Source organism: Rousettus aegyptiacus, unplaced genomic scaffold (genome assembly GCF_014176215.1).
Source record: "Rousettus aegyptiacus isolate mRouAeg1 unplaced genomic scaffold, mRouAeg1.p scaffold_m13_p_12, whole genome shotgun sequence".
NCBI lineage: Eukaryota > Metazoa > Chordata > Mammalia > Chiroptera > Pteropodidae > Rousettus > Rousettus aegyptiacus.
Window position 1 is genome coordinate 37259508 of NW_023416287.1, and position 142806 is coordinate 37402313.

The 142806-nt window shown below is 37.5% G+C and overlaps 1 protein-coding gene and 1 pseudogene across 6 annotated transcripts; both read left to right on the forward strand.

The window, feature by feature from the left end:
- Window positions 1–7732: 7732 nt before the first annotated feature.
- On the forward strand, window positions 7733–112797 carry KIZ (kizuna centrosomal protein). Of its 6 annotated transcripts, XM_036229727.1 has the most exons (16): window positions 7836–7922; window positions 9037–9158; window positions 13604–13666; window positions 14764–15002; window positions 16822–16984; window positions 21720–21812; window positions 35832–36477; window positions 36860–37175; window positions 61976–62089; window positions 68676–68823; window positions 78093–78258; window positions 79087–79152; window positions 97141–97245; window positions 99923–100019; window positions 110733–110773; window positions 112648–112797. In XM_036229727.1, the coding sequence occupies exons 6-16, from the start codon at window positions 21738–21740 to the stop codon at window positions 112749–112751; spliced, it is 1878 nt and encodes a 625-aa protein (XP_036085620.1). In that variant the 5' UTR covers window positions 7836–7922; window positions 9037–9158; window positions 13604–13666; window positions 14764–15002; window positions 16822–16984; window positions 21720–21737; the 3' UTR covers window positions 112752–112797. The 6 variants fall into 6 exon arrangements, with proteins under 6 accessions (XP_015981848.2, XP_015981851.2, XP_015981850.2 ...); XM_016126362.2 differs by lacking the exons at window positions 9037–9158; window positions 14764–15002 and having other exon boundaries at window positions 7733–7922; XM_036229726.1 differs by lacking the exons at window positions 14764–15002; window positions 16822–16984 and having other exon boundaries at window positions 7835–7922.
- Window positions 110411–110535, forward strand: LOC118610426 (annotated as a pseudogene).
- Window positions 112798–142806: the final 30009 nt, after the last annotated feature.

Sequence of the window (142806 nt, forward strand, 5' to 3'; positions counted from 1 at the left end):
TCAGTGGGTAAGTCCAAGTACTGGCCCTTTAAGAGAAACACATGGGACTACCACAGCTCTCCTTCTATCTCAGTCACAATCTGCTAATTTTCACATCCAGATTTTGTGGGGCTTTTTGTTCCCAGCACTGGAACGCTGGGTTGGGGAGTCTGGCATGGGGGTTGAGACCCCTCGCTCCTTTGGGGAAACCTCTTCTGCAAGCAAGATATCCCTTCCAACTTTTAACTGCTACACACAGGTGTGGGATCAGCCCTTTCATGTCTCTGCCACTCCTACCAGTTTTGAGGTAGCTTCTATTTAGCTAGACTTCAGGTGATTTATCAATGTGGTTGTTCTGAAGTTTAGTTGTAATGTTGATCTGGTCGTGAGAGCAGGCAAGCACAGTGTTTATCTACTCCATTATCTTGACCAGACCCTATCATTTATGTTTTTAATGATATTACACACACACACACACACACACACACACGTGCTCAAAATAACTCAGGAAGGATAAGTTAAAAAATGGCAGCTGATTGCCTCTGAGAAAAGAAACAAGAAGGCAGGAATATTTTCACTGAATATCTTTTCAATTGAATTTTGCATAATGTATTACTTTAAATATAAATAATGAAATTTGTGAGAGGTGTCTTAGAAGCCAGCCACTGTAGAAAGAAGCCAAACCATTGAATGATGCAGGACCATGTGAAGAGAAAGGTCCAACCAATTGCTATACCAACACCCAGATATGAGAGTGAAACCACTGCGGACATTCTAGCCTCAACTGAGTTACTGGTTGAAGCATAAGATGTATACCAGGTCATCCAGCTGAGCACAGCCAGCCAACTCACAGATTCATGAGGAATAATAAATCATTTTTGTTTGAAAACACTAAAACATACACACACAGGCACACACAGACACACACAATGAAAAAAGAAAAATATATGAGAGTAAAAAATAAAAGAGAGAAGAAAATGTTGGATGCACAACGATGACTTTTCCAAAGTAGAATTCTAAGGTAAATGTGAGATGTTTTGGGGTCATTTTTATTGCTGCTAAGAGATAGCAGCAATAAAACTTAGTTAACTGTATACACAATAACAGTCCTGGATGAGGACATCTCACAGTAGGGATTTAGCGATACAGTAGAAAGCACGTGGATTTAAATTCTTAGCAAGTTTCTTACCCCCCCCCCCGCCCCACAAACTGCAATTAAACAGTGGTAATAACACACATCTTACAGAGTTCTTGTGAGGCTTGGAGATTATTCCCATAAATGATTCTATGGCTAAAAGATAGTGGGCATAATAGTGGGTGTAATAATCACTGATTTCTGATTTCAACCACTAACCCTCTGCCTCAGCTGTATCAGTTACCTAATGCTCTGTAACAAAATATACTAAAACTTAATGGCTTAAAATAACAAGAATTATTTATTATCTCATGGGTTTCTGTTGATAAGAATTTTAGAGCAGTTCATCTGGCCAGTTCTGTCTTCAGGCCTCTCATTAGGTCGCAGTCATCAGGAGGTTGGATAGGGCTGGAGGACCCACTCCCACTCACTCATGTGGCTATTAGCAGGAAGCTTAAGTTACTCTCTAAATGACTCTTTCCTCAGGACTGCTCAAGTTTCCTCACAATGTGGTGGCCAGTTTACCCCAAGGTGAGACATTTTTGGATGTCACATGCAGTCATACAAGTTAGACCTGATTCAATGTCAGAGGAAACTTCACAAGGGCATAAATTCCTAATGGAAAGGAATATTGGGGGGCTATTATGAGCTTAGTTGTGTCCCTCCATATTCATACATTGAATTCTAAGCCACTGTACTTCAGAATGTGACTATATTTTGAGACAGGCTCTTTTAAGAGGTAATCGAGCTATGCTTCAGGAGTGATGGGCTGGGATCCTTCCAATTGCCAGGATTGACACAAAAGGAGTGAAACTGAATCTTGGATTGAGGTTCTCAACTGAATGTCACCTACCAAGTCATCATTGATGAGTTCAGGTGACCTGACTCCTCCGAGTGAGCATGTGAGTTTAGGGCCAACAGCGTTGATAAAGGGGGATAGAGAGGAAGCATAAAAAAAAATATCTTTGAGAGATAGAAATAAATAGTAAGCAGAACATGGGCCCTTACCTCTGACAACTCTCTCCATCTTCCAAAGGGAAATTTTTCTTGCCTTCTGAGGAAGTGATGCCAGCTTATCTTTATTGAGGGCTAACTCTACTAGGCATGAGTCTAAGTGCATCACAGACTACCACATTTAATCTTCTCAACAAGCCTTAGAAGAAGGCAATTACTATCACTACTATACAGGTGGGGAATTCGAGGCATTGCAAGGTTAAATAATTTGTCCAAGGTCACACAATTTGTAAGAAGATGTGATAGTATATACCATGCAGAGGGGGACCCGCCTAAGCCAAAATTTGCAACTTCTGTGTTCTACACTTTTCTAGGACACAATAGCAAGTGTTTGATGGAGCAGAGAGGGTGTTCTGTGTGGTGGTCACCATCCAGGTACCCCAGGAATGACTGAAGCCAACATTTCTACAAAGACACAAGCCGTGGATAATTGCAGACGATAAGAAGTGGAATGTTCAATACCCAGGGACCTGTCACCTTGTAAACATAAACACATAGCTGTCAAATTAAACGGTATTTATTATGCAAAACCCTTTGGTTTTAACCTGCCTGTGAGTTGTAAGAGCAGGCCTAGAGCATCCCTTTGTTTCCAATCCTTGTTGTTAGGAGTACTTGTTGAACCCTGATAAGTGCATCCAAGTGGCAAACAATTATGAAATCCACCAAATGATTTTTGAGGAGAATCTCAGCATTCAAAGATTGTTCATACATGGTATCAGCACTGCAGGAATGCAGGGCTGCTGCTCATGTGCCCAGGGATACAGGGCTGCAGTGCAGTCCCTCATAGGCAGAACCAAGCTGCCAGCCAGTCCTGCAGGGAGAAAAGAGTACAAGGATTTAGCACAACACATCTATTGCCTCTGAGGTTTCCTCTTTGTCAACAAAGAGATAATCCTGGAGACCTCTTGAAGGCACAAATTAAAGGACTTCAGTGGAAATAATAGGCACATAAGAGCTGTGAGACAGTGACCTAATCTCATATAAGAAGTGAGTCTCTACCTAAAGCCATTCAACTACTCTGTTGTTCTATTTTTTTGGCTGTTATTTAGCTTTCATATAATTTGTGTAATTTATAGACTTACACATTAGTGGTTGGTCTACATGATATAAAATCAGATGAGGGAATTTATGTTTTCATTGTATTTATTGGAATTTTCACCCAATTCTTATTGTTTTAAATTAGCTATTACAAATGCCTTTGAACAAAAGGCTCTTGGTAACTTTATGCGCTCCTGTATTAGTCAAGGTTCTCCAGAGAAACAGAACCAGTTAAAATAGATATAGATATCTATATCTATAGCTGTATCTATCTATATTTATCTATCTGGAGAGAGAAAGAGAGAGAGATTTTAAGAAAGTGGCTTATGCAACTGTCAGGGCTTGGAAGTCCAAAGTCCATAGGGAAGGACTGGACATTTTCACAGGAGTTGATATTGCAGTCTTAAGTCTGAAGGCAGTCTGGAGGCAAAATTCCTTCTTCTTCTGGGGATCTCAGTCTTTTTTCCTAAGGCCTTCAACTGATTTTATGAGCCCTATCTACATTATGAAGCGCAATCTGTTTCATTCAAAGTCTACTGATTTAAAAGTTAATCATATCTAAAAAAAAAAAACTTTACAACAACATCTAGACTGATGTTTGATCAAACAACTGGGCACCATAGTCTAGCCAAGTTGACACATAAAATTAATTGACACATTTCTCCTCTTGACCACCATCACTTCCCACCAAGAATGGCATCTTACCTTCTAGTTCCTACCTTTCCACTTCCTGGTGACTTATGACCTCCCCTGCACCAACCATGCTTATCCATCTTTGTCTCTATTTTTATCTCTAGATCTTCACTAACACTGGAGCCACTAGATACATATGTCCTCTAAAATTTAAACTTTCATTAATTAAAATTAAATAAAATTAAAAATTCAGTTCCTCAGTTTCATAAGCCACATTCAATTGCTCAATAGACACATGTGGCTAGTGGCCACCATATTGGATAGCACAGAATGGAACATTTCCATTATTTCCCGTTAGACAGAGTTGGTCTAGATAGTTCTTTGCTTGGCTTTGCCTTTATTACCTAGGCATCTTTCCTCAGATACTGACTCTTAATGTCAGAGTTCTAGGTTTGCAGTCTATTTGACCATCTGGATAGTCACATAAATCCTCAATGAGAATGTCATAGAAAGATATTTTGATGCATCTATGTAATTGTTGCATGGAATGCTTGCGTATTAGTCAAGATTAGTAATACCAGCTGTTAAAACAAACAACCACAAAACATCAGTGACTCAACATAATGAAGTTTTATATCTTGCCCAAGAACAGCCCTGTGCCCTTCTAGTTATCCAGTCTTCTTCCAGAGCTTTCCATTGGATCCTTTGCGTCTAGCTAACCAACTAATGAAAAATGGAGATGATGCACAGTGTTTAGAGGCCAGGCCTGGAAGTGGCCGTATCACTTCTGCTCATATTTCATTGGTTAGACTAAGTAATATAGACCCATCTAACTGTGAGAACAAAATGAGAAATGTAGTCTTTCTGAGTGCCAAGGAAGAAAATTATATGGTATATATTTTACACATTACATACGATAAAAACAAAAAATATCAGTAGTTGTCAAATGATGAGTTTTAAGGTGATATAGAATGGAGGATAAGAAAGGATTAACTTTGGAAGTGGAACAGGTCTGTTTGCAAATTTAGCACTATCCCTGGCAGCGTGATTATAGGCCAGTTACTTAGACTTATGCGCCCTCAAAAGACTGTCATGGTGTTTAAATGAGGTAATAAATGCTTACACCAGTGTGAATGTTCAAGGGGTTATATACATACAAACATTTGACATCTTAGCCTTTACCCCTACCTTGAATTTTTGAGGCATCACTACTAACGAATCAAATTTTCTAATATCATTGGATGCAATGTTTAACCTTTCTTCATAATAATTGAAAAATGAAATACTTTCCCATACTCATGTCTATTTTGGGTTGAATCATATCCCCAATTTGTACATGGAAGTCCCAGCTCCCAATACCTCAGAATGTGACCTTATTTGGAAATAAGATCATTGCAGATGTAATTAGTTGAGAAGAGGCCATACTAGAAGAAGGTGGATCCCTAATTGAATATGGCTGGTAAACCTCCAGAAAGTAAGAAAGGGGCATGGAACAGATTTTCCCTTACAGCCTTCAGAAAGAACCAACCCTGCCAACACCTTGTTCTCAAGACTTATAGCCCCCAGAATTATGACACTATAAATTTCTGTTGTTTAAGCACCCAGTTTGTGTGTTACAAAAAACAGCAGTTTCTTGTGGTTCGCTCTAAAGCTCCCTTTGACTATTGGGCTTTCCTTGCTGTTTGCTTAATGGGGCTATTAGGGGCCCATTTTTTGAACTAGACTCATTAATATTACATAGATTACTAGCTGTGTGACCTAGGCCCTTACCTGCCCTGAACTTTATTCTTCCTCTAGAAAATAAGAATGTGAGGCTAGATTCTTTCTAACTTCCACCTAAGACATTTTGTGGCTTATAGAAAGCTTCACCAATCTAGGCAGACTTGTTGGACTGTGGTTCAGATAAGTCAAAAACAGAGCTGCTTATAGAAGTTAGCTCTGCTAATATAAAGGTCTTTAATGTGCTCTCGCTTGCGCTCTCTCTCTCTCTCTCTCTCTCTCTCTCTCAACACACACACCCCTTCTAGAACACATTCCAGGTACCTAACACTCTGATATTTCCTGCTCAAAGGGGCCTAAGCTTCTTTCCAAGGCCTTTAAAGACCTCTATCCTGGGTTCCTTATCACTAGTGTGCACACTCTCAGGCCTGAAGAGTGGCCAAGAGGAGGTTGAGGTGGGATTAAGGCTAGAGCTGAAAACTTGTGGACTGGGATGTCGGTCAAGGCGTGGGGTGGGTGGAAAGACACACACATCCCTGCCTGTGTGTGAAGACCCTCACAGTACAGGACTGAGCCTGAGGTGAGAAATAGGGGGTGGGCTGGGGAAGGAGTCAGAGAACTAAATTCTTCTGTTGCCTTCTGGATTCTAATGAAGGCACATTGATCAAGGAGAAAAGACATCTAAAATTACTCATCTTGATTTATAATTTTTTAATATTTCAACGGATTGTATGAGGACCATGTGTACTCTTGCTCTCATTCCTACTCCATTTATACTCTTGCTCTGGACCTGGCAAATGCGAAGGCAAGGCTGAATAACATCATAATTTTATTTTATTTATTTTTATTATTTATTATTATTTATGCCTACAGCACCTGGTCTTCCTAGTTGGTCTCTAAGTACTCACCAGGTTCGGCCCTGCTTAGCTTCCAGGATCAGACATCAGGCTTGTTCAGGATGGTATGGCCATAGACCATGGACCGTGGATTCACTGGGGCAGGAACCCAGGACCTTCTGTGTGTAAAGCAGAGATACTAACTGCTACTCTATGGAACCACACCCAATGTCAAAGTTTTATATTGTCAATCTATGAGTGGTCCATCTCTCTTGCTAATGACTGATTTACTAGTTTAAGTCATACCTTACACATAAATAAATGAAATTAATGACAGAGAAGAAACCAAAAGAAATGAAGAATAACAGACTAAAGAAACTTTATAGTTTATTTTGTTCTGCCCTGTGGGTTCTGGAATATGGTTGTCTTTCTTTGTGAAGCTTTTTCCCCAAATCGATGATGATGATGATGATGATAATGATAAAAACTGATGATTCTATGTGCTGGGCCCTGTTCTAAACACATACATTACTGGATCTAATCATTTTAACAGCTGCATAGGTGGGTCTTGAAATAAAATCCTTTCGTTTTACATATGAAGAGCCCTAGGCTTCAACAGGGTGACTTGCACATGGCTGGTCACACAGCTGGGCAGCAGAAGAGGGGATTTGAGCTTAGGCGGCCTGATTTAAGAATCCCTGCTGAAGGATTCTACAGGTATTTGTCCACGAGGTTGTCTGCACAAACAAACGTGTGCTTTGCAAACAACTTGTTGGGGACTTTCCGTTCCACCAATCTGTAATGTGACCTACAGCACTAACCATATCTTTACGGTCACCACGGAATCTTAACGGGTTGTTCTGTCAGGGCTGAGCACAGTTACTTAGTATTTAAGGTTTTGTCTTTTTTGTGGTGCTGGAGGAAAGAAAAGCTTAGCACAGTGCCTGGCACTCCGCAAATCCTGGGAAGAAGGAAAAGAGAGGTGGCGGTAGAGAAAGGGAGAATTCGTTTTGTAAAATTAATGCAGTTTACCAAATACGAAAAAAAAAAAAAAATGATCACGCAAATTGCTACTGCCTAGCCCCAATACTCTGGGGGGCAGGACTTCTGACTTGGCCCTCAGAGAAGGGCCCTGGAGGGGGCTCAGGGTCTCTCCGTGGAGAATTGGGAGGAGTTAGGAGTAAGCAAGACGCCTTTCTCCGGGCAGAAGCCGCCCGCCTCTCCACCCGCACGCAGCGTCTGCCCACTTGCTCCCAGGCATCCGGCTCCAGCTTCCACAACGCCCCGCCTCCTCACTGGCCCTCCACGGCGCCCCACCTCCGTTCCGCCCCTGAAGGTCTCTGCCCCGCCCCCTGCGTGGCGCCGGGGCGCCGTGGTTACCCGCGGTGCATGGTGGGGCCGTCGCCTCGGACAACCTGGCCTCACGGCCGCCGCGAAGTGGTCCTGATCCAGCGTGGTGGCGGCGGCGGCTGCGGCGGCATGCGCCAAGCCTCCGCACTGTCCGCGCCCCTGGCGAGCCCTGACTACTACGAGAGGCTGGGCCGCCTCCAGCATGGGCTGCGGGACAGGTACGGCCTATCCGAGCGGGGTCGGGAAATAGGCCTTCGCCGAAGGTCAGCTGGTGCCCTACTCCCTATTCCTTCCCACCTCCCCGCCCGTGGTTCCGCTGGGCTTAGGTCTGTCCACGACGCCCCCCGACCCCCAAAGCTCCCAGTGGGGCCTGAAGGACACAAAGTTTACCGACTGTATTGGAGATCTCCAGCTGGAAGATACGGCCGCGTCACCGAATTTGCCCGGAAGCGAGTTCTCCTGCTTGTCATTCTCAGTCAAGTCCTGTGAATTTCTCTAGTCCCCATCTACACGTCTCCTCCCCAGTTTTTCTTCAAATTGTCATCCCACCCAGATAGCTGCACTGCAGTAGTGATGAAAGGTCTAAGAACGCGCGCCCTGTGTGTGCGTGCGCGCGCGTATGTAGCATATATCCTATTTACATACAAGAGTATTTAGGGCCAGATTACTAGCGAAAGAATGAATTTCCGGCGAGAGAAGTTCAGCTTCCGCGAGGTTCCTAATACCTTGATTAATAACTTGATTAAGCCATGAAAGATGAGAAGCACTGAAAACAGCTAGATCTAAGAGTATGTAAAAAGAAAAATTTAAAGTAATCTACTATACATAACCACATAAAAGATAAGTTGTTGGAACTATTATTTAGTTGCTAAATTAATTGAAATTAGATATTAATTGACAAGAAAGGAAATAGACTTTTGAAATTCTTGATAAAACATTTAATGAGTCTTAAAAGCTACAAAATCAGTGAAGAGAGCTGTGTGTGTGACAATTTTAAAATGACAATTATATGTAAGGTAAAGGCAGAAATAAGTGGGTTTGAAAGGAATTATAGTCATGCTAGCTTTAATTTTTGTCATGTATCCATAGAACATCCATAATAGGCCTTTGTTCTAACCATATTTCACCTCTTAATCTTTTCTACATCCTATTTTCTTTCTGACATATTTTCTTCATCCATCCCAGTGAACTCCTCACCCCCAACTTTTAAAAAATTGCTTCCTGCAGTTCACTCTCTGCACCCAGTATTGAGCAACCCCATTCCCTAACATGTGACCTCCATGTTCTTAAAGCCGGCTAGATAATGGCCTAAGTGACTCATTTTTTGCCTAGACTGAGAATTCCAGGAGGAGTGGAACCACATCTAGCTGGATCTTTTGCCAGAGTACTTGACATGGAGAAGGGGCTTGATAAATGTTTGTCGAGTGAATAGAAGAAATCTCAAAGTCAACCAGGTAGTGTCCAAGAGTTATGAATGTCTTGTATAGAACCCAGTAGCCACACATTGCCACTAAATAATGACCATTTTCTAGTCAACCAGGGAAAGTGGATGGTATGATATTTCAAAGATGGTATTAAGTATTTGTACATACCTGATAAAGAGACAAGACATTGCTCTGTACATCAGTACACTTAAAGTGCTTTTTGACTCTGTTTTGTTAGAAGAGTAGCTTAGTTACTCCCTGGCCTTAGTTGTTTTTATCTATTAGCCCAAGTTCTAATTTCAAAATGTTATTGCTTCAAATGGCATTCTTTTTGAACTAAGTTGTGAGCTATCATTTTTGCTTCCTGTGTTAGAACACCTGGCAGTTTATAGTCCTTATGGAATAATTGTGTATCATTGCTCACTTTATATTTAACACTTAATGCTTTAACTATTAAGCAAGGTAAGGCTGTTGAAATTATATAAGGAGTTTGAGTCAAATTCTATAGCCTATTCATGGTTCTGCATTTGGAGGTTTGTTTTATTTTGAAGTCAGTAAAAATATGTTGCTGCATATATTCATTATTCAGTTTAAGATTCTATAACTAATGCATAATTAGTAAGTACAGAGGCAAATAACTTTGGGTACAAAAAAACTAAGTAGAAATGTGGAAACTTGGGTTCTAGTCCATGAACAGTTATGTGACCTCGAGCGGGTCATTCAGCTTCTTTGAACCTTGATTCTTCATCAGAAATGAGGGCCTTGACCGACACGTAAAGTAAGGCCACAGATTTTTTTTTTCCTTCTCCTAGAGTAATGAGCCTCAGAGTTGAAAGATGTAGTTTTGCAGAGCAAAATATATATCATTGTTTCTTATTTGAGTGTTTGGATGCCCCCCCCCCTTCTTTTTAACCAATCCTAGTGACGACAAGGACCATTGTCTTCTAAAACTCAAGAGTAATTTCAAAGGCTGGAACCTTCAATAGTCACAGCTGTTTTATCAATCCAGAAATTTCCTGGAAGTGAGAGGAAAAAAAACTTGCCCTTTCTTGGCCCTCTTCGAGGTGGATCGTTGCAGTGTTAGCTGGTGTAATAACTGGGCCTTTCGATTGTAACTGGTCTATTTCTAGCCCAAATTGTCTCAGATGTAATTTTATATCCTGAATTTTCTCCTTTTTGTATATAATATTTTCCGTGCATTGTGGTAAAAGTCAGTCATTGAATATGAAAGAGCCTGGCGAAGTGACTTACTACAGTGTGTTTAGTGCTGCAAGCATGGTGGAACATATAAGTGGAATTGATTCTTACAATTATATAAAAACATTCCTTTAAAAGGCCCATTAGCCAGACCGTTTTTTTCAATGCTAGTATTGATTCAGGGTGAGATATAATAGTTCAAAAATTGACACTGAGATATTAGTTGAGTAAAGCTAAAGATGGTATTGAGACAAAAACATAATAACAAGTGACTTAAAAGGAGAAGAATAAACCATATGGCTTTGCTTTAAGGACTGCCTAGCTGTGTGAAACTTAAAAGGTTTGGAGGTGGGGATGCAAGTGACCGAAATCATGGACTATGGGTATATATCCCAAGACTGGGTGTTTCAAAGATTCTGAAACAGAGATTTAATAAGTAAGAATTGCAAGAGGATCCTCCTAATAAGCTTTTCTCTGGCTTTTTATTGGGATAAACATATTGTTTTAAATCTTAAATTTAAAATATATATGAAAGCTACCATTTAGAGATACTGAAGCATGGATGAGGAAGTTAGGAAATGGGCCTAGGGTGAAGAGTTAATGAGATTAGAATCATTTTGCCCGGAATAAAAGGTCAAGAGGCACATGATTGTGATTTTTCAGTGCATTTGGAGGTTTGTGTTATTTTGAAGTCAGTAAAAATATGAAGTATGACCAGCAGATGTCTATCTACTGAAGATAGAATAGGAACAAGGAAGTTTAACATTCATTATTAAAAAGAACTTGCTGCTTGGGAGCTGATGGATTCCCAGACTGTAGTCCCTTTTTTTTTTTTTTTTTACTGGAAGTTGTAGGTGAATTTTTAAAATTATTTTGAAATAAGTTCAAGTTTACAGAAAACTTCCAAGTATAGGACACCTCTAATATTCTCTTCATTGTGTTTTCTGAACCATTTGAGAACTGCAGCTATAATTCCCCATCATTTCTAAAAACTTTAATGTGTATTTTCAAAAAACAAGGATGCTCTCTTACATTAGGGATCCCCAATCCCTGGGCCACAGACCAGTATAGTCTGTGGACTGTTAGGAACTGAGCTGGCTGCACAGCAGTAGGTGAGCAGCAGGACGAGAGCAAGGCTTCATCTGTATTTGCATCCACTCCCCAGTGCTAGTCACCATCTCAGGTCCACCTCAGATCATTAGGCATTAGATTTTCATAGGAGGACAGGTCCCTGGTGCCCAAAAGATTGGGGACCTCTGTCATATATGATCACCATATAATCCTCCAGACTGGGAATCAACATTGACACACAGACCCTGATCAAATTTCACCAACTGTCTTTTTCTTTTTCTGGTCCAAGATTCCATGTGTGAACCCATGTTGCATGTGGTCGCCATGTCTCTGCAGTCTCTCCCAGTCTGGAGCCCTTCTTCAGTCTTTCCCTATCTTTCATGTTCCTGGCAGTTTTACAAAGTACAACTTTCATTCCAGAGAGTGATCCTCAAATTGGATCCATCTGATGTTTCCTTATGACCAGACTCTGGTCATACTTTCTTAGCAGAAATACCACAGAAATGTGAAGCATGACATCAGGGGCACAGGATCATGGATGCATTTAAGGGTCTTTTTGTCCTCGTAATTTAATGACAAATTGCTCACACTGTTCAGTCATTCATTTTTCATGAACTAAATATCCTATTGATCACTGAACCTTAAGAAGGGGAAAAAGTGACTAATAAAATTTTCCAGCATAGAAGCAATTATATCATATTTCCTTCTCTTCTAAATTCAATCTTATTAATGAGAGAGTAATGATCTGTGAGAAGCTATTAACTTTAAAAATTGTGTTTCTATAATTTTTCCCTTTAATTTTTTCCCCTTCCTTAACATAGTCATATCCCAACAAAGGAATAGATCGTATTCCCAAAGTAAAGATTTGGTGTTTGGATTTTGTACCCCATTTTCCCATTAAAAGAATTTTGGTTAAATAGTGGGTTTCCATTCCAGATTATGGTAGACTGAGAAATTTACTTAACCTATTTGTAGCTAACAGAGTAACATTGGGGCTTTTTTTTTTTTAAAGGAAAAAATATCTGAAGGAAAACTAATAATTAAGAACGCACAAATGGAATGTGGGCTTAGCCCCTTTCCCTCGGGACACTAACCTGAGCTCACCTGTTGGAATCCTTGTCTTTGATTTACAGTAATTTTTTTTTTAAGCATTTTGCTCTCAGACATATGATTTCTTTGGCCTTTAGTTATTTTTAACTTAGGCTAGCAATGTGACTAAAGTTGGATATGATTAAAGCTGGTATTTTGATGGTGGTCAAGCAGAGCCCTCTGTGGTTAAACCTCCCAAGGGCTCTTTTGAGGACTGGGATGGCTTTCCATTCAGCAGTTTTATCCCTCAAACCCTTGAATTGGCTACTGCTGCCTCCTCAACGACCCAGTTTCCCCCATCTCTTCTCCAGGCTGTGTGTGCAGGGTAATCTATCTCCTAGCTTACTTCCGGCACTCACCTAAACATCATAGACTCTTTACTGGTAGTAGCCCCAGGGAATAGCAATGACAAATAGTGATAAATCATGGCAATGTTACAAAGTTATAAAAGAAATTCCCCCAAATTTGAAGTGATAGTATTAGGGGAACTTGTCTTCATTAAATATGAACGAGGCCAGGTCTACTTTTCAGAGACCTCTTCCTAACTCAGCCATTTGGCTCTGCCCAGGCTCGTTTTGTTGGGAGCTGAGCACGCCACCAGTCTTCAGTCCAAAGTGGATTTGTAGAAGCATCATGTCCAGTCCTGGTAGAGCCCCCACTGCTCAAGTGTCACCATTTTTGGCCATGTTATATTTTACATATTTATGTTATTTATTGTCAGTTTTCCTGGTAGAAAGTGAGATACTTGAGGACAGGAGGTCCTGGTTGCCTTGTTCCATGTTAGTCTCCAGGCCTAGAACAGTGTCTAACTCATCATGGTACTCAAGAAGTACTTGCTGAATGAATGAACAGGTTTGCAGCCTTTTCTTACTGCTTATTTATTTATTTTGAGAATCTTGTTCTTTTTCCTTCATATTGGTATCCTCTTTGCTTTTAGACAGCTCTAGTGACTGCCAAGTGTCTTAAGTTTCAAGCGCAGCTGACATTTTCTGCTTCTTTGGGAGACCAGAGAAGCATTTTCACAAAGCTGTGATTTCAAAGGAGATCGTATTCTAAATCCAACTGCTCATTACTTTCTAATGTAATTATTCATAAAATATTTTCTTTCTGTACTACAGTGAAAAGAAGAGATTGGACCTGGAAAAGAAACTTTATGAATATAATCAGTCTGATATATGCAGGTAAGATATGACAGTGGTAACAGTTTTAAAAACAATTTGCATATGTAAATCTGTAAAAATTTAACCCAAATACATATTGTAAATACCAAAAGTTGCATTCTCTTATTTCTAATGTGTAATGTGTAATAGTTTCAAGCAAACATTTCAATTTAATATAACTATCAAATATAAGAATAAATTTGGTTAAAATTAGCATAAGATAAAAATTAATTATTTGGTATTGGTTATTTCAGGAATCTATTTTGCTTAAATATCTTAAGAATAAGATACATTATAGACTTTGTTATCTTTAGGTCATAATTTCAACACATAAGCCTGTGTAGTGATTAAGGCATAAATACTATAGTTGACCTTTCAACAAACTGTTATAGGCAGGGTTATATGGTATCTCATTTGTTTAGGGATATATGACTATGTTAAAATTATGAACAGTAGATAATATACATGTTATCCTTTTTAGGTTACTTACTGTAACATTAAAAGCAAAATTCTAATGTTTTTAGTTCTATTTTATGGAAACTGAGCTTGATCCTTAAGCCAAATGTATTGTGTTAGTGTTGTTATTATTTATATGAAAAATTTCTGACTACGATAGTACTAAGTTTGTGATTTACCCATGAGTGAAAAATGAAAACACCTTATTCAGAAGCCAAGAGTACTTTAAAACCAAATTACTCATCAGGTCCATTTATTTACTTATCTTCAAAGTTATTTTTTGGGTTTAAGATTTAGTGTACTTCCAAAGGTACCAGTCAGGGAGGAAAGCCATATATCTCTAGTAGCTCTAGAAGAGACAAGCAGAGACAGTGAGGTGATGGAAGAATTGCAGTGTTATGGATCCTATGGCTTCAGAAGTGGACCCAAGTCTTTGAGGATTCATGGCAGTTGCCATTTTTCTAACACACAGCTAACAGGGCAGAAGACAGAACATGGACTTTTCCTTCAACCTAGTCTTGGACAACTTTCTGGCATAATGGTGGTGAGAGAGGAATGAGAACAGTTTTCTAAGTTCGTTCTCCTCTTTCAGCCTCTTATTGTTTCCTGTTAGGTAGAGGGTATGATTTGCTAAAACATATGCTTTCTTTGACTGCCTGTAGGATAAAATCCAAACTGGCTAACATGGCTGCCTCTAGGTTGCTGCTGCTATGGCTGGCAGAAGAAAAACTGGGCCAGGAGATTGTGAGGAAAGCATGAAAAGTATCCAGACATGCTTTTATCTGTTTCTGTTTAATTTTCATCATTACCATATTTTGCCAGCCTCCCCCTAAAATTTTACTTGGACTGAAACTTCAGTTCCTGAAGCATGACAAGATCTTTTGTAGCATAGTGTAAGCAGGTAGGTTATGTTGCCAAGTGTCTCAATTCAATCCAAGCCCCATCAGCTCTTAGCCATGTGACCTTGGGACAATCACTTCAGCGTTCTGTATCTCCATTTCTTCACCTGTAAAATGGACACAATGATAATTATGAGAATTTAATAGAGTCTTAAAGCAGTGTCTGACTCAGTAAGAGTCAATAATTTATTATTTTTGTCAATACCACTGTTATTCTTATCACCTTTCAGTTTTCCAACATGCTACTTCCTCTGCCTGAATGTTTTCCCCTTAACTTTCACTCTTGCTTTTCCCAGTTCAGGATTAATTCTTACCAAACCTTCATGTCTCAGCTGAAAAATAATTTCTGCTGGGAAGTGTTGCTTGTCCTCTTCAGCTAGGTCAGGTTGCCCAGTCTGTCAGAGTCCCTCGCAGTTTCCCTTATAACATTCATCACACTGTATTGTACTTATCTCATTTTTTTGTTTTCTCTGTTGACTCTAGCTAAATGATTTCTTACTTGGAACATTGAATATTTGAATGATTGCATGGATGAGTGGATGACTTACTTATGTGGTCAGCTTTGAAAGTTAATGTAGGGGCAGGAATGAAACTAGACTTTGGATGGAGAGGCCATGGTTACTATTGTATGCACTCCACATGGACACTGGCTGCCACCAGCAGCTTCACCAAGTACCTGCATGCGAAAGACAGTACGTTAGGTTCCACCTCATTGCTGTTGCTTATGTTGAAATTGGCAGATATGGGCAGCCATAAAACCAGTCTTAAGTTTTTTGTTCATAAGTAAAAATTGATACTCTTGAATTATACACATGAAACTTACTGGATTTCATTAACCAAAGCCTCCATAATAATAATAATAATAATAATAATAATAATAATAATAATAATAAAATGGGACAGCCAACTAAGATCCAAGCACAGAATTATTAGTATGATAAAGAAATTTTTGAAAATTATTGGCTTAGGAATAGAGGTTTAAGGTCTGTTGGAGATTAATTTTTAACAGCTCCAGCATCTTTGCAAATCTGTTTTTAAGGGTGGACATTTTTGTGGTTTTCAACTTATTTTTGCTCGATAAAAGACCATTGAATATGTTATTGAACAACAATGGAAATGCTACATACCAGGTACTGTTTTATAACTTATATACTTGTGAAGAAGAAAGAGCTAGAATTAACAGTGTTGATTCTGTAAGGAGAGTAGGATGCATGCGCATCTTGAGCCACCCAGTGTATCTTTTGAAATTATACTCTGGGTGGGTCTTTAAAGGTTCTTCCATAATTTGAATAGAGTTAGAATCTATACATTATTATAAAATATTTTAATAATATAGTGTTGCAATTTCTAACAAAATTTTTAAATTATATATAAATTAGAGCTTTTTTATTTTAAATTTCAAATTTTCTTAATGTTTATGGATTTGGGGTTTATAGTTTGATTTTGTTTCTGTAAGAGCAGGTTACTGCTCATTTAAAAGAATGCTAATGGCTATTTATCTGAACATGGCCACATAGACACTGCTCTTGGAATCACATTTAATTTTGAGAAAGAAATCCATATAAATCTTTACTGTGTGATTGTTATAATGTGGTCTTGTATACATTTCTCAGGAGAGTTATGCCTAGCTGTGATACCTCAGTGATGTTGCATTAATTTCTTCTCTCTAAAAATGCATATGGATTCTATTCTTTAGATTTCAGTGTTTGGGTAAAATATCTTAGTATACATTGTCTTACTAATAATTTTGTTAAAGAAAATTCTCCTTAGATTGTTAAAGTTGCAACTCCATTGTTTAAAAATCTGCTTTTATTTTTCTAGAGTTAAGCTGAAGTATGTAAAACTAAAGAAATACCTAAAGGAAATATGTGAATCAGAAAAGAAGGCTCATGCTCGAAATCAAGAATATTTAAAGCAGTTTGAGCATGTCCAAGCTCATGTTGGACACTTTACCACAAATGCAGAGAAGCTTAAAGAACGGAAGGTGACATCTCATTTTTCACTATGGGTTTTTTTTTGGGTCTATTTTTGCTTAAATTAGAAATAATGAACAGTATGTTTCAGATCAGTGGAGTCACATGTTCAGTTGTTCATCTATGAGATTGTCAGTTTTCTTTATGAATTACCACGTGGCCAAATTTTGGTCAGAGAACTTGAAATTGCCTTTTCTCAGATTCTTACTTTAGTTGAGGAATTAATAAAATATTTATACTTTATTATGCTACATTAATTGTTAACTTAAAATGGGCATGTCACTAGCCACTGCCTGGCACATGGTAGTTTTTGGCCTCATGGATGAATTTGAACAGCATTAGAGTTCCCTCTAGAGACTGCTTCCTTTCATTGGTTCTTTTTCTGTGATCTGGAGTCCTCTGTTCTGATCAGGCAGCATGTTGAGGGAAGACTGAGGTCGATAGAACTGGCCCCGAGGAGTTCACCTTTATGCTCCTCATCCATGTGCCTCAGAGCAACTGCTCTTAGCAACCCTCTCTGATTTTGGCACCCCATTCCTTAAGGTGTTTGGCAACCTTCTGCTCTACAAATTATTCCAAGCATAGAGGGCTAGGCCTTTTTTCTTACCATTTGTGCTAGTCAGGGTTTATTGCTCAAATTAAACCAACTGAATACTGGTTCCAGGAGAAGTGGCTTTAGTACTTTTCTTTATTTTTCCTCTAACAGTTTTCTCCTCATGCTTTTATTGTAAATATTTTAAGTACACAGAAAAATTAAAAGGATTATTCTAACAAACATTCATGCTATGTTCTGAATGTTTATATTCCTCTCCCCATCCCCCCCCCCCCGCCCCAAATTCATCTTTTGAAATCCTAACACCCCAAAATAATGATATTAGTAGGTAGGGCCTTTGAGAGGTACTTGAGTCATGAGGGTGGAACTCATGAGTGGGATTAGTGCCTTATAAAAGAGGCTCCCCAGAGCCCCTTAGCCCCTTCCAATATATGAGGACACAGTGAGAAGCCCATAGCTCTGAACCAGAAAGAGGGCCCTCACCAGAAGGCGACCGTGCTGGTACCTTGATCTTGGACTTCCCAGCTTCCAGAACTGTGGGCAATACTTTTCTGTTTGCAAGTCACCAGTCAGGGGTATTCTGTTATAGTAGTCCACATGGACTATGACAGCTCACATACTCTTTACCTAGATACAGTAGTTGTAAATATTTTGCCATATTTACTTCACTCATGTGTGTGTGTGTGTGTGTGTGTGTGTGTGTGTGTGTATTTTTGAAGTATGCTGCAGATACCATGGCACTTCTCCCCTAAATACTCGGGTGTGGATATCTTAAGAACAAGGACAGTTTCCTACATAATCATAATACCATTATCACATCTAAGAAAATTAATAATGATTCTATAATATCACTTAATATCCAGCTGATAATTAAATGTTCCCAGTTACCCACAAAAATCTCTTTAATTTTTCAGACTAGGAGCCAACAATACATTTGGTTAGTGTGTCTTTTTTGGTCTCTTAATTTAGTCTCCCATCACTTGTGTGTGTGTGTGTGTGTGTGTGTGTGTGACACTGGCTTTTTGAAGAAGGCAGACTTGTAGAATGACTCACATACTGAATTTAACGGGTTATTTCTTTGAGGTATCTTTTAACTTGTACATGTTGTTGAGTTGGCTCCAACTCCTGTTGAGTCATATCTACAGTGTCCTGTCCTCAGCTGCTACGCTCAGCTACTGTAGATTCAATCCATCTCATATTTGCTGTTCTTCTTTTCTGCTGTCTTCTGTTTTTCCCAGCATTATTGTCTTTACAAAAGAATCATAGCTTCTCATGATGTAACTTAATTTGTATAGCATCCCCTATATTTTCTGGAAACTGGAAATTTAGTCTAGACCAGCACTGTACAATAGAACTCTATAGTCACGGAAATGTTCTCTGTCTATACTGATACTGTTCAATACAGTAGCCGCTAGCCATACATGACTATTGAGTACTTAAAATGTGACACTTAGGCTGAACTGTTTATTCAGCCTCTTTATCCACATGACAAGTGGCAATGCAGTCACAACACTTTATTTTCAAAACTATATGACAGATCGATATCCTTAAAAAGGCCCTGAAAATTATTATAGGCCCTTAAATAAAGTAGTATAATTCATAAAATCAGTTGAAAGGCTTTTTTAAAATAGCTTTTAATACATTAAAATATAAAAAGGTGGCCCAGTCTTACAAAGAAGGAGAAATTCATTTTCTGGAATCTTACTGATTAGAAGTTCATTTACATTAACTATATACTATTCAACAGGAAATACCCCTGGCATGTTGGGGTGTGTGGGTGATACACTATGAACATGCTCAATCATGGGAAGAGAAGATGAAGGTTGTGGCACATCTTTCATCATTAAATTTCATTAATTGAACAGATGTAAATTGTTTTTTTGTAGAGTAAGGAAGTGAATAGAAAGGTCCTCCTTAGTTTAGTTGGGCAGCATCAAGGCCAGTACTGTGAAGCAAAGTAGTAACAGAGGAAGTTACCTGATGGGTTAATTCAATACTCTTGAGTTTATTAAAACAGATTTACCCTAGGGGAGTTGAGGGATGCTGGAATTATCCTTAGAGAGGCCCTGGACCAGCATGCTACTGAGGCATGGGTAGTTTGACCCCTGAAGCAGCAAATCTGACTGTAAGGAATCTAGACCACAGGGCAAGAAAAGAACAGGGACCTGAGTCTGCACCAGAGATAAAGAATGTAGTGCAAGCCCTGATGTATGGTGGAAACAGGAGAAACACATGTTTGGAGAAATAGATGCAAATGGGGAAACGTACTCTGTTGTTTCATCAGACATTTTTAGCTGGGAAAATCTTGAGAAGATTCATCTATACAGTGTTTTCCAAATTTAAACTTTTAAACATAGTAGAACCCTTTTTTTAAGTACAGATAAAAGAGGAAGTGGAACTAGTGGCCTTATGGCCCCTGCAGAGCATGATTGAAAACCTCTGCTTTCCAGCATTCAGGGGATAGACTTGATGGATAACAACCAAGTATTATATGTGTAAATAAAAGGCAAAGAAAGAGAGCAGAGTAGTTTTTGGTGTAAATCTGTGGTCATAGGTAAAGCAGAGTTATATTTTATATCAATTATGAATTTACCGTAACTTTTTAAATTTTGAATACATTGTATAATTTTTACTTGAATAATTCATATAGAACAGTACCTATAGTTTAGTTAATTTTTCAGATGCATTGAGGACAATCTAAATTGGACTCTTAAAGATACTTTCCTTAATGTTCTTTATGAAGCCCTAATGCAAACAGCACTTTCGCCTCAGCAAAATGAATTGAATACTTTCATGTTTTCATGAGAAACTACTCTGTCTTTGAAGGCATGGCTCTAAAATGATCCCATGATGAGGAAATCGGGTGCAATGTCTGTAGCATTCTAACTGATCTCAAAGAGCAGAAAAAAACATTTGTAGCCACAAGAACAAAGAATTTTTGCTTAACTTCTAATTACTTAATAAACCTCTGTTTATTTTATAATCCACCCCATCTATCCTTTTTAAAAGATACTTTCCCTTGGAATCTGGAAAGTATGCCTGTTGAAAGTTCTTCAGGTTAAGAATTAAATATCTTCGAGTTCAAAGGGGTAGATATAGAACAGAGAGATGTAAATTGAAATTTTTTAATTTCCCATTTCTTTATCTTTTTTTGGTTTATTTTATTGTTTGTTCTGGTCTTATAAAACTTTAATTAGGTATCTATTTAGATCATTACTGCCATCTATCATGTTAATAACATTCTGATACAGAAAACAAAAATCCCTGCTTAACTGTTATTTAAAAAGGGTAACATATAATACCTTTAAAGATATTTTGAGGGAAACAAATCAATTTTGGTTATTATTATCTGTTCATTTTTTTTGTGTGTGTCAAAACAAAGCCCATGTCTTTTGTATGTTCAGACAGAGAATTAAGGAAGAAGTTTTTGATTTGATTATCTCATAGGTATGTTTCTAATTGTAGAGCATCACTGCCTAATTTAGAAAATATTCTGATACTTATCTGTAATGGACCACATTCAGTGACATTTTTAGACATTAATTACTAACATACTGAATCAAAGTGCTTTTCATGCCTTGCTTTTAAGAAAAAGTCATTTTGTGATGGAATCACTTTAATCAATTATAGTGTGATAATGATGCAGGCATCTTTATGTAGTCATTAGTGCCAGAGCAAACTTGATTCCTATGGTGCTGATCATTAATGTATACAGTATATATCTATTCATAGAAAATGAAATTCATTTTAAGTTGATGATCTAGAAAATGATTAACTCTATTGCCATTACTAGCAGGACCCTGATATTATATAGATAAGTAAATCAATTGATTTATTTTTCTTTGTTTAGGACAAAACTTTTCAGAGAAAACACTGTCTACTGTGTAACTTTCATAATAAAGTAACTAGGGTTTCATGACAGCTTAGTATATCAAGGTTTTATGCTTTAAATTGATGAAAGACTACGTAAAAATCCATCAAATCTTATTTTGTTTACAAATATATAACACTTTATAGAATTCATGTTTTCATATGTGCTGTTTGTGAAATTGTCTAAGATAAGTTGAATTTCTCAGCAATATCAGTTTTACTTTCTATTTCACTGTTTCTTTTATGCTGCAAAGACCGAAAAATATAGAGAAGTGCTAGTTGTAATAATGTCCACCACAAAATCAAACTTTGTTTATATTTAGATTGAATATGAGACACAAATGAAGAAGATGCAGCTATGCTCAAAAGATAGCCTGGGAGTAGAAGGTAAACTGAAAGATGAAGACAGAAGAAAGGTAATAAATTAAAATTATAAACTTCTCATTAACAGGATTTCTGGAGTGTTCATCTTTTTAAGATATTGTTTTTTTAATCTTACTACATGATATTTTTTATTAAACCTGTGATTATTTAAAGGCTTTTACTTATTGAGTATTGCTTTAATGTCTAATTCAATTAAATTTGCTGCAAGGCAGTTACTGTGGGTGTAAAAGAGACAGATTCCAAAGAAAACCTCAGGGTTGTTTGTAGGTGAAATTGTTTTTCTAAATAATGCTTTGTTGCTGCCTTTTCTTTGTTCCAGAAATATTTTTAATGAAAAGTAAACAAAATGTGTTATCTTGCTTCTTTCTATATATAATTTTGTACATTTTAACCTTTTCACTTTCTATTTTCAGATAAAGTAGAAAGAAAGGATTGCATATCTAAGCAACAGACAAAAAGACTGGCAAGGAATACTTAAGTAAATTCTTCTATGTATCTGCCATAATGCAGGCTTCTAATCCTCCCACCTATCTCCATATAAATGATTCTGTTCAAGACCATAGATGTTTTCTTCACTAAAAGCAGTAAAGCTCTTTTAGATGAAATGTCTAAAAACATCTTGTAATAACTTGGAGCATGCTGGCAAGAGTAGTCACTTGTGACTATGTGTGAAACCCCCTCAGCCAGTCGATATTGTAATAAGCAAAAATGGTAGCATCACTCCATTATTCAGAAAAGCCAACAGCGTGCTTGTTCCTTAGGCTGCAGCATTCATTAAGAAAAGCTTACTGGGCTGAAAGCTGGAAACAGATGATAACGGGATATGATTTTCATATTTAATGCTTTCCTTGGAAGAGTATGTGTGCTACAGATTGATAGAAGAATCAACTGCTACTTTACTAAAAGACTTTCAGGTTTGCCCTATAGCTACCGATGGAATCATTCAGCCAAGAAATTAACTTTTTCTCCTTTTACCTGCTTTATATATCTGCTAAGCAGGCTGCCTGGCTGCCAGCAAATGTTATTATTCAGTTAACTGTTTGGTATTTAAGACTCTTATCAGAAAAGAAACAGAGGCCACACTATTTTGTTTTTATAGTAGGAGGAAGGTTTGGTTTTTCTTTTTTTCGTGCATTAGCAGGCATTAATCTGAGTTTATAGGAAGTTTTAGTTTTCCTTCCAAAAGGTTAAAAAGTTAAAACATCTAGAGTTCAGAGCATTCTTTAAACTGTAAGATTCAAAACATCAAACCCCAGCAAACTTGACCTATATAAAAATACTTTTCATGATAAATTATTTCTGTGCCATCACATGTATGCCAAATATAGTGTGATGTGTTTGACATTTGGTCATGAAATAATTGATATGTTTTTAATCTGTAAATTGGTTTGTTCTTTCTCTGCTGTTCCTGTTAGACACATTCTTAGTACAGCAGTGTCAGTGGTACTTAAGTACAATGGGAAACTTTTTTTTTCTATTTGCACTATTGATTCCTTACCTTACATATAATTATGTAGTTTCCTTTTACGTCATAAATAAAATTAGGGCAAGAGACATACCACTGATAGTTTCTTAAAATGTTATATACAATAATTAGAAGTTTCCCCTTTATACTGAAAAGTGTCATCTCCTTAAAAGCTTTGAGTGTTGCCTATATATAAGAATCAATTAGGTAACATTTTGAGAAATTCACATCTTGCCTTTTTCAATTTCCCATTGATGTTCTGTCAGTTAAAATGTAAATACATTTTAGCAAAATCATAAATTAGTTAATTCATATTAACTAATACTAAGTCTAGAAAAATTTCTTGTCATGTGAGTTATGTTTTACTTTTAGTGGAAATCTATGCTCCTCTTCTTTAGGAGTGGTATGAATTAGTCTCTGTGCCCAAAGTCATTTGTCTCCAGGCACTGGCCTGAAGCACAGTACAGTCTCACTGGTTGAAGTCAATAAATAGTTGTTGAGCAGCTGTTCTGTTTAAGAAGCCACAGTAGGCGCCTACTATGAATGCCACCATGCTTGCCCTTGAGGTGCTTCTCACAAAATGCTGTTCATTCTAAGGCATGGGGTAGTATATGACATGTGCCAGTTACAAGGGGCAGGGATGAGCTACATGGAGAAGAAGGTGTGCCTCCTTTGAAATGAGTAATCCACGGCTTGTTGGAGGAGGTGGCATTTGCGCTGGCATGAAGGATGGATACGATGTCAATCAGTGGCGATGTAGATATTCCAGGGATAGGAGATGTTGTGAGTAAAGTAGAAGTAAAAAGCCCGGTGGATAGTTGTCCAGTCTGGCTAAAGTCTAATGTTCTTGTAGGGAAGTGGTAGATAACGAGCTGGGAAAGATAGATCATGGAATCATATGAATGTGTGGGATGCAAGGGGAAATGAAGGCTTGTAAACTGAGCAGCTACATTGCAGGTGTGCAGCTATAGGAAGATGAGGCTGGCAGTGCTGCACAGGATGAGCTGGAGGAACTCATAGAGCTGAGGAAACCAGGGTCAGTTCAGACAGGAGGAATTTACCAAGGGCCTGAATTGGGGGTGGCCATTGGAGTGGAAAACACTAACGAAGGGGAGAAAACCTATCAAATTAATGATAACTTGGAATTATAAAAAGATATCTTAAACCAGTGGTTGTGCAACTTTCAACCATAAGCAGTAATTTGGATGCTCTATTAAGAAAAATCATGAAGTAGGAATTGTCTAGTTTTTTAATGTAAAACTCTAGCTCAATTTTGTAACAACACATCCCGTGTTTTCATGCATCCAGTGGCTGCTCTTCAGAGTCATGTGTTCTCTTAAAAGAATTAATAATTAGTCTGTTTATCCACTAAGCTTATTTCCAGTATTAGTTTACTTAGTAAATTTTTTTTTGTTTGTTAATAGATAGCAAAAAGACAATGTTCAGGCCCCCATTTGACTCCTCACAAATTTTACTATAATTTAATAATCTTTCCCCTTTATAATACATTGTCATTTTTTAAAATTCTCAGGTAGTCTAATTCTGTTGGTATCTAGACATGTTCTTCTAGTTGCTCAGTTTTTTTGTATCAGCAGCAGCTACATCAAAACATGTATGCAACAGAGATGGAAATGGTATTTATTCATGAGAGTATAAATTTTGGAGTGAGGGCTGTGAAATTTCTTTCAATTATTATACTGTGAAATGTATTCTACTAAAAGCAGAAGTGAACTGATACTTCACAGGAAAATTATAGTCTACCAAGGTTGGAGAATGTGGAGGACTAGGGAATTTCATCACAGGGCTAAATGCTGGTTGGGGAGTCCCACTTCCACTGTTGTAAACCTTTCTGTGAGGGTGATATGGAGAATGGTCGTGCAGGTTGTTACTTCCATTTCTAATAATAATAGTAACAATGGGTAATGATCATTGCACACTTGTTCTGTGTCAGGTGTTGCATTAATCTCTTTATATGCATTAATACATTTAATACTCTCATCAATCCTGAAAGTAGAACTATTGTTATCATTTTATAGAAGTCTCAGAGAGGTTGGTTAATTTGCCCAAGACTACACAGCTAGGCAGAGCCAAAATTTAAACCCAGACCATGTGGCTTTAGCATCCATGTTATTAGCCATCTTGCTACATTGACTTCCAAAGTCATGTGGGTGAAATGCTCTTCAAAAGTTTGGAGAAATTCTGGTCAAATAAAAACAGTCTAGCCACACCATGTGAAATATTTCAGTTATTCACTTAGATGCTGCATTTTTACCTAAACTTGGGAGAGAATGAAATGGTCTCCCTTGATGCTAAAATATTCCAGCTGAATCAGGTGAGCCTTGGAAAGCAGAGAATCTGTCTCTAAACTGTACATGTTTTCAATAAAAGGATCTTCTGTTTGAGTTGGCTGTGTTGGACATAAAAGCTCAACTGAAAAGAACTTCAAAGAAGATAAATGTGCACCTAGTGTGCAGTGGCTTCAGCTATAGGTTTGAGCTGTGTTAGAAAAAGGTGGTGGAGCTCTGACTCAGAGCAACTCACTGTAGGAGAGGCACTAGACAAAAAAGAAAGCACCCAAGTGTTACATGGTGGGAAGGATTCCATTCCTAAGAGGATGAACTGTGGCTCCCAGGAGCTGAGCAGTAGTCATAAGACAGGTTCATGTCCAAGAGGTGAAGCAAACAATGGTGTTGAAGGGACATGTGATTAAAATAAACATCTCAATAAGGGGAAATAAGTCAAAAGACTATCCTAAACTGCCCATATTTAAAGAGAAAATGACTTAGGTTGGAATCCCCCAGAAGTAAATCCTGAGACAATGATTTGAATGTAACTAGTTTATTTGGGAAGTGGTTCCAGGAAGCCAGATAGAGGAGAAAGGGAAGTGACATAGCCATTAAAGAGTATGACTAAGTTGCCACTGTGAGCAGCCAGAGTTCAGTCTAGTTGGTGAACCTCAGAAGACTATGTAGAACATGCCTCAGAGTTATCACACCTAGGGGTAGGGAAAGGAGGCGTTTATCCTTTACCTCCCATCTGCCACTGACTGAGTGTTGCACCTGGCTCCACTTTTGGATGCTGTACTGAGGTAAAGAGGCACAGGTGGTTGCAAGAAGACATTGTAGGCATAGGCTGAGATGGTGAGGGCCCCAGGGATTTCAGCCTGGCCCTGTCACACCTGCTACAAGAAAGAACAGTAGGGGAGGGGAGAAGGGGTTAGGTTATTACTTAAAGTTATCTATATAAGCCCCAATTTCTCATCCTTACTGGCCCACAGTGCTTCCTTTATCAACAATCTCCTTTAATCAATTATAAACAGTGAAAGAATCTCCTCAAATTGGAGCTCTGAGCAGTTGCCTAAGTTTCTAATACTGAGCTTTCTGTACCTTCATGGGATTGGTGACCACTCAGCTCTGCCATCCTCAAAGTTGTGATTTCATTTGACCTAGAATGATGACAAGTCAAAAGGTAGCCTCTTTGAGCTCACCTGGACCTTTTTGTATCTTAATAGCCTTTTTATTTGTATGTGTTTCTGTTTAGAAAACAATGAAACATTAAACTGAATCACACAAATAGTTTTTCAGGTCCTGGCCCTAAAACTAGATCTGTAGACCTTTTTTTCAGAAGAGGGTAGAAAATGCTCTTTTTTTCCGGGCTCACTGGACTATGAGCTTCCACAGGACAAGGTCTAGGCTCCTTTCCCTACTCTACCTGATAAGTGATAGTAGCCTGCCTACCTGCAAAGAGAAAGAGGAGTGAGCTGTTCTTTGAGTCTGGTGTGCATCCCATCCACCCCGTACTTCCTTTTAGGGGTGCCTTCCAAGTGGGTAGTGGGGAATGTGGCTCAGATTTACAGCTAATAACTTGCATTGATCTTACTGTGTTTTGTGTTCTATTGTAAGGGCTTTGTATATGTGCATATATAAATATACACATAAGCACACACACATGCTCATTGGAACAACCTTACAAAGTAAAGACTTTTTTCTACTCATGTTACATATTAGGAAATGGAGGTCCAAAGAAGTAAAGTAATTTGTCCCCAAGGCATACAATTGGTTAGCAGCAGAGCTAGTACTCAGATCCCAGTAGACTGGTCCAGTGCCTTTATTAAAAAATATATCAGCTCACTTCTCAGCTATTGGAAGAAAGGTTTCACTTAGGGAAATGGTGGGATGATGTCTTTCTTTAAGGGATTTAGCCTCTCATAATCAAGAATGAAAATAACAATATTTTTAAAACAACTATTTATGGAGACATTTGACTACACAACTATCATTCCTTTGCTCTCCTCTGTGGTAGAATTATGGAACAAATGTGTTATGTGCCAAAAGCTCTTACAAGTGAGGGAATTGCATTCATATATATATAGGTGCACATTGCATAGTATAGTTATAAGGAAGAGAAAGTGAACAGAAAGGAGAAAAGGAAAAATAAGTTGGTTTAGCAATAGGAAGATAAATTTTGTGGGGAATGCTGTTTTATTTTTTTTTCATCTTTTAATAGTACAAGGGATTACAGAAGGCTCCACAGGAGAGTAAATATTGATTTCTTGTTCTTCAGATTTTCTAAACTTTGTATACTTATATTCTATGAAATACTGTATTATTAGAAAAAGACAGCCTTTTTCATGCAGTCTGAAAAAAATGTGTGCCTAGAACTTTTTTGGAAAGGGATCTGTCAACAACTATCACAGTTAAATATACATATATGTTGGTCTCCGCAATCCCACTTTTGGTAATTTGTCTTCTAGAAATAGCTCTAGTTACTTTAATAATGTTAACGCAGTAAAAAACAATTAAATGTGTGAGGAAGGAATGGGCAGGTGGTTTATGCATTTTAAGAAAGAACCTGCCTATAAATGAGCTTGCTCCTTTAATTCTGGCAGAGTGAGTATGAGGTGTTTCTGTCAATACGAAAACCTCTCAGAATTAGAAAATGGAGTTGGTGTTCTGTCTCTCTGATGTAGTTATACAAATTTCTTTTGTGAACAGAGTACTCTAATAAGAGATACAGTTAATCCCGAGTCACCCCATATGGGGATTACGAAGCATATAGAGGGCATATTAAGTTGTATTATGAAAGAAAGGGCTCTTGTCTTGATACTCTGTGACACCTGGCAAGCTTCTGATCTTTTTTTGAAAACCATGACTTAACTTTATATTGTTTTGATCAAGGCAGTGGCTTAGGCCTACGGGTGTTGGGGAAAAGGTTGGTGCTGGGTTACGTGTGTTTATTTTTTGAAAATCACCTACTATACATTAGGAATGCTGAATTTCTTTTGAAGCTTCCATCTGCTTTTCTCCTACTCTTTCATTTACGCTACATGGACTTAATTTTATTTATCAGTCACAAGTTCCGTTTAGATTCTATTTTGGTACGTCTGAGTTTATACTGGTTGAATTTAGTAGAAATTAGACATAGACTTCAGATTTATTATTAGAGATTTTTATGTTTGTTTTTCCCAAAAAGATGTGGTTCAATAAACAATCTGAATTTAACTCATTCAGTTTTGAGTATTGTAGCATAAGGGAGTGGGGCACTGGAACCCTCATATCTGATTTTGAATACCGTGACTAGAAGCACATTATTCAGCCTTGCTAAATCTTGTAAGGTTGAGGGTAATAATAATGGTTGTTTTGAAGATTAAAGAACTTAATGAATATAAATCTGCTTGACACTCAGTAATTGCTTGACACCTGTTCACTGATCATGTTGCTACTCTCACCACCATCACTGTCATCACTATCTTTGTTCTCCACTAGGGTAACTATAGTTTGGTACTGGTGGCCTTTAACCACCTTTCTAGGATAGTCAAGAGGCCTGCTTTGAATATAGAGAGGCTACCTATGAGTTAAATTGGAGATAAAGCCACTTGGTGGTAACAACTCGTAATAGATTGACTTTATAGTGATATACCCTTCAAAATAACTTATAGAGCATAACCTTTGAAGCTTGAATTTAACAGATCCATTTAAAAATTTAGATAGTTTTATCAACTATTGGATTTAATGGCCGGAAGCATCTCTTTGTGGCCTCAATTGTGAAAATGTGGTTACATCTATAATCTCTCACAGTGGCAAAATGAAAGAAGAGTTAAAAATCATACTGACATGTTGTCTTAGAAAACTTGGGCTGCCATAACAAAATACCACAGACTGGGTGGCTTAACAGAAATTTATTTTTTCACAGTTCAGGAGGCTAGACAGTCCAAGATTAGGATTGGTTTCTGATGAGACCTCTCCCCTTGGGTTGCAGTTGGCCACCCTCCCTCTAAGTCCTCATGTGACCTCTTCTCTGTGCATGGAGGGAAGTGGATTGCTGATGTCTCTTTCTTTCCTAAGGACACCAGTATTATTGGATTGAGACTCTACCATTATCACCTCATTTAACCTTAATTACCTACTTAAGGGCCCAGTCTCAGGATACAATAACTTTGGGGGTTAAGGCTTCAACATAAGAATTGAGTGGGGAGGCACAATTCAGTTTATAACACATGATAAAGTAAAATAATTTCTTCAGGATTGTTGTCTATAAATTTTTATTAAGGGATTTTTTGAAATCTCAGTGTGACTTAAGGACTTGCGTACATATAAACTAATAGCAATAATTGTACTGTGTGAAAAGATAGAAATTTGATCTGACAGCTCCATTTCCATTTGTATTCACCTTGATACTTCTCAATTTCCTTGTCTGTGAATAAAAAATAATATATTAAGAAAAAATAAAGATTTCCTCAGTATTTTACAAAACATGAGGTATAACCTAAACATATTTTTCCAAAGTACAATAAAGGTCAAGATCCACCTGCTTTATAAACTGTAGTTAGTAATTATTAACTAAGACATCGTTACATTAATTCTAAAAATCTGTTCACTAATAAGTGTTTTCAGTGATATTCATTTGCTTTGCTGTCACTTTCCCCAACTCCTATTTTTTTCGATTTCTTTAGGGAAAAAAAAAGGTTACCAGTATCTCCTATCCCCTACCCCTCACCTTTGGCAACCTCGAATCTATTCTTTGTATCTATGACTTTGGGTTTTTATTTTTGTTTTTGTTTTGTAGATTCCACATATAAGAGAGATCATATGGTGTTTGTCTTTCTGTGTTTGACTTATTTAGCATAATGCCTTCCAGGTTTGTCCATGTCCCAAATGGCAAGAGTTCTAATATGGAGGAAGGGAAATAATCAATTCTAGCCCCTTCTAGCCTTCTCCAAAAATAATGTTTTCAAAAAGTCAGATGTCTTTTCTGAACTCTCGGTTTTATTCCATTGATCTATCTGTCTAGCCTTATGCCAGTATAATCTAGAGTTACTCTAATTTTGTAGTAAGTTTTGAAATTGGAAAATGTGAGTCCTCTAGCTTTGCTCTTCTTTTGGGATATTGTTTTGGCTATTCTTGGTTCCTTGTGTTTCCATAAGAATTTTAGTATCAGCTTGCCAATTTCTACAAAAATGAGAGCTGAGATTTTGATAGAGATTGCATTAAATATATAGATCGATTTAGGAGTATCGTCATCTTAATATGAAGTTTTATGTTCTTTGAACACAGAACATCTTTCTATTTTCTTAGGTCTTTAATTTCTTTTATCAATATTTTGTAGTTTTCAGTGTACAAGTGTTACACTTCTTTGTTAATTTATTCTTGTATATTTTACTCTTATAAACAGAATTGTTATTCTAATTTCACTTTCAGATTGTTATTGCTAATGTATAGAAATACATTATTTGTATTTGTATACTGATCTTACATTTTACAACCTTGCTGAACTTGTTTATTAGTTCTAATTGTCTCTTGTGGAATCCTTAGGTTTTTCTTTATACAAAGTCATGTCATCTGCAAATGGAAAGTTTTACTTCTTCCTTTACAATCTAGATACCTTTTGTTTCTTTTTCTTGCCTTACGGTCTTAGCTAGAATCTGCAGTACAGTGTTAAATACAAGTAGTAAGAGTAGGAATTCTTGTGTTAATTTTGATCTTAGGGAGAAAGCTTTCAATCTTTATTGTCGACTGTGATGTTAGCTTTGGGTTTTTCATAGATGCACTTTATCAGGTTGAGGGAGTTCCCTTCCATTTCTAGATTGTTGAGGTTTTGTTTTTTTTAAATTATGAATTCTTTGGGTTTTGTCTAATACTTTTTCTGTGTCTATGGAAATAATCATTTGGGGATCTTTATGACATATTACATTACTTGATTTTTCATATCTTAAACCAACTTTACATTGCTGGCATAAATTCTACTTGGTCCTGGTGTATAATCTCTTTTCTATGTTGCTGAATTTGTTTTGCTAGTATTTTGTTTAGAATTTTTACACTGATTTGCGCTCATGCGAGAATACAAAAAAAATTTTTTTACATCTATATTCATAAATAATATTCTTTAGTTCTCTTTTCTTGTGATATCTTTGTCTAATTTTGGAGTCAGAAACTGGCCTTACAGAATGAGATGAGAAATATTTCTTCCTCACCTATTTTTGGAAGAGTTTCTGAAGGATTGGTGTTAATTGTTTAAATATCTAGTAGAATTCACCATTGAAGCCTTCTAGTCTTGGACTTTTCTTTGTGGGAAGCTATTTTTTAATTATTAATTCAATTATTAACATGTCATAGATCTAGTCTTATTTTCTGTTTCTTCTTGAGTCATTTTTGGTAGTGTGTGTTTGTGTAAGAGTTTGTCCAATTTACATAGGTTATCTAATTTGTTGGTATACAATTATTCAGAGTATTCCTTTATAATCTTTTTATCTATATAAGATTGGTAACAAAGTACCACTTTCACTTCTAATTTTAGTAATTTAATGTCTTTTCTCTTTTTTTATTGGTCAGTCTAGCTAAAGATATGTCAATTTGTTGATCTTTTCAAAGAACCAACTTTTGGTTTTGTTGATTGTGTTGCTTTTCTGTTATCTTATTCATTTATTTCTGCTCTAATCTTTATATTATAGTAAGCCTTTTATCCATAGGTTTCACATCCAAGGATTCAACTAACTGTGGATTGAAAACAGTATTTTCAGTTCACGGTTGGGAGTCTGCAGATGTGAGGGGCCAACTGTATGTATTGTTCTACACCACCAAGCATATGCAGATTTTAGTTTCATCAGTGGGTCCTGGAACCAATCCCCAGGATTGTACCAACTTCCTTCTGCATGCTATGAATTTAATTTCCTCTTCTTTTTCAAATTTCTTAGCATGGAAGGTTAGGTTATTGATTTGAGTTCTTTGTTTTTTTAATATGGGCTTTTATAGCTATGACATTCCCTCTAAATGCTCCTACTCATAGGTTTTAGTGTGTTGTATTTTCCTTTTCATTTACCTCAAACTATTTTTTTAAATTTCTCCTGTGATTTCTTTTTTGACCCCTTAGTTATTTAGGAGTTTGTTGTTTAATTTTCATATATGTGTGAATTTGCCATATTTCCTTCTGTTATTGATTTCTAGTTTCATTCCATTGTCATCGGAGAACATAACTTTCAATCTCTTTTAATCTATTGAGACTTGATTTATGGCCTACCATTTTGGTTTATCATGCAAAGTGTTCTTTGTACACTTGAGAAGTATATGTAGTCTATTCTGGTATTGGTGGGTAGAGTCTTCTGTATGTCTCTTAGGTCTAGTTGGTTTATAATTGCTCAAGTCCTCTGTTTCCTGTCTAGTTGGTTTATCTGTTATTGGATGTGGAATATTGAAGTCTCAAACTTTTATTGCTGAATTGTCTGTTTCTCCTTTAAATTCTTTTAGCTTTTGCTTCATTATTTTAGGACTTTGTTGTTAGATATGCATATATATTTCTGATTGTTATACATTTTTCACACATTGACCCTTTTATAATTATAATATGTCCTGTGTCCCTAGTAACAATTTTGTGTCTTAAAGTCTATTTGTCTGGTATTAGCATAGTTATTCCAGCTTTCTTTTGTTAACTGTTTGCATAGTATATATTTTTTTCCATAAGAATCTGTTCCTATGTCTTTTCCCTTCCCTGTGCTTTCAGCATATTTATGTCTTTGAATCTAAAAGTCTTGTTAGACAGCATATAGTTAGGTCAAATTTTTGAATCCATTCTGCCAGTCTGACTTAAACTATAGTATTTAATCCACTTAATGTAATTACATCAAAGGTAGTATTTACATCTGCCATTTTGCTCTTTGTTTTCTATATATTATGTCTTTTGTTTATTTAATCCTCCATGCTGCCTTCTTTTACATTAAATATATATTTTCTATTGTACAGTTTTAATTTTAATTTCCTTTACTGTAGGTGCCCCTGTGTTATAATTAACGTTTTAGTTTATAATAATCTAGTTTGTGTTAATACTAATTTAATTTCAATAGCATGCAAAAACTTTGCTCTCATAGAGGCTTCATTCCTTTCATGTTTCTTTGGGCATTATTGTAATACAAACTATGTTGTTATATTTTATGTGCTTATATTAACATAGATTTATAATTGTTGCTCAATGCAATTGTCTTGTTAAAAAGTTTTAAACAAAAATGTATTTATACTGTCTTTTATATTTACCAATATAGTTACCCTTACTAGTGCTATTTATTTCTTAATATGGACTTGAGCTACTGTGTAGTGTCCTCACATTTCAGCCTTAAGGAATTCCTATAGTATTTCTTGTAGGACAGGTTTGATAATGACAAATTCTCTGCTTTTGCTTTATGAAGAATGCCTTAATTTCTCCTTTATTTTTGATGGAAAGTTTTGGTGGATGTAGAATTCTTGATTGACAGTCTTTTTTTTTTTTTCAGCACTTTCATGTTATCTGACTATCTACTGGCTTCCATGGTTTCTAATGAGAAATCTGTTAATCTTTTTGAGGATACTTTGCATGCAAGGAGTAACTTCTCTATTTTTGCTTTAAGATTCTCTTTTTTTTGGCTTTCAGGAGTTTGACTATGATGTGTGTCTAGGTGAAAGTCTCTTTGAGTCTATTATACTTGGACTTTATTGAGCTTCTTGGATGTGTATAGTAATGCTTTGTTGTTAAATTTGAAAAGTTTTCACCATTGCTTCTTCAAAATCCTTTCTGATTATATTTTCAATAAATGCCCTCAAGGGAAAAAGCAGTTGTGGTGTGTCAGCTGCAAATCAGGTCAAACGAATACAATCTGGTGAGTGCTTTATTCCAGGGAAACACCGGGCATTCAGATAATGACAGTTCTCTGGGAATGGGTCTTTGAAGGAGTTCTATCCCTTCTCCTTTTAGTGTCTGTTAGGCTGCTGTTTTACAAGCCGATTATAAGCTATTAGTTTTCAAGGTTACTATAGACTTGAAGATAGAGAATGGGAATAAGGCAAGTTAAAACACCATAAAGTACACCGTTCTTATCAAGATTCAGGGTTTTTTTTTTTTTTTGAATAAATGTTCCCCAGATAGCTGTAAGCTTTTGGTTAATTTCCAGATTCTGAAAAGTTATTCTAAAGATGTTTTCTTGTGTCATTTCTTGTACAGAGCAGAGACTTTTGAAAGGTCCTTATTCCGCCATTTCTCTGACATATCCTTGTTCATTTGCTTTTAACTTCAAGGTTATGTCTTTTGTTGGGGGAATAGAAGAAGCAGTGTATTTGAAGAGAAGCAAGACCAGGATTTTGTTTCAACTATGTATATGACATTTTCTCTCTTAAAATTGGGGCCTTGGTTTTTACATTTGCAGAAGAGGGGTACAAATATATTTCCTCATCAACTCTGTAGGGGACTGTGAACTAAATGCTATTATGTATATGGAGATGCTTTGGTCCCTTTGGAAGAAAAGCACTTAACTTCTTCAGTGCTTCATGATTGGTACTTTCAGTTCTGCTTCTCACTGTGTGTTCCTGATCAAGCTGCTGAACCAATTGCTTCTTTCTCGCCCTTCTCCCCTCTGCTACTTCCTCTCTCTCCTTTTAACGAAGAGATAATGCTATTGTCCCCGTAGACATGCCAGTACATTTAAATCGTTTTAAATATCTTTAAAACTATTTGAAGATGTTCAGGAAAAACATTGTTGTTATTTGCAGTTTGACTGGAAATTATTATTTTACACATATGCAGTATATTTTAATGCAATCCCGAATATGATTAATTGGAAGTTTTCTTATATTATACATAATACTAGAAAATGAGTTTTGAAACCTTCAGTAGTCCTTTATATACCCTCACTGTACCTGTTCCATCAAATCTGAGCTTCTCATGAACTCATGGCTTTTTAAAAAATGTATATGGTTTATATGGTTAAATATATTAACATAAAATTTACCATTTTAACTATGATTAAGTGTACAATTCAGTGACATTAAGTACATTCATGTTTTTATGCAATGTATGCATCTCTCTCTTTTTGCATCTCTTTTTGAAAAATATAGATTCCATAGTTCCTGACAATATTTGCTTTGTGAACAAATATTGTTATTAAAATTAAGTAGTGTGGACTATACTGATTTTTGTTCATTCATTTTGTAGGAAGCTATGAGATTTATAAAACGTGCTAGTTGTTGATTTCATTGGTCTTCTTTTACCTCATTTCATTTCTGAAAGCAACTTGAACAACTTAATTGTTCATATGCAATATGTTTAACTCACATCTCTTTTGATGCTGCAGGTTGCAGTGCAGGCAGGAATTAACTCAGGGACAACCGTGTCAAGAGGGGTGTATCAACCAGCAACAATCTTTATGGGCTGCCAAATGCCATCTTTCTCAAGCATTGGAGATTTCAGTACGGAGCAGAAATCTTCCCAACCCACAAAGAACTTTTCAATTCCTGACCCATGTGCACACCAACAGACAGCCCAAAGCAGTAATGTGACAGACAGCTATGTAGTACAAACTAGTAGTGACACGCAGTGCTTAAATAAGTCTGACAAAATAGATGGAAAGACATCTCTTCTGACTGGCGAGAAAACGCCAGTCACAGCTGGCACATTGTCTGAGGAGAAACAAACTCATTGCTTGGAGATAGGAAGCAACAGACATCATGGCAAGAGTAATTTATCTGAAGGCAAAAAGTCTCCTGAACTCCATTCCCTGTTACGAGAAAGATTAAGTCCAAAGAACAGAACCACTGATTTAAAGTGTGACAGTTCCAGCAGATCAGGGGGATCAGAGGGAGAAATACTGACACAGGAACATATTGAAGTCAAGGAAGAAAGAGCCAGACTGCCCGTCTCTCCGATATCAGTCTCAGAATACTGTGCATCTGAAAATAAGTGTTCTCAAGAGAAGCATTCTGCTTGGGAAGGTTTCTCAGGTGGGGCGAGAGGCTGAGAATGTTTGCTGGGTTTTTTTTTTTTTTTTTTTTTGGTACTTAGTAGTCTTATGTGAGAACAAAATATACTCTCTAATTTTCGTATCTCTGCCAAAAAACAATATAGTGTCTTTGCCAACAAATTCCATTCTAATGTATTCTTAAATATGTACATGAAAATATTTTTGCAAGTGAATTCTCTGATTTTTAAACCCAAGGTGATATTTTAAAAATACTTATAATGAGTTTTTAAATACTATAATGAGTTGTACATTGTTACTACATGTTTTTAACTGATGAGTAATTCCCTCTGTGAGGTGTAACATCTTATCTTGCTTCTCTCTGAAGTTAGGGATCACTAATCTATTCATACCCCCTCTTACAGGTCATCTTTCTCATGGGGACTCAAAGTCACAGAAGCCCTTCAGAAAAATGCAGAAAGAGCAGGAGGAGGAAAGTTTGAGCAGCAGCAGTGACCTTACAGTTTCTGTAAGTGAAGATGATCTGATCTTAAAGAGTCCAGTACCAGAGCCAAATCTGGGTGACAAGATGGAGGAAGAAGATGGAATAGAGGCCTTAAAATTAATCCACTCTGAGCAAGAAGGAGATGCCTCATCCACTGAAAAACATAATTGTATTTTGCAAACCTTACGCTCTCCTGATTCAAAAAAGGAATCCTCCAATAACTCACCAACAAGAGTGTAAGCCATTCAATTTTTTTTTTTTTTTACTGTTCTGTGTTTAATTATAGACATTTTTAGAGATGATTCTACTGGGAATATGTTGTTGAACACTCAGTCATGAATGTGTAAGTTCCTTAAGTCTCATTGTCTTTCTTTTTTTATGAAATAGCTTAAAAATATGAATATCATTAAAATCATATCGATTGGCAGTTTACAATTATATTCAAACAATTCCTGGTTAATTCATAAGTTATGTGCCCCTACCCCCTACCCTTTATCCTTTTAGAAAATAAATCATTTTGAAGTTCTGGTAAAACAGAAGGTGACAAACAGTTAGATTTACTAGGAATTCAGCTTTAGAGACTAAGGACTTTGTATCTCATTAATTTGCTTAATCCTTATATTCCTTGCCATAGTGTCATTTTTGTCTTACAATTAAATATGAGTTGTAAGTTATTCTATGAGTATACCCAAGCCAGGTTTCCTTTTTGACTGTAAGTATTAGGACATTGGAATATTTAATGTTAAATAGGAATAATCTGTGTTACATATTTTGAGCACTTATAATATTCAACTCATAAAAACTCAAATATGATTTTTTACTATTGATTAGGGATACTGGATAAAATTGTATAGAAAACATAGAAACTATTGAAAACCAATTCTACAATAAAAAATAGCACTTACTGGTATCAAATCTCTTTTAGAAGTAGAAGGAACCTAAGTAAACAACCTAAGATAGATCTTACCTTTTAAATATGAGGAAATTAAGGCCAGGAGCAAAGTGACACATTAGGGCAGACTTCTCACATAGCCTCCCTGATCCCCACACCACCCCAAGATACCGTGATACTGTCGCTCTTTCTTTCCAGCAGTCCCAGCAACAGCGAAAAACCAAGTGGGCATTCTTGTATATGAGGGTATATGTTCTCTTTTAAAGCACCATTGTACCTTTTTATATTTTGCTTCATACCATTCATTATCTCCTTTTGGTGAAAAGTTTAAGTCATAGTCTGATTGACTACAAACTGATGTTTAAGAAATATTTATTAAGAGTACATCCAAGTATAAAGTACTTGTGCCATAGATGGAGGAACCAACATGGTTCCTGTTCTTGGGAAATTTGGTTTATTGCAGAGACAAGTCAAGTGGATTTTTCTAGTAATAATACCTATTTGTCATCAAGAAGGTATAGATATTACATATTATATCATCAAGTAGAATATATCTATTTTGGGTTTTGTATTTGCAGGATTTTTAAAATACCAATTCATTGGATGTTAGTATTTTGGTAGGCTAACTAGGGAACTAGTGTGCTTACCCAGGACTCAGTCTTTTTCCGAGATGAAAAATTTGAGTATGTGTGTGAAATTAAGAATGTTCTATCTTCTACTCTCCTATGTGAATGACCTTTTCCTATGACCTTAAAGCCAAATTCCTTAGAATTTGGGGATATAGTTTTACTAAATATGGGCATTTGGGGGAATTTTTAAATATTTTTCTTAATAGAATGCTCCCAGAGTGAAAAGTCAGTTAGCAATGGTTGTTTTCTGTGTATGTGGTATCAGATTCAAGCCTATTGATTTTCTGAGGTAAAAGTACTCCACAAGAATATCTTGAAGGTAGTTTTAAATGCTGCTGGTTAATCTGCTGACCTCATTGCTGCTTTTGAAATGTCCTTTTATTTCCTCTTTAGCATGAGCTCCTCTACTTGGCTCTGAGGGTTATTTATTAGTCTAAGGCTATAGGGTCATATTTACAGAATAACACTGTGACCTCAAAGGTCCATTTTATCAGTTTACTTTGGGGTTTGTTGGGGCCCAGAAAAAGTTAGTTGAATGAATTCTGGTTAACAAAGATGAAGAGGTGAGACAAAGGAATATACAGAGAAGGATATAAACAGGAAATTGGAACCTCTGATTTGATGAGAATGATGATAACTATTTTGTTTTAGCACATCTGTGTGCTATCTGAGTTGCTGTGCTTGATCATAAAACTTAAGTTTTCTAGCAATGAAGGTGAGAAGTACAATAGGCTGGATAGTTTCTACCCGATGAGAAAAGTTAAGCCAAGGGTTATTTTTGCTTTGTTTGTTTTGTTTATTGTGTGTTTTATTTTTTAAGAAACTTAACAGCTTTATTGAGATGTAATTGTGGTACCATACAATCTACCCATTTAAAGTGTACAATTCAACGGATTTTGGTATATTACATTATTAATTTTTAAAAATTATTTAAAATTTATATAACAGAATTTGCCATGTTTTAGTGTACAGTTTAGTGACATTAATTACATTCACAGTGTTGTACAATCTTCTCCACTATTTCTAAAAGTCTTTATCACCCCAAATATAAACTCCACAGCCATTAAGCAATAACCTTCTACTCTGCCCTCCCTTCAGTCCCTGGTAACCTCTAACCTTTCTGTCTCTATGAATTTGTCTATTCTAGTGGCAGTTATACAATTGATGTCCTTTTGTGTCTGGCTTATTTCAGTTAGCATAATGTTTTTGAGGTTCATCCATGTTGTAGCATGAATATCAGAATTTCATTCCTTTTGATCACATTCTAGTGTGTGGCTTTACCACATTTTGTTTATCCATTCATCTGTCAATGGATGCTAGGTTGCTTCCACCTTTAAAAGCCAAGCATTTTTGAAAAGCTTCATGACCCATTCCTACATGTACTTCCAGATACTGAAAACCAGGCTGTGAGTCATGCACATGAGCTAATCCTTCATCGCAAGTTATAATTAACTCCTCACAAGAAACCATACTAGAATGAGCTGAGTTAAAAAAAAAATGTCTAAAAGGAGGACCTTGAATCTTTAAAGCCCCATGATTTAAAACACTAGCCATTTATTATTTTTCATGTGACAGGTGGTTGGCCCAATGTCAGGTGGGACCACAGGTATAACTTGACCATTTGTCCCTCATCATTTGGGAAAGTAGTCCAGGCTTGGTCACATGGTAATTGTAGCATTGGATTCCCAAGACCACAAGAGGGCAAGCTCCAGTGCATAGATACTTTTTAGGTGTCTGCTTGCACCATGTTTACTAATGTACCATTGGCTAAAAAAAGTCACAGGGCCCAGCCTAGAGTCAAGAGATGGTGAAATACAGCTTCTCATGACGAGATGAGTTGCAAAGTCTCATTGCAAAAGGATATGCACACAGGGATGAGGAATTTATGGTCATATTTATAATTTGCCACAGTACTTTAGGACAAATTTAAATAAAAATAAGCTCCAAGTGAGACCGAAGGGTCAGGAAAGGTTTTGTACAGGTGTGGATGCAGCATCTTGAGGGCTATACAGGCTTTAAATAAAAAGGAGAAAAAAGAGCAAATTTGGTCTAGAGGAAGAGTGCAAGAAGAAATGCAAATAGAGAGAACATGAAGGTCATAGGAAGACAGCAAAGAATGTGACTGAGGGCTAGTGGAAGACTAGTTGGAGTAAGGGTTTAAAAATGTTGCTTGGAAAAGGTTGAGAAAGGCCTTGAATGTCCAGTGGATGAATTTAGAGTTTATTCTCTATGTTTTGCAGCATTGTTGAAGGTTATTTTAAGAGGATAATATGGCGAGTAACCTGATTTAAGATAATTAATCTGATATCATTAATTTCATCAGGATTAATTGTCCAGGTAGTAGGCAGAATTCCGAGGTGGCCCCTGAGATTCCTGTCCCCTGGGGTACATCGGTGTAATCCTCTCACCTTGAGTGTCGGTAGGACTGTGAGTTTGATGAGTTTCTCTCCCATAATTAGGGTATGATATGACAGAGGCTGTGATATGACCAAGATGAAGGATTTTGCAGATATTATGAAAGTCCCAAATCAATTGACTTTGAGCTAATCAAAAAGGAATTATCTGGAGTGGGCCTGACCTAAACAGATCAGCCTTTGAAAGGGACTGGGCCCTTACTGGTAGCAGAGAGATTCAAAGTAGCTGAGATACTCTTATTCACCTAGAAGAGGCAAACTGCCATTTTGTGGAGAAGGCCACATACCATGAAATGGTGTGCAGCCCCTAGGAGCTGAGGACCTCAGTCCATAGCCACAGGAATTAAATTCTGCCAATACACAGTGAATTTGGAAGAGGACCCTGAGCCTTAGAGGAGATTGCAGTCCCAGTCTATACATTGATTTCAGCCTAGTGACACTCTGAGCAAAGGACCCCATTAACCCAGACCCAGACCCCTGACCCTTGGAAACTGTGAGATAAATTTGTGTTAAGTGCTAAATTTATGTTAAGTGCTAAATTGGTAATTTGTTCTGCAGTGATAGAAATTGGAACTGAGGATTGTATCTTTGCAAGGATTACATGGGTAGAAGCCACTCCCCATAGTAACCCAAAGTAGGCTGAATCGGATGGGTTCAAGGTCCACTGGGGGAACATTTGTTGACAGGGTGGCAGAATAGCCTAGAAGCCAAGGTAACCTGTGCTTTTCTTGCCCTATACCCTCATCATTTGATCAGGTATGTCTTCACACATGGCCACATGCATGGTAAGCAAAGATGGTAGACTGGCATGGACCTAGAAAAATGGATATGCGCATCCGCATTAACCAATAAGAAGTTTCTTATGCAAACATTATTTCTATGGTGAATGAAGCAGTGTATTGTGAGGTTTAGTTTGTTTGTTTTGCTTTATTTGTTTACAAATGAATAATGTCACATATCTGCCTTTGTAACATCACACAGAATAGTTTCTCTGCCTAAAAATCCCCTGTGCTGCATCTACTCATCTCTTTTCTCTCCTAACCTTAACCTGAGATAACCACTGATTTTTGTTGTTGTTGTTGTTTATATAGTTTTAGCTTTTTCAGAACGTCATATTCTTGGAACCATGTAGTATGTGGCCTTTTTAGGTTGGCTTCTTTCACTAAGCAATATGCATTTTAGATTCCTTCCTGTCTTTTCATGGCTTGATAGCTCATTTCTTTTTAGTGCCGAAGAGTATTCCATTGTCTGGATGTACCACAGTTTATCCATTCACCTACCAAAAGACATCTTTGTGGCTTCCATGTTTGGCAATTATGAATAAAGCTTCTATAGACATCCATGTGCAGGTTTTTGTGTGGACATAATTTTTCAGCTCATTGGTGTAAATACCAAGGATTGCAATTGCTGTCATATGGTAAGACAAAATTTAGTTTTGTATGAAGCTGCAAAACTGTCTTCCATAGTGGCTATACTATTTTTGATTCCCATGGGAGTTCTTATTACTGCACATCCTTGTCAGCATTTGGTATTGTCAGTTTTTTTTTCTATTTTAGCCATTCTAATAGCTATATAATGATATCTCATTGTTTTAGTTTGCAATTCTTTAATGACATATGATGTTCAGCATCTTTTCATGTATTCATTTACCGTTTGTAAATATTCTTTGGTGAGGTGTCCGTTTAAATCTCTTGCCTATGTTTTAATCAGGTTGTTCATTTTCTTATTGAGTTTTAAGAGCTCTTTTTATACTCTGGATACAAGTCTTTTATAGAGAATAATGTGTTTTGCAAATATTTTCTCCAGTTCTCTTGCTTGTCTTTCTATTCTATTTACAGTGTCTTTTGCAGAGCAGAAGGTTTTATTTTTGTTTTTGTTTTGTTTTGTTTTTTAGCCACTCTTGGGGTGACTAGTCCTAGCAGTGAATGCCATCCTACCACTGTTGCCAGGCGAGCCACTCAGTGTATTGCCACCATCTTAAGGGCCCCAGAAGTTTTTTATTTTAATAAAATCAAAATTATCATTTTTTTCTTTCATCGTGCTTTTGGTATTATATCTACAAACATATCACCAAATCCAAAGTCACCTAGACCTTTGTTATCTTCCTGAAATGTTATAGTTTGGCATATTATATTTAGATCTATGATCCATTTTGGGTTAATTTTTGTGAAAGGCATCAATGGTCAGTGTCTACATTAATTTTTTTTATATGGATGTCTATTTTTTTCCAGTACCATATATTGAAAAAACTGTCCTCTTTCTATTGAACTGTCTTTGCTCCTTCATAAAAGAAGAGTTGACTATATTTGTGTGAGTCTATTTCTGGGCTCTCTATTCTTTTCCATTTATTTATTTATCTGTTTCTTCATCAATATCGCACTGTCTTGATCACAGTAGCTTTATAGTAAACCTAAAAATCACACAGTATCCATCCTCTGACTTTGTTCTTCTTTAGCATTTTGTTTCTTCCTCTGGGTCTTTTGCCTTTTTATATAAACTTTAGAATCAGTTTGTCAATATCCAAAAAAAAAAAAAAAAAACTTGCTGGGACTGTGATTGAAATTGTATTGAATCCATAGATAAATTGGGAAGAACTAACATCTTAACAATGTGGAATCTTCTTATGCATGAGCATGGAATATCTCTCCATTTATTTAGATGTCTTTAATTTCTTTCATCAGTTTTGTAATTTTCTTCATGTAGTTCTTGTACATATATTGTTAGACTTATTTTTAAGTACTTTGTGGGGTTTTTTGGTGTTAATATAGATGATGTTGTGCTTTTTAATTCAAATTCCAGTTGTTTATCACTGCTATATAGGAAAGTGGTTGACTTTTACATATTAACCTTTTGTCTTGCAACATTGCTATAATCACTTACTAGCTTCAGGAGTTTTTTGTTGATTCTTTGGGATTTTCAGCATAGACAAGCATGTCATCTGCTAATAAAGACAGTTTTCTTTCTTTCTTCTCAGTCTGTATGCCTTTACTTTTCTTGTCGCATTCTCTTCTAGTACATTGTTGAAAAGGAATGGTGAAAGCAGATATCCTTGCCTTGTTCCTGATCTTATGGAGGAAGCATTTAGTCCTTCCCCATTAAATATAATGCTAGCTGTCTTTTTTTTCTAGTTGTTCTTTATCAAGTTGAGGAAGTTTCACTCTGTACCTGGTTCACGGAGAGTATTTATCATGAATGAGTGTTAACTTTTGTCATATGCTTTTTCTGCACCTAATAACATAACCATCTGATTTTTCTTCTTTATCTTGTAGATATGATGAATTGTATTTGTTGTTTTCAAATGTCGAATCAGTCTTCTATACCTGGGATAAAATTTACTTGGTGTGGTATATAATATTTTTATACACAGTTGGATTCAGTTTGCTAGTATTTTGTTAAGGATTTTACATCTATGTTCATGAGAGATACTGATCTGTACTTTTCCTTTCTTATAGTGGCTTTATCTGGTTTGGGTATAAAGGTAATGCTAGCCTTATAGAATGAGTTAGGAAGTATTTCCTTTGCTTCTATCCTCTGAAGAGATTGTATAGAATAGGTATAATTTCTTCTTTAAATGTTTGGTATAATTCACTAGTAAACCTATCTGGGCCTGGTGCTTTCTGTTTTTGAAGATTATTAATTAATGATTTAGTTTCTTTAACATATATGGTTCTATTCATATTATCTATTTCTCTTTGTGTGAGATTTGATAGATCGTGTTCTTTAAGAAATTGGTTCATTTCATCTAACAAATTTGTGAGCATAGAGTTGATTATACTATTCCTTTATTATCCTTTTAATGTCCATAGGATCAATACTGGTAGTGTCTCATTCATTTCTGTTATTTGGATCTTCTCTCTTTTTTTTTTTCTTGGTTAGTCTGGTGTTATGGACTGAAAGTTCGTGTTCCCCAAATTTCATGTGAAAGCACCAGCACCAAATGTGATTATAGATAGGGCTTGTGAGGAGGGGATACAGGTTAAAAAGGGTCATAAAGATAAGGCCCTAATTCTGTAGGGCTGGTGCTCTCATAAGAAGAGGAAGAGATACCAAAGCTCTAGTTCTTTGCTGTGCAGGAATACAGTGAGAAGATCTCACCAAGAATCAAATCAGCCACCATTTTGATCTTGGACTTCCCTGCCTCCAGAATTGTGAAAAATAAATTTCTGTTTTTTAAGTCATCCAGTTTCTGATACTTTGTCATGGCAGCTTGAGCAGACTAATACACCTGGTTAGGGGATTATCCTTCACCCCAGCCCCTAAAAAACTAGCTTTTTGTTTACTTGATTTTCTCTCTTGTTTTTCTGTTTTCAGTTTCATTGATTTCTGCTCTAAATTTTATTATTTTTTTCTTCTGCTTCCTTTGGATTTAATTTGGCCCATTTTTCATTTTTAAAATTGATAATTTTCTTATTGTTGAATTTTAAGAGCTCTTTGAATATTTTGGATAACAGTCCTTTATCAGATGTGTCCTTTGAAATTTTTTTCTCCCAGTCTGTAGCTTGTCTTCTCATTCTCTTGACTCTATCTTTAGCAGAGTATAAATATTTAATTTTAATGAAGTCCAGCTTATCAGTTATTTCTTTTCATTGATCAATTCTTTGTTGTTTTATCTGAAAAGTCATTGCCATACCCAAGGTCATCTAGGTTTTCTCCTATGTTATCTTCTAAGAGTTTTATAGTTTTGTATTTTACAGTTTAGGTCTGTGATCCATTCTGAGTGATTTTTTTGTGAAGGGTATAAGGTCTGTGGTTAGATTTACTTATTTGCATGTGGATGTCCAGTTGCTTCATTATGTGGATAAATAGTTAACATTTTTTTTGGTTGGTTATTTTTTTATTAGAAAGAATTTTTTATTAAGATATAATTAACACATAATCTTATATTAGTTTCAGGTGTACAACATAATAATTAGATATTTGTATATACTGTGAAATGATTACCGCAGTAAGGCTAGTTAACATTCCATCACCACACATAGGTACAAATTTTTTTTCTTATGATGAGAATTTTAAAGATCTCTCTTGGCGACTTTTAAATATACAATACAGTATTATTAGCTATAGTCACCATGCTCTACATTATATCCCCGGGACTTATTTATTTTGTAAGTGCAAGTTTGTACCTTTTGACTGCCTTCACCCCACCTCTGGCAACCACCAGTCTGTTCTTGGGATTTATTAATTGAGTTTTGTTTAGATTCCATATATAAGTGAGATTATATGGTATTCGGCTTTCTCTGTCTGACTTATTTAACTTAGCATAATACCCTTAAAGTTTATCTACGTCAAAAATGGCAGGATTCTCTTCTTATGGCTGAATAATATTTCGTTATACACACACACACGACAACTTCTTCATTCATCCATCATTGGACACTTACGCTGCTTCCATGTCTTGGCTTTTGCAAAGAATGCTGCAGTGAACATGGGGATGTACATATCTTTTCAAGTTAGCATTTTCTTTTCTTTCAGATAAATATCCAGAAGTGGAATTGCTGGAACATATGGTAGTTCTATTTTTAATTTTTTGAGGAAACTTCATACTGTTTTTCATAATGGCCGCACCAATTTACGTTCCTGCCAATTTACGTTCTTGTCTTTATTACAATTTACATTCTTGTCTTTATTATAATAGCATTTCTAACAGGTGAGAGATGATACCTCACTGTGGTTTTGATTTGCATTTCCCTGATGATTCATGATTTTGAGCACCTTTTCATGTACTTGTTGGCCATCTGTAAAAAAAAAAAAAAGTCTATTCAAATCCTCTGCACATTTTTTAATTTTTTTTTTTTTTTTTTTTGCTATTGAGTTGTATGAGTTCTATATATATTTTTGGTATTAGTTTATTATCAGATATATGATTTGAAAACATTTTCTCCCATTCCTTAGGTTGTCTTGTAATTTGTTAATGGTTTCTTTTGCTGTGTAGCCGTTTTTTAGTTTGATGTAGTTTCACTTGTCTATTTTTGTTTTTGTGGCCTGTGCTTTTAGTGTCATATCTAAGAAATTGTTGCTAAGACCAATGTCAGGCAGCTTTTCTCTGATGTTTTCTTCTAAGAGTTTTACAATTTCATGTCTTACAATTAAGTCACTAACCAATTTTAATTGGTTTTTATGTATGGTGTAGGATAAAGGTCCAATTTCATTCCTTTTTATGTGGCTACCCGGTTTTCTAACACCATTTGTCGAAGAGACTATCTTTTTTCCCATTGTATATTATTGACACTCTTGTTGAAGATCATTGACTGTATATGCATAGATTTATTCTGTTGTGTGTGTGTGTGTGTGTGTGTGTGTGTGTGTTGATGCCAGGATCATACTGTTTTGATTACTGCAGTTTTATAATATGTTTTGACACTAGGAAGTGTGAGTCCTCTAGCTTTTTTCTTTTTCTTTTTTTTTTCTCAATATTATTTTGGCTATTCAGAGTGATTCCATACAAATTTAGGGTTGTTTTTTCTGTTTCTGTAAAAAATGGCACTGGGATTTTGATAGGGATTGACTGAATCTGTAGATCACTTTGGGTAGTGTGGACATGTTAACAATATTAAGTCTTCCAGTCCTGGGATACAAGATGTCTTTCCATTTATTTGTGTCTTTAATTTCTTTCAACAGTGTTTTGTAGTTTGCAGTATACAAGTCTTTTGCCTCCTTGGTTGTTTGTTTCTAAGTATTTTATTTTTTTGATGCTATTGTAAATGGAATTGTTTTGTTAATTTCCTTTTTGGATTGTTTGTTGTATAGAAATGCAACTAATTTTTGTATGTTGATTTTGTATCCTGTAACTTTACTGAATCATAAGTGCATCTTAAAGTTATGGCCCCTGAGAAGAACATTAGGGAGTGAGCATAAATAGGAAAGCAGCCCAAGGCCTGTCTCCACTTTCAAGGTCAGAAAGATCAGAAGGAGCCAGAAAAGGAGTCTGAGAAGAGGCCGCAGTGAAGAATGAGGAGAACCGAGAAGTTATGCTGTAGATGCCCAGTGGATTATTTCAAGAGGGGTTTAGAAAGATTAAATAACCTTTCCAGGTCACAAAGCTGGCTTGGAGTTACAGCTAGCATCTAAAGTGATTGTCAGATACCAGAATTTATGCTCTTAATTTCTGTGCTCTACCAGATAAATCACAATCATAATGGTGATGTACCCTTTAATAGTACCAACTTCAGGTCAGATACTGTTGTGAGACCTTTATTTATAATAACCCATTTATTCCTATTATCATCACCATTTTATAGAGGAAGAAACTCAGACACAGAGATTATGTTCAGTAACCAAGTTGCTTAGTGTATTTTGAACTAGGTGATCTGAGTCCAGAGTCTGCATTCTTAATTGGTACCCTGGGCTCTGTCCCTATGACTTTCTACTGCCTAAATAACTAGAGTATCATCAAGGATATTTCATAAGGTTGAGTAAGGAAACTCAAGGAGCAAATTAGATTTATTAATTAGAAAAGGAAAAGAAAACCAAGCACTGGCAATTTGACCTTTCGCTCAGTCCATATTGATTTTTGTGCCTTCCAGCCTCAAATAAGCAAGCTTATGAAGTGCTATGTGCCTTTCTTCAAGCTTGAACAAAGTACTTGCAAAGTTACTTTGTTCTTTCTCCCCCTGGAGTATGACTGAAAGCAAAATGTAGTGCTGCCTTTTAACGTATGTCAAATGAAAGCCTTGGTTTATCAAGGTCATAAAAATCTGATCAAATAAATTGAATCTCCTCCAATGGTTTTAATTTAGTCCTTCTTCAGAGTTAAATATAGGAAGGAAGCTCTTGCATCTTAGAAAGATTTGCTGCTGAAAATCATATTGCCTAAATAATAGATTACAACTGTATACTTTTATAATTTACCCTAAATTCACTTTAAGACAAGCAACATGCATATTTATAAATTCATTATTCCTTCAGATGTGATGATGCCTTCAAATGTCTTCTCAGTTGCTTTTTTTCTTCACCACTGCCACTTGTTTTTCCTAGGCATGACCTCTGCCCCTCAACAAGTAGCCCCTTGAATCTTTTGTTACCACTCCACAGATTCTGGCTTTTGTTCCTAAAGAAAGGCCGTATATTAAGCTTTTGGAAAAACAACTCCATGCCAGCAGGTGGGGCCATCCAAGTATTCCCTCAATGTTTTACCTAGCATTTCATTCCCCATTCTTCCCTGTGCCTCTATTAGTTTATCTATTTTGATCTGAAAAAAATTTAAGATTTTTCCTCATCTTTACCTCATTTTGGTTTAAATTTTCAAAAGTCCAGAACCAGGCTTCCAAGAGGACATTGGTCTTGAGAACTGATCATCAGCAAAGTAGGCAGTAATTACAGTATTTGCCACTCAGTGTCTGTACAGGAGATGTTAAAAGACCTTAAAAGATGTCTCCATTGACCAACTGGAACCTGATTTCCAGCCTTTGCCAATCATAAGCCACTGGCCTTGATCAGAGGAAGTAGATGACTGGGAACAAAAGGGGATACTGAGAAGTACTTGCAGAGGTTACAACGTGGAGAATTTCTTTTAACATTTCCTGCGAGACAGATCTACTAATGAAAATTCTCTCAATTTTTGTTTGATTACGTAGTCCTTAAATGTGTATATGTATATTCAGGTTTTCATTCATCTTGAGTCAATTTTGAAAATATATATAGTGTACTAGAAAGAGATCCATTTTCTAAGTTTTCATGTTTATAGACATATTTTGTATTTTAGAATTTCACTCTGTCAATAATTATATTCCCTTTTTTATCCACAATTTTATATCCGCTGTTTTATCACTCCTGCATGAGATTTTTCTATTAATTTCTTCAAATAATCAAATTTGATCTCATTTATTGCTTTTAAAAAATCTCATTTGTTTCTGTTATTATCTTTATTATGACCTTTTTACTTTTCTTGATTTTACCATGTGGTTCTTTTTCCAACTTGATTGAATGTCTAATTTTCAGTTTTTCTCATTTTCGACCACATGATTTAAGACTAGGTTTCCTTCTAAGTAATGCTTGACTTGCACCCCACTGGTTTTGACAAGTGATGTTATCACTGTCATTCAGTTTTAAATAATTTAATTATACAAATGTTTATAATTATACTCATTCCTTTGACAAACATTATTTAGAATTTTTTTTCAACTTTCCAAACATTGGGGTAAAGAAACACTAGCTATTCATTATGGATTTCTGATTTTATCACATTTTTGACAGAGAATGTGCTCTGAGCAACTTCTGTTCTTCGGTCTTTGTTGATTATCCATGGTAATGGCCAATTTATATAAATGCCCATGTATGTTTGAAAGAAATGTATTATTTACTCTTTGTTGTGTGCAGGGTTCTATATGTTTCCATTAGCTTGACTTTTCAAATCTATTGTTAATTAGTATTTTTACATTCTTTCTGAATAATATAAGTACCTTAGATACTGTGTCTCCATCTATTCTCTGTGGGTCTGTTTCTGTTTTCTTTTGTTTATCTTCATTTTCAATTATTCTGCCTTGTTTTTCTTAAATCTCTGGTAATTTCTGAATGTATATTGTATAAGAGCATTTTTAGAATGATTTGAGGCCTACGAAGTTCTCTTTCTCAAAAAAGGATTTACATTTGCTTCTGGCAGGTGTCTAGGGACAGAAGCAATCCTGGATCACTTTCATCCAGGCCCCAAGACTGACATGGTTTGAAGCCAGGCTTTGGTCTCTTTGAGGGCCTGACTCTTTCCGTTTCACCCTTATCTATAGGAAGTAGCCCTTTGAGTTTCCAGTTCAATGTATGGATGATTAATTAGAGCTTTCTTTCTTTGGTGGACATGGACTTCAATTTTTATTACCCAGCTCTGTGAGATTGTCAAAAGCTTCACTCAGTTTCTCAGACTCTTAACTGCCCTTTCTGGAATTAGCACATGCCCTTCAAAGAAAAGTTGCCCCAAATGTTAGGCTTGTCTCTCAGAATTTCATTTTTCTAGATTTGAATCCTGTAGTTCTTCACTACCTTATCTCTCTAGGCTATAAAAGAGATAGTTTTTATGTATACATATTTTTTTGTTTTGGGTGCAAAGATTGGCATGCATTACCTAAGATCCCATTATGAGAAGCCGAAGTCCTTATAGTACTTTTAAAAATAATTTCATTATTGGAATATAGCATACATACAGAAAAGTGAACAAACTTTGGGTATATTACTTAAGTAGCACAGAGTTAACACAGTCAGTAACCCCTACCCAGTCAAGAAATATCAGCATCCTGAAGCGTGCCCAGCATCTCTTCCTCCTTTCTTCCTCATAATCACTTTCACCTGGCTGCCTCTTACTTTCTGAAGACCTAGGAAACCGGATATTTGGCCCCTCTCAGTTTAATTATGAAATGCATAGCTTTGGCCAAATTATTTCTGATTTCATTTGCTTTTTACTTTTTAAATCTATTACCAGGATACTTTTCTCCCCTTCCATTTCATCTTTCTTCCCTTGTGATGAGCCCTCTCAAGTCTCTTAACAACTTGTCTCTTTAGATTGTACACAGTACTTTTTTATTTTCCTATGTGCGGTTTTTAGAAACCCTTTCAAATTCATGACCATCTGCCGACATGAAGAATATGCTGTTTCCAAATGTTGTTTTATACACGTTTATGAGAAAATTACCCTTACTTTTATTTCTCATGTCAGGCTAGCCCTATCACTAATTTCCTTTCTTTAACTACAGATGATAATAAGAAACAAATCAGGAACTTACTTGTTTGGTTTGGAATGTTCTCTTCCTCTCTCCTTGCTGTAGACATACTGTGAAATCACAGGAAGAATAGCAGAGCCATTCATTACCTTTTGCAAGTATGATCTTGAATCTCCCTTTGACCAGTGTCACAATTAACTAATTGAACTTCTAAGTTCTCAGTTACCACTTTCGTCAGATTAATTTTGCCAGCTTAAGCACTTGATACACTTTCTGGTGTCTGTTGACATTTGATAATTAATTACTTAATGGTAATCTGATAATGGTAGTTCTGGAAGTCAAGAATCAGGGACATATATGAGGTGAAAAAGGAATGGCCAATCATTTTCTTTCTTTTTAAGTTAGAAATGAACCGGGCTTCTATCTCTCCTACTTCTGACTCTTGGAAATTTGGTAAATTTAATCTCTAGCATCAAAGAATCAGAATCATGGTAAAATGGGCATTTCATTTTACTTAGCCCTTTTCATTGAGAAGTGTTGGATATTATGTACTATAAGCATAGCTTGTACTTAGCATCAGTATATGAGGTCACCAGTGAGACCCTAGAACTCTGAGAATTAACCAGCTGCAGGTGTATGTCTGAAGCAAGGATTTGTGAACATCTGGAACAGTGTAGCACAGGAAAGGGAAAGCTAGAAGTAGAATTGGGTAATTATATATCAAGTACTGTTCTAGGGAGAAAGCACTAAGTTTGGGGGATATGTCCTCTGGAATGAGACAAAAGTGTTTTACCACACTTCACCTTGTCCTGTCCGAAATTTTTAATATTTTGTTAGAGTTAGGCTTAAGGTTGTTATATAAAGTTGATAATGTTTATAATAATGGTAATAATTTCTATCATCTTTGAGTACTTACTATGTATCAGAAGCTGTTCCAGCTGCTTTATATACATTATCTCATTATTATAGCAACCTTATGCAACAGAGGTGTTATTACCTGTGTTTTACAGTTAAGGGGACCTAAAATCTTTTCTGGGACTGTGTTCCAATAAGATGAGTTCTTCTCCGCTCAGGAAGAGCAGGTGGGCCAGGCTGGCTATCCTAGTTTTATGGCTCCAGGGCTCCCTCTACTGTTGCTCTCCCAGAATGTTTATAAGTATGGTCTCTTTCTTAGATCTCTTGGCTCTTGTCCCCTCCTCCACTTTAAGTGGAAAAATTTTTTCTTCTGCCTTTATTGTGTCTTACTTCAGCTCAATTTAAGTTCACTCTCATTAGTTTATCCTCACTGCAGAACTCTCTGCTGAAAGGGCACTTTGATTGGTAAGGTTCCATAGTTATAGGGCCCAGATTACTCCTGTACCCTACTGCAGTACCTCTGTTCTCACCATTGAAGTGGACCTGCAGACCCCCTTCCAGATGGGCTGCTGCTACTCCCTCAATGATGTGGAGGTCCTTGCCGTCTCAGGAACATTGTATGTTCTTTTGCTGTCTCTCCACATCCTTCCGCACAATTGAGCAGTTATAATGGGGGTTCAGTTGCTATCAGTAGTTTGTTCCTCTCTTATTTTGTCACCTAATTTTGTAATAAATATTAAAAATGAGTTTTTGGTTTGCTTTTCTAGTTCTCGTTCTTTCTCTCTCTTTTAGTAAGGAAATTTGAGAGATTTAAAAAAGAAAATGAAAGACAATACTGTCACTGATTTCCTAGAATTTTTTAAAATTTTGATTACAAGATTTTGGGGGAGATCTCCCAGTGGGGTATTAAGGTGCCCTACCCCAGCACTCTGGTTGCCAAAGAACAGATGTAGGGGGAGGCAAGGGAGGAGGAGGGGAGAGAGAAGAGGGGGAAGGGGATGGGGAAGTAAAGATTAGGGAGGTTAGTGAAAGAATGCAGCAGACCTACACCTCTACCCAGAGGGAACCAGCAGTCAGGCCAAATCCTAGGGGTGTGGCAAAACTAGACCTCTTTCGCTACAAAAATGAAATTGAAAAGTAGTTTACTCTTCAGTGAAACAAGTTTACCGTTGGTTTCATAGATCGGAGAGAAGACTGGGAGTCAGGCCCTGGTTGTTTAAGACCAAAATATGATAGGAAAGACTGGAACATGGCCAGATTTCCAAGAAAATAAGGCTAATCGGAAACTGGCCTCAGAAAGAGGCCACGTGTTGGTGTTACAGTCAGTAGGCCCAGCTGAGCTGGAAATCATCCCAGCCCAGGCCTTTGTGAGATGCCAGTGTAGAAGCCTTCAAACAATTTCAGTCCCCACCTTCCAGATCACCCCTAGATGTTCCAGCTGAGGTACAGACATCGTGGAGCAGAGACAAATCACCTGCATTGTGCTCTGTCCATATTCCTGCCCACAGAAGCCAAGAGCTTAACAAAAAGTTGTTGGTTGTTGTTTTACACCACTAAATTTGGGTTAGCTTGTTACACAGCAATAGATAAATCAGAGTAGCCATGATGATTGGTTGAAGGAGATTAGCCATTCCAGATTGCAGTGTAAGCAAAGGCCTTGAAAACAAGCCATCACTGCTCGTGTCTAGCAAACTAGTGGTTACTCCAACCAAAAGAGTGGCTCATGTGGCAGAGTATAGCACCCCTGCAGGCCAAGGGGACACATCCAGGGATTGCAAGCTATTTTCTTCATCTCTTCATCCTAGCACATGAGCAGCTAGCTACCTGGTCCTGCTTCAGTAAAAGTGTGCTCACCCAGAATTATCTCACATCCCCTGAACTCTGATGCTAACAAGAGAAGCCTTTTCACCTGGTTCCCAGGGCCCACCCAAGAGGGCCAGTTAGTGTTTTATTATTTTCTTGTTTGCATCCTGCCTGCCTTTCCGCTATATTTAATCCATTTATTTATTCACAGTGATTTGCTATCATTAACTTTCTTGTTTCTTTTTGTCTTTGGCATCCTTTCTGCAGCTTCTTGGTGAATGAGCATTTGAATAATAAATTGTTTCAGCTTCTTCATTTTAATACAGTACTGACCCTCTGAAGGGCCCAGTTCCATCTTTTCAGCAGTCCTACAGTATTTGATATCCCCCATACTCATACAGCAGGAGGCAAACATTAATAGCCAAGTGTTCAGTTCCTTTCTTACAGGTGCCCTCCCTAGGTGCTGCTGCTCTCATTTCATTGTTATCATGGAGGTGGACCCCGAACACTGAGTCAGAATGCAGGGAGGCATCTGCCTTACTTGCCTGAGCTCCCCTTCAGTGACAGTTGACTGCACTGGACCCCATTTTCATTCATAAGAGTTAATCGGCCTCTAAAGAGACTCACTTATCCCAGAGAAGTGACATACTAACTTATTTCAGGGCCTGAACATTGCCTGAGCCCTAATAAGCCCATCTTATTATACCCTCTGGTTTCTTCTGTATCTGGATTCCCTCACATAGTGTAACTCTTACCAGCGCAGTTTGAACCTCCTTGTCTCTTCTCTTACAGACACACATATACATACATGTGGAGACAGACAGACAGACATGTAACAGCACAACAAAAGTCTAATGTTTTGTTTTATGGTCTTCCGTCTGTCAGCAAGGATCATTCTATCTTGACAATGTCAAATGCCCAAAAGTACCATCTTACAGTTTAATTATAGAACTGATTATTATAACTTTTCCAAAATGCAGGGCCTGATTGTATTACATTTTTGAAAGGTATAAAGTTGTATGATAGGACATTTACCCTCCACGTTCTTTTTTGCAACAGATATTTAAAGCCAGGTCATTTTAGGTGGCTGGCCTCTCAGATTAGAGAGAACAGCCTGTAGATAACACCCCTCTGGTGGCATGTAAGTTCTGACTTAAAAGAAATCCAAGGAGCAGGAGTAAGTCTTTCCAGTCTTCACCTTCCCAGCCAGGAGGATTTTTATCAATCCAGTTGTTAAGTTTGGGATCCATAGAACTATCAAAGAGAAAACATTGAGAGCACTTACCCATTTCATAAAGCATGTCTACAGCTATCACTAATGGTTCTTGGCTACTAAAACTCATTATGGGTTCAGACTGGTTATCTCTATGTAGGGGTGGAGGGAAATACCTATTATAAATTCTCTCAAGCCTTCCAGCACCTCATTAAGGGGTGTGGGTGGTGCTATAGGAGATGGAGCAGTTCTGAGAATTAAAATGGAACAGAATGATGAGGTCTGTTTTGAGGCCAAAGGAGGGGGAAAAGAGTTTTGCTCGTGTAGCCTCTGCTACAATAAAGAGGACCTTAACACAGATGGACGGTACCCTACAAAATGTAGCTAATAATTCAAGCTGTCAGCTTAATCACACTGTTTCCTGGGTAAAGAGAAGGAGAGTTGTTTGCTGACCCCTGGTCCGCTGCCTGCTGCAGACCGCCCTGCTCTGTTGGCCTTTGTGTCGTGGTCCCCTCCTTCCCTCCTTTTTGGGATTGTGCTTCCTTCAAGTGGCCCCCCTGGAAGAGACCACCCACGGGGCTGTACAATGGGACTGAGGTAGCCACCAAAACATAGGTTTTTGTAAGACAGCCCATTAAAAGAAAAATACTATTTAACTATGTATGTGTTTGTCCTTTCTACAACTGTTTTGTGTGGCAAACAAAACCCATATACAAACTTCACTGTGGCCACACATACAGCTGTTCCAGCCATCGGGTGTCAGGCTTGAGATAGTCGTTTCCAGTTTATTTTCCCGGGGCACTAATTCTTGATGCAGTTTATATTTACATGTTTGGATTTATGGTCAGGAAATTTGATATCAAAGCAAAATATATTGCATTGGCTTTTTGAAACTATTATATCAGTTATCCTCAAACTTGTTGGCCTGGCATTGCTCTTGGGTGACATTTGTCTGTAAGCTCTTTAACAAAAGTTAGCAGCCTGGAATTCAGTTCTCAATAGCTGTTTACACCTCTGTAAAAGGATTAGCTCCAGACAATTGTTACACTGTTTAAATCTTAATTTGCATCTTTATGGAGGTGGAGCTTCTACAGACCTCTCTGTTTCTCAGTTGTATTTGTATACCTGTGGGTGGGAGGTCACTGGAGTTTTCTCATGGTGAAAGTGCTAAATTGCTTTAGGATGACCAGTAAACTACACAAATTGAATTAACTTCTTAGTTTTGACTGACAACAGCCCCCCCTGGTTCCCTAATTATATTTTGTAGCAGTTGTGGTCTTTTTGAGTATTTGGTACATAATTGCATTCTGTTACTTCTGCTTAAACTTAAGAAACTTCATGGGTCTTAAGAGATTTTAAATGTTATTAATTGTAATCAACAAAGTTTCTTGGGAATTAAATGTAAAAAAACAGAACTAGAATTTGATAAAGTGGTAGTTTTAAAAGTAATATTGCTTATCTACACCATTTGTTCTTGGTTTAAAGAGCAAAGCCTTCTTGTATTTCGGAAGGCAGGTAGGGTCATACCCTGGAGGGGGGAAGAAGAGGAGTTTTAGGGCCAGTGTTTTCTGCAGGCACTGGAATTGGAAACAAAGGTGGGTTTGCTTTGCCCCTTTCCTACCTCTCGCTGTATGGGTTCTTCCTAAATAACACGCTCATCACTTATGGACAACCTATACAAATGATGCCTCTTTTTTTTGCTCATTCTGAAATACAATTTCTTCCATTGAACTTTGTTGTGGATGTGACCAACTATAGCACTTTGATTCTTCAATCTCATTAAAAATACAGTAAATGTATCTTATAAAACATTTTAAAAGTAACATTAAATTATGTAAATTATGTAAGCAAACATATTAATATTTATTGTCAGTGATTACACCATTTTGGGACTGTTGTCCCCTAGAGCAGCGGTCCCCAATCTTTTTGGCACCAGGGATTGGTGCTTCTTTGAGAATCTAATACGTGATGATCTGAGGTGGAGCTGAGGTGGTGATGCTAGTGCTGGGGAGTGGCTGCAAGTACAAATGAAGTTTTACTCTCCAACCACTCACCTCCTGCTGTGTAGCCCAGTTCCTAACAGGCCACAGACTGTACCTGGTCTGCAGCCCCAGAATTGGGGACTCCTGTCCTAGAGATAATAAAACCTGAAAGTCCAATCTATATATAGTACTACAGCTGAAACACATAAATTCTAAGTCCCCCAAAAGATAACATGCACAGGAATTTGTGAAAGTTATCTGGTAGAGTTAAGGAAAAGTTTATTTTCTGTAGCCCTTATACAGGATTATTTTTGCCAAGAAATAATTGTTTGTAATATTGAAAGAAAAAGCATAGCAACTTTTCTAACTCATTAAAAACAAAAAAACAAAAAACAAACAAAAAAAGCCATTAGCCTGGAGTGGAGTTGTTTTTTTTTAAAATTATCTTCTAAATTCTTTGTGACTGAAAGATGAAAATGAAGCTAGAAAGCAATTACTTTAAAATTTAGCACCCCCCATGTATTTATTGTATGCTTTAACTGTTATTGGGTAAAATAAAATATTTGTCTTTAAAGTGTCATTTGTGTTTCTAGCGATTATTTGTCATCCAGCAGGTTTATCCTCTTGTTGGACTTTACAGAGAACAAACTGATGGTAGGGCCCAGCGTGTTGGTGCCAGGCCAGTCCTTACACTCCCAGGAAAGACTGGGCCTGGGCTTGGCAGACTAATGTCCCCCAGCTGGAATTATTTTGGTAGTAATGCAAATAGAAGCCATGAAAGAAATTGAGGTTTTGAATTCTAAAATAGTGTTTCTATAACAAATAGTCTAATTTTTAGCTCTATACAGCGTGTGAATTATTTAATGAAGTTATTTTCAGCAAAGGATTGATGGATATTTTGCAAAGTAATGTCTAGTATCATGTAGGGGGATAACTGTTAGAAATCCTTAGCACAAACCAGCTCATCTTTTTGTTGCTGGAAAGATTCTTGTCTTGTTCCACATGAAAGAATTCAAGGGTAAGATGAACAGCTGGAGAGCGTGGGGGTCCAGTGACCAGATTCTTGTCCTGTTCTGCAAGAAAGAATCCCAGGTCAAGGCAAACAGCAAGCAGGAAAGCTTAAGGTTTATTAAAGCAAAAGTACATACTCAATGGGGTGCGGGCTTACTCAAGAGAAAGAGAGAGCACAAGATGGCTGGGTTTTGAACTTTTTTGTTTTCCCTGGAGGCAGAGCCTGGGAAAACCTGGTGCTGAGGTAGCCTTGGTGTCGCCTCCCAATAGGCGGGGAGCTTAGGTTCCTGCTTTTCTTCTACATATGGTGTTTCCAGAATTGTCATGGTGGTGTCAGGGACATGATGGGAGCTGTGGTATTCGCAATGTGGCTGAGATTATAATGATACAATTAGCCAAGGTCATGCCTTAGCCAAAGATGGCGTCCAGGCTGGAAAGGACCAATTTGGGCTTATCCTTGCCCTGCGGACCTCCCCTCCCCACTGCCTGGTCTAAAACAGGGAGAAATCTGAAGAAGAAAAATTTTGCAGAGCCTATCCTGGAGAGGGAGGGCTTATCCTTGCACTCCCTCTCTTGTCTCATTTTCACCAGACAAGATTCTGACTTAATCTAGAGTAGACCATAAGATTTGTGCAGACGATGCTTGTGGCCACCTTGTTGGTCACTCGTTGCCACCACTGGAAGCCCTGGACTGGAATAATACCCACGTACAAAAACAGACTATAAAAATAGGTATGTCATGACTTTTTCTAATCTAGGTTTAAATCTTGGCCTGTCGTTCAACATGTAGTATTGTTAAGTGTATCTTCAGCATTGTGCTGAATACTATATGGAATTTAAAGTAAAAATTCAGAAGTCCGATTGCTGTTCTAAACAAGCTTTTGGTCATGTTGAGAAGACTAGGCAGACATAACTAGAACAGTACAGATAGGATGTTGTCTATATTGTGCTAAAAGATTTCAGGGATAGGAAAAATCCTGTGAATGAGGTAGTCAGAGGTAGCTCCTAGACAAAGTGTAAGATGAGCTAGTCTAACTAAGCCTTACGTTTGGATTGATCAAATTGGGAAAGAACAAAGGTTATCTGGCATTTGTCCTGCCTGGACCATCAGGTATTACTGAGCACTGGCATGCCCCTGATAATTTGGGGGGGAGGGGCGTTTAAGGGAGATGTAGATGTAGGCAACAAGGGGTGCATTGTCTATAAACAATAATAAAATACTAAAACTCAGTCTGCTTTCTCTTACCATCATTCCTAAGAATAGCAGAGATAAGCTACTCGTCCCTGGAGGGAGGCCGATCTCGCTACAACACACTACCCTACCTCGCCTTGGTACACCAGCATTAGCAAGTGTCTACTCAGTTCCACTGTTGTACTAGTGTTTTAGAGGAGGTACAAAAACACCAAGCCATGGCCTTGTTTGGATATATATATACTACCAGGTCAGGATATAAGACTAAAGGCCGTCTAAGCTGGAGACCTAAGCCAGCAGATGGACATTGTTTGTCAAGCATGGTATTTAACCTTCTTTTGAATTAGTTGTCACATTTTTAAATTTGGAAGATATATAAAAATAAAATTGTCATTGTGAATTTCCGGCTTCTCTTAAAAGCTGGGAAGATCTAGTCTCCACAGTGGGAGGCTAGGGTTACTGGCCATTTGAGGGAGGCACATGCCCCAGCTTTCTGCAACCCCACCCCACCAGCCATAGGCTACTGCACCTGGCATGACTGTTTCTCCTCTGCCACCCCACCACTGTTCTCATACTTACACATTCTTCTTCTTTCATATAGAGCACCACCAGGTCAGTCTCCTGGCTGGTCTTAGCATCTCTTGGTCTCTTTCCTCACCAATTCCATCCACGCACAGCTACTAGGCCAGCCCTCTCAAAAACACCTTTCAGGGCACCAGCATGGCTCAGAAATCTACAAGGTGTATCGCTGTTTTCTCACTAGAGCTCCATATCAATTTTATTTCCCATTCCTATCTTACAACCACTAACAGAATCCCTCACCTGGCCAGACTTAGCTCCTTGCTAGTCCCCACTTCCCTCTTCCTCTGGTATTTCCTGTCACTTTTGCCTGTGCTGCTCCTTAGCTCGAAATATCTCCCCCTCTGTCTAAATCCTTTCTGACCAAATTCCTCCTCCTTAGTCAAGCCCCTGGCACCACAGAGCTCTCAGTTGCTCTACCATTTCGTAACTCCTGATTGTCTTCCTATTGCTTATGAGTTCTCCTTTACTCCTCTGAAATTGGCTCACCTCAGGTGGGCTTATCTTTCTCTCCTTAAGGACAGGCTATTATTCTGTGAATTGAGTGGTAACAAGATAAAGCCTTCCAAAAAGAATTAGGACCCAGATTTTGCTGAGAAAAGAGGTATTCACAGGTACTGTAAGTCACAGAGGCCAGGAGTCTGGAAGGTTCAGGGCAGTAGAGCTCAGGAGTAAAGGAAGGACCCAACACAAGATCTAGACCAGAGACTAAGAACCCAGGCTTAGAGTTTAAGCAAGAGTGTAGGATTTAGCAAGGAGCTAGAGCACTGACAGGGTGACCCAGAGTCCAAGACAGGGCTTGAACTATATTTCCTGCCCGGGGTAAAAGCCTGCTTCAGAGTAGGAGGTGGCCTGAGCCTGCACTTGTCACTCACCCTCCAATAGATGGACAGAGCGTGTCTATTTCGTCCTTGTGATATGAGGCACATGGCCATTAAATAGATCCAGTAACAGCCAACCGTAGTACAAACTAGTAATATTTTGCTAGTTAATATATTGCTTTATAAGTTGTTTTATATATTTTCTTTTTATGTGTTGAATATTCCCAGCTTCATAGACAACCAGCTCCTTAAAAGATGTAATACTATTTTATCTTTGGTATCTTCTTCCATAGCTTTTAGAATCATTCTTTCCCCTAAATGGACATTTTTTTAAAGGAAGTTAGTAACCAAATTCTTTAGAGGCTACTGTGATACCATGTTAAACCTAACCTAAAACAGTGGCTAAATTATAAGATTTATAAGTCTCTCAATAGACTGAAAATAGATCACAAAAGCTAAATCCCTCTTTCCATACCTTCCTGTTCTTACTAAGAATAACAAAAGTGTTATTATAGTGGGATCTAAATGAAGAAATAAGTCATTTTTTCTACATTCAGAAATAGAATACGTAACCTGTATATACTTCAGCTAGCAGTTTTAAATTTCTTAGCAGTGACAATTTAAGTAAATTTTATATGAGTCATGGGGATCTAACTTTGTTATGATTGACAATATAAAATTAGCCTTTTCTGCTGTTAAGATTATCTAGCATTCCTATCACAATGTGGAATGAAATTGCACAGCTGTGGATTTGAACATCACTAAGTCTTCAAAGGGTTAAAAGTTACTTTCTCTGATGGTTTTAAAACTGCCACATACATACAAACAAGTTATCAAACTTCCCTGTTTTACATCTTTGTTGAGAAATAGTCTAGTTTCTGCATTTTTATGTCTAGATTGTATTACAGATATATTTCAATAAACCACGAAGAACCACCATAGATTCTAAAAGCTGGCCGTGCTTAAATAAACATCTAATGCAGCCCCTGTTTTATTTTATAGGCTCTATAATCACAGTGACATTCTGAAAGAAGACCTTGAAGACTGTGGAGCAGCTGTCCTTCACCAGCTTCCGAGACTCTCACCTGGGAGTGGCAGCAAAGAAAAACAAGTCAGGTATTACTGTGGTAAAACTGCCGCTGTGGTGAGGTGGCTGTTCTTGTTCCCAAATTCTTTCATGAAAAGGATTGCAGAGTTGCAAAACACTAGCCCACATGATCAGCACTGGGGTAGACACTCGTAGTCATTGGTTTAACATTTTTATGGACTTCACCATCTACTCTATTTGTTTCTAATTGTTAACTGGATATATCCAGTCAGCCCCTGCTTATAGCAAAGTTTTAAGGGCTTACTTGGCAGGAAGGAACACAGGAGGCCTTTGTCAGGTATATTATATTAGCATGCCATGGAGAACAACCAAGCATATAACCCAGTATAGCCACTACCTGGAAGGATGTTCTTGGCAGGTCCAAACCCCAGATGTATTCCTAAATTTCCAAGGTCATGCTAGTGATAACAGGCTCCCAATCTAGAAGATACAGATACCATTCTACAAGAATGGTACCTGCACCAGCAGCATCAGTAAGATCCAGGACCTTGCTAGAAACACGCCTTCTCAGGCCCTACCCAGGATCCACTGAATCAGGAATCTGGGATGTGGGGACCAGCCATCTGGCTTTTAATAAGCCCTTAAGGGAACTCTGCTCCCTCAAGTTTGAGAGCCACCACTCAGAGGATACGTCTTAAATGGCCATAAAGCTGCAACAAGAGAGAGATTTCTTTGCAGGATTGTTAGCATATGAACTATGATTGTTGTACATTCTTCCTAAGTCAATCAGAAATCTATTCCATATCCTCTACTCACCTTTTAGGCAATCTGAGTTTCTTCCCATGGCCTCAGAAGCTTTGTGGCATCTGAGCAACTACTGAGTTTATAGAATCATAAATGTGTAATATGTGTAATGGTCTGTTCAGTGCTGTCACCTGGTAGGTGCCTAATTCACATTGCAGGAATGTTACAGTGTCCTAACCCTGGTTTTTATTTTAGGGACTGACTATATTTCCTCTTATTAAAATAGACCCCTACCATTTACTAGGAGAGAACAAATTATTACTCTAGCCTTATCACTGGATGAGTATCTGTGAAAGCCCATCTGAAAGGACCCCTTTTGGGGCTTTTGGTCTAGTCATCTTACATTCAATGTCATTTTCTCTACCTTTAATGTGCCACGTAGTCTGTTACATGTTAATGATTTAAATAAAAAGGAAACATGATTTTCTCTAGAATTGAGTTCAGCTTAAGTCTAGTGGATGTTAGATCCCATCAAGGAATAAGGAGAAATCAGGATCATGGTCTCTACAATGACCTTGTCACAAGAAACTTGGCTAATCATATGGTTCCATTTCACAGACCACAAGATGAGGTTTGCAACTCATGAACATGTTTACAGTACCTTCTACATCTATACTAGCGATCTCCAAACTATGGAAACTGCTAGAAATGACCTTCCTGGTCATTAGCTTTTCAACTTAAAACAGTAAAGGGCAATGCAGGAAAATCTCGTTTTATGTTTTTTATCATGTGAAATAAAAATACTGTTTTACAAGGCGGTGGGAGAAGCTGGCTGGGAAGGAGTCTTTGTACTTTGTAAGGCATTTGGTAACTATGTGTTGTACAGCTCTTTACTCAGACTCCTGTTTCTTTCTTAGTGCCTTTTGTATCTGTTGATATACTATTTCACATAAACCACAGTTGTGGTATGTGGCCTAGAAAGCATATATGCATTTATAATTCTCAGCGAAAACTTGTTAGACTAAATGATTCATTGTGTGACTCTCTTAACCTGGGCTGCCAAACTCTAATTGTGGATAAGATATATCTACATCTACTAGACTAAAGTTTGTTATAGTTTCTCAACATGCATAATAAAGCATTGATTTCCATTATGAAAGCTTGCATTTTATATGACTATTGGTCTACAGTTATATATAAATCAGCCTTCCACAAGAAATGATCCTTGTTTATGACCAACACAAATTTTAAAATTAATATCTAGAGCCTTCAAGACTGTTTCTTTACCACAATCATTTTTTTTTAAAGCCAGATTAAGAAGTCAAGAATGGTTACTAAGGTCAATGTTTTGTTCTTTTACAATTAGAATTGCCCTATGTGTGACTGATTAATGCACAATGATTGTTGCTGGTTCGCTCTCTTGCCTTGGAAAAAGTACCAAGTGTTTATATGACCTTTGAGAGATGAGCCGTCAGGTTTTTAAATACAAATTCTTTCTAAAGGGTTTTAATCATGGCACCAGGCTGTCCTCTGTTCTTCTTGATCTAGGCACACCCTATGCCTCTCAACCCCCAGGAGTTATTGCTCTGCACTCACATAAATGAAATATTCCTGACTGTTTTTGCGGTCTCCCCTGGACCAAAGCAGTCCACTTGCCAATTTGATAAACCATTTCAGAAACACAGATTTGGAGAGAATGATCTACTTTTATACCTTAATTGTTAATGACCCTCATGTCAGAGAATTCTAAGCCAGGAAGAGTGGGAAGGCTTTAATAGGTTACGAACTCGTAAAAGCCTATTTAGAGCCATGTTTGATGTGGCAATGGCTCTGCTTGTGCCCCTGAGCAAACCATGGCAGTCAATATCTGTCTATTTAATCTCATCTGTAACATGGACATCAGTCCTGTAGCATGTACTAAAAGATATTGTAAAGACTTCTGAATTCCTGCTCAGAAAATGAAGCATCTTAGAAAAAAGAAAAGAAATTTCTGTCATCATTATTGATTTTTATTATATCAAGGATTAAGTGTTCAATGATCTTCATATGAAAGGTTTATTATTATTTGGAGGACTAAGTCATTTTAGATAATTATAAATTCTTAAAATATGATTCATATCATTTGGGTAATTGATTAAAAATTTGCCATCTTCTGGAAAATGTTTTAACATAAAAATGATTACTTAATAAGTAGTTTTATATGAAAACTCTAATGAAACAGCCCATTCTTTTATTTTTTTTTTTCCGGGTGTATCCAATTGTCTCTGTTAGTGGTTACTTTCAGATACAATTGCCCAGTTGTGCTCTCAAACTCAGGCTGAAAAATTGAGTCAGCTTTATATTGTTTGGAGTATAATATGTATTCTGCTTATGTTCAGGGTACTTATTACTTTGTATACATTTAAAACTTTGGTCAAATTACAAATATATTATAAAGCAGTTGTAGTTAGGAAATTCTGGTACATTTGTTTAAATTGCAGTTTTCTGATTAGAAGCCATTCCAAGTATATGAAATTAATTATCAACTAGTCTATTCTTTCATTATATATTTTTTAAATTTTATTTTTTCAATTAAAGTTGACATTCAATATTAGTTTCAGGTGTACAGCATAGTGGTTAGGCTTTTATATAATTTACAAAGTGATCCCTATTCTTTTATTATATTTTTAATTAGAGGAATATATAATTTAGCTGACATCAAACTTTGTTTTTTTTTTCTATGTGACATTAATAGTATAAATTTTCCAATGCAAAGTAGACAAAAGAGAAAAAAACTCCTTTAAGTCCTCTGTACTACTTTGCAAATTTTCTGATTTGGTGGGTTTATATAGAACCATGGGCAAGACTCCATGCAAAGACAGCCATGGCTCTTGGATTCCTTGCCCAATCTGTCCTGAAAAAAATCTGTAAGGAAACCTCGTTTTGTGTTTTAGGTATTGGCTTAGTTGTTCAGAAGTTGCAAGTTCTAGACATTATACCTTCTTTGATAGTTCATTTGCTGTTTGAACCCATTCAAGTCAATTAATGGGTTCTATCTTTTTTGTTAAGTATGTATAATAATTATAGAAAACCTTTACTAGTTCTTTCATGCCCAGACCCAAAGGACGGTTACAGTTGGAGGACATATTAGTAACCAGAGTCTTGCCTTGGCTTTGCCTCTGCAAAAATCATGTGCAGAGTCGCAAAAAAGGCTGGGCTCTGATCATTAATCCATCCCAACTAATTTAACTAATTCATCCCGATTCAACCTATTTTTAAGTTTAATTTCACCAAGCTAAGTGTGCTTTCTGGCTCATTATGAAAAATACACCAGCCGATAGACTAGAATATGCTGGTGGCCTGCGAGTACATTTTCCCAGTAGTGTAATCCATTGTGAAATAAAATACAGATGTGACTGACTATAAATTTATTTACATAGAATCAGAACAAAGGAATTGAATGGCATTATAACATCAGTGAGGTCTGGACAGAACCAAGAGAGGCAAGTTGCTGAAGCGGTTTGTACCAAACCAGTCTGAAACCTTAGAATCATTCTGGGAAATTTTTAGATAAGTTCAGGGATTCTAGTGATGTACTGCACTTCATTCAAGTATTGGGAAAAACTGGAGTTAATAGGTCAGACAAAGGTTATGACAATTAAGGTTTATTAAAGAAGGTTCTGAATTGTACCTAGACTTACTTTTTTTCTCCCTAAGAATGTATTATGAAAATTTTCAAGCAGACAGGAAAGTAAAAGGAACTTTATGTACAGCGAGCATCCATATCCGCCAACTAGATTCTCCCTTCGACATTGTTTTAGTCTATTTAGTCTCTCCATTCTTCCATCTATCACTCTCAATCTATTATATGCATTTCTAAGTAAATTGCAGACTTTAAATATACTTTTAAAAACTTTTTAATTTGAAATTTTTTAAATATTCACAAAAGCAGATATAACAGTATAATGAACTCCCATGTACCTTCACTCACACTTTTTTTCTTGAGTAGTTTAAAACAACATATTTCACTTACAAAGACTCACAAATACTTATATCTCTAACATGAAAGGATTTAATACATTACTGTTTAACTTTTCTTTATCTAAAACCTAGTCCTTGTCAGTTTCCCTTGATTATCTCGAAAAAGTCTTTTTATATTTGCTTTGTTTGAATCAGGATCCAAATGATACTATCTGTAAACTGGTGGTTACATCCAGATATAAGATGATATACCACGCCAGTTATCTTGGCAAGATGATATCATAGGTGATGCTTGTACTTCTTATTACATTCCTCAGGCAGCATATGATGTAAGGTCATCCCATTGTTTGTAGTACTAATCCATGGATTCAAGTATTGGCAGACTGATACCTCTAATATAAAATTTCCTAGGTACAGTCGCAAAATTATGATCATTTCCTAGATGCATTGATTAATTTGGACTTTCTAAATAGTCACCTTTCCGATTCATTCATTTCTTCTACATTTATTAGTTGGAAGAACTTTCCCCATCAACTACTTGGTAACTCCATAATGCATTATTTTCTCACAAAGGCAGTATAAATGTGTGATTCCATCCTTTTACTTACCAATTTTTAAAATAATGAATTATTGCTCTAGCAGCCTCCAAAGGTTTGTGTGTTTATATTTTTAGTTGTGGTAAAACATTACCACATTTTTATGTGGTAAAACATTACCACATAAAATTTATCATTTTAACCACTGTTAAATGTAAAGTTTAGTAGTGTTAAGTACATTCACATTGTTGTGCAACCAATGTCCAGAACTTTTTCATCTTAGAAAACTGAAACTCTTGTCTATACCATTTAACAACTCTTCATTTCTCCCTCCTTCAGGCTCTGGCAATCACCATTCTGCTTTCTCTTTCTGTGAATTTCAGTACTCTAGGTACCTTATGTAAGTGGAATCACATAGCACTTTTTGTTACAAATTTCTTTCACTTAGTATAATGTCCTTGAGAGACATCCATGTAGTAGTACGTGATCAGATTTCTCCTTTTTAAGGCTAAAATTTTTTTTTAATTTCTAAAATTTATTTTTATTATTTATTTTTTTAAAAGTTGTGGATTTTTATATATTATTTGTATCAGTCCATTGCAATCATTATTTTTTTTGGTGCTCAAATTGCCCAATCTTTGGCCAGTGGGAGCCCCTCCAAGATAGCCCCTGAGGCTTTGGCATGACTCAAAGGTCTTTGATACTTTCCTTCCTTTCTGGTATAACAATGTGTTTTAGGCTCATCTTGTGCATTTCCTGCCCCAGACCTGGAATAGGGAATTTCTCTAAGGAGCCGTGGTTTCTTTAAGTATCTAAATATGATAGCCTAGGCGGCAATATAGGCTTATTCTTTAACTCTTTCCTAAGTATATTAATTTTTTAAACTATTTCCTAAGTATATTTAATTTTATTAATAGTATATTAATTTTAAAAAAATTGTAAGTATACCATGTAAGAATATAACAAGGATAAGCTATTGTTAAGATAGAAATATGATCTATCTTTGTTAACCACTTTTAAGAGGAGCCTGGCCATCTATGCAGTGATTTGAAAGTATAGAACACTCTGAGCCTTAAAAAATTGTGGTGGCTGGGCCATACCATAGACCAATTTAGTAGACTCTGTGGGGATGGCATCAGCCACTTAGAATTTACAGAGCTTCACAGATGGTTCCACTATGTAGCCAAAGTTTGGAATGCTCATCTAGCGATGCAAACAAAATAAAATAAAATAAAAGCTTAAAAAAAAGAGACCTGGACTCTAGAAATTTCTTTAGTCCATAATAAATTGGGTTCCAGGCTTTTCTAGATAACCTATCTTTTACTGACTTGATAATGGGGCTTTAAAAATGTGGGACTCTCATAAGTAACCAGTCTTACAAATTTCTAATGTGTCTCCTATTTCTGTTTTATAGATCTGAACAAGCACCAGCCTCAGGTTTAATGAGGGCACAATTGGGTCAATGTGTTGTCACCTTGAAAGAACATGATAATTCTACTAAAGAAGAGATAGCTAAGCTGTCTGAAGTTTTTCCACTCAGAAACATGGACCAGAAGATAAGGGTTGGTCGTTTTTAAAAATAGTTTCAAGATGTACGAGACACCAATTTGAGGAAATTCTTACATTCTTAACAATGATTAACATATTTTTTAAAAATGTTAAGTAATAAGTGAGCTTTTGTGGTTTAACTTTCTGATCTTAGGCCTTTTGCATATTATATATGAATCTTGCCTCCTCACATAAAGTTAATTCAGGTCCTGGAGGCAACCTGATTAAACATAGCTACCACAACATTTTCCACATTTTCTTGTAGCATTCTGATTTTCTTTCTTTACTCTGTACTTTAAAAAATACTGTATGGTCATGACAACTCAGCAAATATGTATTGATCCATTTCTGTAGACAGACACCAGCCCAGATCCATTGGGGGAAAAGAGACAAAAGGTGTCCCCATTCTGGGGAAAGGCATTGTGGGATGAGTGTAATAAGAAAATGACAAAGAATATGGCCCTTCAGAAAAGGGAGCCAAGACATCTGAAGAAGCAATGAGGGCAAACTTTACAATGGAGGGAACATAGGGGCATGAGGTGACCCTTAAAAGACTAACAGGATTTTGACAGGGTAGAGTGACAGCAAAAAGCTGTTATGAGTCAAAGAACAGACCAGAAAAGCGAACATGTATCCAGGAAACAAAGCTAGAGTCGTCATCTGTGGCTGAAGCGTGGACTCTGGAATGTGGATGGTGGGTGAGAATGCCCAAGTTAGGCCGGGCCCAGTTGCGCAGGGTCCAGCCTATGCTAAGGAGCTCGTGTTTAGTTTACTAGATTTGAGAAAGCCATGGGAGTTTTTTTAAGCAGGGCTATAATAAGATTCTGCAGTGCCTTGGGGAATTTTGTTTGCTTGGACTAAGACTGAGACCACAGAGGAGGGAGCCCCACAGAGGTTCAGACAGACAAGGAGAGGCCTGACTTAGGAGCTGGTACAGAGGAAAAGTATGAAGATACTGAACAGAAAATGGAAACTGATGGAACAAATTTCCAAGGGAAGCACAAGGGAGGAACCAAAAACCCACTTTTAGAGCATTCCCATCACAGTTTTTGTCATTACCTAAAAAAAGCCATAGTAAAAGAGATGGTCTCCTCCCAAATTTAGTGTCTTATGAATTTGTCTTATTTCAAAGTATGTTTTTTCATTCATATACATAATATGGAGTTTTCTGGCTTTGATCTTTTTTAACTTTTCTTTTTCTTTTGTAATAATATTTTTTATTTTTCAGTTATAGTTGGCATACAATATTATATTAGTTTCAGGTGTACAACATAGTGACTAGACTTCTATATAACTTATGAATTGATCACCCAGTAAATATAGTACCCATACAACACCATATATAATTATTATGATATTATTGACTATATTTTTTATGCCATACTTTATACCTCCATGACTATTTTGTAAGTATCCATTTGTACTTCTTAATCCCTTCCCTGTTTTTCACCTACCCCCTCTATTCCCCTCCCATCTGGTAACCCAAAATGTTCTCTGTATCTATGAGTTGTTTCTGTTTTTTTGTTGTATATTTTGTCCTTTAGATTCCACATGTACATGAAATCATATGGCATTTGTCTTTATCTGACTCACTCCACTCAGCACAGTACCCTCTAGGTCCATCATGAAATATCTTTTTCCATCCCTTTACTTTCTGTCTGTGTGTGTCTTTTAATCTAAAGTGAGTCTCTTATAGGCAGCTTATATAAGGGTCTTGTTTTCTTAGCCTTTCATCCACCCAATCTTTTGATGGGAGCATTGAATTCCTTTTCATCTGAAGTACTTGTTGATAGATATGTAGTTATTGCCATTCTTTATTCATATTTTTGATACATATATTTTTCTTCTTAAAGATGTCCCTTCAACATTTCCTGTAATACTGTAGGCTTGGTGGTGATGAACTGCTTTAGCTTTTTCTTTCCTTGGAAGCTCTTTATCTGTGCTTCAATTCTAAATGATAGCTTTGCTAGGTAGAGTGATCTTAGTGTAGATCTTGGATTTTCATCACTTTGAACATTTTATGCCTTAACTTTTTATTTTTATCATGCATATAGTTCAAGGATTCTACATGTGCCCTTCCTGGAGGCAAACCTTACCACCTCTGTCTCGAAGTCACATACCTGTGTCCTTGTGTGGTCCAGAGCCTCTGCCATTGCCCCTTGAGCTTTTCAGAGTACCTTTAATCTTTCTCAAGACCCCACCCCCTTTCCTTGGCCACTTAAATTACAAGAGAGTAGAAGGACTTTTTTAAAGTATATCAAACATACATACATAAAGTGATATAATGAACCCACCAATTCCATGCCTACCAACCGAAATCCATATGTATTGTTACCATTGTACCATATTTTGTTTCAGACCTCCTCATCCTCAACTTCCTTCTCTCTCCCATCTTCCTAATTCCCCTCTCCCTTTTCCCTCCTTCCGTCATCTTCTCTCTCTCTTCCCCTTTTATCCCCCTTCTCTCCCTTTTCCTACTCTTTCTCTCCTCCCTCAACCTTTTCTCCTTCTCTTCTTCCTCCTCTAGCCTCCTTCCTCCCAACTTTCCTTCTTCTGTAATAAATTATTACAGCTGCAGATACAGCCCTTGTGTGCTTCTTAAGGATCCCATGTTCCTTTTCAAAAATAACCTTGTGTGTATCCTTCCTGCATACATTTTTATTTTACTGCATTGTGTGTGAATCAATAGTTTTGCTTTGGTTGAGGTATACCATTTGTGTGAATGTTCTTTAAGAAAGAACAGTGTTCTTTAGGAATAACAGAACCTGTGTTTTTTAGATCTACTTCATATCTTTTGATAAATGTAGATCTTAAAAAGGATTTCGTTTTCAGGTTTCATTGTCTATTTAATTTATTGCTATTTTGTAACAACATTGTTTTTCCATTTACGTTCAGTGCAAATACATCACATCTCATCTGTGTCAAGGGTGATATAAGTCTTGGTTGAATGCTCTTTGCTATCTAATCATTTTTTTTAAGAAGGAGGAGGGGAAGGTAGATAGGGTAAAAGTGGTCAAATAAGCGGTAACGAAGAAATCTAACTATGGACAGTGAACACATAATGCAATATATATGCCTTACTCGGTTGAATTGTACACCTGAAACTTACTGGATTTCATTAACCAATGTCACCATGGTAATAAAATAAATAAACAAAAAGGGGGTTGTTTATATTTAAAAACATGTTCTAAGTTCTAGACAACCAATTCACTTATAATTTTTCAAATTATAACTTCATTATTAATGAGAGGGGGCTGCTCAACTAATAACTTAGGAATCAAATGATAGTCTGCTTTGTTCTTTTTAAATCATTATGATCTGATCTTAGTGACAATTATAAAAACTACCAGTAAATTAAGACAAAATCTATGCTTAAAGATGGAAGTAAGCAAGCAGTTTCATAAACTGTTTGGTTGTGACTGAAGAAATGCCCAGTCCAGAAGAACAATATTATCACTGACATGGACAGGGCAAGCCTTGCAAACTTTAGTCCAAAATGCTTTTGTGGGTATGAGTTCTAGGACTGTTTTGATTTATGCATCATCCTTTTATAGTACATACATTTAGTAAATAGTATGGGTTAAGTATTTCTCTGGATAAAATTCTTAAAAGTAAGAGATTTTCAAAATTTAGGAAAGCTCTACTAGTAATTACTTGGTTAAGAGTCTAGTGAAGCTTGGAAATGTTTACTTTGATCTCTTGGGTAAATGGCTAATTAAACAGCCACATGCAAATGATGTTTACCTGTGAGTCCCCGTGCTGTCAGCGGGAGTCAATCCGTCTCTTGAGTAAATACATCATTAAAGCCAGGAAACTCAGATTATGTCCCCTTGACACCAGATAAGATCCACAGCACCTACATAACCTGTGAGGCAATTACATAATTCAGCTGCATACTTTAAAACAGAAAAATTTGTAATTATGTGAAAAAAATGAATTGAGTGCTTCAGTAAAATATAAAGTGTCTTAATACCCTTTTTCTCCTAAGTGATGTCTGTTTCCCCCCTGGAGAACTTCTCCAGGCAAAGCAGAGTGACACCTGCTGGTGTCACTGGTAGAGTAGGTTGGCCCAGTGCCCCCACTACACATGCATCAGATAGATATCTATGTGACTGGTCACAGAAATTCCTTTACCTCTCCCTAAATGATGGCCTGCTTTCTTGTTCTTATCTCTTGAATACTCATTTGCTGGCTCATAAGAGTAATTTCCCTTTGTTTTGATGCTACATAGATAAAATTTCCTTCCTATCCTATAACTTAAATATAACTTAAGTGGAGATGCTTTCATTTCTCTTTAAACACTGAAAAATTGCTTCCAGTGTGCAAGAAAGAGGTTCTTGAGAGTTGGCTAAATGTGTGAATGTCATCCATGGTTTTTAATTATCTTGCCTTTCTATGGCTGCATTACTAGCACTGATTTACACATAGAATGGAATTCAGTTTTATTAAACATTTTCACATTCACTTTCTTTTTGTTTGTACTACTCATCACAGAAATTCATTTTTTTAAGCTGGCATACATTTTCCTTAAAAAAAAAAAAAAAAAAAACCTAGTGTGGAAAAAACAAACTCAGAATGTTAGGGTAAACAAAAAGAAAAGAAAATTACCTGTTATCTGGCTCTTCTATTTAACTTTTTGACACTGTGGCATATGATTTTTAATATTTAATATATTGACATGAGTTGCACTGTTTGTGTATCATTTTTTCCCCACCTGTCACAAGAGAACTTCCTTTCGTACCATCACATATTCTACATCATTTCAAATGGTTGCCCAGAGACCCCTGTACCGATATTCCACTGTCTCTTTAACCAGGCTCCTGTTGTTAAGTGTTCAAGTTGTTTTTAATTTTTCCTCTAGTAAAAAGTTTTAAAGAACATCTGAGCAATTCAATTTTTACAAATATCCATGCTATTTCCTCAGAATAAATTCCTACATATAAAATTGTTAGGTCAAAGGGTATGTGCATCTCTCAGGCATTTGTTATGCACTGCCAGATCTCACTCTGGAAGGGTCATCAGCGTTACCATGGATGGGTAAAAATATCATTTTTCAGAGCCCTTTATGAAACTGGATACTATCAACTTTTTTTGTATGTGTGAACCAAATTGCAAAGTGCAAATGACATCCAATTTTTTTTGTTGTTCATTTGACCTTTATATTACAATTGGGGTCAAACTTTTCCCCTACCTATTTATATTTCTTCTTTTATAATTTGCTAGTTCATATTCTTTGCTCATGTTTCTATTAGGTTAGTAGTATATTTTTCTTATTGACTTGTAAGAACTCTTTTTATATAAATTTGTACAACTTGTTGCAATATTTTGAGCAGTTTGATTTTCACCTTTCATTTTTCTTAGTGGTGTTTTGGATACAAAGTCTTTTCCATTAATATATATCTATGCAATTGAGTATTACAATTGAAAAGTGTCTGGATATAAATTAAGAGTCAGCCTACATGAGTCTTAGGGTTCTAGACCTAGCAAGATCTATATTTAAACTGAACTTTGAGAAGAATCTTAGTAGAGTTGAGCCAATAATTCTAGGTATCTGAAATATTGGAAGTATCACCAGGAGTCATTTTGCAAATAGTATGTGGCTTAGCATTAAATTTCTGAGTCTTTTCTGCTGGCTCCTGGGAAGGCAGAAAACTGAGGGACTAGTTTGTTGGAGTTAGGCTTCAGACTGCTGAGAACAGTGAGACAGTCTCCAGTCTTCCCTCCTGGCCTCCAAATGTATGAAATCAAAGAGTCTTTATTAGCTAACAGATAAGTTGAAACTGATGTGCAGTCTATTCTTAAGCACTGTCAGAAGGCCCACGGTAAAATTGTTGTCTGGTTGCATTTTTCAGATAGAAAGCTTGAATTTGCAGAGTGCTTTCAGAGCCAGGATGAGATGTGTAAAGAATCTCATGCACTCTTCTTTGGGCTTTTGTTCCATTGCTGGTATGGGTTAGTGTTGTCAGTCTCAGACTGCATGCTCCTTCAGACTGTAGGCTTCCTTAGAAATACACCTTTCAAAAAGATCTACAAACAATACAGATGTTTTTCCTGACTCTGCAGAAGTTGTGACTAGAAAGCTTCTCACCATTCCTTGTCTGGGGCTGACTTTTGTTTCTGTCCTTTTCATTATTCCCTGCTTGTTAGAGACTTACACTGTAGATTCCTTTATGATTGGTGATGATCTATTAGGCAGATCTGCTGCTCTCTCTGTTGGCTCCGTGATTCAGTAGAGTTAACCATTCTCATGTTGTAATTTGATCATTCATCAAAATTCTTATAGATATCAAATACTCATCTTTGAGAAAGTAACTATAGAATTATCTTAAAAGATGAGTCTTTACAAACATCTTTATCACAAAAGAGAAATCCTAGAGACATAATAATGCATAGCAAGGATAAGTGGGATAAAATATATGAAATAAATGAAAACCTACAGTATACTCAGCACTTTACTTTTTGTAGAACTATTGGCTGTGGTGGTATTCCTGTCAAGACTTATTAGAAAGACATTTGCAGTATTATTATAGCATTTTATTCTGTGTTCCTTTGAAACTCAGGAAGAACATAGCTAAAGCAAAAGAGGGTCTAATATGAAAGGGATATGCAAAACATAAATTGTGTGTCATCATTGAGAGACTAGTGATAAGTTATCTGAGTTATTGACAATCCAAAACAGATTTCCATTGTCTCAAAATTCTACCTTAAGAAGTGTGGAAAGCTTCAACAGTCTTTTAACAATTTTATTTTTTTAAAGTGTGTTAAGACAATGGCTATTATGAAGTCATGCCAAGAAATTATTAATTATAGCTATTGCATAAAGTAATCAATATGAGGGAGAAATAAATATTTGAAGTGCTTTCAGAACGTTTGGATTATTTTAAATCCCAGAAAGAGAAAATTATAGCTTACTACAGAATTTGGGCCAGTTCTTTTTGTTCACATTTTAACCCATTTCCTATTTAGGAAAAAAAAAAAAAAAGTGCTGCTTGCTGCCAGTGTTAATTTAATTTTACATAAACAAGCTCTCTGAGGCTGACTCTGACTGGTTTTTAATGTGAAAATGAAATATAAAAACTGTTCTTGTAGTTATTTCTAAACAGAACTTGTCTCTAATCCTAATGTAACAGAAACATATACATAAATCAGATTCATCAAATGAATCTTCAGCTAACTTCAAGAATGATGTTAACATTACACATAAGAATGCTACGTTTTCTAGGATTTGACATTCTCATTGATTGAGAATTACTATATTTTGTAAATGGAAATATCACTACTAAAATCAGAATGCTATAAATAGAATGATGTCATTTATTTCCAAAGACTATCAATATACTAGAACTATGCAAAAGTAATAATAGAAGTGAAATATTTTGTGGCAAACTTTAGGGGTAAGGTTAGTTTTGTAATCTACAAATTATCTTGAGGTAAAATGCTGCAGCCACAAATACTGCCAGTGAGTATTCTCAGGGCAAATGGGAAATGGGTTAAATGCTTTTCATATACCCAGGATTATTGGGCACAGAGAATAGCAGCTTAATTCTTTGTGGGGACAGCCTAGATCAGGATGGGTAGATATCTAGAAATGAGACACACCAGGATGGTCCAGAGAGCTCAGTGATGGTTGAGAGATGGCAGATGAAGCAGCTGGTACTACTCTTCACCCCTCTTTTCCTGGACAAGTTCTGGAAGCAGGTGCAGAACAGTGGCTTATGTGGATAGCTGAGATTGAGGCTCTATGACAGCCAATGGTGAGAGTCAGACTGAGCTTCAAGGGCAGGACTCTATACTTAACCCCAGTGTGCAGAAACAGGGATATTGTGCAGATCACCCCCACAGAGAAATATCACAACTGGAATAAAATTCAGGAACAACTTTGTACAAATAACGGAAAGGCTCCTGGTTACTATAGAATTGGACCACAGACAGGTTCTGGCTACAGGGCTAACTTGACACTAAGTCCTTTGGCCAAGTAGACTGGAACTCCCTAAATCCCCTAAAATTGGTTGCTCTAGCCTCTAGGATAGGCTAGCCAGTTCTAGGGGAGGCAGAGGGCAGGAGCTTTGCAGGGATATCAGGGATGATGGCAGTAGCCCTATGTTCAAAGCCAAACTTGCAAGGCCAGATCTTCCATGTTCTGCCTCAGTGATTCTCCCTTTCAGATTATCTTTGCCTTCTTTTATGTAAATTACAAGGAAAGATTATTATTTTCCCCTTTATTCACTACATAATTAAGTTGTTACTGCTTCACTCATGGACTAACAATGAATGACCTGTGAGGTTTTGTCCAGTTCCACTCTTCATATTAATGGATGGAGCCTCACCCGCATTTCCCACAGGCTGGATTGGACACTGCCCTGTCTTTACTACTGCTGTCAAATACTAGTGAAAGGTCAACACCACCACCAAGGTTTCTATTCCCAACTGCCTGGACAAATCACCACTTCTGAGTAGTAACTCTGGCAGCAGGATGATGTCATCATTGGTTGTTTTGCTCTTTTTACCAATACATTTTTAAGAGTGCTGACCTGGAAATTAAGAGACATGGGTATTATTAACCTGTCCTGTTAATCGCCACTTTTTCTCTACCTCTCAAGTCAGCTGTGATGAAATCTTTGCCCACCTTTCTGCCCAGGATACTTGAGGTTATATGAGTAAGACAGTTCAGTGCTCTTTGAAAACAGATAAGCAGTGTGGCAGGTAAGTTTCCCAAGTTCAGTGGACTTAGCAGCAAAATTCAGAGTATCTTTATTCTTATGGTTTAGAACAAGATCAGTTTCTTTTGAGCTTAATGCCCCCTCCTCAACCATAAGGTTTTTTTTTTTTTTTTGTAATTTTGGGGGGAAGTTCAGGGGTTATTTGTAGAAGGATAGGGATACCACAAGGTCACATTTTTTCAGATCACTTCTTAATTCAAACCAAAAGACTCATGCAATGAGAGAGGAAATCTTGGATAAACCAGCCCAGATTAGCAGGGGTGGTCATATCTCATATACATACTTGACAAGTAGGAGAACAGTTTTGTATTATGTAAGATACAGTCCTCAAAAAAATATATTATTTCTAGTGTAAGTTGTTGTAAAGAATTAAATTCTGCTGGAAAATAATCAGATGTATTTTATCTCCAAGACGTTTTAATTTCTGTTAAATGTCAGGAAGCAAATTAAATCCTAAATAAAGCTTAACCTAAAATTATATTTGAAGACTAGGTCTTTGAGACCAATGGGAATGTAGCTACAGTTTGTTTTGATTTCTTTGTGCTTTCTTTTAAACACTGTAGGCAACAGCATTATTGAAAAGAACCCTTACAGAAGAGTGTGAGGATAGGTCGGCTATTCACAGTAATGAATCATCTTGCAGCTTGCCATCTATTCTGAATGACAATAGTGGAATAAAGGAAGCAAAACCCGCTCTGTGGCTCAACAGTGTTCTTACAAGGGAACAAGGTAACTATTGTTAAAGGGTCTGTCCACAGCAAAAATGCGTTCAGAGTCAACGCGACACCCTCTTTCTCAAGGTATACCTATAAAATAAAGGGGACTAGTGAATACGTCTGATTTTAATATGTATAATATGTTATTTGTTTTATACCACCTTCCAATAAATATATGATTTTGTTTAGTCTAACAAGAATAGGAAACCTAATTGTAGTCTGCAGTTCTGCTGAACTTCAAATAAATTAAGTTTTTATAAGTTATGAAATCTTAAAATTAATCACTTGGCAGTAGATAATTTTGATTATCCTACAAAGATGAAGATGATTCCATTAAAATGACTCCATAAAGTACTTCACATAAAGTACTGTGTGAAGTTTTTAATATCACTTAATAGAATTTACTCATAACTTTTAAACATGCTTTTTAAATTATAATACAACCTTACAAAAGCCTGAACAGATAAGAATCAATTAATTTATGCCCCCCAAAATTTAAAAACCAATTTTTAGTATCCAGAAGTTGTGATCATTTGAGCATTATCGTTAAGTCCCTCCAGTAAATCACTATAGTGGTACTTCCAAGACAGCTATGAGTTGCTAAGGATGTATTCAGAAGTTGAGATATATGCACAGGATTTGAGGCTCACTTGTTTTAAGCCCTACTCAAATTCGATAGCTGTCAGACAAGAAATAAACTAACCAAAAAAAAGAAGGTAGGAAAGCAATGAAAATAAGAGGAATGGTAGTTAAAAAAACAAACAAAAACAAAGACCATAAATATATAGACCATAGATGTAACCCTGAAATGCATTCATATTATCGTGTGTTTGATTTTTAGAAGTTTCAAGTGGCTGCAGAGACAAGAGCAAGGAAGAAAGCATGGCAGCAAAGATTCCAATCACAGGTAAAGTTATGGTTGCCTAAGAGTTTCACACACAGGATTCAACCTTATAATATAATTAGAACATCCTAGGTTAGTGGTTTATGGACTTTGCTAAGAGCAGGCATATTTCAACTACTACATGCTGGAGCAGGAGATTAATCATAAGAACAAATGATTAATCATAAGAACAAATGATTATAACATGCAAGCTTACATTAACACAAACTAAGGTGGAAAATAATCATGTCTATTGAATTCTTTATAATCATCTTATATATTTACACATGTGAGCATCCCCCATCATGTAGCCTTTAAGCACCTGCGTCTGTGTGGAAAGGTCAGTCTCCATGGGGAATACCCAGTCATTATGGCAAACTACAGATGTTTCTGATTTTACTCTTTTCTTTCTTGTGATAATTGAATATGCATCATTAAAATAAGAGCACAGGTGGTGGGGGTGGGAGGGAGGTGTGGGGAATGCCAGACAGGAAGCTTGCTTGTCCCTCAGTTACAAAGCCTGTCTAATAATTTAAAAATTTGAGCAATAAGGTTTTACCAAGACTTGTTAAGATTTCTGCACATGTATTAGGCTTGTTTAGATGAAATCTGAATATCATTACTTTTTTTAGTTTTAGAATATTGACAGCAGCAATTAGTATTCTGAACAGAGTTCTATTTGTTGTACATCTACATTTAGTCATACCTTATTTTGTAAAGTGGTGTGCTACTTCATTATAAATTCAAAGGTCTGACTTTAAATATTTATACAAGTAAATACACCATTGCTCTAAGGTACTAAGGCATGCATCTGCATGTGTGGTAGTTTTGTTGTTTATATGCATAAAGGAATGAGTTTCTTTTATGGCAATACAATTCATGGACTGATGATTAATTTTTTAAACCACGTTTCTATGATGAACTCTGGTTTTGAAAAAGGAATTTATAGTAGAGCAATTATTTTATATATTCTGTATCAGATAATATTTCACTCTAAAATACAGAAGTTTTCTTCTAAATATTTCCCAGTGATATGTTTGTTGCATTTTTATTCTTTATTTTGAGAAAACTCTGGTAGAGTTCCCTCTTTATTTATTTTATTAATAGAAGTGTAGATGACCCCAAACTGCAAATAACCAAGACGTCATTTAGATACTTTTTTTTTGCATTTACCTTTGAATGTAGAAGTATCTAATGACCTCTGAATTTATTTCAGTTAAAATTAAAATCATAAAGTCTTATTGGGGAGAAACCAGGAAGTGTTCTAGTTGCCCGTTCTTACTAGTCTCCTAAGTATTCTTTCCAGTCATTCCTTGCTGCAGATAGATGACTCTCCCCAAAATTAATGCAAATGTTATTTTCCCATAGAATTTTTTATTAAAGTATAATTGACATATAACACTATGTTAGTTTTAAGCGTACAGTATAATGATTCAATATTTATATACATCGTGAAATGAGCACCACAATAAGTCTAGCTAACATCACCACACAGTTACAAAAATTTTTTTTTCTTGTGATGAGAGCTTTTAAGATTTACATTCCTAGCAATGTTCAAATATGCAGTACAGTATTATTAACCTTATCACCATCCTGTTCATTACCTCCCTATGACATTTATAACTGGAAATTTGTGCCTCTTTTTTGACCTTTTTTAAAATTTATTTTTCAATTACAGTCGACATACAATATTATATTAGTTTCAGGTATACAATATAGAGATTAGACATTTATATAACTTATGAAGTGATCACCCTGATAAGTCTGGTACCCATCTGACATAATACCTAGTTATTACGATACTATTGACTATATTCCTTATGCTGTATCTTACATTCCTGTGGCTATTTTTATAACTAGCAATTTGTACTTCTTAATCCCTTTCATTTTTTTCACCCATTCCCTCACCCCCTCCTATCTGGCAACCACCAGTCTGTGTCTGAGTTAGTTTCTGCTTTGTTTATTTTGTTTTTAGATTCCATATATAAGTGAAATCTTATGATATTTGGTTTTCTCTGTCTGACTTATTTCACTTAGCACAATACATTAGTCTAGGTCCATCCATGTTGCCACAAATGGTAAAATTTCATTCTTTTTTATGGCCAAATAATGTTTCATTATATATATGTACCACTTCTTTTTCTAGTTGTCTATTAATCGGCATTAGGTTGCTTCTATATCTTGGCTGTTGTAAATAATATTGCAGTGAACATAGGTGTGCATATATCTTTTTAAATTCGTGTTTTGGATTTCTTAGGATAAATACCCAGAAGTGGAATTGTTGGGTCATACGGTAGTCTTATTTTTTAATTTTTTGAGGTAACTTCAAAAAATTGCACCAGTTTACAATCCCACCAACAATGCACAAGGGTTTTTTTTCTTCACATCCTTGCCAACACTTGTTGTTTGTTGATTTATTGATAATAGCTACTCTGACAGGTGTGAGGTAATATCTCATTGTGGTTTTAATTTGCAGAAAATTTTTACCTTTTGTCCCCCTTCACTTATTTCATCCACCTTCGACCCCCTGCCTCTGGCAACCACCAACATGTTCTCTGTATCTATGTTATATAATTTCTTTATAAGAGGTAAGATAGTTAAGTACCAGGGTTTCAAATCTTCCTTCTCTTCATGTAGAAAAAGGTATGATGAGCCTAGAAGTAATAAGGGCTTTTTGCCATTAAGATTTTTAAAGAAATTTGTAATTCCAGCAACCTGCCATTAATCTATCAATAGTTAGCAGTTTAAAAAACATGCCAAAGTATTAGACATAAAATAACTTGCAAGATATGAAAAACTTTTCAAAGCCATTTACTTTGAGCATTGCCATTCTGTTCTTACCACCACACTTTTTTCATTCTTTGCTCTACACCCACTGACCTCCCATGGAGTTAATGTTTGAAGGTCTCATGCACCTTGGCTCCTACTTAATACTACTGCTGTGTCAGTCATTGAAGCTGCTTTGATCTCTTAAGTTCTTGATCATTGTCTCTTTATGAAATTTTTGTATCTTTTGTCAAAATTCTTTGGAGATTTCGCCTTTGGTAAAGTAAGGCAAGTATATATTTTATTTAAAATAAATTCTTCCTCCCCCTTTATGATACTTTTGTTGAGGCTTTCCTGCTTGGATGGGCTGCATTCCTCTAGGATCTTCCAAAGAAAAGGAACATCCCAGAGCCTGTGCTCTGGGAGTTGAGGAGATGTGGCAGTTGAGCCTGAGCTTTGGCATCAGCCATCAGTGTCTGCTCTTTACTCCCTGCCCATTTCTTTACCTCTCTGAGCCTCTGTATTAGAAAAGCAGACATACCTAGCACTGGGCAAAATTGTCTTAAAGTTTGAATAAGGTCATGTGTGTCAACATGCTAAGCATATACAACACACTCATACATGTTAGCTATAGTTTCTAATAATATTCTTAAGACTCTTAGTAGTAGTATTGGTCTTATGCACGGGCCCCACACTCCCCAGCAGTTCAAACAAGTGACATCTAGTTGAAAGGAACCTCACAAAGTAAACTGAAAGAGGAAAAGAAGCAGCGATGATGGGGTGCTGCGCCACAGAAAGAGTAAACCTGAGGAGAGTGCCTGGGCACCACCAGCCTGTTTGTTATTCTGATAGCTGCTTACCTTCCTGAGGTGCAGTACTGGCATAGTTCCTCATTGACCACTCTGACTATTAGTGCCTACTAGTAGTTTCTGCAATAAATTTTCACTTGAGAACTCAACTGATTTGAATCCAGAGGATGTTTACTAACCCAAAAACTTGAAGAGAGTTTTATGCTACTTTTGCAACTTCTAATTAGTCGTATGAAGAAACCCTTAGAGAAGGATCACAAAAAGCTGGTGAAGTGGCTCCTAGGGATCGCTCTGGTCAAGGCTCAGCTGTCTCTGCTTACATGCACACAGGTGAGAACATTGCAGGTTCCCTGATCACTAAGTGACAGTCCTCCCCTGATGTGCTGTATCAACATGGTTGGTGATCTGATGCAGCATTTCCCCAAAAGTGTTCTATGCAGTGCTCCACCCAGAAGATACTGCAAGGAAGACATATCTTGTGGCTAAACCCTATCTGGTTTCTCTCTCCTGGGCAGAATCCACAAGAGCATGTTGAAGACTTTTAGAAGACTTTCAGTAAACGAACTATTTAAAAATGTGAACATAAAGTCAAATAACTCACCTTCTGTTTGACAATGGAATCCTTTCTATAAACAGCCAACAGGATTAATGTTGTATGGAACATGTTTTGGGAAATTTACACACATGTGGAATGTTTTTTTAAAACCTTAAGTCTAATGAGGGCACAAGTTTTATCGATACACTAAAATTACCATCAGTGTTTTCCTGTGGTTTCTTTTTGTGGGAACCTCTCTTATAGATGAGATTGCTTTATAAAGACACTTTGGGCTACTTTAGTGTAACTAAACCCAGATGATGCTATGATTGAAATTTACTTGTCAAAGCTACTCCTCAAATTGATAACCTGCCCGTTACGGTAGTTATTCTCAATGGTCCTGAAGCACTCTACATCAGTGTTGGTCCTTCTCTGTGATTTTATTTGCTTTACAGCTTTCTCAGAAGAGATAAAGTAGAGAAAGAGGCCAGGATGAAATCCAGAGCAGGCACCAGGAAGGTGGGCAGAATGGGGGGAGGCGGAAGCCCTGAAGCTATACCATTTTCAGAATAATGAAGACCCTGGGAAAGTTTAACCTGAGAAACACACAAAAGCTATCTTTAAAAATTTGCCAGGGTACCACCATGTAGAAGGCAGAACATTAAATGAACATAATTGTAGAGTGTAGTTCAGTGAGTGTTTCAGGGAAGAAATTCACAGCTCAATAACGGAAAAACTTTCTAGCTCTTTGTATCAGCAAAACCAAGCTGAGTATCTTCCAAATGTGGGATTCTGTGCTGGGTCCTTGACCCGTGGCAGGAACCTGCTCTCTAGAGGAGCACTGTGGAAGGAATTCTCATTTCTGGGAACTAAGACCTACTTTCTAATGGTAAAAGACTGTGATTCTCAGTCCATATTAAAGAAAGAAAATGTGCCAACATTCTCATTTCTCTAATTCCCTTCCATATTTTGCTTATCACTCCCAACATAGGTCTTCTTGGAAGAGGTGTTCATCCTTAAGGAGTGTGCTATCACTTTGAAGGTATCTGCTTTGTTAATCATCATTATGGAGAGTGTGAGTTTTATAACTCTAGCTCCTGTAACCTGTGCTATAGTGCACATAGAAATCCTCCTGCACACACATCCACACACACAAGTAAGTATTCCCACAGCATGTATGATCTATTCTTGTTAACACAATCTACCTCTTTTACTAGTCTAGTTGTTCACACTAAAGAATCCAGGTAGAAATCAAAGATTAATGTTGATCTCTATGAATATATGGTTTTTTATATATTAGAAATAGCATATCATTTGTATGTATAGTATACCTTTACTTAGGAATACCACAGACAGCAAAAGACTGAGTCCCTGCCCTCACAAAGCCTCTATCATTTGTAATCTTCAAAAGAGCCCTGTGGGGTAAATATTAGTAACTCATTCTACAGACAGTCCAGCAGAAACTTAGAAGAGTTGATTCCTGCTCAAGGCCATATACCTTGTGTGTTGGATCTTGAGTTGAACTGAAACTTCGGGATTTAAGCCCCCAACTCCTGTTCTACTACTCTACCTCTTTCATTTTATAAGACTGCATCAGAATGTATGGATCAATTAAACATCAACATGTATCATAACAAAAGATGAGCTCTTCAAGGATGCTTTTGCAGCCATACTTTTCCTTTCTATTACATTAGGCCTAGAGAGGTGCTCAGCTTGCAAGGATTTCTGAGTGTGGATTGTACCAAGAGGTATGCCCTTTATAAAGAGGGGAAAATTTAAGTACACTTAGGCCCAAGACTATGTGCATGCAGTAGGATATTCAGATCAGTGTTTCCCTGAAATACTTAAGCCAGAATTAGAGCAATACTTACCTAGATTATGAAGGAAAGTCTCCCTCTGAATCACTTATACCCCCAAAGTGAAATTTCCCACATTGGCAATTTTATTTGTATGCACACTAAATTTACCTCTGAGAGTTAAGTGAATTTTAGCTTTAGTAAATGCTAAATATCATAAAAACCCATCACCTCACACAATATCTGGTATACAGTGGACGCTCATTTGTCAAACAAATGAATAAAAATTAGAGTATTATGGAGATTCCTTAAATGCTTGTTGATTCAGGCCAAAATACTGTCTCTTTCAGTCATTTACTCCACCAGTACTTTTCCCAGCCCACGTGCCTATCCTGGCAAAACTCATCTCCTTAAGCTCCATGTGAAAAGGGCTCACAGCTTTTATCTCAAGAAGATTAAGCCTCTGAGACTATCCATTCAGCTTCTCATTCTTTTAACATCAATTCTCTTGGTCAAACTGTGTTGAAAGTCATTGCCTGACTGCCATTTCTCACTGATACTCTTTGGCAAGCTGAAATATTCAAGGTCATTCTAGGGTATGTCTATTTAACAGCTTTGTAGGAAGTCAGCATAAATTTGAGGGGTGCTACTTGGGGTTTTGGGCAGTCTTTCCCAAAACATTATGCTTGAGTTTTACATCAGATTGGAAAATACCTGGAAACATTTGATAGCCAGATTGTCATTGGTGGCTAAATTTATCCTGGGAGAGAAGACTAGTGACAACTTTGGACTGCCAAAGTATAGTGGCATGATACCTCCACTGCTGAGACTTTATTTAAAATGTTCTTTATTTGTTCTGTCCCAGAAATGCACAAGAATCAGTAGACATGTTACCTGCTACACCTGGAACAAGGGGCCCCCAAGTCATGCAAAAGCAAGGAACTGCTTCTGGACTGTCCATTGTAGATCATTTGGCCCTGTGTGGCAGGGATCAGGCTGCGGGGACTTCACCCACTGGGCTAACTGCCTGCTACTCATTATGGCAAAGCATTCCTCACTCACAACATTATAGGGTCATGGTATTTATTTAACATAGTCATTAAAGAATGAAAGGCAGCTGTCTGAGAGTACTTTTTATTGGATTTTCCAGTGTTCAAGGCAATGAACTCGTATGTGCCTAGAGAAATTCTCGGCAGTTGCACGGTAGAATCCTGTATAGATTTTAAAAACATACTTGTGTTCCAGCCTCTTGACCAGTTCCATCAGAACCTCTAGTGGTGAGAGCTAGGCATCAACCTTTTATGACATACCCAAGTGACTCCCTAGGTTTGAGAACCATGGAGCAGGGGGTCTCAAAGATGAAAGAGCCCTTAGATGAAGTCATGTTGTGAAATACCCTCACTTTATACAGACTCGAGGAGAGAAAGAAGAGGTTGGGCTTTCAATATTTTAATAAAATCGGGATTAGGAAGTATATTAGTCATCCCTTGGTGTCTTCCAGAGGATTAGTTTCAGGACCTATTACCCTCACCCTCCCATTCAATGCCAAAATCCATAGATGCTCAAGTCTCATATAAAATGGCATTATATTTCATGTAGGCTATAGGAGGATATGCTTCCATATCACTTCATTAGTGTGGATTAGCATAGTGCTCAGCATGTGGCAAATTCAAGTTTTGCTTTTTAAAACTTTCTGGGATTTAAAAAAATATTTTTCATCTGCAATTGGTTGAATCCATGGATGCAAAACCCGTGGATACAGAGGGCTGAATGCATTTTCCTAGGGCTGCTGTAACAAACTATCACAACCTTAAAACAACAGAAATGTATTTTCTCACAGTTCTGAATGCCAGACATCTAAAATTAAAGTGTCCGCAGGACTGTGCCCCCTCTGAAGGCTCCAGGGGAGGGTCCTTGCCTGCCTGTTTCAGCTTCTGGTGGCTCCTGGTTTGTGGCAGTGTAACTCCGAACCTCTGTCTCCATCTTCACATCAACTTCTTTTTTGTGTCTCCCATGTCTACTGCTCTTCCTATCAGGATACCATTCATTGGATTTAGGGCCCACTGCAAATCCAGGATGATTTCATCATGAGATTCTTGATTAATTACATTTGCAAAGAACCTATTTCCAAAAAGGTCACATTCTGAGGTTCCGGGTGGACATGAATTTGGCGGGGGCCAGGGGGGGAACATACATTATTCAATCCCCTACAGGGGCTGAGGAGGGATTTCTTCATATTTTACATTCCTAGAATCCAGTTTATCTTATTCAGTGATTATTCCTTGCACTACTATAAGTGATGAAATTGATAATATTAATGTCTCTATTTCTGAATCTTCTCATTATATAAATTATTGAGTGCAAATTGCGAAAACTATTATTGTTTTTAAAGACTAATTATGCCAGTAAAATATACCTGACTGATCATGATCACTCAGTCTTTGAAAACATAAAAATTCTATGACTTTGAGAGTTGAAAATTCACCTCCCATGGTTGAACAGATAAGTGGCAGGCACTGTGGTTATAAATTTACATATGAAGCAATACCAGCAAAACTGTTTCAATTCCATTTTAAAATGTTCATTAAAGGTCAGTTATAAGCCTGGCATTTATGTTCAGGTGTAATTGTTGAATTATTTCATAAAAATTAAGAATGTAATGTAAACCTACTTCCTGAAGCCACTCCAGGCATGTCGTATGAATTAGGTGTTACTCTGTGTATCAGCCCTCTCTGTGAGAGGGCAGAGAAACCTGGACAATAGATATACAGACCCAGGACTACTAGTGGAGTGGAGTGGAAAGTCTGGACATGAAAAGTAGACTCAACCTCTGTATCTCACATTCACATAGACTTATGACCTAAAGACTAAAATTCCTATAGATGAGTTTTCTGTATTTTCAAAATTGTGAAAGACCCATAGCCTAATAGTTTCTCATTTTTATTTGAGCAAATTACTAGAGAAGTGGTTTCTGGATTTTAAGTAATAATATTTATCTTTAGAATTAATTTTAGAAACATATCCCACAATTATTGTTTCATTTTGCGAAAATGACTGAGTTCACTGCATCAGCAACACATCTAGTGTAGTATGCAAAAAAAAAAAATTGCATGGGTATAGGTATATGTGAAAAGTAACAGCACTGGGAAATTTAGCAGACAGAAAATATTTTTCAAATTTAATTTTAAAAATTCTATGTACTTCATATAGGAATGGTAATTTAGCCTTTCTTACTCAAAGATGCCCAGTTCTTTGTCAGTTCAAGGTTGTTTTTTTTCTCGCTGTAGTGATAGTATTTTTCTCGCTGTAGTGATAGTATTGTTTGTATCTCCTTTGTGATTCCTTTTCTGGACCTAACTCTTTTTTCATTAGGGATTTCTGTGAAAGCCATGGACAGAACCTCTGACTCAGAGACACCCCATAGAGGCTGGTGAACCACACGTTTATCTGGCTCTTATAATGGGTTGTTAAAAGCACTTGTTCATCAGATATTTTCTTTTTATTTGTAGATTTAGAAGTATTTTAGCAGGTGTACATTTGCATATAAAAGAGAATAAAAGATAAGAAGTTGAGGGTTTTTCTTTCTCTTCTCTCCAACATCATCTCTCTCCTACCTCCCTTTATTCAGCATGTTTTCACTTTGTTTCTCTAGCCATTTCCATTTTCTAGACACAAAATACATGTCAAAAAGAAAAAAAATAATCTCAGTGATCCATCACCACTTTGCAGGAAGATCAATGATTGGGTTTGGCCAGCTTATGTAAGGAAGTAGGAAGATATATTTATCTCATTGTGTCATCTGTCTGGAATTAATAGTCAAGGATAGATTTTAAGTCCCTGGCCCCCTTGCCTTACTTTATTTTAAACTATAATCTTTTCTGCTTTTTAAACTAAATCTTAACACATTTGAGTATGTGATAGATGCTCGACCGAGAGATCCAGAACTGAAAGCTTGAGCATGCATGCATGTTTGTTTCTGTGTGTACCAGAACATTCTCATTGAAAATACGTATTCTTGGGAGGAGGGGCAAGATGGCTTAGAGGCTTTGTACATCTCTTCTTGTGACCACACCAGAGTTGTGACAAAACCACAGAATAAACAGCAAGCAGAGTTGCCTGGGGAGAAAAATAAGAAATCACCCTGCAGTGGTAGGAGGGGGCGGAGATGCAAGGCTGCCTGGTCCCGCAGTAAGACAGAGGCTGCAGCAGCTGCAGCCAGCAGGTGCAGACTCCTCTTGAAGGCCACAGCCACACTTTTACAGTGATGAACTCACTCACTCTGAGCCTCAGCACTGGGTCGGCTGCTCAGGAGGTACCAGGATATATGGGAGGACACTGAGTTGTTGGGCTTCAGGGCAAGGGCCAGAGGCAAGGCTTTCTCCCCATAGAAGTGCTGGTAGTATCCGTTGTTCCTCTGTTGAGCCCTCCCCCATCCTAGCATACAGACACAGGCCCCGCAGGTGCCGTCATAGCCGAGACATCATCAAACTGGATAACAGAGGTTGCTCTGCCCAGAGGATTCCCTGAAACTCTGTGCCTCCCAACTTGCAGTCCTACCCAAGACACATCCAATGGTGTCCTTGGTGTGCACTGTTCCCCTTGCTGAATAGCTCCAAGCCCCACACTGGCAGCAGCCAGCATTGGTTTCTGGTGTGGCCTCTTGAGGCAACTATAAGCACAGCATCTGTGGATTGCTTGCTAAATCTGACCAGGTGGCACAGGATGGTGCTAAACTTGACCTGCAGTTGGACCCTTCAGGACTGTGCCACTGGACACCTACTACATAAAGCCATACTAATAAGACTGGGAGACTTAGGAGCTTTGCTTAGTACATAGAAACAGACAAAGAAAGGTAGCCAAAATGGGGAGACAGAGATGCTTGTCCTACGTGAAAGGACAGAACTAAGCTCCAGAGGCAAGCAATCTAACAGATAAAGATGCTCAATGAACTTAGTAGAAGAGATGAACTCAGTGAAAATTAAAGAGATAAAAAACATAAAAATGGAAATGGAAATTATAAAAGGGAGCTAGTCAGAAATGAAGAACATGTTATCTGAGATGAAGAGTATGTAAGAGGGAATCAGCAGAGTGGGTGAAGTGCAGAATGGAATACCAATATAGAAGATGGGGTAGCAGAGGACACCCAATCAGAACAGCAAGAAAAAAAGTAACCAAGAATATAATAATAATTTAAGAAGCCAATGGGACAAAATTAAGGGTAAAAGCATCCATGTCACAGGGATACCTTAAGAGGGAGAACAAGAAGTTGAATATGTGTTTGAAGAAATAATTATGGATAACTTCCCTAACCTGATGAAGCAAATAGACATACAACCCCAGGAAGCTCATAGAGTCCCCAAAAAATGAATCCAAAGAGGCCCTCACCAAGACACATCATAATTGAAATTCCAAAGATTAAATACAAAGAGAGAATCTTAAAAGCAGCAAGAGAAAAGCAGTTACCTACAAGGGAGCTCCCATAACACTGATAGCCAGTTTCTCAAAAGAAGCTTTGCAATTGGAAGGGCTTGGCACAAAATGTTCAAAGTGATGAAAATCCAAGACCTACAACCAAGATTACCCAGCAAAGCAATAATTTAGAGTCAAAGGACAGATAAAGAACTTCCCAGACAAGAAAAAGTTAAAGGAGTTCATCACTACCAAGCCAGTATTATAGAAATGTTGGAGGGACTTCTTTAAGAAGAAAAAATATGTATCAAAAATGATACATATGAATAAAGAATGGCAATAACTACATATCAATCAACACGTACTTCAAATGAAAAGAAAGTCAATACTCCCATCAAAAGATAGGGTGGATGAATGGCTAAGAAAACAAGACCCTTATATGAGCCGCCTACAAGAGACTCACTTCAGATTAAAAGACACACACAGACAGAAAGTAAAGGGATGGAAAAAGATATTTCATGATGGACCTAGAGGGTGCTGTGCTGAGTGGAGTGAGTCAGATAAAGACATGCCATATGATTTCATGTACATGTGGAATCTAAAGGATAAAATAAACAATGGAAAAAAACTCACAGATACAGAGAATATTTGAGGGTTACCAAATAGAAGGGGATGTTGGGAAGGTAGGTGAAAAAGGGCAAAGAGATTAAGAAGTACAAAGGATAGTTACAAAATAGTTATGGAGGTATAAAGTATAGCATAAGGAATAGAAACAATAATATCGTAATATGTAAGGGGGTAGAAAAGTACTAGGCTTATGGGATGATTGCTTTCTGAGTTATATAGATCTCTAATCACTGTGCTGTACAACTGAAAATTGTATTCCATCTATAATTGAAAAAACTCATTGAATTGTATACTGAAAATATGAGCAACTAATTGTCTATTCTATTTCAATAAAACTGTAAAAAAAAAAGATGTGAAAATAAGTGTATTCTTTAGAAATAATTGTTTTATATAATAATTTCACTACTCAGTAGTTTTCTGAGAGTTCAACATTATTAATAGGAGAAAGTGTTTCCTTGGAGTTCCAAGGAGCTACCCAATCCTTAGATTTGCAGACTTAGAGTTTACTTGCCCATTGAGAAGATTAAAATTTTTTCCTCCTTGGAAATGTATGAACCTTATCCCTACCTTGTTTGTAGAAGGCTAATTTGAACCTTGCAATATAGCTTTGCCTTTTTACTTTATGAAGTTGGACTCCTAGCCAAGTCTTCTAAACTACTCATGGAGAATGTCTGAATTGTTTGAGCACCTCTAGCAAAAGGTATACTCTTGCTTCCAAAGAGTTGGAAACCTGGTCCATTTGATACATACAGCTACTTAAAAATATCTATATACTGTTGCAGCCTCCCTTGATAATATGTGCTGGGGTCTCTTTAAGTGAGATTTTCCTAACATCTGGCTTATATCCCTTGGCTAAAGTTTTTCACAGTTTTCTTGCCCTACTTTTTGCAACACAGAAAAAATTGCTTACCACCATCTAGTTTTGATGTTGCAAGTATGTTCTGTTTGGCCTGTGCAGTTTTTAAATTTTTTTTATTTAAAAAGGCAGAAGTCTGGTAAGACTAGGACTACTTTCCCACCTGAAAGCAATTCCCACCCTCTAGACAGGGCATGCACATGTTTCCAGCCTGTTACAAGGCTCACCCCTCCCACTGCTCCCTCCCTACCAGAGTCACTTATATATAGTTTCTGCTTGGCCCCAGAAAGTGTCTGCATTTACAATCCCACCTTGTCCAGTCTATTTGCAGAATCTATGCTCTTGAACTAGATTCTTCCCTTCTACACAGGCTATGTAGCCTTTAACCTCTCCTAATTATTCTAACCAAAAATTAATTTTGCTTTTCCTTTTTGGATTGTCTCCTAGTCCTTCATATGTTATTTTATGCAGTTCTTCAGGCTAAAATAAGGGTAAATAAGGGTGTGATACATGCTGGTTTGGTATCTCTGGTCCTGCCTTAAATAGTGTTTAGTCCTCCAAGTAATTTCACTGAATCCTTTAACTTTTAAACTTCATTTTGCCCTTAAACTTAGAGAAATTATGCATCAGGGATGGGGCAGGTGATGTGCTCAGCAGTTCTTAGCTTGATTTTGCCAACCCTTATTGCTTGGTTCAGGGCAGCTACATCCCAGATAAAAATTGTCCAGGTGGGATTCAGTAACTCTCTGCTTAGAGAAGGGGCATAAGGATTAAATACCAGTGAGGAACCATGGTTAGTAAGGGGTGAGCTCTGGTTGAATGGAGCAGGAGAGATGAGCTGTCTCCCTCTAAAACTGTTGTACAGTTGAAGCATGCTCAGGCAGCCTCGAAGGGCTAAGCTCATGGCCCATTTAGAGAGTCCAAGTCCTTCAGTAAGGAAAGAGAAGAAACCAGAATGGAAGGTTTGGAACATGGAAGTGGCTTTTTTCCAGAGTAGTGAAGTGGTCTCTTGCTGCTAAGAGTGAATTCACTTCACATTCCTTCCTTTCTAGACTCAGACCAGTAATAATATTGGTCTGTCTTGTATTTGGACAGAATACTTAATCCTCCCAAATCTAAACTATACATTAAAATTACTAGCTCGATATTTTTCATGAAAATTCCCTCCTGAAAGTAACTAGCATGTTTTCCTTGTTCAGAGAAGCATGAGAGCCAGGTCACTAAAGTCAAATAATTTACCTTTAGACAGTAGAAAGAGGAACCCCCAAATCTAGCTTCCAGCCACTAGGAGCCTTATCAAGAAGCAACCTTTTTTCTTTCCTTTTTAAAAATTTCTATTTTGCTGTTTTTTCTTGACCAAATGACTTTAATTGAATACAAAACTAGCGTATGGTCATTAAGACCTTGACTTGTATTGTTGCAGAAAAGTTGCAAAAATCAGACCAGTGAGAAACCAAGCAGCACTCGGAAAGTTGAAGAACTCAAGTTTATTATGCCGGCGGTCCCAAAGGAGCTAGTACTCTGAAAATCTGGGCCTGGAGCTCAGTTGCAACATTGCTTATATAGAATTTATTTGGCAAGGGCTGATTGGTTGCGTGGGAGTTGCTGTGGGTTGCTATGGGTTGCAGGCACAGGAGTTACAGTTGATTACATTTGTTGCTTAGATGGAACAAGCAAAAGGGAAGATGAGTCTTTAGTTAATTTTGAATAAGGCCTATGCAGCAAGAATTTCTACAGAAGTAGAACAAAAGGTGATTAGCCTTTTGAGTGAAAATTCCTCTTCAGAATCCTAAAAGCTGAAAAACTTTTTGGTTGATCTTTATAGAAACAGCATTTTTACCTCTTTTACAGTGATTCTTTACCTTCCTAGAATTCAGGAACTCTGTTTTTGATTTTATTAATGACCTCCCCCACCCCCCACCCAAATTACCTTACAACAACAAATCTGAAGTAAAATGGACATTAAGACTGATTGGAGAATATTATGATGCCATCCTATTGGAGCACTTTTAGGACAGTGGGACTAACCTAAAGCAAGAAACGCTTTCTACCCCGGCCAGTACTCAACACATATGGCTAGAAGTTACCCAAAACAATATTTTCCCCTCTACGTGCACTGTATCTGGTGTTTTCTTTATTAAAATTTTCTATATAGTAGTTCCAATTATACAGCATTTAATATCTCAAAATATGCTCGTTTTAAATACTTATTTTTATCTTCATTGATTCTCAGTAGGGCAAGATAAGTTACATTTTTATTCTTCAGCGCGATGGTAGTTTTAATCCAGTAATAAGGGGTTTGTGGCTAAGTTCTTAAATTGAGACAGCAAAAGCAGGAAGGCGTCTGATTGCCAGCCCCTGGCGCTAACAGCAGGGAGTTTATTTGTGGCCATGTTAAAGATGAGAACATGGATGTCTATGCTAAAACTTTCATTCTCCATCTTCCCTTTCATCCAGGCATCCTTGGGACTCGAGGTAATGGGAAGGTTGTGTCACTTGGGTCCTTTATGTGATCTTCATTGTTTTTCCCAAAGTCTTTCCACCTTAACTTAAAGCAGATGCTATTAGAAGCCCTGCAGGGCTAAGGGTTTCCTGTGGACCCTAGCCAAGTCCAGGCTGCTGCTGTTCCCTCTGTGGCACCTGGCTTTGCTCCTTAAAAGTGCTCTTTCTGTTCCCACAACAAACCGGGGTTAGATATTTCTTAGCTCTGGATGTCTGATCTCTTCTACTATTGTTCCTTCCGGACCCTCCTGCCATTCAACCAGCCCAGAAATCCTGCACTCAGATTGAAGAGGAAGTTTTGGGAATTTTATTAAAAGCTAATTAGCCTTCTGTTCTGCTTCTGTAAATATGCTTGCTGCATGCAAGAGTTCACTTGCAGAGCTCACTTGCTCTTTGCTCAACCTGTCTAAGTAACAAATGTAATTGCTTGTACCCCAGCAGTTCCTGGCTCTTGTAGCACTTTGTACCTTAGCAGCCCCACCCCTCTTTCCTGTAACAATTTATAACCATCGAGAACCCATAACTCCAACCCTTCTACCAATGTTACTATTTGCAACCATAGCACCTTCCACCATTTGTAACAGTCTGAGTTCAACCAATTAGCTTGTGTAAAAGTCCTGTATATAAGGAATGTTGCAACTGAGCTGGGGGCCCAGACTCTTCAAAGCACTAGCTCCTCTGGGACTGCCCATAATAAATGTGAGTTCTTCTCCCGGAGTTACTGCTTAGTTTTTTGCTGGTCTGATTTTGGAGCTTTTCCACAACAAAATGTAAGAGCCTAAGAGCCAGAGCAGGGAGTGCTCCAAAGTACTACCAGGTGACCAACCAAGGAAATCAGTGCTGCTGCTGCTGATTCATTCCTGTAGTGGCTTCTGCAAATCTTGGATTAGAGAGAAGCCATTTTACTATGAGTTGAACCTATCCACAGATCCACTCAAAATAATGGAATTTGCGACGTTGAATAAACTCATACAACTTGTCTTTGAGTCTTGAAAACCGGGTTCAATTAAATTGTTTGTTTTCAGAATATCTAAAAATGGATAGTTCAAAAAAATAATTTGCATGCATTTGAAAAGTATTAACATCGCAGGAAGAATTTAAGAAATTCCTAGGTAATAGAAAATTCAATATTTCTGTGTATTCTTTCATACCTAAAACAATAACAATGTGTCAATATCATTAAATATTCAATATGTGTTCAAATTTTCTTTACAGTTTTTTTTAAAAATCAGTAGCCAATGTATGCCATGATAATGCATTTGTTCCATATGTCTCTTAACTAGGGTGACAATTTATTACCTAAACTAGAAAACTCTTGGCAACAAAAGGGGATCCTATTAATTGTACTAGGACAACAGCCATAAACCTGAATTGTCATGGACAAATTAGAATATCTGGTCACTCTACTTCTTTTCAGTTATGTAAAAAATACATAATATTAAATTTACCATCTTCATCACTTTTAAGTATACAGTTCAGTAGTGTTAAGCATATTCATGTTGTTGTGCAGTAGATCTCTAGAACTTTTTAATCTTGCAGTCCTGAAATGCTTTATCCCAGCCCTTAGTAATCACCTTTTTACTTTCTGTTTCTATGATTGTGACCACTTTTGAAACTTCATATGAGTGGAATCATATGGCATTTGGCCACTTATGACTGGCTTATTTCACTTAGCATAATGTTCTCAGGGTTCATTCATGCTGTAGTTGTAATAAGATTTCCTTCTTTTTTTAAGGCTATGTAATATTTTATTATATGTATATGCCAAATTGTCTTTATCCATTCAACTATTGATGAACATCGGGTTGTTTCCACCTCTTGGTTATTGTGAATAAATGCTCTGATGGACACAGGTGTGCCAGTAACTCTTTGAGATCCTGTTTTCAGTTTTTGTGGATAGATAACCAGAAGTGGGATTGCTGGATTATATGGTAATTCTGTTTTTAATTTGTTTCAGAAGCTCCATACTATTTTCTATAGTGGCTGTATTATTTAACATTCAAACTAACTGCACAAAGGTTCCAACTTATTCACATCTTCAACAGCACTTGTTATTTTCTTGTTTTGTTTTGCTTTGCTTTGTTTTGCTTTGTTTTGTTTTGCTTTGCTTTGCTTTGCTTTGTTTTGTTTTGTTTTGTTTTGTTTTGTTTTATTTTGTTTTTGATAGTGGCCATCCTGATGAGTATGAGATGATATCTCCTTGTAGTTTTGTTTTACATTTCTCTAATGATTAGTGATTTTGAGCGTCTTATCATGTGTATATCATTAGTATATCTTCTTTGGAGAAATGCTAATCAAGTCCTTTGCCCATTTGATTTTTGTTGTCAAGATATAGAAGCTTTTTGTATGTTCTGAATATGAACCCCTTATCACATGTATGATTTTCATTATTTTCTTCCATTATGTAGGTTGCCTTTTCACTCTGTTGATTGTTTTCTTCAATGTATAAAAGTTTTTAAGTTTGATATTGTCCTATTTATTTGTTTTTATTTTGTTGACTGTGCTTCTGGTCACCCAAGTAATCATTGCCAAATGCACTGTCCTGAAGCTTTTATCCTATGTTTTCTTCTAGGAATTTAATACTTTTAGGTCTTACATTTAAGTCTTTAATCATTTTTCGAGTTGATTTTTCTCTATGGTATAAGGTAAGGGCCGAACTTCATTCTTTTGCATGTGGCTATGCAGTTATCTGTGTCTTTTTTTAATCTATAGAAACGAAAGCATACCAGTTGCTAAAGCAGTCTACCCTTCAATATAATTCAAGTGAAACTGAAGATGAATTTCAAAAAGCGGATGCTTCTGCATTACAGCTGTCAGGTAAGCAAGGGTGAATTCAGCACTCGAAATCAGTGCCTAGGAGACCCAGGGCAGCTGCCAGTGCTGTATTCAGGGAAAAGTGGTCATTCTTTGAAGCTTTCTGGAGTTAAATTTGTAACTCACCAGGTCAGAATGAGCCAGTAGTTTTTCAGCCTTCAACAAACACAAGTTCAGAAAAGTCTCCCTTCCTGGATATGTGCTGGAAGCACAAGATGATGGCTCTTACAGGCCCTTGAATTCTACTTGGTATATCATGATAGTAACTTATCACTAAGTACCACAGGAGACACCCCAAATTCCTTCTCTTCCCCCATTTTCCAGTTTCTTAATCATCAATGGGAAGTGTCATCCTAGGCTACCATCCCTCACCAGGATGTTGGGGAATATGAGCTTCTTTAGATGAAAAGACTAAATCCCACTAAAAACTAATTTTATGTTTAAATCTAAGTCCTTAAATTTAGAGTTTTTTGTTTTAATTGTAATTTTCTCTGTTTTCTTATACTTTATTATTTTTGTTCTTTTCAGTGGCTTTTATTTTATTATACCTTTTGGTAAATGGATTATAAACCACCATGCTATAATTTTACCTACCAAAATGAACAATGATTTCTTAATATTACATAATTCCCTGTTCATAGTCAGATTTCCCAGTTGTCTCAAAGATGTCTTTACCAGACATATCTTTGAGGGACATACTTATGGTGACATCAGACTTGTCTTTGGAGAGCTAGTTCCTAAATAATATTAGTGTTAGAATTGGTTGCTGCAAAATTCAGTTATTTTGGTTACTTTGAGGATTCAGTGAGCCACTGCAGGTTAAATTCCCAGCACTGTGCCTGTTAGAGAAAAGCCTCTGGGGAGGGCTGCCCATATTGTTGGTGGTGGTTATTTGAATTTCACAAACATGAGACTTTGTAGTTTGTTTTGGTATAAAACGAGGCCTGTGCCTCAATGAAGGTCTTCATCACTTTGGAGAGATATAGCACTTGTGAGCCCTTAACTGTTTGCTTTTCATCACCTTCTTCACATTTTAGTCACAGAATTAGAGTCCAGAATTATCTTAGAAAGTACTTATCTAACCCCCTCATTTTACAAATGATGCCCCAAGGGAGTAATGCCTTTTTCAGAGCATTATAGCTGGTTAGCAGATATACATAGTTTGGAAGGTGACCCAACAAATCTGTTTTTGGTAAGTATATTTTGGATAGTTAATTGGACAGGTTCAAAGGATGAATAAATTAGCCAAAAGTTGTAGTCCCTTAGATGTGTATCAAAAATTTTACACTGTTAATATGGTTATAATTAACATATTTTTGTTAATTTATTCATAGTGACGTGCTGCTTTGTAGATTGTGTAGTTAAGTACCCCTAGATTCAGTTTTCTTACTCTACACTCAGAATTATACTATGTAATTCTGCAAGATTCCAAATTATCCAGCATTGGGATCTTAGAGGTGCTTCTGATAGTGTTCGCTATCATTGTAGTTAGATACTTCCTCTAGTATTTATTGTACATTTGGTCATGCATTACTTTTTCATTCTCATTCTCACTCTGATCCTAGGGACTTCTATGAGCTCCAAAGAGAAGCAGGAAAATAGGCTAGTAGGGCAGAGGAAAATGGAAGCCAAATTCCTCATGTTAAACTTCACAACACTGCTACAGGTAGTGATGGGAATGTGCATTCTGAACTCAGGAGCCACCCCCAAATCTAACTTTTGAAGACGCATCACATACTTTAGTTACTTTCTACATCACAGGTCTTAGGTCTTTGTCTCTGGATTATCTCTAAGGAAAGCCACTTAAACTTGTTCCTCTGTTTTCATGTCTGAAATTCCTTGGTCCTGTGCAGACCCTATTCAGGCAGAACATGGACATATTATTAATAAAGAATTGCTCTGCTGCAGAGGTCACATGCAGGCAGGCAGGTTACACATTAGAAACTCAGCAAATGTTTTTTGCTGAGATGCCCATGCACTCTCTATACGTGATCTTGTCTTGGACAACTGCCAGTTAAGAATAATACTTAAAATAGACACATCCAAGGCAGAGGACACCCAGGGGGCAGAGGTCAGGGATTGCCTGCAAGCATCATGAGGACAGTCCAGTTCCCCCAGCTTCAGGGAAAGAAATGGATTCTGCATCTTCCCCATCAGCCTTGTCAGACCGGTTAAAGAGTGGCTTTGATAGTTTTCAGCTGAGATTCATTCTCCTCTGTGAGATGGAAAAACAGAGGATTTGGCAGAGGGACTAATGATGAGTGATGTGGGTAACTATCATTCAGGGGTGTCAGTTATTTCTGAGACTGGTTCCTAGTGTCCAGCATCTTGGTGATGTCTCTGCCTGCGTGTTATAACAGTGTAACAGTTATCCAGAGCTTGATGCCACATTAGAGACCCCTGTGCTCACACATGCATCTTGATCATTTAAAATGGTGCTCTTTGAATGATTTTATTTTTTACTTTTTGTGGCTTCTGTGTATCACAGGAAAACCCCTTGACTTCCTTTTGTTATTCTACCAACATTTTATTCCTTGCCTCAGAAGCTCCCTTGCTTTCTTTGGTTCAACAGCATCTTCCTCTGTTGACATTTAGTTATTGTGAGGTCCCTTCTTTTTTCATTGCATTATTTTGCTGCATGGTAGCTAACACTCTCTCTCTGCATATGTGCTTGTCACAGGTTTGAACATTGGCAGTGGCACATTCAAGACAAAGCCAACTAACAAAATCACTTCGGAAGCTAGTTTTTCATCCAGTGAAGGAAGTCCTTTGTCAAGGTAAAGTCGTGAAAGCCTGGCTGAATAGTGACAACAAGATGAGAAATGTCACTGTGCAGTGAATCAAACTCTGCATATTATTTTGTTGTGTGACTTGATGGAAGGTTATGGTTTGGGTTTTTGTTTATCTAAAAAAAAACAGTTGAAACTTTAGTTACCTTTGAAAATATTTGCACCAGAGCCAAGTATTGTTTTGCAGCTGTTGTTTCCTTGGTTTAAGACTCAATTGACACCTCAGTGAACCACAAATTAGCGTCTACAGCTGCTCGCAGTAGGACTGCTTAGAGACCACACAATGGAGGGTGTCGAAAAAGGGCAGAGAGAAAACATCAGACCTTAAAGGAAATAAAGTGGACTGTTTCTTCTTTCTGGGTTGGCTGATATATATACTAGAAATTGCTGGATATTTTTTTTTTTTGTACTCCTTTTTTTTTCTCTAACTAGTTTGTGAGCTAGGTTATACTTCCTTTCCTGATACTTTTCAGCTCATTTTCCATAAAGAAAAAATTACTTTTTTTCACATCTGTTAAACTGTAGCACTTTCAGTTTTCAAGTTTTTCAAGCAGTGATAAGTGAGTTATGTGCTGGATTTGTCATCAACATCAAGTTATACATTAGCATTGAGTCACTTAGGAAGAATTTATAGATGGGAATAGAAACAGTCATCTGATGAAATATCTGCTTTTTTTGCTTTGGGATAAATATTTAAAACAGCACAAGTTTCCTTTTGTAATAACATTTCTCATTTAAAAGATGTCCTTTAAATGATTGCATTACATATGCATTACCTGCTTATCCCCAATGAAATTTTAAAACAAGAACTTTACATTTGTAATATCCCACAAGATAAAATGATTTGACCCAGAAATGTAATATTTTTAAATGAAAAAAATCTATTTTTATTTATATTTTGATCAAATAAAAAATATTACAGTATTTTTAGGACCTGGAATATATTAAAATGAGATTGATTTTCTGAAATTGAATCCTTGCTTTTAGAAATCTAATGTTCCATTTTAGGGAATTACTCATTTAATTATCAAAAGCTATTGTCTTAAATACCTGGGTTTTCATACACGTTTTTTTAAGGAAGTGAGAGAATGAATTATAGGACAAGAAGATTATTACAATGTTGTTTTTATGATTATACTATAAATTCAAGTTCTAGGTATTCTAAAAGAAATTTTAGAAGAATAAATTCTACAGGTACTTTTCAGGACTTAATGTTACCATTTGGCTTAATAATATATGCACTTAGTTTTTAAAGACAGAAATATTTGTTTCCATTATATTTTAGAGGTATTAAAAAAACCCAGTTATTCTTAAACTTTTCTTTATATATATTTTTCAGGCAATTTTTAAATACATTCAGAAAGCAGTTGTATTCTAGAACACTTTCTCAGCCTGATTATTTCACATCTTACATCTATATTTCATTATAAAATCAAACTTTTTTTCCCTTTCAAGGTAGGCTTTTGCTATTACTGTTGTTTCTGCATGAAATTAATTTCCCAAATAAATTACAAGTAATCTCATCATCCCCTTTAAGAAAAAAAATAAGTCTTCAAGGAACCCTTGGTTCTAGACACTTAATAATAATCCAGTGAGGAAAAGGTCCAGGCTCTGAGTAGTGAGTTTGGATTTTTCTGGTTTTGTTCTTGGCCTGGGTTTCGTGTTAATAACGACATCCTGGACTTTGGAGAGCTCTGGTTTTGCTATTTGTGTCTGGATTCACTGAAATTTCTTAGAGGCTTATATTTAAGGATCCCACTTACTGCAGTCACTCCTCGTGCTTTATTGCTTTTACAAGTGGTCTCGAAACCCAGTACTTGAGAATAAACATAACAGTGCAGTGCTGCTGTAGCACTTTTAAAAATTCTTCTTTGCTCTATTTTGTCAGTGAGCTGATGAGCAACCTCAAAAAAAAAAAAAAAAAGAGAGAGAGAGAGAAAGAAAGAAAGAAAACCCTGCTGGACCTTAAAAAAAAAAATGGCTTCCTCTGATGTCCTAGAGACAATAATTATGATGTGCTAGTTAAGCCCAAACTACAGCTGAGGGATTTTACTTTAAAGCAGCGGCTTGGGCGCAAAAATACATTTATAGCTCTTTGTCTGCACCTCATTATGTGTGGGCCTGATTCATTAAGTAATTGGTTTGCAGTTGTTTACATGAGTATTAAGGCCTTCTTTTCAGCCGCCTTTGAGAGATACATTGTGCAAATGTTGCCTGCGATGAATGCAGAATGAGGGCCAGAGGGTCCATCCTATTGGCTAAACAGTGCACTCTGTTGAAAAGCTAGAGAAAGGGATTGGGTGCTGCTTTGCATAGCAATGACTTTCTTAATAAGCGTTACAGATTAATACACACAAGCTATAAAAGATGCAAAGAGATACTCTTAGCACATTTATATATGCTCATTTCATTGTGATGGTGGTGGGGTCCGGGTGCTTTCATATTCTATTTTTCAGAGCAGCAGCTTCAGTGCATGAGCCGTAATAGAATCCGATGTTTATTGTATTATAAATCATGGGCAAGTAGGCAGATCGGCAACAGTTTATTATTAAAGATTCTTTCAGTGTAAATCTTTTTCTTCCATTGTATTTGCTTCAGCAAAATCATTTTGTGGTTGAGTGGGGATGAAAGGCATAATGTACGAAGGAGTGAGTCCTAATAGGAAGCCGTTCTCTGAGTAAAGACCACTTGTTTCCTTTTGTTCAGGGGTGCATGCCAGAGCTTCCTCTCCTCTGCAAACATTGTCTTGCTTTACCTTCCCCAGGAAGCGGTTTTCACACTCCCGGATCCATTTATTCAATGGAGAGTATATTTTAACAGCCTGTCGTGTAACTTCAGTTTTACTGGTTGAGTCGAGATAATGTTTTACCAAAAGAAAGGATGTGTGTGCTTACAACATAATTGCCTGGGGGGAAAGTAGCAGAGGTCACCCAACCACAGCACCCTGGCAGGGCCGTGGTGGGTGGCATTCTGTGTCAGCACTGCAGCCATGGGAGCAGCCAATGGAGGGCACCAGGCTGCAGCTGATGCTGTGGTGGGGCAGTGCTATCTCTCTTGCCTGGTCACTGTGCCATTTCCCCAGGGAATGTTATGAAGATGACAAGGAAATAAAACAGGTTTCCTGGACGTCCTTTAGGTTCTCATATAACCCCCCCCCCCATCCCCATCTCTGATTTAGCAAATCTGCATTGCCCTTATATTCTCCTGAATTATCAACTTCCTAAATATTCCACATGCTTATTATCATAAGCTAGCATACTTGATTTTTTTTCTACACAGAACATAAAACAATCACTTGCTGGATTAGCTGAAGGGAAGGAGTTAACAATTAGATTTAAAAAAAAAAAAAAAATGGCATTTGCTGCATGCCCCCGAGTTAACCATCAGGGGGCGCTCAGACTTTGTCGAATTTATCTCAGAGTTTGGTTGGCCTGGAAAACTCTAAAATTCTATTTACAGAGATTTATTGGTACATTCATTGGGATTTTTTTCTGGATTAATTTTTTGCCTTCTATCTTTCAGAAACATGTGTATGTTGAGGAAAATTCTAGCCGAACATGCTATGTGAGACATTTTAATACTGATTTTAACTAGCATTCAAAATAATTAAAAATTATAGAATTTAGAGTCTAGAGATCACAAATTCTCATAAGTTAGTTATTTTCAGGCTTCTAAAAAGATCCTAAACTGGAAGTACATTTCCTGCTGGAGCCCTTCTTCATTTTCTCTAACACCATAGCCCGTGTTCTTGGCAGGACCTTCAGAGTCTCATTGCCAAACTCAAACGACATGGCCTCAAAGTCTCAATAACTCAGGTAGTTTGTTAATAGGTTGTGCATACCTTTTTCTTTCAAAAAAAAAAAAAGAAATTGACCATGAGGTTGAGAGTCAATGTGTTGCTAATCTTAGGATATCCCCCAGGTGTGCTATTTTCCAAATTCCTCCTCCCTGCAAGCCAAGAATGAGCATCTGACACCCTAGCCCGACTGTTTTACCTCTGCTGCTGTCGGTCAGGAGTTGCTGTTGCCTGCACCCCCTCAAGTATTGGGTGGCCTCCACTCTACAACACCCTCCCAGCCTGCTCCCAAGGTCTCCCAAGTGTGCACTGAATACCTACATGTCATGTTCTCTCGCTGGCTTTCATTCTTGCTCTTTTGCTGGATTACTGCTGTCCCACTCTTTCACCTGGCTGATGCCTACTAGATTATCAAGACTTAACTTTTAATCTTCTCAAAGTTTCCTAAGTAGAGGCTCTGGCCATACAAAATGATCCTCCTGTGGCCCTTTGACTATTTCTATCATCATCTGTAGAACAGGGATAGAAGCCACTTATAGGTACCATCCCTCCACTGTGAGCTTCTCTCTGGGGTTTGGGCAGTTTTTCTTAATCGCCAGTGTTCAATAACCATTGGACTTTCTGAGTGAGTAATCATCAATACGTAGCACCACCATTTACTCAAGCATTTTTATTTATAGAACTCAGTTGCATCATATATGACATCATGTACCCGAGTGGCAGAATCGTGCATTCCATTAAGTTATCTGTGTGAGTGTGCAGGAGAGGTAGAGGCATGTGCACACACATTTTCAAAGGCAGCGCTTACAGTCAACTTTGATTGCATCCTCTCTGCTCTTACATTCTGCATTCATAGTTTTCAGGAAACAAGGCCTGGGTGAGCACACTTAGAGAGTGTTTATTGAGTTTTACCATCTTGTCTGCTGGTGAAAGGGTATCTGGCTCCTGGCCTTCAACTTGACAAGAGCTTGTGGACTCTTGGCACATGTCAGGGGCCTAAAATGTTAACCCCAAGTCCAGCCTCCATCAGTTCTCAGCCCACTCCACAGTTTCTCTTTTAGCCTGTGTCACAGTTATTGTTTTGGTATGTTCTCCCCCACCGAAGCAGGAGAGCCCCAAGGGCAGAGATGTGTCGAGTATATCTTGTTTGCTGTTGCAGCCCCAGCACAGAGCCTGACAAATAGTGTCATCTATATGGTATTTGCTGAGAGGGTGAATAAGTGGATGAATGGATGATGAACCACTGCAGACTGGATGCTCTGCCCACCCGCTTGTGGACAACCCAGCAGAGGCAGTTTCCCTGTCTCTTCCCCATCCCTAGTGCTCCCACCCGTTCAGGCTCGTCAAGGAGGAAACTTCATGCATCTTGGGTTTGTTTCCTCTCAGTTTGTCCTCAAACCTTACTTTCCTTGGCCCAGCCCTGTGCCTGAGTACTCATCACCTCCACTTGGAACCCACAAAACCAAACCAAGCACATAACATGCCTTTGGTCATCCTAACGCTTTGACAGTGCAGCAGCCCTGCTTCCCAAACCCTGGTGTATAGGGGCTCTCAAGCAGGATTATCTCTGAGTTTATCAGAATACTTGAAGGAAGGCTTCACTACCTCATTTTATAGGCAAGGAAATGTATGCTTAGAGAGGTAGGGAACTTGCCCAGGGCCATGCAGTGGGCAGAGTTGGGCATTGAGAGTAGAGTATGTCTGGCCCCAGAGCTGACACTCCCAGATTCTGAAAGCAACACCCACAAGCAGTCACACACTGGGAAAGGTACCAGTTGTTCCCACCCACCCAGGTTTTCCCTACCTGCTGTTTTACCACTTTCACAAGGCCCTGTGGAGGTAGAAGTTTGCAACCTCTGCATTTTGTGTGCTCAGAAAAATGCTTTGTTCTACTTCTGCCCCACCACCAGCTGACTGTGTTTGTCTTGGGACACATCCTTTAATCTCTCTGGGCTTCACCACTTATACACTTACAGTGAAGGTGCTGGATTGATGATCCATAAATACTCTGCTATCATTTAATAATAGGTTTCTTAGAAACCCATGGGTTTTGTCTCTATTTGCTGGCTCCACAAAGCAAAACTTAATACCTGCAGGTGTCCTTGTCATCTAATTTCATATTTATCTTGATTATTCCTGATGATATTAGCCTTTTGTTCACATGAAATGACCAGCTGACGCTCATAATTTCAACTATTTTCTTTAGTACCCTGCATCATCACAATTACATACCTAGGCATTTTCTCTGTTCCAGGTGCTGTGCTTAGAATAAAACCTATTCTAAAACTACGGCTGGCCTTAACTTCTTAAGTTTAGCAAGGATGAGAACAAAAGTGACTTGATTAGATTTGTCCTAATTTGGTTTATCAATAGCAGGGGAACTTATAAACAATTACCAAAATGCATCAAAAAATAAGATGGCTTGATAGATGGACGGAAAATATGTGATAAAGCCAATGTGGAAAAATGTTAGCAATTGAGCATCTCCCTAGTTGGGAGTGTGGTGTCACTATATAGCTAGGGGGAAAAAAATTACCAAATCTACTAAGAATTCTGCAGAGATCACTGTCCCATTATAATGAGACCTGTGGAACATGGTCACAATTTAATCAATTGTTTGTGGTGTCCTACCTAAAAATGGTTAATTTTGAAGTAGGACCTCCAGTCAAATTGTAAACTTCTAGGGAAAAAAATACCAGGTCCACTATCTTGGATTCCAAGTGTAACCCATGAGAGACCATGTAGGGGAAGGCAGTGCAGGTTTGCTACACAGCAGGTTCAACAAACTACGGCCCTGGGGCCAAGTCTGGATCACTGCCTGGTTCTGTGCAGCCTGCAGGCTAAGAGTAGTTTTGACATTGTTAAATGGTTGGGAAAATCCAAAGAAGATTGTTGCATGATACCTAATAAAAATTAAATGAAATTCAAATTTCAGTTCTTTAAGTGAAGTTTCATTGTCATACAGTCATGTCCATTTGTTCATATATTGTCTGTGGCCAATTTCGTGCTGCAGCCAGAGTTGAGCAGTTGTAACAGAGACCATATGGCCCACACCACCTAAGGCATTTACTCTCTGGCTCTTCACAACAACCCTTTGCCAGCCTCTGCCTTACATGATAGAAATGTTATTTTTCACACCCTCAGAGAAGATTCTGAGCACATCTGACTATATCCCATGGCATATAACTTTAATTCTTGCATTTCTTATGCTTTCAGAATTGAATTTGTTTTTGTTTTTTTCTCATTTATAATAGTAGCTAAACAAGTTGACTCTATCCAGCACTCAAAGAAAAGTTCTCATACTGTCCCTTTGGACTTAGCTATCTTTACACATTAGTTGTGCCCCAGAGAAAGAAATGTTGCCCCTAAGAATTGTGTACAATAAAAATCAACCTCGAATATCAGTGTCACATTGACTTGCAGAAATGGTTTTCCAAGAGAAAAATTATTACTCCTAAGGTGCGAGGATGGAATAGGAAGCATCTTCCACCTTTCTCAGTGGGTGAACTACATGCATTGATTTCTGAAACATATTTCTTGTAAGAAAACATGTTTCTGGTTAAAAAAAAAAAAAAAAAAAAAAAAAATTGAGCAGCTTGATTCTGAACTCACATAATAAGTAGAAATATGCAAACCAAATAATGTACCAGCAAGTAATGATCAAGTGCCTTTAAGCAGGGCTCTATGCTTAATGAGGTTCATCTATTATTCATTCCATACATATTCATGAGCCCCTACCCAGCTGAGCTGAAACAGTTATGGCTGCTGCTGTCATGGAGCTTACCGTCTAGATGGGAGGGACATCATGTATCAGTTACACAAATGGGTATGAAACAGTAGCTTTCATGAGGAGTCGGGGTAGAGAATGGGGAATAGGAGATAAAGGCTGGGAAAAGCTACAGTAAGAGGGCCCAATGAAGTCTGGGGCATCAACCTTGGGTGTGCTGTTCAGAATTTAGTTTTTTGCTAAAAACAATGGGAAGGCATTGAAGAGTTTTAAGCAAGGAGGTGGAGTGATCAGATTTAGTTTCAAAAAGGTCACTCTTGCTGCTGAATGGAAAAAGATGGATACGGTGTCACCAGTTAGGGGGCTGTTACAAAGGTTAAAAAAAAAAAAAAAAGTCCAGGCAAGAGATGCTGATTTTATTCACCAGATGGTGACGATACATGGGGAAAGAGTGAGGACTTAGGGAAGTAGTAGGAGGTGAACTTGACAGGACCTAGGGGCTGATTGGGTGTGGGAGGGTAGAGGATTGGAGAGGGTCTTGGGAGCCAACTAGAAGGTTGGTGAGCCATTGGCTGAGACAGGGGAAGGGACCTGGTTTGGTGGAAGGGAATCATGCTGGGATGTTTGTGAGTTTGGTTGTGGACAGACATGTTCATCATGAGGCACTTCGGAGGTAACCAGGAGAGCTAGCAAGTGAGCACTGGACATGTTCTTGGGGCTCAGACAGGTAGCCTGGGCTGTGGGGACATGGCTGCTGCTGTGCCCTTCCCTTGTTCTTGTCAAGGGCTCCTGGCTACCACATCCTACTGCATCCTGCTCCTTGGTCCTGGCCTATGAAATCCATTCATCTTTCAAAGCAGAGTCCAGGAGGCACTTTGCTTCCTTAGGGATCCTGCAGCCATCCCATGCAATCAGTTCTCCCAGCCAGCAGTGCTCTCACCTTCTCCCCTTGTGGCCGTTATTATGGGCCACAGCTGGCAGATCAGTCTCTTTGCACCCTACCAGCATTTTTATAATCTACCTCTTCCCTCTAGCATCTAGCCCAGTGTATTCATAAGTTGGGAGGTAGGTAAGTAGTAGACACAACCAACAGTTGTGTTTAATGTGTTTGTGTACACCCACATGCTCTCACTCATACCTGCGTGTGGGCAAGATGGATTCTTTCAAGCTCACGTTGTCGGTGCTCACCTTACTGGCAATCTCTATGATTGTCAGTTAGCACGGGACCCTTTCAGATAGTTATGGAGCCATCTACTCTTCATGAAGATATGGCCACAGGCCACTAGTTGGTCATAGCAAATAAAGAGACATCAAGTTTAAAGGGACCATTGATAGATACTGAGCCTAAAAGATGATAACCTTAGCATAGCTTGTTTTACTTAGAGAAAAAAAACATAAATTATGGCAACTATGGCAAAAGGCATATTTTTAAGCCATAGATTAACATGACTTGACCCGAAAGGAAGAAGATGAGTTGATAGGGATTCTTGCATCTAGAAGACCACGCTCCCAGCCACGAGAAGAGCAGTGATAGTGCATGTTGGAGTCTATGTCTTTTCTTGTCATTCTTTCCATTTAAAAGGATGGAATCTGTTTTAATGGAGTAATCTATAAATGTAAATGTAAGCAAATGCTTTGGAAAAAAATACAAGAAAATAAAAACGGCAAGCCATATACAAGTAACAGTTTCTTATTTAATATCACCTTTGACCATTCAGTATTGTCAAAGAGAAAACAGGCTCAAAATGGAGTCACTTGTACTAAAGCCCATGACACCAAACCTAGACTTAATACCTGACCTAATTGCAGTTTCAACCTTCTCCAGGAATGTAATATTAATCAGTCTGGAATTTTCTGGTTATTATTGACGAAGTGATCTGTCATGAGGGTCCCTGCCCCCAAAGGAAACTGAGATCTGCCTAATAAGACAAACCTCGCATTCCCCTAAAAGAAGGTGACATGGCCTGAAACAATCCTTTTTCTTTCGCTAATCTTGTCTGGTCCAGTTTCTTCCAATAAAAGCCTCCCATGTTATACAGCTTCTTGGGACTCCTCTCTACTTGCTAGATGGAATGCTGCTCAATTCATGAATCATTCAATAAAGCCAATTAGGTCTTCAGATTTACTGTCATTCTTTAACAATATGAACCTTAACAAATTAACTATAATTTAAAAATCTAATGATGCTCTCAGAAGGGACTTTTAAATTCATTAAAATTGCAGAAACTTTTGAAAGGAGCATTGAAATGGTCATCAAACCCCATAGAGCCAGTTTCTTGTTATATTGGTTTTAGTCAACAAGCTGCTAGGTATTAGATGTGATAGATACTTGCATTTTTATGTATGTGATACATGGAGACCTAAACATAAGTGTCCAAGATACTTGCATTTTTCTCTACCATGTGGTAATATTTTCAACTAAGGAAACTGAGTTTATCTTCAACTCCTTTGTTAAACTATTAAGTATTAGTATCACTGACTTAACGAAGATAGTATTTGAACTTCCTCACCAACTTATCCTTGCATCCTAACATCTTGAACTTCCCTCCTCTTCAGGTATTTCTCTCTTAGCTTGTCTGCAAGTGTTAAAGCTTTACACGTTAGTGTTTTTCAGAGACTGTTGAGGGGAAATCAGTCCTCTGCCTCCCTGCCATCCCCTCAGTCTCCAGCAGCAGCACAGCATGCAGTGCCCCAGGGCACACATGGAGCAGAGTAGGTTCTGACTTGGTCTCCACAGAGCCAGCATTTCGGGAACAGCAGTGATGCTGCCACAGTAGGGGCCCTCCCACCACATCACCAGCTAATGCTTCTGGCCACAGTTCTGACATTTCCTTTTGCTTTTAAAACTTGGAGTAAGTCTACGGGCCATGCCACCCTGAACACACCTTATCCCATCTGATCTCAGAAGCTAAGCAGGGTCAGGCCTGGTTAGTACTTGGATGGGAGACTGCATCGGAAGACCAGACCAGGTGTTGTAGACATAAAAAATAAGAGATCGTAACCTGACAAGGTCCTTACAATCTGTGAAGTCAACCAAAGGTTGCTTCACCTAGAAAAAAAAAAAAAAACTTGGAGAATAAATGTAAAATTCTGGCTTTTTAGTAAACAATGAGTCTGGTTGGTTTTTTTTTTTTTCTTTTTTTTTTTTTTGAACATAGGTTATTTCTTTATTTTACAGGCATGAAAACAAGAAACTAACTACCAAATTAAAGTCTAAAGGTAAGAGAAATAATGGATACCATATTTACATTTTGTGTTTTGACCAAAGGGATAGTTAGTGACATGTGTTTGTTTTCTTGTGTAAGAGCTATGAAGCTTGCCTGTGATCACAAGGGCAGTCCTTGAAGTTCTCCCTGGTGTGATGTTGTCTCCAAGGTGGTCATAGGGCTTCAGTGACAGGGCTATGACCTGAGAACACATGGGTATTATGGGCCACAGTGACATAGCATTTAATTTGCAACTATGAATAGGGAGGGAATCCTGACCTCCACATTTAACTGATTACTAACACTAGTATCTTCTACCTGTGATATGTTTCTTGCCTCTGTCCCCATCCTCACTGCTCATGCCTCACAAGTTCCCACTGCTCAAGACATGACAGGGCTTTCAGGAGACTCCAACTGGTTTCCTCACATCCAACTCCTCCCCAATTCCTGAATGTCCTCCACCTGGCCACCAGCATCAAAACCTCATTTAAGCTTTCTGCCCTCCTGCTTAAGAATTGCCAATGCCTTCCCACTACCTAAAGGATAGAGTCTCTAACTTTCTGCCTTTGTGGTCTGGCCCCATTTTCTCCGAAGGTCTTATCCTCTTTGGGTCTAGTCACAACCAGCTTTTTCTAGATATACAACACTTGCACCTCCATGCCTTTGCTCATGCTATTCCTTCTCTCTGATGTCACTTTTCCTTTTTTCTTAGCCTAGTGAGCTCCTATTCGTCCTTCGATACACAGATTGCAGGGAGACTCTGACCCTCCTTCCACACTAACACTGTGACATATCCCCTGCCACACTTGGGCTCCCTCTGCTCCAGTCTCCTTAACCCCATTTCCAGTGGGTTTTAATTGAGAGCATGGGTTTGAGTCAGGCAAGCTGGGTGGCAACATGTGCTTGACTACCCACCAATGCTGATTACAGCCAATTACTTAACTTTTCACAGCCTCGATTTTCTCAGTTAAACAGAGACATTAATACTTATCTTACCGAGTTGATGGAAAGATTAAATGAGGTTCTAGATAAAAAGTCATTGCAGAGCTGACAAGTCATGCCATGTAGATACTGGTAGTCATGGAGGTTGTCATTGTAGCAGACAATGTTGTCTGACTACGTTTGGTCACTTCAGCACAGCTCACTGACATGTCTTTGACCTTGTACATCGGGCATCTGTGTATCTTCACCTGAGGGGTTTTTCTGGCCACAGTGCTAGGGAGTTGATGCCCTGATTGGAAAAAAAAACCCTCAAACAATGGGAGATGGGATGTGGTGGATAAATAACCCCACTTTCTTATTCTTCTTAGGACAGTTTGAGGATAGTTCTGCAGTCTCTCAGAGGGCCCCCTGCAGGACTGAGCCCCAGGTCACACTGCCTGTCCTGCACATTAACACCCTCTGTTAGCTTCCTCTTTCCCGTGTCACTTTCCCAGCCTCCCAACCCTTGTCATTCCCAGGATTACTTCCTACATGAATTATGTGTATCCAGTCTTTTAAGTCATTGTGAAGTTCACTACTCCCCTCTCCTCAAAGTGGAGAGGCAGCTGAGGTGAGGTGCTGTCAGGCCTGATAAAACACCCAGGTAGCCCTGCTTTCATGTTAATCCTAATTTTAAAACCCAATCCTACGGTAAAGACTTGGACACGACAAAAGAGAAAAGAAAGTATGTTGCAAAATATTTTTTATAACAATGCATAGAACACATTGTGAAATGTGTAAATTTGTGCAGTACTGACATGCATTCCGGGTATATCTGGTCAGTCCAGCACATGGTGTCCCTACTAGGCCTTTTGCAGACCAGTGCTCCAATTAGCCAGTCTGCTGATTAAACCAAACTAAGTGGTGTGCTGAGATGTTAAACAGCTGTCCGGTTTTCTCTTCCAGCCTTCTGGGGTGAGTCTGATGATAGTAACTCAGAAATTGAAGCTGCTTTACGTCCTAGAAACCATACCACATCCTCTGATGATTTTGATGATTTTTATGACTGATAAGCTGTAACAGCTGTTGGAAATAAAGTCTTTAAACAAACCGAAATTCTGTCTTCATATGTGATTTCCAAAATAAACGTGTCCTTTCAAGTTTTTGATTGTTTAATATGAAAACTTGAAACCACATTGATATTCCAGTGAAATTATGACACAATTACGAACTAGCATATTCATTTTTCAGTGTTATTAAAAAGCAAAGTGATGAATGTGACTCCTATCAAAATTCAAATTGTTTTCTTTATAGAAATTGACAAGCTTATCCAAACAAAATTCATATGGAAATTCGAAGGACCCAGAATAGCCAAAATAATCTTGAAAAATAAAAACAAAGTTGAGTACTCATAATATAGGGAAGAGGCATAAGAACTACACAAATTGTCTAAACATTAAACCAAGTAGAATTCAGAGCCTTCTATAACATGCTGTTATATTCAGAACCTTGTCAATCAGCCATATAGCCAGACCATGAGGAACATATAGAACAAAGAAGATTCCTACAGAGATTACTAACAACTATTTACCCACACCATGAAAGGAAAATAGGAAAAGAAAGGCCAAGCCGTACCTTGCACAATTTATGGATAAACCCAACTATTACTCCCTATAATCAGTGACTTTTCATAGAAACTAAGAAATAGATATAAATTCAATTTCCCACTTGAGGTCTCATTCTCTGACTCTTGAGAGGAGACCATGCTCTGTCTATGGAACTTTATTTCTTCTCTGATAAACTTTTTTTTGTCTTAACTCTAGCTCGCTCTTGAATTCTTTCCAGTGCAGAGCCAAGGACCCCCTCTTGGCAGCAAAGGACTTGAGTCACCACTGGTGGTGGGGCAGGGCAGTGGGGACAGGCAACCTCTCCCTGTCCTGCATCACTCACACTTCCCAATTTGAAAACTCACTTAAAACCTGTAGTAATTAAGACAGTATGGTACTGGCAAAGACATAAGATCAATGAAATATTGCTCTCTTGCACTCTCCCCCTCTCCCACTTTCTCTCTCTCTCTCTCTCTCTCTCTCTCTCTCTCTCTCTCTCTCTCTCTCTCTCTTTCCCCCCATCCCCCCCCGCTCTGTGTGTGTATTGTATATATTTGTGTATATATATATGTATGTATGTGTGTATATATGTATAATCTGGAATTGATAATTTAAAGATAAACTCGCATTTACAGGCAATTAATTTTTTGACAAGGGTGCCAAGACCATTCAGTCAGGATGGTATGGTCTTTTCAACAAATGTCCCGCTGCCAGGACAACTGGATAGTTTTATGCAAAAGAAAGAAGTTGATCCTTACCTCACATTGTATACGAAAATTAACTCAAAATGAATCAAGGACCTAAATGCAAGACTATAAACTCTTAGATGAAAACATAGGCGTAAATCTTTGTGACCTTGCATTAGGCAACGGTTTCTTAGATATGACACCAAAGTACTAACAACAGAGAAAACTAGATAAATTGGACTTTACCAAAATTCAAGCTTTTTTATTGCAAAGGATACCATCAAAAAAGCAAAAAAAAAAAAATTAAAAAATATATAATTGCAAATCATATTTTTGATGCAAATCAAGAAGAGACCTGTATCCAGAATATATAAAGAACTCTTAAAACTCGATGATAAAAAGACAAATAGCCCAATTTAAAAATGAGCAAAGGTTCTAAATAGACATATCATATTTAGACATATCATATCATATTTCAAATAAGATATACAAATGGTGAATAAGTACACGAGAAGATGTTTGACATCAGTAGTTATCAGAGAAATGCAAATCAAAACCACAGTGAGATACTACTAGGTATCTTCACATCCACTGGGATGGCTAAAATAAAAAAGACAAGTAATACAAGTGTAGGTGAGGATATGGAGAAATCCCCTCATGTTGACAGAGATGTAAAAGGAAACAGCAACTTCAGAAAACAGTCTGGGTATTTCTCAAAAGGTGACTACTCAATAGGAACCAGTTAGCAGAGAAGTCCTCCAGTCTCATCACACCATTGTGAAGCCCAGTGGGCTCTCAGGACAGCAGATGCAGTATCTGGAACATTTCTCTGGCTGTTTATATATCCCATCCAGAAAACAGCAGATGATCTAAGTTTCTTCCAACCATCTGACCCAGGAAGTGGAATTTAATTCTTCCCCCATGTTCTCTTCAGTGTTGGCTGGACTTAGTCACTCTATTCCACAAAATAGAGTATGAAAGGAGACAAATGGTAACATTACAATGGAAAAACCTGGCTGACACACCTTAACTATGTGATCAAGATTAATGTCACCAGTGATAGGTCATGTGGATGTCATTTACCCCCAGTATGCTGCAATGAGAAGGATACTTCATCTCCATGATCTTTTCAAAAACTCAGAAGTCTAATCATGGAAAAGAAAAAAAAACTCAAATTGAGAGACATGAGACCAAACACTTGGTACATACTCCTCAAAACTGTCAAGGTCATAGAAATCAAGACAGAAGCTGTCACAGACCAGAGCAGATAAAGGAGACATGACAACTAAATGAACTGTGAGATCCTAGGTTGGATCCTTGAATAAAAAAGGAGATTAATGGAAAATATAGCGAAAAGCAAATAAAGTCTGTAGTTTAGTTGATAGTAATAATGTACCAGTGTTAGTTTTGTAGTTTTGACAAATATACCACGGTAATGTAACATTAGGGGAAACTGAAACTGGGTGAAAGGTATGCAAGAACTCTGTTTTATCTTTGCAACTTTTCTGTAAATCTAAAATTATTGCACACACACAAAAATCCAGCAATAAACATTGTTGACATGTGGATGATACCCTTCTAAGCTTTTTCTATGCATATAAACTTTATTCTCTTAAGCATTTCTAATTTTAATTCTAAATCTTACCAGGTTTAAAAGATTTATACCCACTAAGAAAACAAAATAGACCCTTCAGCTGGACGCTACCTCGATATTTATCAGCGATGCCAGTGGAATATACAGTCCAACATGTGAATACCTTTTACTAGAGATCACATGTTGTGTGTACAGATGATGATCCAGAAGAAAGCCTTGGTTCGATGCCACTCTTTAATGCTTTGCTAACACATTTTGAATAGTGGTGGAGTAGGCCTGGGGTCCAACACCTTTAGCAGGCATAATTTTCCAGCTAAAACTTAGCATTTTTTTTTTTTAGTTACTTTTTATCTCAAGTGACCCAAGTTTAACATATATATGGGTGATATAAAATTTCCTATTTAGATAAGTTTTAAGGAAAAGAAGAGAATTGACTTTTTAAAATGTACTGAGAACATAATAGTACAAGTGATAGGAGGACTTGGCTAAGGGAATGAAGGTGAAAGCTCTACTCTGTTATGCTCACCAAACAACTCTCTGATCTATTTTGAGGTCTCCAAGGGGGTAAGCTTTTGGAGAGGTCATGCACTGGGCCCATGGCTTGTCTTGTTTCCATGGTAAAAACAGTATCAGTATAAGTTAATAAATGGGTTGTATGGGAGAAAACACTCCTGTGTTTTCCTTTATTCTCACACTACTATCACACTCAACAATACTTCAGACACAAGATATGTGGGAGTTTTTTCCACATCAACCAATTCTCTGATACCAGCTGGGCGTCCTGCAATTCAATTCAATTCTGACACTAATGAGTTAGTGTCAGGGTAAGGGATCAGTCCCACAAAACTGACCTCAACTTTAGACACCAATCACATGTAGTAGGTCCCCAGGTTCTCACAACTCATATCTGACTTGTCCTCAAATTAGGGTTCCCACAGCCACCTTCTAAGGTTTGATAATTGCTAGAATGGCTCACAGAGCTGAGGGAAACATGTTCTCCAGTTTATAATAAAAGAATATGATAAGGTATAGAGAGAAATATCCTGACAGAAGAGATATATGGGACAAGGTATGGTGGAAGGGGCACAGTGCTACCATTCCTTGCCAAGGACACCACCCTCCCAGCACCTCCATGGGTTCAGCAATCCGGAAGCTTTCCAAACCTCATACTTTGAGGATTTTTATGGAGGCTTTATCACATAGGCATTATTGTTAACTCCACTTCCGACTCCTCTTCTCCTCTCCAGGGAATAGGAGGATGGGGTAGAAAGTTCCAAGTTTCTAGTCATGACTGAGTCTTTCTGATGACTAGCCCCTATCCTCAAGTTATTCAGGAGCCCACCAAAAGTCACCTCATTCAAAAAAAAAAAAAAAGAAAAAGGCACTCCTATAATTCAGGAAATTCTAAGGGTTTTAGGAGCTCTGTGTCAAGAACCTGGGGCAAAGACCTATATATATATTTTTTTCTAGTATTTTACACTGGTCTTCCAATTTATAAATCATACTTTTGTGAGCTTAGTTAACATGATGAAATCAAGCATCAGAATTCACAGTATTAAAGACTCAACTCTAGATCTGGAGTAACCACCCTCTCGGTTTCTACCACCTGAAGTTCAGACACAGCTTTATCATTTGCTGATTCAGCAAGCCTTTTCTGACCCTCCTTGTGTCTTAGGCACTGATGTGCTAGTCATCGGGAACACAAAGATGGACCTTACCAGTCACTGACCTCAGAGTGATCACACACCAACAAAGGGACAAGCTTGAAATATGGTACATTACATACAGTACATTATGGTAGGTGTATGTGTCCCCAAAGCTCAGAAGAGTGAAAAGTTATTCTGGGATTGAGTTAGGGAAGTTTCACATAAGAGGTAACATTTGTATAGGATGGGGTAGAGCTGGTGGAGGAATAGGAAACTATGCTGAAATGATACATGCAAGGCTCAGAGGCAGAATAGAACTTGTGTAATTGAAAAACAAAAATTCTATGAGACTAAAAAAAAATTCTGTGAGGCTAGCACAAAGACACATATGCAGCAAGAATGAATGCTGAGTCTATGAGAAAGGTGGAGTACACCAAGAGAAAAGAGTAACTGCAGATTAGAGAGGAAGAAATAAGTTGTTAGAATGAGTGAGAGTTCAGCAAAGTTGGTGGATATAAGAGCAACTTCAAAAATAAACAGTGCAGTGATACACCAGGAAAACCAGTTTAAAAATAAATTTTTGAGAAAAGGAGCAATTAGGGGAATCATTTTATAAACTATATAAATGTCTAACCGATGTACCGTATACTTGAAACTAATAAAAATAAACATTAAAAAAACATAAAAAGACAGTAACAACAAAAATTATGTCAAAAACTTAAAATTTAAAGAGGTTATTAAAAGATGAAATTTTAAACATTTATTGGCAATAGAGAAGTAATGTTTAATTAACATTAAACATGTTAATGAAGACACTGTACCTTAAAAATCACAAATTCTGTCCAAATTAATCCAAAAAGTCAATACTGTTTCTGTCAAAATTCCAATAGGTCTTTTCCAAAACTTGACAAGCTGGACATTAAACTCAGAAGGGATTTAAAGGGCTAAAATGAAAACATGCAGTAAGCTCCTTGACATTGGTCTTAGCAATGATTTTTTAGCTTTGACTCCAAAGGCAAGAACAATAAAAGCAAAAAAAAAAAAAGCTTTTACATAGTGAGGGAAACCATCAACAAAATAAAATGGCAACCTATTTAATGGAAGAAGGTATTTGTAGATCATACATCCAATAAGAGGTTCATATGAAAAAAATATAGAGAACTCATATAACTCAATAAAAAGAATGAAAAACAATCTGGTCTAAAAATGAGCAGAGGCTCTGAATAGACACTTTTCCAAATAGGACATACAGATGGCCAATAGGTATGTGGAAAGATGCTCGACATCACTCATCATCAGGAAAATGCAAATCAAAACCACAATAAGGTATTACCTCACACCTGCTAGAATTGCTATTATCAAAAATGTTGGCGAGGATGTGGAGAAAAGGAAATCCTTGTGCACTGTTGATGGGAACATAAATTGGTGCAGCCACTATGGAAAACAATAGGAAGTTTCCTCAAAAAATTAAAAATAGAACTGTGACATCAGGAAAGAGGGAATTTCATACACTTTGAAGAGCACATAGCATATCCTATGTGCTCTTCTAAAGTAAGGTTGCAGATAGCACATCCTATGACCCCATGGTTCCATCTGTAAATATATACTCTAGAGCCACATTGTCTAATACAGTAATCACCAGCCACATGTGACTCTTAAGCACTTAAAATGTGGGTAGTCCAAACTGAGAAATTCATATTGGATTTAAAGACTTTGGATGACAAAAACAGTGTAAGATATTTCATTAATTTGTATACTGGGCATATGTTGAAATGGATACATTGGATATGTTGGGTTAAAGTATATTATTTAAATTTTATCAGTTTCTTTTTACATTTTTTAATGTAGCTACTAGAAAATTTTAAATTACATATATGACTCTCATTTGTGGCCTTATTATATTTTGATTGGACAAGGTGCTATAGAGAAACTCTCACTGTTAGACACAAAGAAACATGCTCAAAATTTATTTGTAGTATTGCTTGCAACAGTAAAAATTTGGAAAACTTAGTGCCCACCAGAAGGAAAACCATAAGAAACATTGCTGGAGAATTTATACAGTTAATAAAAGATAGATAAAAGTGAAATCAAAACAATTCATTGTGTTGTTTACAGAGAGGGAGAAAAGGATTCAAATATAGTAAAATGTAAAACGTGAATGAAAGGGATCTATGTCATCTTCGTGAAAGTGATTAGCTCTGGGAAAGAAAAGAGGAGAATAGAATGAGCGATATATACAGAGAACTTTGGTGAATTATTTCTTTAGATTAAAAAAAACAAATATTCTAGACAAATATGACAAAATGTCAACAATTTGTCAAATATTTGTCAAATCTGGGTGATTGCTTCATATTATTTGCGTTATGTTCTCTGCATTTTTGTGTATGTAAAATAGTTCATAATTTTTAAAAGAAGCAGGTCATGAAGAGTTTTGTACCCCATGCTAAGAAGTTTGGACCGTCTTCCTTTGGTCAATATTTGAAAGCTACCAAAGGTCTTTAAACAGAGGAAGAGGTTTCCAATTGAAGAGAGCATTTTGGCAGTTTCATTTTAGGCTCATCCAGCCCATCAGCTAATAAAAGTCAAGAAAATCATGTGATTGCTTCTGGCACACTTTTTCTATATTTGAACAACTCTGAAATTGGGATATGTCATGCTGGCCAGACAAACGGTCAGGATATAGGTGTCATTGCCTGTGTGGATGCACTTATACTTGAAGAATGGGTGTCAGCTACTTGGATGAAAATACTGGACACCGTAGTGGAGCCCTCTTAAATGCTGCATCACGACTGCTGTTTATTGCGCAGAGAATGGTAATGTGGGAAAACACATCAATGACTCTAAAGTGGTTGGGAAGAGGTAGGTTTTATAACTGAGAGAGTTTTAGGAAAGCATTAACTTATTTAATTGGCCTATATTTCCCTTTTTATGTGTGCACAAGAGTGGAATGATATTTTCTTTTTAATTTTTAAAAATTATGGTAAAAATATACATAAAATGTACCATCTTAACCATTTTTAAGTGTATAGTTCGGTGGCATTAAGTACAGTCATACTACACTATTGTGTAACTATCACCACCATCTCCAGCACAATTTTTATCTTGTACAATTTAAAACTCTGTATCCATTAAAAAATAACTCCCCATTCCCAGCCACTATAATGGAACCACTCTTCAAATTTCATATAAGTACTTCTGATTGGTGGGACCTACCTAAATCACAATGGAACTCTAGCTTCAAGAGATTCTAGAAAATGTCGTTAGTTTTTAGCTTTCCAGGCTGTGCAGTATAGCAAGGCATACTATAAGGGCTGGAACAGATGTTGAGTACCATTCTACCATAACCACTATAAATATCCACTAGTACTGGTCCTGGAATACACTGAGGAAAGATTATTCTAAACAGGAAAATCAAATCCAGAGATGAAGTCTGTGAGTTTGAACCACCAAAGATGACCTCACTTAACTGTCCCTGGGGCCCATCCCTATAACTCCTAATAGAGAACTATGCAGGGTCCCCCATCAACAGTGAGAAATGACACATTCTGCAGTCATAAACACTTCAGAGTAGACTAAAGACCTTACACAGATAAGGCCCATAAGATTTTCTGCATTTGCTGCCACTGGGTCTTGGTTATCCTTGAACTTTTCATCTCATTGAATTGCTTTTCTAATTGCACTTACTTTTTCAACGGTCAACATGCCACACTGTGTTTTCCCAGACTGCTGTCATTACCATGTGGTTTGATACTCTCAGCATTTGGTTGTGTTATTGACAGATGAGATTGTTTTAAACCCAATTCTTTATTTGTAACAGCTTGTGAGTTCCCTCCTCCTTTTCCTCAACAAAAAATGAGAGGACCAAACAACTACAAATCCTAATAGCTTTCTTCCAATTTTAAGCTTTCATTCGCTTTCAGTATGCCTGTCACTAGCAGTTGTGTCATCAGCAGAGTGCTTTGGTGATGATCAGATTTTGAGGTATCAAACTGACAAAAACACATTAAAAAAAGATCATAATAATTTTAGCCCCAAATCCAAGCAGATAAGGATTATATTACTCAAGAACTCACCCCAAGTGACAGAAGCTGAACTCAACCAATGGAAAGACGTATTAGCATTCAGCAGCCAAGATTACAAGTCTAACTGCTTTTGGTAATGGTTTTATATATTAATCTCAAAATCATCTGGAAATCTCTGGCTCTTTAAGGTAGCTTCCTTTAAATTTTTTTTTGAACGACATGGTTGTCATTAGCCTCCCTCTGCTGATTTCTTTAGGCCAGTCCAGCCATTGACACAAAGACTAATATTTGATGACAGATGGCTCTGTGAGCTTCTGGTAAGGCCATATCTCACTTTTGGAATGCAAGCGATAACCGAATTTCTCTAGAGTCTTATTTATTATACTATTATTGTGCACAAACTCATTAGATGTAAAACATTCTGCCAGTCAACTTGATCCTGCTCTTCCCCAGCTGTCATGCTGGCAGCACAAAGATGGCGACAGATGATACTGATGGGCAATATGACTGTCATCTTAGCCTTCCCAAATTTAATGCTGGATCCTTCTTGACTAGGGGAACATGCTAGAGAAAAGAGCTAGGGTGGCACTCTGCAGCATCCTGCAGTTTAATCACCATGATCGTTTGCTAATGGTGTTTGTAGGGTCCTGCTGGCAAGGTCTTGCCAGTACTTGCAAGCACACTTATGGGAAGTGTATGAATCAACTGAAATCAAATTATATTCCCCCCACCGAACCCCGTGTCATTAGAATGCTGTCAGTCTTGCATCCTGGTCCCAATTCTTGCCAAGAATCAGTTTTTTCTTCCTTTTCAGGTGTGCCTGGATCTGGTCCTAATGCTCTAAAACTTTTTTTGCAGGAATTTTTGCAATAATGTAAGTAACAATTTATTCAATCACTTGTTTAACAAAAGCATTCGTTCTGGAGTACTTGCAATGCCCTTCACACTGTTCCAGGCCAAGTATACAAAGAGATGAATTTGATGTGATTCTTGACCTCCAGAACTTCTCTGTCTAATAGGGGAGAAACCAATGGAAACTGTTTAGGATGACATTTTAGCTGCTATGACAAATAGGCCCTAAAATACAGTGGCTTTGAGATCGTGGAAGTTTATCCCTCATTAATAGCCCCAAGTTTGGCCGGTGGCTCTACTCTTACACATTCAGAAATCCAGATCCCTTCCATTTTGTCCCTCCTCCATCCGCAGGGTATCTTCCTGGTCTACATGGCCAAGCTGGGTGGTAGGCACTGAAGGATGGATAGAGTAGAAGTCTTAGGAAAGAGATTTCCTTTTAAGAAGTGACATGGGAATTTCTCACATTCCATTGGTGGATACTTAGCTATGTGGCCATACCTAGCCATTGAGCAGTTTGGGAGATAATCTCCAACTAGGCAGCTATGTTTCCAGAAAGAAAAAAAAATGAATTTGGTGGGGACATGGCAGTCTTTGTCACACAATGCTATGTGCTAAATATTGATAGAGGAACATCTCTGGAGAGGCCAAACCGTGCAACAGTTAAACACTCAGATTCAGAAGTCAGACAAATCAGTATTCAGCAAAATATCTTATACATAGTAGGTACCCAGTAACTATTAGCTAATAATATTACTTGCCATTTCATGTAAATACACTTAAAGGATTGTATAGATTGCCTGTGAGTAGGTCCTAATGTGCTTAGATAAAAAAGTAATCTTTGGGTTAAGTCTCAAAGAACTAATAAAAGTTCAGCAAGTGAACAGCTGGGGTTCAGTCTTTCTAGGCATGCATATGCCAGGGGAAGTACATGACCAGGTAATTATTTTTACCTGTGAGCAATTAGAATTTTCCCATGCCAAGGGGATTCATATTAGAAAATATCTATAGAACATACATAAAAGGAAACAAGAAGGAAATGAAAACATTTCACTGCAAAAAAATCAACTAAACACAAAGAAGATAGTAATGCAGGAAATGAGGTACGAAAAAAACTATACGACATATAGGAAAAATATCAAAATGACACAAGTAAGTCCTTTCTTATCAATAATTACTTTAAATGTAAGTGGACTAAATTCTCCATTTAAGAGACAGAGATTGATGGAACGGATTTTTAAAAGAACATGATCCAACTATATGCTGTCTACAAGAGACTCACTTTAGATCTAGAGACACAAATAGGTTAAGAGTGAAAGAATGGAAAAAGATATTCCATGTGAATAGTAACCAAAAAAGAGCAGGGGTGGCTATAAATAAATCAATTGCAAAAAGACAAATACTGAATGATTCCACTTATATGAGTTACCTATAGTGGTCAAATTCATAGAGATAGAAAGTGGAAGGGTGGTTGCTGGTGGGTTGAGAAGAAGGGAAATGGGAAATTACTGTTTAGTGAATATAGAGTTTCATTTTGTAAGATGAAAAAGTTCTGGAGATGGACAGTGGTGATGGCTGCACAACATTGTGAATGCATTTAATACCACTGAACTGTTTACTTAAAAATGGTTAAGATGATAAATTTTATATTATGTATTTTATCACAATTTTTAAAAAGACTTCTTAAATTAAAAAAAAAATTAATCTGAATTGGAGTCTTGACAATCTTAATGTCCCAAATGATAGTCTTTTCAAATGTGTGCATCATGGTCTTATAGGTTTGAAAAACACTTTATATTATACCCCCGGTGCATATGAGCTCCTTAAATCCTTGGAGAGATGCTGCAATAAGGAAATCCTTGTTTTCCTCTTTTTTTATGAAACAGTTTGATCACTACTTTTCAACAGTGATCAAGGATCCAAAGATTTTTGAAACAGTCACCTCTCATGTACCTTGTTCCTGTAGTTGTTGGTCTACAGGACATTTCCGCTGGCCAAAGCTCCTGATCCCTATCAGTGGCAAACTGTTCATTTAGTGGCCCCGCAATGAGCCTGTCCTCCTGGTATTTAAGTCTTTTGAATCTGGCTTAGACCTGTAGCCTGCAGCAGAAATTACACAGGGCTAGTTCTAGGCCTAAGCCTTATGAAGGTCTGGCAGCTTCCATGTTTGCACTGTGAGGAAAGCCAGCTGCTGTGTAAGAAGTCCAACTGCTCTGAGATCACCACGCTGTGAGGAAGCCCAAGCTAACCACGTGGAGGGGACGTGTGGAGGAGAACCGAGGAACCTGGCCAATAACAAGTCATTCCATTCGGCCCTCAACCTTTTGAGTACCAGAGGTGATGCCACATGGAACAGAGATGAGCAGCCTGCCCGAAGTGCAGATTAGAAACAAATAAGCAGTTGTTATTTTAAGCCTCTGTGTTTTGGGCTGGTTTATTATTCAGCAATAGATATTCAAAGCAATATGTTTGCCGTCTGGCTGAGTGGGGTGTTGAGCAGACCAGCTGCGTCTTCTGATATCTTCACTCTCCTTTCCTCTATAATTTCCTCTGCTTTCCCGATGGCATAAATCTTCAAGCGTGCATCTCTGAAGAATAAGGCCATCTCCTCCCTAACTACAATACTATTGTCATATTTAAGACAATTAAAATTAATTCAATAATGCCATCCAATATATAATCCATATTCAAATTTTGCTATTTATACCCAAAAATTTCTTACAACATTTTTGAAAACTCTAAGAGCCACTAAAGGTTTATTCATTGCACTTGGATTTTCTAGACAAGAAAAATTCTTTAAAGGTATTTCACTGAAGAAAAGACCATAACTAGAAGTCACAATGTGAATATTACCTGGGCATCTGTTTGCTCCTCTTAGAATGGGGAACAACACCTGTTTTACCTACTTCGCAGACCATAAGTTTCAACAGTAGCCATCATTTATTTGTGGCAAACACTATTCTAAACTAATCCTTTCTAGGGTCTAAAGAATTTTTACAGGTATTACTTTCACTTATCCTTATACATAAACACCTAATGTCCTTGCTATCTGATATCTTCTTTGTTAGTCGTATCCAAGTTCTTTTTCTACTTCTTGGTGAATTATTTATTTATCTGTATAGTAATTCCAAGCTGTGTGTTTCCCTTATGAGAACCTCTAACTTCTTCATGTTCACTTAAGTGTATCTTTTTTTGAATAGAGATGAATCACTCTAGAGGAGGCTGCTCAGAAAGAGTGACCCCTAGAAGGTGGGAAGAGAAGAGAATGAGAAGACAGTTTGTACAGTGGTATTAAGAGAGTGAAAGTAGATGAGCATGGGCCCTTCTTGCCTGTTGATAGTGTTGTGCCCCGATTCGGAACCCCACGAGCCGCGAAGGAAACAACGGCCGGTGCAGTCACACAAAGGAGTTTATTAGCGAGCTAGCTCGGACCCAACTCCATACACAGCCAAAGCAGTATGCAGGAGAAGGGCCCCTTCCTTAATTTTACAGACATATTTAAAGGGGAAAACTACAAGCTTGGGTGACAGGTCTTGGCGTTGCAGGATTGGTAAGTCAAATTCGACCTTTACAGACATTGGTGGGCAGGTAGCCACAGGGGGAGGTCTAACCAGCAAACAACAGAAGCGGAATTCCAGGGCCATTCTTACAGGTTGACTGGGAGGTGGGGGGTGGGGTGGCTACCGTTTCTATAGCGTCCCCATAGTGATGGTCACACATGCATTCACACAGTAATTTCCAGGAATGGCTAAAATGGAGGCCCCTCACAAAATGGAGTTACTTTGGTTCTTCAATAGAAGAACTGGCAACATATCTCCAGAAACAGAGAGGAGTCCAGGATACAAAAGTCTATCAACCCTAGTCAGGGCAAAATATGTTTCACATGAAGAACCAGGCATACACACAGTTATAATAATTCTTGGTTTGAATATTATCTGGCCCAAAGCCAAATAAATTCACAAACTTCTTATTGATACTGCATGGAAAGTTTCTGAAGGTTCCTGGTGAGTTTATACTGTCTTTATATCATGTGGAGAGTCATTATTTTATTCTAATAAATGCAAAAATGTTTTCAAGAACTTTCAAAAGTTATCCATGATCTCAATCCTTTGAGGTGGAGTCCCTTTCCTGTGAGTCCACTGACTGAAAGAAAAGGCCCCCAACCTTTTCCCCATAGGACTGTTAATTTAGATGGTTCCCCTCCTCCACCCTCTACCCCTAGGAAACCTTCAGACATAGAATGTTGCAAGAACCCCACACCCTATATAGAACTAGGACCTTGAAAGTCACAGGTCCTAGCTTACCTGTTTCTTCCCAAGGAAACTATTCTGCAAGAACTGGGACAAAACTTAGAAAAGAAGACAAAAGGGTGGATTGCAATCTCCATCTTCTGTGTGGTCCCAGGGGAAGAACCATTGATTAAAAACAGAAAGTCAATACCATCCCTGCTGGGAAAATTTGAGATCCTTAAAAAGTCTCTCAGCCCAATAGAACTCTCAAGCCCTTCTCTGGAGTGAGCAGAAAGAGACTTGGTGATTTCCCTTTGGAAGCAGATCTTGGCCTGAGTTCATCATTAAATACAGAGCCTTTGGATCATTATGCTGTCCATGCTGCCTGATCAGAAAAGTATTCATCACAGCTCCTAACTTTACAATTTCCTGAAGAAGTCTAAAGTTTAAGTCACTCTTAGCCTCTCTTCTAAGAAATTGGGAGGTGTTGTTGGCCCACAAAAAGCCCAGAATAGCACACGAGGTCTGTGTTCGCATAGCTCACTTAAAAGGCTTGTCCATGACCATTCTTGACCCCTCCATCCTAACTGCATTTATTTGCCAAACACAACCAGTCCCTTTCCTAGGAAAGCAGAAAGCTTTATTCTGAGATTTTAGATAGATATCAAATGTTTTTATAACTGCCATTTGGGATCACAGTCATCTTCTCCCGTCCTGGTAGTTATAAACAGAGACTCTGTGGTGGCCACTTTCCCATTGTAGGTGTGAGTGTGTGGGGGGTGGGAGTAAGGGTGGGGAGTGGTGCTCCTTGGCCTGTGAGAGGCAGACCACAAGGTCTGGGAGAACCTCCTCCACCTTTGCTTTCACCCACCAGGGCTCAGCCCCTGGCCCCCAACCCTTCCTCCATAGGACTGTCCTGCCAGGGCTCCCATAGTTATTTGCCTTGGATTCCCCATGTCCTCACTGGTCAAGTGCTACTCAACAGGAGAAAGCCAACAGCCCAAGAAGACTGCTCTGAAAACAGAATCAGGTGTAGATTGGGAAACCACTGGAGACAGCAAACAAACATATCTAATTAAACAAGGAGGTCATTTAACTGAGGTGGCTTTAATGCCTTAGTAGTATCTGTGAGGAAACTAAAACCTAAACCTGTAAATCCTTCAAGGTTAAATAATCAAAACCTGAGGACAACCAATCACAAATAGCCAAGTAGTCTTTTCCAAAGAAGGCAACTGCTCAAGCTACAGCCCATCAAATCCTTTCCTTTCTTTGCTTCTGCCTCTTCTCTATACAAGTCTTTCTCCAGCTTCTGTTGGTGGAGTGCTCCTAACCACTTCCCATTTAGTGTTGAGAAAATTGATTCAAATCAATTTTTGTTCAAATAAACTTAATTTTTAAAATATGTTTCAGTTTATCTTTTAACACTGTCCACTGTGGATTTTCTGTGAAGAGAGAGGATACTTTACTAGGAGGTTCCCTACAGGTTTTGGTGCACCTTAACACCTGGCTTTGAACAAACTTGAGGCTGTTTGAGCCAGACTTGAGATAGGACCCCCACCCAAGTATAAGATACTTCCCTTTTTTGCTTCTTGCCTGTGCCCACTGGGAAGCCAGTGGCTTGCTAAGTGGTATAGCTCTGACTCCCCACCCCCTACCCTTCTCCTTAGAATAGTGATTCCCAAATCTGAGTGCATTAGAATCCCATGGAGGACATGTAAAACTAAGATTCCTAGGCTCCATCCCCAAAGATTCAGATTCAGAAGTCTGGGGTGGGGACTAAGAACATAAAATTTCTTATAAGCTTCCAAGAGATACTGTTATTGCTGGTCCAGCATACCACATCTTAAGAACCACTGCCTTCCATCTCTGTGGCATCAACTAATTATTTTCTTTCGCCTTGTTTTCTTTGCACATTCTCACACTTTGAGCTACCCATGGCTCCAAACCATATGTAGTAGAAAATGCCTTTTTCCCTTGAAGGTCATTTGGCAGGTATTTTCTGAACTCTCTCCTGGTGGAACATGGAAAGGAATATAAGAGCTGAGTTATATGCTTGAAAATGATACTTTCCACCAGGAGAAGAGCTTTGAGTTGATTTCAGTTAAAGGTAATTACAGATAAACAGAGCAAAAGAATTTCAGGAGTAACAGGAATTTAAACTTCACTGACCAGTGAACTGTCTTTTGATTTCATCTTCTGAAAACCCATCTTTTAAAGTGAATTTATAAATTGCTTGTTGTACACTCAGAAAGCATTTTCTCATACAAACATCAGTCTACAAAATGGCCAGGAAGGTGTCTAGATGCACCTATAAAAACTTAAGCATTATGTGGCTAAAAGTACTCATTTTACACAAAAACAAAAGGTAGAAAGCCATATTACATGTTATTCTGAATTTCATAAGACATTTAAACTTATAGAGTATATCAAAAGTCTCTCTTTTTAATAGATAATCACTTTATAATGTGTTTCAATAATACTAATAATTAAGACACAAAATAGAATTAAATGTGATAAAATTTAATTTCATATGGAATGTTAGCGCTGAAGGAAAGGTTTCACTATAACAAGATGGGGAGCTTAGTGGATATGCCAATGGAGCATTTGTGGTACTTTCAAGAGCTTTAGACACGGGTAATTTTGGTTCTTTATTAGACCTAATTTCATGTCTATACATATAGGCCCGTACTTTCAAAAAGATGTTAAGGTGAAGAAGACAAAGGAGTGAGGAGCAGTCCCAGATGGAAGGAGGCTAGAGTCACGACAACCAAGTACAAACAGGGAATGTTTGAGTAATAATATTGTATCGACAGTTTTCCTGATTTTGATCATTATGTAAGTGAATTTCTTTGTTCTTAGAAAATGCACTCAGTTATTGAGGGATAAAGGAACATATCTATAAGTTATACTCAAATGGATCAGAAAATAGTGTGTGAGACAGAGATAGAACATGATAAAAGTGGCAGAATGTTTATAAGCCATGAATAATAAGTATATGGGCTTATAGCTTTTCTGATTTCAAAATAAAACAAGTTGTAAAAAGCATAGGTTTTTATCTTTTCCTGATATTGGGCAAGACTCTTTTGTGCTACAGGTCGCTGTCAATATTATCTCCTCACTCCCAAATGGAATACATACATAAAAGATCTTATTTAAATGATAAAGCAATTCCTTTGACTTTACCCTCCCTTATTCCCACCCCTACCCCAAGGGCGTTGTTTCAATCTTTCTAGCTTTGAGTGCAAACTCTCTTTCAATCCTTCACATTTCTTTCTCTTCTTCCCATCCACAGTCTTTGCCATGAATTAGGAACCAGGGTTTAACAAATGGAAGGTTTGTGCTTAGACCTCATGTTCTGTTTACACACCCCAAAGGCACTCCCTGATCTGCCCTCTGAGCACTCCAACGTCATACATTGGTTAATTAACTAAGACCATTAGAATCCAGCAGTTGGGGAAGCCAGAGGTGGGAATGTGGAGGCCAAACTGGTAGAAGAAAACTGAGCAGCTTCTCCAAAGGAAGGCCCTCATTTTACTTCTGATCTCAGAATAGTAGTACAAGAAAGAGACAGAGAGATGGAGTGTGTCACACTTGGGCAGGGGCAGGTTGTCAGTGGCTTGCATACCACCCCTGCCAGCTTTTCAGCCGAGCAGGAATAAAAGCAGAGGGAGAAGGAAGGGAAAACTTCCTAGCAGTCTGGCAGCTGGTGGGGGTGCAACTTCACCGAACCAAAGTAAGCGTGATAGGTCTTCCCTGTGGCAAAGAGCTTGCAAGCTGGTAAGATTGGCCCTTACTGCACAGTTGTCTGAAGAACCTGTTTTCTTTCTGGATTAAGCCAAGCGGCCCCCACAGAGATGCTCCTGCCATCTGACTGTTTTAGACTACCGTTCCAATTCTGAGTCTCCAAAGAATAATTCCAGGAGTCCCTTGTGCTTTCTCTGCTTTTCCACCATGCACAAACTCCCTGAGTTCATACTCATTGAAGAGAAGAGTTCAGAACATGCTCAGAAACTCCTGCTATGCAATTTCACATTTTCTTTAATGAGCACATTCCACCTTTTTTTTTTTTTTTTGGTCTCCTTTCTTGTTTCTATTGTTATTTCAATATTGTCCTTTTCCTCATATAATCATTCTAAAAATTTCCTAACTGTAAAATGAAAACACAGCAGAAAATAACACTAAAGGCTTGGCTATTCAAGCAAGCACTATAAATTTTCAGCTTCATTCTCTTAGTTTCCCTATAAATTTTGTTTTAATTGCCCAAGTAACACATGGGTAGGTTCTCCTTCTGTAACATTCAAACAATAAATAGGTAAGTATCCTTAGAGAGGTTTTGTTGTACATTTACAAATATGCACCAACAACGTTTAGGAATTTTAAGTTTTATGTTCCTGGTTACAAAAGTGCTACAGTTTATCAAACATTACTACCTATAGCTTTACCTTGGTCTTTTTAAATTGCTACAGAGTACTCTTTTATATCAATATACCATCTTTATCTAATCATTCTAACTTCTCCTTTCTACTACAAAGAGTGCTGCCTTGAAATTTTCTGTACCTGACACTTCAGCCCTTGTTAGAGGTTTTAGACCAGAGGTGATCATCTGAGACTCAGGCTCCCCTCCTCATTGCTGTCGCAACAAACTGTTGCTAAAGAACTCTGGTGGGAACATGCAAAAACTGCTTTCTTTGCTAATCAGCAAGAAGGACAAGGTGCTGAGAAATTTTGTTCTTTAAAATCTTTTCTTTTCCTCAAAAAAAAAAAAAAAAAAAAAAAGACACTCTGCTGCTTGAACCCTTACCAGTGCAAATGCAGCATCCATCTCTTGCCTGCAGGACAAGCCCTGCAGGTCTCTTTGACTTGGACAAGCAGCCTCCGTTTTCCACAATATAACATAACCGTTTATCTGATTTTTGTAGTTTCCAAGGAAATAAGATCCTGGGTCCTCTTCTCAGCCTAGACTTAACTTCTTTATACACAACCTGGATTTGCTTTGAGCCTATTAAAATACTGTTTCGTTTGGATTTTACCCAAATTTCACCTTTCTTCATAGAATGTCTGTCTCTTCCTTCGGTGAAGGGCTCCACAATTCCTCTGGTGTCCTTTCCCCTGTGGCAGCATGCTATCACATCTAACTTTGTTGGACTTTAGATTTGTTTCTGATGGTCTTTAACTGTAAGACTCCATCACTGACTCACCACTCTCTACTGCTTCTACTCCTGTGACGCTGGCCTCTGGCTCCCAAGTTCCTGGCTCCCAGAACTACCAAGTTCAACTCTGTTTTGCAGTGTGGACGATAAAGGAGATAAAGGTTCCTGGAGACTTCACCAGACTCTTGTGAGCCTAGTAATGCCTCAAATAGTGTGTAACGTCTAATTGTGGGGCTGAAAGGCCTTGGAGCCCTTGATTTCTCATGAGAGTGAAAGCGGAATCTGCTTCCATCTTCCTAAATATATTTTTCAGTTTAACATACAAAAGTTTAATATTTTATATATAGTCAAATAGTATTGTTTTTGTAATTTCCATTATTCTGATACTAAAAAATTTTCTCTTCCAGTTACCTATCAATGATTTGACTAGGTAGTGCTTTGTTTCTTCTTTTTAAAACATTTTTAATTAATTAATTTTTGATGACATTAGTTAACAAAATTCAGTAAGTTTCAGGTGTACAATTTAACAGTAAGGCATTTACATATATTGTATTGTGTGTTCACCTCCCATAGTTAGATTTCTTTCTGTCACCACGTATTTGACCCCTTTTACTCCATCTACTTCTCTCCTTCCCCCTCCCACCTACCCTATGGTAACCATTAGTCTATTGTCCATGTCCATGTGTCTCTGTTTGTTTGTCCTGTTCATTTGTTGCTTTTAGGTTTATATCCCACATATAAATGAAATCACGTGATTTTCAACATTTCCTGTCTGCCTTATTTCGCTTAGCGTGATTATCTCAAGGTCCATCCATGTTGTCGCAAATGGCAGTGTTTCATCTCTTCTTATGGCTGAGTAATACTTCTTCGTATATATGTACCACAGCTTCTTTAGCCAATCATCTATCATAGGACACTTTGGTTGTTTCCATATTCTGGCCTCTGTGAATAATGCTACTATGAACATCAGTGTGCAACTGTCTTTTTGGATATGAGTTTTCAAGTCTTTGAGGTAAATACCCAGTAGAGGGATTGCTGGATCATATGGTAGATCAATTCTTAGTTTTTCAAGAAAACTCCATACTGTTTTCCATAGTGGCTGTAATAATTTGCAATCCTACAAGCAGTAAATGAGGGTTCCTTTGTCTCTACATTCTCGCCAACATTTGTTATTTCTTGTCCTGTTGATTATAGCCATTCTAACAGGTGTGGGATGGGATCTCATTGTGGTTTTGATTTGCATTTCCCTAATTGCTAGCAATGATGAGCATCTTTTCTCATGTTTGTTGGCAATTTGTAGGTCTTTTTGGGAGGAGTGTCTATTCAGGCCCTTTGCCCATTTTTAATTGGATTGGTTTGTTGTTGTTGTTATTATTGAGTTGTATGAGTTTTTTGTATACTTTGTATATTAGGCCCTTATTGGAGGTGTTGCTTGCAAATATTTGTTCTCATTCGGATGGTTGTCTCTTTGTTGATTTTTTGTTTGTTTGTTTGTTTTGCTGAGCAGAAGCTTTTTAGTTTGATGTAATCTCATTCATTTATTTTTGCTTTTACTCCCCTTGCCTTTGAGGTCAAATTCATAAAATCTTTAAATCCAAGATCCATGAGTTTAGTTCCTATGTTTTCTTCTATTCACTTCATTGTTTCAGGTTCTTAATCCATTTTGAGTTAATTTTAGTGTGTGGTGATAGACAACAGTCTAGTTTCATTCATTTGCAGGTGGCTTTCCAGTTTTCCCAGCACTATTTATTGAAGAGGCTTTCTTTTCTCCATTGTATGTTTTTGGCTTTTTTGTCAAAAATTATTTGCCTACATAAACGTGAGTTTATTTCTAGACTCTCAATTCTATTCCACTGGTCCGTGTATCTGTTTTTCTGCCAATACCATGCCGTTTTGATTATTGTTGCTTTGTAGTATGATTTGAATTCAGGCAGAGTGATGCCTCTAGCCGCATTCTTTTTTCTCGGGATGGCTTTGGGAATTCAAGGTCTTTTGTGCTTTCATACAAAGCTGATGATTGTTTGTTCTATTTCTTTAAAAAATGCTGATGAGATTTTGATGGAGATTGCATTAAATCTGCATAATGCTTTAGGTAATATGATCATTTTAACTATGTTGATTCTTCCAATCCAAGAACACAAAATATCTTTCCATTTCTTTATATCTCCTTTGATTTATTTTAATAGGGTCTTATAGTTTTCATTATATAGGTCTTCCACATGTTTCATTAAATTTATTCCTAAGTATTTCATTCTTTTTGCTGCAATTGCAAAAGGAATTATTTTTTCTATTTCATTTTCTGATGCTTCATTATTAAAGCATAGGAAAGCTATGGCTTTTTGACATTGATTTTGTATCCAGAGACTTTATTGTATTTGCTTATTGTTTCTAGTAGTGTTTTTGTGGAGTCTTTAGGGTTTTCTATATAGAGAATCATGTCATCTACAAATAGTGATGGTTTGACTTCTTCGTTTCTTATTTGGATGCCTTTTATATCTTTCTCTTGCCTGATTCTACTTGCTAGAACCTCCAATGTTTTATTGAATAAAAGTGGCAATAGTGGACAGCCTTACCTTTTTCCTGATCTTAGAGGGACAGTTTTTAGTTTTTCACCATTAAGTATAATATTAGCTGAGGGTTTGTCATAGATGGCTTTTATTATGTTAAAGTACTTTCCTTCTATACCAATTTTGTTAAGTGTTTTGATCATAAATGGATGCTGTATCTTGTCGAAAGCTTTTTCTGCATCTATTGATATGATCATATGATTCTTATTTTTGAATTTGTTTATGTGGTATATCACATTAATCAATTTGCGTATGTTGAACCTCCCTGTGCCCCTGGGATGAAGCCCACTTGACCATGGTGTATAATCTTTTTAATGTTGCTATATTCGGTTTGCTAGTATCTCGTTTAGGATTTTTGCATCTGTGTTCATGAGAGATATTGGTCTGTAGTTTTCTTTTTTTGTGTTGTCTTTACCAGGTTATGGCACCAGAGTTAATATTAGCCTCATAAAATGAGTTGGGAAGTATAGCTTCTTCTTTGATTTTGGAAGTTTGAGGAGAATAGGTATTATATCTTCTTTAAATGTTAGGTAGAATTCACTGGTGAAGCCATCTGGTCCTGGACTTTTACTTTTTGGTAGGTTTGGATGATTGTTTCAATTTCCATACTGCTAATCAGTCTATTTAGATTTTCCAGTTCTTGATTTAGTTTCGAAAAGTAGTGTCTCTCTAAGTGCTTATTAATTTCCTCTTGGTTATTAAATTTGGTGTTGTATGATCTTTTGTATTTCTGCGATGTCTGTCATAACTTCCCCTCTTTCATCCCTGACTTTATTTATTTCCTTCCATCACCATATCTTTGACCCCCTTTACCCTTGTGTACCTCCTCACCTCCCCCCTTTTCCTCTGGTAACCACTATTGTCTGTGTCCATGAGTATCTTTTTGTCTTGTTCGTCTGTTGCTTTCAGTTCTATAGCCCACATATGAGTGAAATCATATGGTTCTCAACTTTGTCTGACTTATTTCACTTAACATTATAATCTCAAGATCCTTCCATATTGTGGCAAGTGGCAGTATTTCATCTTTTCTTATGACTGAGTAATATTCCACTGTATATATCTTACCACATCCTATTTATCCAATCATCTATTGAGGGACATTTTGGTTGTTTCCATGTCTTAACCACTGTGAATAATGCTGCAATGAATATCAGGGTGCATATATCTCTACAGATAAGCGTTTTTAAATTTTTGGGGTAGATACCCAGAAGAGGAATTGTTGGGTCATATGATAATCCTATTCTTACTCTTTCAAGGAACCTCCATACTGTTTTCCAAGTGGCTCTACCGATTTACCTTCCTACCGGCAGTGCATTTGTGTGTAGTTTTAACATGCCATTTTCAGTAATGAATAGATCAAACAGACCAAAGAAAAAAATAAGGAAAGATATAAAGGATTTGAACACAATTAGCAGGCTTTATCTAATATATACAGAATATTACACCCTTTTGCTACAGATGGAATTAATAAACATTAATTGCATACTCAAGTATAGATCAAGTTTCAACAAATTTCAAATGATTAGTGTAAGTGGTAGGCTTTATAGCTGCACTCAAAGAGAACATCAGCCAGATTGGACATAGTTGTTCACTCTCTTCTTGCAACATTTTCCTCTCTTGGCCTCCAGGACACAGTCTCTTGACTTCCCTCCCATTTCACTGGCAGCAACTTTTCAGTCTCCTTTGAGCTTTCTCCTCATCTTTTTGACCTCAAATATTATAATATGCTGGGGCTCAGTCCTTAGAACTCTTCTCTTCCTTATTAACACTAGCTCATAGTAATTGCATCCAAATTCATGACTTTAAATATCACTTACATACTATTAACTTCCAAATTTAAATCTCCAGCCCAAATTCTTCCTTTGAATTTTACACTCACAGATCCACCTGCCTACTCAATATCTCTGTTTGGAAATCTAATCAATATATTGCACTTAACACGCCATGATCTGAATTCTTGATTTCTCTCCCAATCCTGTTTTTCTGGCATTCTTCTCATCTCAGTAAATGACAACTTCATTCTTCCAAGTGTTAGAGCCTAAATCCTGTTTCTTTTCTGTCTTACCCCATAATAACAAATCCTGTCATCTTTTCTTACTGCCTCCACTCCTACTACCCTGAGCAAAGACACAAACTCACGCTAATAGTTTCCTAACAGGCTGTTTCAATGATTTATTATTGTGTAATGAACAACTCTAAGATTAGTGGCTTAAAGCAATAACAGTTTATTTATTATTTCCTGACTCTGTGGTTTGACCACGTGGTTCTACAGCTTTATGTAATGCTAGCTTGGGTGCTAGGACAGCTAGAACAACCAATATGACCTCATTCTCATGGCTAGAAGTTGGTAATGGCTGTCCATTTGGGGGCTCAGCTGGAGCTGAGGCGTTGGGGCCTTGGTTCTCCTCCATATTGGTCTCACCTGACATTATAACTTCATAGCTTCCTCATAGCATGCTTCTAAGAGGATACTGTAGTGAAAGAGAAGCTGCAGATTTCTAAAAGTACAGCCTTGGAAATTACACTGTTACTTCTATGCATTCTTTTAGTTAAATCATGACAGGGTCTGCCCAGATTCAAGTAATAAGAAATAAAACCCCACCTCTCCATGGGATGAATGAAAAAGAATTCGTGATTATCTTTAACCCACCACACAGTTGTCTCTGCTTCCACTTTTGCCACCCCATAATTCTCTACATAACTCCCAGACTTCTTTCTAAAGCTTGTCAGACTATGTCACTCCCCCACCCTACTCCCCACCCCAAACAAGACTGTAAGTCTAGGAGAACAGGCATTTTATGCTGAATACCCAGCACCTACAACAGAACCTGGCACTCAGCAGATGCTCAGTTAAGATTTGTCAAATGTTATTGACTGCACTGAGGGACTCCAGGAAGACTCACATAGCTGAGCACAAGTGGCAATAAGACCACGTATATCAATTATTAAAAGCAGATCACAAATGTCACAGGTATTCAGGTAAGGGGGAAAGCATCTGATCCTGGACTGTTAAGAGTCAGAAGAATCCTCGAAGGACTCATTTTACAGGTGAAAGCAGTGGAATCAAAAGGAGGTTAAGAGGCTCCTTCAAGGTCACACAGCAGGAGGTTTAGGAGCCAGGCCCAGTGACTGAAGCCACTAGGTAAAGTTAAAGCTCCAAGTGTCTTATTCCTCTGTACTTGGGCTGCCCCTGTCTCCAATACAGCATCTTTTGGGGCGAGGGGAGGGGGGGCGGGAATCCTAGCCTGATAGTGCTGGCTGGGCAAAACGAATGAGATTTTAGAAAGCAACTCTACAAATGGAATAAAAGTAAGGCTCACCCGTTGTGGAATCTCTCTGTGTGCTAGACAGAAAAGAAATGTATTTTCTTTGGGATTTTAGGTCATTTGATTTACTTTGGGTAGTTGGATTAGTTGTATGAAAGATATTTTTGGTCTTTGATGTCATAAAATACTTTTTTTTCCCAACCACTGGCTAAAGTGCTCTCTGTAAAAGGTAGTAGAGATTTCTAAGCCAGTCCTCCTTAAGCAAGTGATTCCATGATAGAAACAGAAACACATTACCACCATTCACTCACAGAAAAGCTGTTGGATCCTTACCTTTGTTATATTTTGGAGAGCACTTATTAATTTCAGGCTTTCTCCTATTGTGCTATACTAAATTCTGGAGTATGAGCAGCTCTTTATGTTGTGTAGCCCTAAGTCAATGACTCAATTTGCGTAACACAGCTGTCCAATTCTATTTTAGTTCTTATTTAAGTTTCTTGAATGATTCTATTTAAATAACATGTGTTAGGACAAAGAAATGTTCTAGTCCAGGTGGAAGATTCATTTCAGAAAAGAATATGGGGATACACAGAACAGGATGAATCAGGTTTTAAAAACAGAAAAAATGAGAAATGGCACTTGCACAATTTCTACACTAACTTAATATATTTTCTCCTTCAGATTGATATCATTGTCTTACAAGCAAAATGGGACATTGGTAATTTTTAAAATGCACAATTCTTCTCCCCTCCATCCTTGTTTTCATCTTCATGATTAGCATTACTTTGAAAAAACCACAAGCTGAGCCTAGGAGACATTATGGGGCCAAATCTTGCCCAAGACGATGCTTCTAATAATGACAGACTTCATTCAAATTCAGCATCGCCAAATGGATGATTTAAGTTTGCTTAAGCAATGAATGAATAATGAGGCAGGGTGGGCTGCATTTTGCTTTTGCTTTTTTCTTCCTCTTTGTAATTGTCAGGAACCATACATTCCAATTTTCCAGTTTGTGCTTCAGTTAAAATCGCATCAACCCACTTAGTCACTTGAGGCTAAGAGCCATCTGCGACTTCTCCCTTTTAGAGCTGCAGTGACTCACATCATTTTTGTATCCCACAAAGCTCTGCTCATAGTAGATGCTCATTAAATGTTTGTGGATGGAATCTATGAAGAAAGAATGCCCTCTGTACTCCCTTCTCTTCAAAAAAAAAAAAAAGATTTCTGAAATCCTAGAAACATGTTTGGCATGGTTAGACAAATAACATTTCAAGATTAATAATGTCTGTGAAATGTCCTAAGAATGTGGTGAGTCACACATCTAAGTTAGTTCCAAACTCTAACCATTGGCTGGTGTATGCCATTGGTTACATGGACAATGAGGCAAAAAGAGGAGCTGGACTTGTGTAAATCCATTTGTTGTCCTGGAATCACTGTCGCTTATGTGTGGCTCAACTGTGGATGAGCAAGTAGTCCAATGATGTGTGAATGAGTAACGTGAGCACTGGAAAGTGAAGTCTGAAAAGCAAAATAAGAGCCAATGGTAGAGGGCCAAGGATGCTAGAATAAGGAGCGTGAATTCCATTCCAAAGAAATCAGAGAGCAAACTTTATTCCTAGTATTTGCTCCTAAGAATGAAAAGTATATTTCCACATAAAAAAAGTGTACATCAATGTTCATAGCTTTAGTCCAAAAAACTGAAAACCAAAATTTATATCAACAGGGAATGTGTAAATAAATTGTGGTATATCTACAGTAATACCACCACAGCAATTTAAAAAATAACTGATTCACACGACATGGATGAATTTTAAAAACATCACACTTAGTAAATAAAGCCAGACAAAAGGCTACAAATGGTATGATTTTATTTATAGGAAATTTCATAAAAACTAATCTATAGGGGCATAAAGTAGATCAATTGTTGCTTGGGCCAAGGGTGAGGAGGGAGTAGTTACCACATAGGAGCACAGGGAACTTTTTGGGGTGATGGAATTGTTCTATATCTTTGGTGGTTACCTAGTATATACATTTGGAATTGTTCTATAACTTGGTTGTAGTGATTACTCAAATATGCACATTTGTCAAAATTCATTGACTGTACACCTAAAATAGATGCATTTTAATGTGCTTAAATTATACCTCAATACAGTTGACCTGTGGAAAAATAAAAGAGCTATATCTGGGCATAAAGCAAAGAGAAAAAGAGACTTTCCTAAAGTGCTTGGCATGAAGATGAGGGGAAACCCTGTGACATAATGACACTACACTGAAAAACAATGAATGGCAGTGTGAATTAAGTGACTAAAGCATATGGAGAAGAGGAAGAAAATGTGTGCACATGCATGTATGTGTGTGAGCACTTGGATATGGCGGGGGAAGGGAGGAGATCACTATAGCTTGGAGTTAATTTATGACACATCATCTAGGTGAAGATCTGATTTATGTCACTCCTTCATCAAGAACTGTTCCCAATCCCACTTCCTCCATATAAATTCTTACTTGACTCCCTAACCATAGCAACCTTTTCTTCTTTCCCTCCTCTGAACTCTTAAAGTTGTTTGTTTGAAAATAACCCTGGGCTTTCCCCCGCTTGGACTGCTATTCAAATTGCTTATCTCTACTTAATTTTAAATGTAGTTATTATGCCTTATTCCATCTACACAAGCTCCTTTAAAGAGAATGATACCCTGATCTCCCACAGTCCCTTAACTATAGCACCCAGAAAGTTTTTGTAGCTGTTCCTGATTCATCCTGATTTTCAGTTCCTAAAACTGGACTGTGTTAACAATTTGGGATAAGAAAGAGACATCTATAATTCTTTTAGGATTATACTTAGGGACTAAGTAGGAGATACTGAGCATTGTGAACCCACTTCTACTTTAATTGGTAGACATAATTTCTATCATGAAGACCCTCTTTAGACAATGTTCTCTCTGAGAGAAATTAAAATCGGGTTGCTGTATTTACCTAATGATTTCACATCTCAATGATTTTTTTTTTTTCCCAGGAATTTCAGCCAGGGCAGTCACATTTGTATTTGAAGCCTGCCAACTCTGACCAGAAATCAGGTTCTCCATTTAAGACACACCTTGACAAGTGGATTTGATGTTCTAGTGAAAGGCAGATAAATGTCACTCATGTCACTATAAATAAAAGTCTGGGCCTGCTTATCAGGGTTGAGGCCTTACCTTCAACACTTCTGAGTGCTTTACACTTTATTATCCTTCAAACGAGGTCTTTTCCATCCAGCTTCCTCCATTTATACTCCCAGAGGGAATTATTACCATTCAACTCTTTGCAACATGTACCCTCTGTCAACTTCCTGTCTTTTGCTTTAGGAGACAATACAGTCTGTGGCTTTAAACAGAAATCTGCCAGAATTTTTCTCAAATATCATATTAGGGGATGAAATATAATAGGCCCCTTTCATTGCACTGGATCTAGGAAGTCCTGTACCTGCTTCACAAGCAAATCATGTTCTAGTGGGCTTTGACTGTTTGGGGTTATGTTTTAGAGCATGGGATTTGCCATGTAAACCTATGTAATAACAATTATGGACTTAGATTCATGGTTTTGGCCAAATTCTGTTCTTTGAAACCTAAGTACACACAGACAAAGCTTTTTAAACATCAGTAGTGGCCTGTACAAACACACACACACACACCATCATTTCTCAAAGACGTGATCTACAATCAAAAATACTTTATCCTGCAAAGCTGTCATTTAGAGTCAAAGGACAGATAAAGAGTTTCTCAGACAAAAATAAAGGAATTTATCAACACCAAGTCAGTATTACGGGAATTGTCGGAGGGACTTCTTTAAGAAAAAACATCTATCAAAAACAGGAGTAAAGAATGGTAATAACTACATTCCTATCAATAAGTACTCAAATTGAAAAAAATTAAGTGCTCCAATCAAAAGACAGAGTGCCTGAGTGGATAAGAAAACAAGACCCCTGTATATGCTGCCTCCATGAGACTCACATCAGATTAAAAGATACACACAGACTAAATGGGAAGGAGATGGAAAAAGATATTTCCTTGATGAACCTAGAGGGTATCAATCTGAATTAAATGAGCCAGATAAAGACAAATATCGCATAATTTTACATACATATGAAATCTAAAGAACAAAATCAACAACAACAACAACAAAAAACTCATAGATACAGAGATTATTTTGAAGGCTACTAGATGAGAGGGAGGCTGGGGAGAAATGACAAAAAAAGTCAAAGAGCCAACGAGGTACAAATGAATAGTTGCTGAATAGACATGGAGATGTAGAGTGCAGCATAGGGAAGCTGGTTAATAATGTAATAAATGTATAAGGGGAAAGAAGAGTACTAAACTTAGTTGGGTGATCACTTTTCGAGTTATATGGACCTCTGATCACTATGCTATACAACTGAAACTGGTATATTATTATATGCCAACTACAGTTGAAAAAAAACTCATTGAATTGTACAATGTAAATACGAGCAACTAATTATATTTCAATGAAATCGACAAAATATATATGTAGGAAAAAATGAACATGAATGTTTACAATATTCTGGTATATTCTATATATTTAGTATTACTTTTCATATTAATAAAATCCAGATATCAGTGTGGGAGCCCTCCTCTGCAAAAAAAGGGAAAAATATTTCAAAACCTCCTGGTTCCCAGCCTGCAGAATTTCAAAGCTTGGTTCAATGCTCTTTATTTCTAGTACCTATAAACTCTCCTTGTCTCTGCTTCTTGAACTCTGTTGCCCACCCCTGTTTCTAGACCACAGTGACTCCGACATGAGACTTACCCTCTTTTTCAATTTCTATAACAACAAAAAACCCCACATCAAACCTGTGTCTGGTAGACTACTGGAAACACTGGGCTGCTGAAGGTGTCACAACACTAAGCCCATAACCTCTTGCCATCTTTCAGATCCTCTCCTTCATATTCTTGCCCTCCTTCTCTGAGTGCCAAATTTCCAATTTTTGTAATTTAAAAATTTTAAAATTTTTTGTAATTTTAAAAATTTCCAATTTTTATGCAAAATTTTAGCATACTGCATACTCCCCAAATTTTGTTATCGGTTAGTTTTGACTCTTTCCTTTGCAAGTGATAGGAATTTACCTAAACTAGCTTAGAATTTAACGGCTTGTGGAATTAAAGGAAAGGTTTAAAAATGTAACTGTATGAAGAGGAATTTAGCTGTACTCAAAAATCACTGAACCAGGGACTTAAATCTACTTCTCTCATTAGACTAGCAAGAAATCCATTCGTATCTTTCAGCTTTCAACCATCTGGGAAGGGCTGACTCCTTTCCTCGTGGTCTGAAGTTCAAAAATGCTGAGCAAGGGCTGTCTTGGCTCAACTTGCCCTGCTGTCGGACCCTACACCAATCACCTTTGGTGGGTGTGCTCCCATAAAAACACAGCACCTCCCAGGGGAATCAAATACTTGATGAGAAAGGGCTTTCTCCATGAGAAACAAGGGTGTTTACCATAGACATAATACTCTGG

Coding starts and splice junctions, on each gene's coding strand:
- KIZ (XM_016126362.2), top strand. CDS start 7,744: ATGGTGGGGCCGTCGCCTCGGACAACCTGGCCTCACGGCCGCCGCGAA. Junction 13,667..16,821: donor AATCAGTCTGATATATGCAG/GTAAGATATGAC, acceptor TTATTTTTCTAG/AGTTAAGCTGAAGTATGTAA. Junction 110,774..112,647: donor TACCAAATTAAAGTCTAAAG/GTAAGAGAAATA, acceptor TTTCTCTTCCAG/CCTTCTGGGGTGAGTCTGAT.